Consider the following 110,620-nt stretch of genomic DNA (forward strand, 5'->3'; position numbering starts at 1 on the left):
CTTTTGAATACGTGCGCGTTAAGCTAATTTCACACTATGAAAACGGTAGGCTTACCTCCAACTGAAATAAGAATTAATTTTTCATTTAAAGTTTTCTTGCTTCTTATTCGCTAATCGTGATTTGCGTCAGGCAACATTCTTAATCTAAATGTGGACTTAATTCTGTACAATAGTTTAAGGAATAATATCGAGAAGATGAAATTCAAAATTAAGTGATTCTAATTTATAGTTAATTACGTTGCCAAATGCAGTGCATTTCTAGACATTCTTAACCAAGTATTTGGAGGTTTTAGGTTAAAATGTCGGTAAAGATTGCTATAGCAAAATATCTGTATGTATGTTTGTACAAACCTGAAGTAAACAAGGTTATTTCTGACCACATTAAATATTCTCAGTTTTGGTTAAACATAATATTATTTGAGTTTTAATTAACATAACGAAACAATGTGTCAAAACAACGTTACATTTATAATGCTTAGACAATGATAAATAATATACTATATGGTTGTTAAATTCAATAATAAAATGTGAGATAATACTCTGTTATCTCTGTATAAATAAAAGCATGAAATATAAAAATATTTTTGGTCGACCTTTCCATCTTTTTTATACCCCTCATTTTTAGCGTATTTATATTGAAGACCGCAAGGACACGATACAGAAAAATAACTTTTTAAATTCCATCAAAAGGTGCAGGCTTCTTTAGCCTAACTTCGCAGAATTTTAGTTAGCGATTAGGTCGTAATGGGTACATATTACACACAACATGATGTGATAATATAATTTATATTAATGATAAAGTTTAAATGATTATATAGAGCTGCTAATGTTATAAATTCCAAGTTTTTATAAATATTTTGTGTAGAAATTTATGGTAAGATTTGTTGCTAGAGGTAGCATATGTTTCTATAATTTACTTCCCCTAAGTCGACAAATAAGTATTTTTTTAACAGAATGTCAGCACTGTGGCTACATTTTTATTGTTCTTTTAGGAAACATACTCATAATTTGCTGTTGAAGCAAGTCAGCGTTTCTTACTACAATACCAGATCGTCTAAAATAAATAAAACATTTAAAGAGTTGCACTCGTTAAGCTTTACGGAAACGTACATCCTTTTCCATATTTCAACAATGAGCATGTTTTTATATATATATATTAAGATCAACAGAAAATGTTAAAGTATGCAATGGTATTAAGGCCGTTTGGAATGTTATATCTAATGTTTGTGTTTTTAGATTTTATGAGGGTTTCTGTGATCATAAGCTGAAACATGTAGCAGTTTTCTAGGAAAACAAATTACTACGTCGCTTTAGAGACCAAATTTTTTGTCTGCATCCAGAGAAATTTTGTTTTGGCGCAGAACTTCAAATGGCAGGGCAGTTTTTGTGGGCGTTCCTTCTGTTTCATTATCAGATGGAAAATCCTCAAATGACATATTACTAAAGCCCGTCTTAGCCGAATTTGAAGCTGGATTAAGGGAATAGCTGAAGAAGAAAGCGTATTCTTTTGTAAATTTGCAGTGATGTTTGGAATTATGTCCCTGTTCCATCATCGTCACACTCATTGGTATGTGCTTTATACTTTGGAGAACGCTGATGCTTTTGCTTTGAAGAAATAACGCTTACGTTTGAAGCTGAATCTTTCGTGTTTAAAACTCGAATGTAAATAATCGGAAGAAACCTTTTTGTAAAATTTTGTAGGCACAGTTCTTGCAACAAAATTAGACTTTTTCCTCATTTTGCTTTGTCGCCGGCAATGTGGCTGTAGTAACAATGGTACAACTTTTTAATTCCCGTGGGTCAACATAAGCAATATCGTTAGATGGAGAAAAAATCGTTCTTCTGGTTTGGTAACAAACCTGACATACGTTCTTCTGTAACTTGCACCAACGTTTTGTCTTGCTATAGGGAGAATAGTTTGATCATCATTATAGCATGTTTCCAATGGATATGGAGTACAACCCGTTAGGAGTTCTGGCGTACCTAAGGAAACTATTTACCACAGTTTGCCTTTGTGGAAGCTCAACATGTGAAGACTTATTTGGTTGGATATAGGCAATTGGCGTATGGAGGTGGATCTTTTTTCTCATTTACAGGCAACCCACTATGTGGTGCTAGAGCCCTGGTAACAATGCTGCCCTCCTTAGACACGTTATATGGTTCTGGTGTTTATTTATAATAATGGAAGAATTAACAGTTACAAGTTGAGCTGTTGGATCCGTTCCGACTTCTTTAGTGGTATTAGAACTTTTATAGATATTTACTTTAGGATTGTATAGATTCATATTTTTCTTTTTGCTACACTCTTCTGCACTTCTGATGAATGGATCCGATTCAAAAAAATTGCTTTTAGGGCATACCGAGTTCAAGGGTTCAACAGGATTATTTGAAATGACTTTTACTGTTCCGTAAAGGGATGAGCTTTGTACTTCCTTATGAATGTTGTTACTACGTTGTTTGTTATCAACATATTCGAAAGGGTTAAAGACAGGTTCATTAAAATTGTCTAAAACTTGGTCTGGGCCCGAAACAATGGTTGGACCATCTTTTTCACTTGTTTTAAACAAAACATTTATGGGCGTCGATGTCCACATTTCCGTACTTGAGTCCGGAATATTCCCTGCAACTGTGTCAATAGATTTTTTCCTGGAGCTATATTTGCCATGTAGTTTCTTTTTGATATTCCCAATTTCTTTTTTATTGAACGGTGCCATTGCAAAACATCTAGTTCGTCTTGGTCTTTGCAATTAACAACAATTTTAAGAGCGTTACTTTCTTCGAATGTATTTATGTTGGTATCGATGTGAGCGTTTGGTATAGATTTGGAGGCAGAGTCTGTCTCCTCTGAGCCATAGTCTAATTCGTCATCCAAAAGTAGAGGTTTATCGCCAAACGCATTGAGGAATTCTGAAGGATGTTCATCTTGTTCACAGCTCAAGTCCGAAAGGGCAGATGCAACAGCTAAGGCTTCATTTGCGGAAGCAGCACAAGAGTTTCTGTCTTTTTTTCGCATACGCACTTTTACCACTACGCGGCTACTATCATCTTCGTGTGTCGTTACCGATTCACATTCGGCATGGTATGCGGATGAGCTGCAAGTCTTCACGCTTTCGCTTACGCCGTCCAAATCGGGTCGTTTAATTTACAATTATTTCGGGATATATGACTTACATGATTCTCATCGAAGAAGTCATCTTCTGTCCTTAGATCGGAAGCGGAACCAATGGAGTCAGCGTCATCATTACATTTACTTATATCATCGACAATAGTTTCCATCATTTCGGCTTGCTTTTGCTGTTTTTCATGTTCTTCCAAAACTGCATTTACTTCCTGAGCAGCTTGGTGAGCTGCTGATGACGGTCTCTTTGTTGTTGTTTTCTCTTTCAGTTTTTTTACAATCGGAACTTTAATGTGCGTTTTGTCTACCTTATGATATGCTGCCTGATGAATTTTATGAATTGTATCTGGAATGTTGTTTGTGACAATTTGTTTAAAGATTGCTTTTTTGGAGGTACCGCAACTAGCAGTGCAATTTTCTTGGAAGAATTCTGAATCGGAGTCGTCCGAGGTAACCATTTCGTTGCTACGTAATTTTTCATATTTATTTGGATATTCTTATTTATGAATTTGATTAGATGTCGTCATAAGAAGACATAGAAGTATTGGAACCCATATATTGTGTTAGAGTTGGAAAATCTACGACACAAAATAGATAATAGCTCCAGTCTCAATATTAAGATAATGTTTCAGCTTCAAATTACAAGATACCTTACTTCCTTTTTATTTAACTAAAACTCTAATGCGGCCAATAGTGGTTTTAATTTCAAATCTCCTCTAAATCAACTAAATTAACAATTGCATTATATGCATACTTACCTTGAGCAAATTCGAATGTTTTTTGTACAAATAAAATTGAAACACCATGATCCCATCACACCAACTGCTTCTAAGAAATTTGTTATTCATGCGCATCTGTTGACGTTCGCTATGTTACTGATTTAAACATTTTCACTTCAATTCACAAAGTTGACATTTTTTATTCCCGCACAAATATATTTCTCTTTACACCGGCATTGGCGCTCTTAAAGAAATTATTACTTTATATATTTTAAACACCCTTTGCAACACACCTTTCGGTCAATTGAATCATATGATTGTACATATTAGGCTATAAACGCCATTAGAAGAATAATCGTGTTTCAATGTTGTATTTGCGCAGTATTATTATAATTATTTGTACATCTTTTTGAGACAGTAATAAAAAGGAGAAGTTATGCTTTTTGCAAAACCGCGCAGTAGCCAAAAACTCGCCAATTAAATGTTTTCAGAAGTACTGTTACTTGAAGTAAGTGATTCCTTGCACATAAAGTGACTAAAAGTAGGAATGTAATAATTAGTGTCTGCTGGAAATATTACGTTGTAAAAGCCGATGATTTTGTTATAAAAATAGAGGTGAAGCTTTTAGATTATTGTATTCCGTGAATGAGAAGAATATGGAACAGTTAGACATGTAATAAATGTATATCGATTGATTTTTTGCGTTGTTGTTTTCATATTGTTAATTTTTTTTAAAAGATATATTGATTGACGAAATCTGTCTAAAAAAAAAACTTTATTTAGGAATACGATAAATTTCGGTTAACAAAATATCTTAAAATACTATAATTTAATTATTAAAAATGTTCTTTAATGTTGCAACCGGAAGAGCGTTTTGACATAAACAAATTCGATTTCATGATGTTGCTACTGAAGCCAAATTTATAATTCAAAGGCCAATTCCTATCTATCCAGCAAGGTTAATGTGAAGTTTTTCTATATAAAGTAGTGTTTCATCAATTTGAATAATAATCTGCGTTATCAACAAATATTTATGGTACCCATATCAAAAGTCGAAGACATTTCAACTTGTGCCATTTAATTTGCTTAGAGATTCAAAAACATCTTTGGCTGGGTAGGTGCTAAAAACGCAATGTCTTCAACAAAACATAAATTAAATTCATTACAATAATGAAGTTTATTGATTTGTATTTCGATCATATATAGTAGCTTGACACAAGAATAAAGAATGTGTTTCATAAGCAGATATTCGAACATATAAACCATTCGTCGTACAAGTGTAAGCAGATCCCTATATCACAATTTGTTACCAAATTTCTAATACGCAGGCACAATATTAAATGTTGACATTATACAAGTTTTCTTGCCTCCTTCCGTGTATTAACTTCTGGAAAGGAAGTGCAAATATTAAGAATTCTTACTTACATTACACAAGTTAACTTTTGCTTCCGTCGGAACATAAGTTTTGAATACGTGCGCGTTAAGCTAATTTCACACTATGAAAAACGGTAGGATTTACCTCCAACTGAAATAAGAATTAATTTTTTCATTTAAAGTTTTCTTGCTTCTTATTTCAGCTAATCGTGATTTGCGTCAGTCAACATTTCTTAATCTAAATGTGGACTTAATTCTGTACAATAGTTTAAGGAATAATATCGAGAAGATGAAATTCAAAATTAAGTGATTCTAATTTATAGTTAATTACGTTGCCAAATGCAGTGCATTTCTAGACATTCTTAACACAAGTATTTGGTAAGGTTTAGGTTAAAATGTCGGTAAAGATTTGCTATAGCAAAATATTCTGTATGTATGTTTGTACAAACCTGAAGTAAACAAGGTTATTTCTGACCACATTAAATATTCTCAGTTTTGGTTAAACATAATATTTATTTGAGTTTTAATTAACATAAACGAAACAAATGTGTCAAAACAACGTTACATTTATAATGCTTAGACAATGATAAATAATATACTATATGTGTTGTTAAATTCAATAATAAAATGTGAGATAATTACTCTGTTATCTCTGTATAAATAAAAGCATGAATAAAAAATATTTTTGGTCGACCTTTCCATCTTTTTTTATACGCCCTCATTATTTAGCGTATTTATTATTGAAGACCGCAAGGACACGATACAAGAAAAATAACTTTATTAAATTCCATCAAAAGGTGCCAGGCTTCTTTAGCCTAACTTCGCAGAATTTTAGTTAGCGATTAGGTCGTAATGGGTACATATTACACCACAACATGATGTGATAATATAATTTATATTAATGATAAAGTTTAAATGATTTATATAGAGCTGCTAATGTTATAAATTCCAAGTTTTTATAAATATTTTGTGTAGAAATTTATGGTAAGATTTGTTGCTAGAGCGTAGCATATTGTTTCTATAATTTACTTCCCCTAAGTCGACAAATAAGTATTTTTTTAACAGAATGTCAGCACTGTGGCTACATTTTATATTGCTTCTTTTAGGAAACATACTCATAATTTGCTGTATGAAGCAAGTCAGCTTGTTTCTTACTACAATACCAGATCGTATAAAAATAAATAAACATTTAAAGAGTTGCACTCGTTTAAGCTTTTACGGAAACGTACATCCTTTTCCATATTTTCAACAATGAGCATGTTTTTATATATATATATTAAGATCAACAGAAAATGTTAAAGTATGCAATGGTATTAAGGCCGTTTGGAATGTTATATCTAATGTTTGTGTTTTTAGATTTTATGAGGGTTTCTGTGATCATAAGCTGAAACATGTAGCAGTTTTCTAGGAAAACAAATTACTACGTCGCTTTAGAGAACCAAATTTTTGTCTGCATCCAGAGAAATTTTGTTTTGGCGCAGAACTTCAAATGGCAGGGCAGTTTTTGTGGGCGTTCCTTCTGTTTCATTATCAGATGGAAAATCCTCAAATGACATATTACTAAAGCCCGTCTTAGCCGAATTTGAAGCTGGATTAAAGGGAATAGCTGAAGAAGAAAGCGTATTCTTTTGTAAATTTGCAGTGATGTTTGGAATTATGTTCCCTGTTCCATCATCGTCACACTCATTGGTATGTGCTTTATACTTTGGAGAACGCTGATGCTTTTGCTTTGAAGAAATAACGCTTACGTTTGAAGCTGAATCTTTCGTGTTAAAACTCGAATGTAAATAATCGGAAGAAACCTTTTTGTAAAATTTTGTAGGCACAGTTCTTGCAACAAAATTAGACTTTTTCTCATTTTGCTTTGTCGCCGGCAATGTGGCTGTAGTAACAATGGTACAACTTTTTAATTCCCGTGGGTCAACATAAGCAATATCGTTAGATGGAGAAAAAATCGCTTCTTCTTGGTTTGGTAACAAACCTGACATACGTTCTTCTGTAACTTGCACCAACGTTTTGTCTGCTATAGGGAGAATAGTTTGATCATCATTATAGCATGTTTCCAATGGATATGGAGTACAACCCGTTAGGAGTTCTGGCGTACCTAAGGAACTATTTACCACAGTTTGCCTTTGTGGAAGCTCAACATGTGAAGACTTATTTGGTTGGAATATAGGCACATTGGCGTATGGAGGTGGATCTTTTTTCTCATTTACAGGCAACCCACTATGTGGTGCTAGAGCCCTGGTAACAATGCTGCCCTCCTTAGACACGTTATATGGTTCCGGTGTTTTATTTATAATAATGGAAGAGTTAGCAGTTACAAGTTGAGCTGTTGGATCCGTTCCGACTTCTTTAGTGGTATTAGAACTTTTATAGATATTTACTTTAGGATTGTATAGATTCATATTTTTCTTTTTGCTACACTCTTCTGCACTTCTGATGAATGGATCCGATTCAAAAAAATTGCTTTTAGGGCATACCGAGTTCAAGGGTTCAACAGGATTATTTGAAATGACTTTTACTGTTCCGTAAAGAGATGAGCTTTGTACTTCCTTATGAATGTTGTTACTACGTTGTTTGTTATCAACATATTCGAAAGGGTTAAAGACAGGTTCATTAAAATTGTCTAAAACTTGGTCTGGGCCCGAAACAATGGTTGGACCATCTTTTTCACTTGTTTTAACAAAACATTTAATGGGCGTCGATGTCCACATTTCCGTACTTGAGTCCGGAATATTCCCTGCAACTGTGTCAATAGATTTTTTCCTGGAGCTATATTTGCCATGTAGTTTCTTTTTGATATTCCCAATTTCTTTTTTATTGAACGGTGCCATTGCAAAAACATCTAGTTCGTCTTGGTCTTTGCAATTAACAACAATTTTAAGAGCGTTACTTTCTTCGAATGTATTTATGTTGGTATCGATGTGAGCGTTTGGTATAGATTTGGAGGCAGAGTCTGTCTCCTCTGAGCCATAGTCTAATTCGTCATCCAAAAGTAGAGGTTTATCGCCAAACGCATTGAGGAATTCTGAAGGATGTTCATCTTGTTCACAGCTCAAGTCCGAAAGGGCAGATGCAACAGCTAAGGCTTCATTTGCGGAAGCAGCACAAGAGTTTCTGTCTTTTTTTCGCATACGCACTTTTACCACTACGCGGCTACTATCATCTTCGTGTGTCGTTACCGATTCACATTCGGCATGGTATGCGGATGAGCTGCAAGTCTTCACGCTTTCGCTTACGCCGTCCAAATCGGGTCGTTTTAATTTACAATTATTTCGGGATATATGACTTACATGATTCTCATCGAAGAAGTCATCTTCTGTCCTTAGATCGGAAGCGGAACCAATGGAGTCAGCGTCATCATTACATTTACTTATATCATCGACAATAGTTTCCATCATTTCGGCTTGCTTTTGCTTTTTTTCATGTTCTTCCAAAACTGCATTTACTTCCTGAGCAGCTTGGTGAGCTGCTGATGACGGTCTCTTTGTTGTTGTTTTCTCTTTCAGTTTTTTTACAATCGGAACTTTAATGTGCGTTTTGTCTACCTTATGATATGCTGCCTGATGAATTTTATGAATTGTATCTGGAATGTTGTTTGTGACAATTTGTTTAAAGATTGCTTTTTTGGAGGTACCGCAACTAGCAGTGCAATTTTCTTGGAAGAATTCTGAATCGGAGTCGTCCGAGGTAACCATTTCGTTGCTACGTAATTTTTCATATTTATTTGGATATTCTTATTTATGAATTTGATTAGATGTCGTCATAAGAAGACATAGAAGTATTGGAACCCATATATTTGTGTTAGAGTTGGAAAATCTACGACACAAAATAGATAATAGCTCCAGTCTCAATATTAAAGATAATGTTTCAGCTTCAAATTTACAAGATACCTTACTTCCTTTTTATTTAACTAAAACTCTAATGCGGCCAATAGTGGTTTTAATTTCAAATCTCCTCTAAATCAACTAAATTAACAATTGCATTATATGCATACTTACCTTGAGCAAATTCGAATGTTTTTTGTACAAATAAAATTGAAACACCATGATCCCATCACACCAACTGCTTCTAAGAAATTTGTTATTCATGCGCATCTGTTGACATTCGCTATGTTACTGATTTAAACATTTTCACTTCAATTCACAAAGTTGACATTTTTTATTCCCGCACAAATATATTTCTCTTTACACCGGCATTGGCGCTCTTAAAGAAATTATTACTTTATATATTTTAAACACCCTTTGCAACACACCTTTCGGTCAATTGAATCATATGATTGTACATATTAGGCTATAAACGCCATTAGAAGAATAATCGTGTTTCAATGTTGTATTTGCGCAGTATTATTATAATTATTTGTACATCTTTTTGAGACAGTAATAAAAAGGAGAAGTTATGCTTTTTGCAAAACCGCGCAGTAGCCAAAAACTCGCCAATTAAATGTTTTCAGAAGTACTGTTACTTGAAGTAAGTGATTCCTTGCACATAAAGTGACTAAAAAGTAGGAATGTAATAATTAGTGTCTGCTGGAAATATTACGTTGTAAAAGCCGATGATTTTGTTATAAAAATAGAGGTGAAGCTTTTAGATTATTGTATTCCGTGAATGAGAAGAATATGGAACAGTTAGACATGTAATAAATGTATATCGATTGATTTTTTGCGTTGTTGTTTTCATATTGTTAATTTTTTTTAAAAGATATATTGATTGACGAAATCTGTCTAAAAAAAAAACTTTATTTAGGAATACGATAAATTTCGGTTAACAAAATATCTTAAAATACTATAATTTAATTATTAAAAATGTTCTTTAATGTTGCAACCGGAAGAGCGTTTTGACATAAACAAATTCGATTTCATGATGTTGCTACTGAAGCCAAATTTATAATTCAAAGGCCAATTCCTATCTATCCAGCAAGGTTAATGTGAAGTTTTTCTATATAAAGTAGTGTTTCATCAATTTGAATAATAATCTGCGTTATCAACAAATATTTATGGTACCCATATCAAAAGTCGAAGACATTTCAACTTGTGCCATTTAATTTGCTTAGAGATTCAAAAACATCTTTGGCTGGGTAGGTGCTAAAAACGCAATGTCTTCAACAAAACATAAATTAAATTCATTACAATAATGAAGTTTATTGATTTGTATTTCGATCATATATAGTAGCTTGACACAAGAATAAAGAATGTGTTTCATAAGCAGATATTCGAACATATAAACCATTCGTCGTACAAGTGTAAGCAGATCCCTATATCACAATTTGTTACCAAATTTCTAATACGCAGGCACAATATTAAATGTTGACATTATACAAGTTTTCTTGCCTCCTTCCGTGTATTAACTTCTGGAAAGGAAGTGCAAATATTAAGAATTCTTACTTACATTACACAAGTTAACTTTTGCTTCCGTCGGAACATAAGTTTTGAATACGTGCGCGTTAAGCTAATTTCACACTATGAAAAACGGTAGGATTTACCTCCAACTGAAATAAGAATTAATTTTTTCATTTAAAGTTTTCTTGCTTCTTATTTCAGCTAATCGTGATTTGCGTCAGTCAACATTTCTTAATCTAAATGTGGACTTAATTCTGTACAATAGTTTAAGGAATAATATCGAGAAGATGAAATTCAAAATTAAGTGATTCTAATTTATAGTTAATTACGTTGCCAAATGCAGTGCATTTCTAGACATTCTTAACACAAGTATTTGGTAAGGTTTAGGTTAAAATGTCGGTAAAGATTTGCTATAGCAAAATATTCTGTATGTATGTTTGTACAAACCTGAAGTAAACAAGGTTATTTCTGACCACATTAAATATTCTCAGTTTTGGTTAAACATAATATTTATTTGAGTTTTAATTAACATAAACGAAACAAATGTGTCAAAACAACGTTACATTTATAATGCTTAGACAATGATAAATAATATACTATATGTGTTGTTAAATTCAATAATAAAATGTGAGATAATTACTCTGTTATCTCTGTATAAATAAAAGCATGAATAAAAAATATTTTTGGTCGACCTTTCCATCTTTTTTTATACGCCCTCATTATTTAGCGTATTTATTATTGAAGACCGCAAGGACACGATACAAGAAAAATAACCAGGCTTCTTTAGCCTAACTTCGCAGAATTTTAGTTAGCGATTAGGTCGTAATGGGTACATATTACACCACAACATGATGTGATAATATAATTTATATTAATGATAAAGTTTAAATGATTTATATAGAGCTGCTAATGTTATAAATTCCAAGTTTTTATAAATATTTTGTGTAGAAATTTATGGTAAGATTTGTTGCTAGAGCGTAGCATATTGTTTCTATAATTTACTTCCCCTAAGTCGACAAATAAGTATTTTTTTAACAGAATGTCAGCACTGTGGCTACATTTTATATTGCTTCTTTTAGGAAACATACTCATAATTTGCTGTATGAAGCAAGTCAGCTTGTTTCTTACTACAATACCAGATCGTATAAAAATAAATAAACATTTAAAGAGTTGCACTCGTTTAAGCTTTTACGGAAACGTACATCCTTTTCCATATTTTCAACAATGAGCATGTTTTTATATATATATATTAAGATCAACAGAAAATGTTAAAGTATGCAATGGTATTAAGGCCGTTTGGAATGTTATATCTAATGTTTGTGTTTTTAGATTTTATGAGGGTTTCTGTGATCATAAGCTGAAACATGTAGCAGTTTTCTAGGAAAACAAATTACTACGTCGCTTTAGAGAACCAAATTTTTTGTCTGCATCCAGAGAAATTTTGTTTTGGCGCAGAACTTCAAATGGCAGGGCAGTTTTTGTGGGCGTTCCTTCTGTTTCATTATCAGATGGAAAATCCTCAAATGACATATTACTAAAGCCCGTCTTAGCCGAATTTGAAGCTGGATTAAAGGGAATAGCTGAAGAAGAAAGCGTATTCTTTTGTAAATTTGCAGTGATGTTTGGAATTATGTTCCCTGTTCCATCATCGTCACACTCATTGGTATGTGCTTTATACTTTGGAGAACGCTGATGCTTTTGCTTTGAAGAAATAACGCTTACGTTTGAAGCTGAATCTTTCGTATTAAAACTCGAATGTAAATAATCGGAAGAAACCTTTTTGTAAAATTTTGTAGGCACAGTTCTTGCAACAAAATTAGACTTTTTCTCATTTTGCTTTGTCGCCGGCAATGTGGCTGTAGTAACAATGGTACAACTTTTTAATTCCCGTGGGTCAACATAAGCAATATCGTTAGATGGAGAAAAAATCGCTTCTTCTTGGTTTGGTAACAAACCTGACATACGTTCTTCTGTAACTTGCACCAACGTTTTGTCTGCTATAGGGAGAATAGTTTGATCATCATTATAGCATGTTTCCAATGGATATGGAGTACAACCCGTTAGGAGTTCTGGCGTACCTAAGGAACTATTTACCACAGTTTGCCTTTGTGGAAGCTCAACATGTGAAGACTTATTTGGTTGGAATATAGGCACATTGGCGTATGGAGGTGGATCTTTTTTCTCATTTACAGGCAACCCACTATGTGGTGCTAGAGCCCTGGTAACAATGCTGCCCTCCTTAGACACGTTATATGGTTCCGGTGTTTTATTTATAATAATGGAAGAGTTAGCAGTTACAAGTTGAGCTGTTGGATCCGTTCCGACTTCTTTAGTGGTATTAGAACTTTTATAGATATTTACTTTAGGATTGTATAGATTCATATTTTTCTTTTTGCTACACTCTTCTGCACTTCTGATGAATGGATCCGATTCAAAAAAATTGCTTTTAGGGCATACCGAGTTCAAGGGTTCAACAGGATTATTTGAAATGACTTTTACTGTTCCGTAAAGAGATGAGCTTTGTACTTCCTTATGAATGTTGTTACTACGTTGTTTGTTATCAACATATTCGAAAGGGTTAAAGACAGGTTCATTAAAATTGTCTAAAACTTGGTCTGGGCCCGAAACAATGGTTGGACCATCTTTTTCACTTGTTTTAACAAAACATTTAATGGGCGTCGATGTCCACATTTCCGTACTTGAGTCCGGAATATTCCCTGCAACTGTGTCAATAGATTTTTTCCTGGAGCTATATTTGCCATGTAGTTTCTTTTTGATATTCCCAATTTCTTTTTTATTGAACGGTGCCATTGCAAAAACATCTAGTTCGTCTTGGTCTTTGCAATTAACAACAATTTTAAGAGCGTTACTTTCTTCGAATGTATTTATGTTGGTATCGATGTGAGCGTTTGGTATAGATTTGGAGGCAGAGTCTGTCTCCTCTGAGCCATAGTCTAATTCGTCATCCAAAAGTAGAGGTTTATCGCCAAACGCATTGAGGAATTCTGAAGGATGTTCATCTTGTTCACAGCTCAAGTCCGAAAGGGCAGATGCAACAGCTAAGGCTTCATTTGCGGAAGCAGCACAAGAGTTTCTGTCTTTTTTTCGCATACGCACTTTTACCACTACGCGGCTACTATCATCTTCGTGTGTCGTTACCGATTCACATTCGGCATGGTATGCGGATGAGCTGCAAGTCTTCACGCTTTCGCTTACGCCGTCCAAATCGGGTCGTTTTAATTTACAATTATTTCGGGATATATGACTTACATGATTCTCATCGAAGAAGTCATCTTCTGTCCTTAGATCGGAAGCGGAACCAATGGAGTCAGCGTCATCATTACATTTACTTATATCATCGACAATAGTTTCCATCATTTCGGCTTGCTTTTGCTGTTTTTCATGTTCTTCCAAAACTGCATTTACTTCCTGAGCAGCTTGGTGAGCTGCTGATGACGGTCTCTTTGTTGTTGTTTTCTCTTTCAGTTTTTTTACAATCGGAACTTTAATGTGCGTTTTGTCTACCTTATGATATGCTGCCTGATGAATTTTATGAATTGTATCTGGAATGTTGTTTGTGACAATTTGTTTAAAGATTGCTTTTTTGGAGGTACCGCAACTAGCAGTGCAATTTTCTTGGAAGAATTCTGAATCGGAGTCGTCCGAGGTAACCATTTCGTTGCTACGTAATTTTTCATATTTATTTGGATATTCTTATTTATGAATTTGATTAGATGTCGTCATAAGAAGACATAGAAGTATTGGAACCCATATATTTGTGTTAGAGTTGGAAAATCTACGACACAAAATAGATAATAGCTCCAGTCTCAATATTAAAGATAATGTTTCAGCTTCAAATTTACAAGATACCTTACTTCCTTTTTATTTAACTAAAACTCTAATGCGGCCAATAGTGGTTTTAATTTCAAATCTCCTCTAAATCAACTAAATTAACAATTGCATTATATGCATACTTACCTTGAGCAAATTCGAATGTTTTTTGTACAAATAAAATTGAAACACCATGATCCCATCACACCAACTGCTTCTAAGAAATTTGTTATTCATGCGCATCTGTTGACATTCGCTATGTTACTGATTTAAACATTTTCACTTCAATTCACAAAGTTGACATTTTTTATTCCCGCACAAATATATTTCTCTTTACACCGGCATTGGCGCTCTTAAAGAAATTATTACTTTATATATTTTAAACACCCTTTGCAACACACCTTTCGGTCAATTGAATCATATGATTGTACATATTAGGCTATAAACGCCATTAGAAGAATAATCGTGTTTCAATGTTGTATTTGCGCAGTATTATTATAATTATTTGTACATCTTTTTGAGACAGTAATAAAAAGGAGAAGTTATGCTTTTTGCAAAACCGCGCAGTAGCCAAAAACTCGCCAATTAAATGTTTTCAGAAGTACTGTTACTTGAAGTAAGTGATTCCTTGCACATAAAGTGACTAAAAAGTAGGAATGTAATAATTAGTGTCTGCTGGAAATATTACGTATATAGTATAGTAAAAGCCGATGATTTTGTTATAAAAATAGAGGTGAAGCTTTTAGATTATTGTATTCCGTGAATGAGAAGAATATGGAACAGTTAGACATGTAATAAATGTATATCGATTGATTTTTTGCGTTGTTGTTTTCATATTGTTAATTTTTTTTAAAAGATATATTGATTGACGAAATCTGTCTAAAAAAAAAACTTTATTTAGGAATACGATAAATTTCGGTTAACAAAATATCTTAAAATACTATAATTTAATTATTAAAAATGTTCTTTAATGTTGCAACCGGAAGAGCGTTTTGACATAAACAAATTCGATTTCATGATGTTGCTACTGAAGCCAAATTTATAATTCAAAGGCCAATTCCTATCTATCCAGCAAGGTTAATGTGAAGTTTTTCTATATAAAGTAGTGTTTCATCAATTTGAATAATAATCTGCGTTATCAACAAATATTTATGGTACCCATATCAAAAGTCGAAGACATTTCAACTTGTGCCATTTAATTTGCTTAGAGATTCAAAAACATCTTTGGCTGGGTAGGTGCTAAAAACGCAATGTCTTCAACAAAACATAAATTAAATTCATTACAATAATGAAGTTTATTGATTTGTATTTCGATCATATATAGTAGCTTGACACAAGAATAAAGAATGTGTTTCATAAGCAGATATTCGAACATATAAACCATTCGTCGTACAAGTGTAAGCAGATCCCTATATCACAATTTGTTACCAAATTTCTAATACGCAGGCACAATATTAAATGTTGACATTATACAAGTTTTCTTGCCTCCTTCCGTGTATTAACTTCTGGAAAGGAAGTGCAAATATTAAGAATTCTTACTTACATTACACAAGTTAACTTTTGCTTCCGTCGGAACATAAGTTTTGAATACGTGCGCGTTAAGCTAATTTCACACTATGAAAAACGGTAGGATTTACCTCCAACTGAAATAAGAATTAATTTTTTCATTTAAAGTTTTCTTGCTTCTTATTTCAGCTAATCGTGATTTGCGTCAGTCAACATTTCTTAATCTAAATGTGGACTTAATTCTGTACAATAGTTTAAGGAATAATATCGAGAAGATGAAATTCAAAATTAAGTGATTCTAATTTATAGTTAATTACGTTGCCAAATGCAGTGCATTTCTAGACATTCTTAACACAAGTATTTGGTAAGGTTTAGGTTAAAATGTCGGTAAAGATTTGCTATAGCAAAATATTCTGTATGTATGTTTGTACAAACCTGAAGTAAACAAGGTTATTTCTGACCACATTAAATATTCTCAGTTTTGGTTAAACATAATATTTATTTGAGTTTTAATTAACATAAACGAAACAAATGTGTCAAAACAACGTTACATTTATAATGCTTAGACAATGATAAATAATATACTATATGTGTTGTTAAATTCAATAATAAAATGTGAGATAATTACTCTGTTATCTCTGTATAAATAAAAGCATGAATAAAAAATATTTTTGGTCGACCTTTCCATCTTTTTTTATACGCCCTCATTATTTAGCGTATTTATTATTGAAGACCGCAAGGACACGATACAAGAAAAATAACTTTATTAAATTCCATCAAAAGGTGCCAGGCTTCTTTAGCCTAACTTCGCAGAATTTTAGTTAGCGATTAGGTCGTAATGGGTACATATTACACCACAACATGATGTGATAATATAATTTATATTAATGATAAAGTTTAAATGATTTATATAGAGCTGCTAATGTTATAAATTCCAAGTTTTTATAAATATTTTGTGTAGAAATTTATGGTAAGATTTGTTGCTAGAGCGTAGCATATTGTTTCTATAATTTACTTCCCCTAAGTCGACAAATAAGTATTTTTTTAACAGAATGTCAGCACTGTGGCTACATTTTATATTGCTTCTTTTAGGAAACATACTCATAATTTGCTGTATGAAGCAAGTCAGCTTGTTTCTTACTACAATACCAGATCGTATAAAAATAAATAAACATTTAAAGAGTTGCACTCGTTTAAGCTTTTACGGAAACGTACATCCTTTTCCATATTTTCAACAATGAGCATGTTTTTATATATATATATTAAGATCAACAGAAAATGTTAAAGTATGCAATGGTATTAAGGCCGTTTGGAATGTTATATCTAATGTTTGTGTTTTTAGATTTTATGAGGGTTTCTGTGATCATAAGCTGAAACATGTAGCAGTTTTCTAGGAAAACAAATTACTACGTCGCTTTAGAGAACCAAATTTTTTGTCTGCATCCAGAGAAATTTTGTTTTGGCGCAGAACTTCAAATGGCAGGGCAGTTTTTGTGGGCGTTCCTTCTGTTTCATTATCAGATGGAAAATCCTCAAATGACATATTACTAAAGCCCGTCTTAGCCGAATTTGAAGCTGGATTAAAGGGAATAGCTGAAGAAGAAAGCGTATTCTTTTGTAAATTTGCAGTGATGTTTGGAATTATGTTCCCTGTTCCATCATCGTCACACTCATTGGTATGTGCTTTATACTTTGGAGAACGCTGATGCTTTTGCTTTGAAGAAATAACGCTTACGTTTGAAGCTGAATCTTTCGTGTTAAAACTCGAATGTAAATAATCGGAAGAAACCTTTTTGTAAAATTTTGTAGGCACAGTTCTTGCAACAAAATTAGACTTTTTCTCATTTTGCTTTGTCGCCGGCAATGTGGCTGTAGTAACAATGGTACAACTTTTTAATTCCCGTGGGTCAACATAAGCAATATCGTTAGATGGAGAAAAAATCGCTTCTTCTTGGTTTGGTAACAAACCTGACATACGTTCTTCTGTAACTTGCACCAACGTTTTGTCTGCTATAGGGAGAATAGTTTGATCATCATTATAGCATGTTTCCAATGGATATGGAGTACAACCCGTTAGGAGTTCTGGCGTACCTAAGGAACTATTTACCACAGTTTGCCTTTGTGGAAGCTCAACATGTGAAGACTTATTTGGTTGGAATATAGGCACATTGGCGTATGGAGGTGGATCTTTTTTCTCATTTACAGGCAACCCACTATGTGGTGCTAGAGCCCTGGTAACAATGCTGCCCTCCTTAGACACGTTATATGGTTCTGGTGTTTTATTTATAATAATGGAAGAATTAACAGTTACAAGTTGAGCTGTTGGATCCGTTCCGACTTCTTTAGTGGTATTAGAACTTTTATAGATATTTACTTTAGGATTGTATAGATTCATATTTTTCTTTTTGCTACACTCTTCTGCACTTCTGATGAATGGATCCGATTCAAAAAAATTGCTTTTAGGGCATACCGAGTTCAAGGGTTCAACAGGATTATTTGAAATGACTTTTACTGTTCCGTAAAGGGATGAGCTTTGTACTTCCTTATGAATGTTGTTACTACGTTGTTTGTTATCAACATATTCGAAAGGGTTAAAGACAGGTTCATTAAAATTGTCTAAAACTTGGTCTGGGCCCGAAACAATGGTTGGACCATCTTTTTCACTTGTTTTAACAAAACATTTAATGGGCGTCGATGTCCACATTTCCGTACTTGAGTCCGGAATATTCCCTGCAACTGTGTCAATAGATTTTTTCCTGGAGCTATATTTGCCATGTAGTTTCTTTTTGATATTCCCAATTTCTTTTTTATTGAACGGTGCCATTGCAAAAACATCTAGTTCGTCTTGGTCTTTGCAATTAACAACAATTTTAAGAGCGTTACTTTCTTCGAATGTATTTATGTTGGTATCGATGTGAGCGTTTGGTATAGATTTGGAGGCAGAGTCTGTCTCCTCTGAGCCATAGTCTAATTCGTCATCCAAAAGTAGAGGTTTATCGCCAAACGCATTGAGGAATTCTGAAGGATGTTCATCTTGTTCACAGCTCAAGTCCGAAAGGGCAGATGCAACAGCTAAGGCTTCATTTGCGGAAGCAGCACAAGAGTTTCTGTCTTTTTTTCGCATACGCACTTTTACCACTACGCGGCTACTATCATCTTCGTGTGTCGTTACCGATTCACATTCGGCATGGTATGCGGATGAGCTGCAAGTCTTCACGCTTTCGCTTACGCCGTCCAAATCGGGTCGTTTTAATTTACAATTATTTCGGGATATATGACTTACATGATTCTCATCGAAGAAGTCATCTTCTGTCCTTAGATCGGAAGCGGAACCAATGGAGTCAGCGTCATCATTACATTTACTTATATCATCGACAATAGTTTCCATCATTTCGGCTTGCTTTTGCTGTTTTTCATGTTCTTCCAAAACTGCATTTACTTCCTGAGCAGCTTGGTGAGCTGCTGATGACGGTCTCTTTGTTGTTGTTTTCTCTTTCAGTTTTTTTACAATCGGAACTTTAATGTGCGTTTTGTCTACCTTATGATATGCTGCCTGATGAATTTTATGAATTGTATCTGGAATGTTGTTTGTGACAATTTGTTTAAAGATTGCTTTTTTGGAGGTACCGCAACTAGCAGTGCAATTTTCTTGGAAGAATTCCGAATCGGAGTCATCCGAGGTCACCATTTCGTTGCTACGTAATTTTTCATATTTATTTCGGTCGTCAAGAGCAAGTTTTACAAAAGCAATTGATGTACCAGTGGTATTTATTGTTGAAGAGACATCTTGTTGTAGAGGTTGTCCATCATAGTCTGTTTTCAAAGTGGTTATAAGGGATGTTCTTTCTTCATTTACCTCCAACGTCGGCGATAGAAGCCATTTTGAAGATGTTGATAAATTTATATTACCAGGACCACTGCCAACAATATGACTTGTATTTGAACCAAAAACACCGCTTGTGTTATTGCTTGCCAAAAGATATTTTGCTGTTAAAGAAAATTAAATTCTTTTATGCGATAAAAACGGTATGAAAAATACGTATATAATTTTAAATTATGTATGCTTGTGCTATATATATTTACAGTGAAGTCACCCAAAAGCATTTATAGTTTGTCAAGTTTTTTCATTAATATATAAATAAATCGCTGTTATATTTGTATTGAATTGTCCTAATTCCTTCTTTGAACTAGGCTGAATGAAGTAAATGCTTCCAACATTTTATGCCATTTTATATTTAATCAGATCCCCGAGTGTCATTCAATACAAATGTTAAAATATTTAGAAAAAAATTATATATATATTGAACATTTTCAGTTATATTTAATGGATGCAAAATACTCCATTTTTTCTTTGGGTCTGCAAAGTATTACGCAGTATCAAAAAGGGTAACTAATTAAACAGTTATTTGTTAATTTAATATATAACGGCAGGAATATTTAAAAAAAAATAGATATGTTTGGATTTCAAGAAAAAAAAAAAAACAAACAAACAAGTACTATGCAATTACGAATATTTGAATTTAATTAATTTACTTTGAAAAATAAATCCGTGTTCGGTGAAAATCTAATAAAGAAACACAAATAAAACTGTTTTCGGCGAGCAGAATATCACTTTAACAAATTTGAGTATGGTAGAGAAAGTGCGACAATCCAAGCATCCATCTTAATCAAGGGATAACTTCTCTGGAAGATGACGGACTCGGTGACTTGATAATGTTGGACCTAGTACAAGAAGCTGGTGCATCCTGAATTCCTGCAATAGGTGGTAAGAAGTCTGGGCGGAGCTAGGTGCAGATTAATTTGTATCATCGCAAGATAGCGGTTGCCGTAATCAACCAAACACTCTCGACGTTAAACATCGATATTGCCTTAGTCCAGAAATCCTATCTACTCAATGAAAGGGTCTCCCGACTGAATGACAACACGGGGTTCGTCCCTACAAATTGGGTAAAGAAACTGTATAGTTGAAAAAAGGATTATAAATTAGTTACTTCTTTCTAATTTCTGTTGAGAGAACATCACCATTACTAACTTCATCCAGTATTTTGTAGTAATGGCAATACAAAGATATTCTGGAACTAATAGAGTATACACAATATGTGTCCGTGATGTAATGCAAGTGACCATCACTTTTACTGAGATAGCAGCGACAGAAAATTAATAATCTCCAAATGTGCGATAAGGTTAACACACAACTTTTTAAAATAGTGTAAGGGTAAATGTTATCGGCACATTACTCTCGGAAGATACCGCTCTTATCTGGCTATTGCTCTTTTTAGATTCCAAGACGATATCTTTTCAAGAGGCTACCTGCGAAGCTGCAGAAATCATTAGCAGTATAAGAAGACAGACTGAGGTGAAATTCGTAAAATACTTCCTAAGGACCCCAAACCAATAAGCAGTATAAAACGAATTGGTGGTAAATGGCCTAACTCTGGTCTGGAGACTTTGACGTTCTATTGGGTATTCGCTTCCCTGATTAGAAGAGTGAAAGTGATGTTGAGCAATCACTAACATCTACCCCCAAGACATGCAGGGCAACATGTGAGGCTCATATAAAGGACACCAAATTACTCCAAGCTTAAATGGACGATCAGCAACTTTCAACCCTGTAAGTCCCTTGGTCCCGATTGTACCCTAACTGCAGTGTTACAAATAGCATCTGAGTCGATGTTGCGTATTTTTCAGGAATTTTTAAGGCTTGTCTCAGGTTTTGTTCTGTGCCTAATCTGTGAAAGGATCTGTGTTGAGCAATCACTAACATCTACCCCAAAGACATGCAGGTTTTTCAGGTTTTTTTCTGTGCCTAATCTGTGAAAGGAGGTAACATTGAGCTTTATTCCCTAAGCTAGCCAAACAATATATAATGACTACAGATTGATTACCCATTCGAACATTCGAAATAATTTTTTACAATTATAAGTTTAAAGTGTTTAAGAGCTGTGTTCCTTTGTCCGGTAAAGCAGAAGAATTTTTTTGTTCAAATTGGAAATTTATGTAAACAAGAAATGCAAGATTGAACTCCCATATTTTGTGAAAATTACGGACAAATTCTCTGTAGCATGATGAACAAATAATCATAAAATTTTTGAGTTGAAGTAAATCAGGCACGGTCCGCTTTGCTACGAAATTGAATTAACGAATCCAATTGTGATACTCTATTCTTATGAGCAACATTTTCCTACAAGGGCATTTGGCATCAATCAAAACAAATGGTAGTTAAAATAAGGTCATGGCTATTAAGTGGGTGGCAGGTTGCCTGGCCAGGTGTATTGTTCATCTTACTTTCCACTAAATCGGAATCACTATTTTAGTACCATGACACTGCATAAAAGCGTTTTCTTCAATTAAAAATTATTGCCAATTTGGGCAATGAATTCGACTTTACTTTAGCAATTAAAAAGTGTTTGGAATCTTTTGAACCTATATCGGATTCCTCTAAATCGGAAGCACTATTTTAGCACAATAGCACCGAATAAAATGATTGACATTTTGGGCAGTGAATTCGACTTTATTTTAGCGATTAAAGTGATTCAAATCTTCTGGGCCTATCAAATATTGAGTCATAGTTAATTTTTTACCTTTAACCCATTTCGTTCAGAGATTTAATTTTTGCTTTTGAAAAAATTTACTTCTTTAGTGTAGTTTGGGCGCACTGATATCAAAAAATTACTCAGAAAAATTGTACATTCTTTTTTGTTTTTTCCAAAAACCAATGCACAAATTTCGAAAAGTCAACATTACACATATGTAAAGTCAAGCTTGTGTATGCAAACCATGCTTTTTATATTTAGCGCAACGGTTACACATATTGGCAATAATTCCTCATCATTAGTTTTTCCATTTGTTATTTTTTAAAATTAATTTAAGTAGTATCCAAAAATATGGGTTTCAGAAATGTACCTTTACCATCGAGGGGGAGGGGGTATTTTTTAGGGGGCAGGGGGATATTTTTATGGTTGAATTTGTTTTAATTACTGATAGATGACTCTTGCTGCCTACACAAAAATTTGTTTAAAATTTTACACTTTTCATATCCTTTTTTTTTTGAAAAAGAGTGTTTATACTCTTGGAACAATCGAACAGAAATGGGCTAAAGTAGCATAATTATTATAATTGAGGCAAATCACACGAATCGGCATTAACATTTTTTAGCCAATTTCATGGATCCTAACAGCGGTAGTTCCATAAATTTGAAATTCTGCTCAGAATTAAAAACTTTTAAATGTCAAAGAAAATATTTCTAGCTAACGAATGTATTGCGTTTTTTAAAATGCATACATAAACAACAACCTTTCCTACGCTAAGTTTTACGTGGTTTGGCCAAAGGTCGATTAAAAATATAAGAATAATTACTTGTTTTAAAGTACCAAGCATATCCTAATTAGTGTGGCTAAAGCACACAGGTAGATTTTGGTTTGCAACAGGGACAAACCAAACAAGAAATTAATAGAAAAATCTCAAATTTAATTAGGGTTATTTACTATTACCGGACACCGCTCAAAGTTCCCCAAAAACAATAGTATTTCTATAAAAACATTCAAAAAATGTCCACAAGAACATACTCCGATAAAATATTGGAATATTTTTATATAATATAATACAAATGGAGTTTTGAAAGTAAAATAAAATTCTGAATAACGCACTATCTCGTACAAAGAAATTTTCGCTGGTGGCTAAACTAAATTTTTAACTAATCATTTAGCTGGTATGTATTTTATGTCCCATTACTTTTTTGTTAGTTTCACACCATTCTCTTTACAACTATTTTTTTCGCCACATTGTGTGTATAGTTTCTTATTCAGTATTTATGTCCTGTTATTTAGTTCCTCTATACATACTTATTTTTTTCATAACGAATAATAGTTTGTTATACAGTGAAGTGCAAATACCATTCTAGCAATTCTTATAAACGTGCTTCTTATATGATATAATTTTGCTATGGAAAATGGCATGGTGCTTTGAAAAAAAATTCTTTGATCCATTTTTTTCTTCTATAGAATGTGGTTACATGCTTGGTCTGCTGTTAGGGGTGCAAGTTACCTTCTTCCAAATTGTTATACACTTAGCCATATGGCTAGAGATGGTGTATATCATTTGATACGGTCGAAATAACGGTTTTAGACCCTAGGTCTCGTTGGACCAAATCCATTTCAGGACATTTGGAGCCGATCTAGCGATGTCCATCCGTCCGTCTGTCTGTTCGGCTGGCTGGTGCGCACTATAACTCTCGAAGGGAGCATCCGATTCGGTCCAAACTTGGTACATCGCAATATTTTTGTCAAACTTATATCGATTTCGGAGATGGGCAATATCGGTCCACTCCTTTTGGTACCCTCCCCACAAAAGGTCGAAATTTTCAAAAAATATATTTTCTGCACAAAAACAGGAACGATAATCCGATTTTGCTCCAACTTTACAAATCCTAAGAGTCCGATTATCTTCAAATTACACACAACCCAATATTTATATTAACCCAAGATCTGGTGTTAAGATGGGATACATCGGTCCACTCCTTCTGGTACCTCCTCCACATATGGTCGAAATTTTCAAAAAAATATATTTTCTGCACAGAAAGAGAAACGATAATCCGGTTTTGCCCCAATTTTGGAAATCCCTATATCTGCGTCAATGCTAGGTCAGGTGCGAAAATGGATAATATCAGTCCACTCTATTATGTTCTCCCACAAAGGGTCAACATTTTGAATAATTATAACTCATATAAAATATGATGTAAGAGTCCAATTGTCTTCAAATTTCACACATCCTAATATTTTTATGAACCCAAGATCTGATATTAAGACGGAATATATTGGTCCTCTCCTTCTGGTACCTCCCCCACAAAAGGTCGAAATTTTGAATATCCATTAAGCTTATAAAATGCGAAATTAATATTCGATTCTATTTAGACTTGGCACATCTGAACACCGGATCTATTATGAAGACGGTAGAGATCGGACCATTTCTTCTGGTACATCTCCCACAAAGGGTCCAAGTTTTGAATAACCAAAATGTTTATGAAATCCGAAATGAGCATCAGGTTCTTTTTATATTTTATACATACAAACATTTTTGCTAACACAAGATATGTTGTGAAGATGGGATATATCGGTCCTCTCCTTCTGGTATCTCCCCCACAAAGGCTCAAAATTTTGAATTTCCATGAAGCTTATTAAAAGCGAAATCAACATCCGATTCCATTCCAGACTTGGTACATCTCAATATTATTATCAACACAAGATCAGTTATAAAGATGGTAGAGATCAGACCGTTTCTTTTGCTACTTGCCCCATATAGGGTTCAAGATTTTGAAAAATGGATATAAATGTTCGATTTTCTTATAAATTTGGCGATACCAATATTTTTGTCTGTATTAGATGAAGCATGAAAATAGTCCAAACCTGGCACTTCGCATTATTTATATCATATTTATATAGGTTCGATATAAAATGGACATGGAAATATTTGTCCATTCTTTCAAAACCCACTAGGGGTTCAAGAGTTTGAATAATCATAACAGAAGTCAAAATATTTTTAAATAATCGAATATTGGCTAAGGGTATCCATCTGTCGAAAAACTGACGATACTTTTTTACTCGTTTTTTTTTTTTTTTTTTTTAATTTTCGGTTAAGAAATGTTTCAGGTCGTAGATTTAAAAGATCAAGCTAGTCAACAAAGGGGTATTTCTGCAAAGTAATTTGTCAAAAATCTACTTTGAAACCGAAGAGATGTCTAGAGTCAAAATCATACCTAACGCCAGGTATAAAGACACATTTTAGCGTTAAAGCCGTATTTTTATAGTTTACCAAAAATATTTGTATCAATGTTCTTAAGGCAAAACCCGATATGACCCTTTTTCTGTATTAATGATTCTGGACTTTTGGACCTACAAACAAGTATTATCAGATCCACTTGGAATTTTCCACAACCCAGACTGGCTATTTTACTATGGCGATATAAAGTGAAATTTGATGAAGTTTGTTGTTGTCTTTGACGTCATGATGTTTGGAGGAGATTTTAGTAGAAAATCAAAAAAGTACTCTTGCTCTTCAATACGTCGATACACGTGTCTTTTAATTGTAGCTCTACTTTCATAATCTGATGGACTTCCCTGTAGTTATTAAAAAATATATTATGTTGAGCAGTGTAATGTATGTATATGTTAAAGAAATCAGCATAAAGTTAAAGGTCAGAAGTGCCCCCCTTATGTATATGTAATTTCAACAGAAAGTCGTTCAAAATCTTAAAGAAATATTCGCTGTCGAGTGGAAATGTTTGTATTTTTGACATAACAGGTCCATTGTTCTATATCACCTTCCTAAATATTATTATTCTATGAGAAGTGGAAATGTTTGTATTTTTGACATAAAAGGTCCATTGTTCTATATCACCTTCCTAAATATTATCGTAACCTTATATTATTCTATGAGAAGTGGCTTAAGTTTTAAGTATATTTTTGCGTTTGAGTGAAAATTTTGATATTTCACACAAAGGTTCCTTTAGTCCATTTCATCCGCTAAATATCATCGGATTACCAGCCTATATAGTAACCTTCTTTTATTCTACGGGAAGTAGTGCTAAGTGTAGAATAAATATTTTCGGTTGAGTGGAAATTTTGGTATTATTCACACAAAAGGTTACATTAGTTCATTTTCTCCACTAATATTATCTGATTGCCATTCAATATGGTAGGTTTCTGCCTTTTTCCAAACTTTAACGCCATGCTAAGTTTCGCGCCGATTGGTCTATAATGGAAAACTTCTATTATTTTATGGGAAGTGACTTTAGGTTTTAAATAAATATTTTCGTTTTCTGATTTTAGTTCAGATTTAAGTTTACTAAAATCGAGCTCGAGGTCTTTGTTGTTTTTTAATAATATTTATTTATTATTTTCGATATTTCGAAATCAGCATAAAGTTAAAGGTCAGAAGTGCCCCCCTTATGTATATGTAATTTCAACAGAAAGTCGTTCAAAATCTTAAAGAAATATTCGCTGTCGAGTGGAAATGTTTGTATTTTTGACATAACAGGTCCATTGTTCTATATCACCTTCCTAAATATTATTATTCTATGAGAAGTGGAAATGTTTGTATTTTTGACATAAAAGGTCCATTGTTCTATATCACCTTCCTAAATATTATCGTAACCTTATATTATTCTATGAGAAGTGGCTTAAGTTTTAAGTATATTTTTGCGTTTGAGTGAAAATTTTGATATTTCACACAAAGGTTCCTTTAGTCCATTTCATCCGCTAAATATCATCGGATTACCAGCCTATATAGTAACCTTCTTTTATTCTACGGGAAGTAGTGCTAAGTGTAGAATAAATATTTTCGGTTGAGTGGAAATTTTGGTATTATTCACACAAAAGGTTACATTAGTTCATTTTCTCCACTAAAATTATCTGATTGCCATTCAATATGGTAGGTTTCTGCTTTTTTCCAAACTTTAACGCCATGCTAAGTTTCGCGCCGATTGGTCTATAATGGAAAACTTCTATTATTTTATGGGAAGTGACTTTAGGTTTTAAATAAATATTTTCGTTTTCTGATTTTAGTTCAGATTTAAGTTTACTAAAATCGAGCTCGAGGTCTTTGTTGTTTTTTAATAATATTTATTTATTATTTTCGATATTTCGTCCTTCGACGGAAGACATCATCAGGAACAATACTTAAACATATAACAAGAATATAAAATCTCGCCAATTACCAACATCGACCTTGTGTTGCTGTCATCTGTTTTGTCACTATGGTGTTCTCTTCTTATTGCATATTATTTATTATACCCTCCACCATACTATGGAGGGTATATTAACTTTGTCATTCCGTTTGTAACTCCTCGAAATACTCATGTCAGACCCAACAAAGTGTATATATTCTTCATCAGCGTAAAATTCTAAGACGATCTAGCAATATCCGTCTATCTGTCTGTGTGTCCGTCTGTCTGTCTGTTGTAATCACGCTATCTTTCGAACGAATTGAGATAGAAGGCTAGAATTTTGCACACATGTATATTTTGCCATTAGGCAGGTTAAGTTCGTAAATGGGCCATGTAGGTCCACCTTATCACATAGCCCCCATATAACGGTACCTTCCGAAATTCGGTATTTTGATTATTTTAGCGACATTATTCACCGGAATTGTTTCGAATGTGCTATTTGAAGTTCGTAATGGATATTACAGCCTAAAACAGAAAACTCTCTGTTTGGGCCACATCTTCGTATGGCCCCCATATAAAGGTATTTTGATGATTTTAGTGACATTATTCACCGGAATTGTGTCAAATTTGGTATTTGGAGTTCGCAATGAATACTAAATCCTAAGAGAGAAAATTGTTTTTTAGGTTCACGCCTTCGTATAGCCCCATATAACGGTACCTCCCGATAATCGGTATTTTGATGACTGTAGCTACATTATTATTTTTCTAAGTTTCGCATTTGAATATTGTAATGGCTTATGAAAAAAAATTACCTATACAGGTCCATGTCGTCGTATTGACCCTAATATAACGGCTATATTCGGTATTTCTAAGATTTTAACGGATTTAATAGGTTTTGAGACTTGCCAAATTCGTTCCAAATGGTGGAGGGTATTCAAAGCTCGGCCCGGTCGAACTTACAACTGTAATATTTAATATTTTTGGCATATTTCATTTTCGATACCATTGCATTTTATTTTGTATATTAAATTCGATTTGTCCATGGTGTCTATTTTTGGTTTTAACTGAGTAAATAGTTTTTGTAAAGTATTAGAGGTTTTTGGTGCAATTGTGTAATTGTTTTCTTCGTATCATTTGAAGTTTTTAAAACCTTCGGAAAGTCCGGGTATATATGTGACGGATTTATAACACTTATTCTGTTTTTCTGCAGTTTGTTGATTATTTTTATTATTATTATTATTATGGTATTGTTTTATTAAAATATTTATGGTTTTTAGCGGGAAGCGGTTCTTAGTCAGTATTGATGTTATTTTCTTTATATTTTCTCTATGGAATTCTTTATCGCTAATATTTAACACGCGATTGATGAAATTCGATGCAGTGTTCATTATTATTTTCTTTGGATGTTTAGAATGAAAATTAAATAATCTCCCCGATGCCGTAGGTCTTTGGTACCATTTCGTTCGTATTTTGTTTTCCTTCCTTGTTATTAATATATCTAAGTTTGGTAGTCGTGTTTTTTTATTTATTTTTCTATTGTTAACATAATGCGATGATCGTAGCTATTGAATGTCGTCAGTAGGTTGTTAATTGCACTTGATTTAGTTATTCCATAAAGGTCGTCAACGTATTTGGTCAGAAACTTAGGTTTGATATCACAGATTTCCATACATCTATCCAAAAGCTTTTCCATCACAATATCGGCTACTATCGGAGATGCTGCGGATCCCATGGGAAGACCTTTCCTTTGTTGGTAAAAATGATTCTTGTATCTAAAATAACGGTTATCACAGATGCAAAATTTGAGTACTTTTATGAATAAACTCTTTGAATATTGTAATGGCTTATGAAAAAAATTACCTATGCAGGTCCATGTCGTCGTATTGACCCTAATATAACGGCTATATTCGGTATTTCTAAGATTTTAACTGATTTTATAGTTTTTGAGAATTGCCAAATTCGTTCCAAATGGCGGAGGGTATTCAAAATTCGGTCCGGTCGAAATTACAACTGTAATATTTAATATTTTTGGCTTATTTCATTTTCGATACCATTGCATTTTATTTTGTATATTAAAATCGATTTGTCCATGGTGTCTATTTTTGGTTTTAACTGAGTAAATAGTTTTTGTAAAGTTTTAGAGGTTTTTGGTGCAATTGTGTAATTGTTGTCTTCGTATCATTTTAAGTTTTTAAAACGTTCGGAAAGTCAGTTTATATATGTGACTCATTTCACATTTGATGGCTCATTTTCACTTGTTTCTGTTGTTCCTGTAAAGCTTTGAATTTCTTTTTGTGTTTTTCTTTTATGTCTCTCAACATATTTTTGATAGCTCATTTTCACATTCAAAGAACATGTTTCCATCTTTTTCCGACAAAATTTGTTTCATAGACTCCGTTGTTGTTTCTATTTTATTGTTATTTATTTTCTTCAATTCGTGTTTTTGTTTAATGAGTAAGTTTAAGATCTTTTTATGAAAATTCCCCATGTAAACCTTTAATCTATTTTGTATTTGTTCTGGTACTTCCTCGTTTGTGTCAAATATTTTGCTTATATTTTTGGTCGCGTTTTTTTATTATTATTATTATATTAATAAAACAATACTATAATAATAATAAAAATCAACAAACTGCAGAGAAACAGAATAAGTGTTATAAATCGGTCACCAGAATTAGAGAGCGTGAGTACTACAGTGCGAGAGCAACTACCATAAGCGACTTATGTTGGGAGCTCTACACATAATGAATACTCCAACATCACAACGAATAAACTGCAAAACAGATACGGAGAATCTGGCACACAGCTACAGACATCTTATAAGAAAAACATGTTAAAAAGCAGTAAGTTCGGCTGGGCCAAACTTTGAATACCCTCCACCATCTGGAACAAATTTGGACATTTTCAAAAAAATAAAATCTTTAAAAAACTTTGTTAAAATTTTTACCATAAGCGACTTATGTTGGGAGCTCTACACATAATGAATACTGCAACATCACAACGAATAAACTACAAAACAGATACGGAGAATCTGGCACACAGCTACAGACATCTTATAAGAAAAACATGTTAAAAAGCAGTAAGTTCGGCCGGGCCAAACTTTGAATACCCTCCACCACCTGGAACAAATTTGGACATTTTCAAAAAATAAAATCTTTAAAAAACGTTGTTAAAATTTTAACTTCAAATGCGACATCTCAAATAATTTCGGTGGGTATTAGAGGGCTGCAATTAGTATGATTGAGTAGGCTTGATCACACACAGTGGAAATACAATCAAACTCAATCAGTCGGTCAGATGTAACATGTTCATTCGAGTTGCTCAAGTCATACGATAAAGTTGTGATCAAACATGTATTGATCGAAGTTTTGTGTTCACAATCAAACAGCTCACATGAGTTATTTGTTTACGAACTCATGTTGAATTGTTCATAACGGGTCGATCATGTATGATGAGTCTGGTCGGTTTTATTTATCCTAGTTAAGTGAGTGATTTGATTTGATTAAAACACAAATGTTCGAATCTGAGCGAAATCATGATTGTAATTTTACTAAGGATTTCATAACTAAAAGCTGTTCCCATTAAAGAAATTGGTGCAAATTATATTTAATAAACATACAATTTTTTCTTTTTTTTTTTGGGGTTTTTTGTACGTTACACTTCAGCAACTTAATAAAAAAAAAACAAAACAAAATTAATATTTTTAATAAAAAAACACATCATTGGTATTTAGTAAACTAAAAATGTTTAAATATTTTTTTTGTTACAATATTGGTCAAGATTTTTCACAAACTTCGACCTTTTCTTTTACCTACACGTGTGTAGTTTCTACTTGCAACAATTTCGGTCACACTACCACAATATTCTTCCATTTCAAATATTAAAAAAGTCAAAATAAACTGCCCCAACTTGATTGAATGGTTGAATAAACAATGACGCTGAACGAACTCGATTCAAAGAAGACAATCACGGTTGTGATTGCTCATTTATATTCATGTGTTCGATTAACTCATGTTGCTGAACACATAAAACCGTCTCGAACACTCATGTTTGATTGTGAGCGAAGTGATTCAGACTGAGCGTTCGATTCGATCCGAAGCGAAGCGAAAACGGTCATTTCATACAGATCAAACTAAACGACAGCATCAACAAAAATCTGTAAGAAACCGAGTGTGCTTGAATTTTTGCATACTCGTTGCAGCCCTCTGGTGGGTATGTACCTAAAATCGTCAAAATACCGAATATAGGGAGGTACTGATGTATGGGGCCTATACAAAGACCTGGACCTGCACAGACAATTTTCTGTCATAGGCTGTAGTCCACTACGAACTTCAAATACCAAGTTTAAAACAATTCCGATTAATAACGTCGCTAAAATCATCAAAATGTCGAATATAGGGAGGTACCGTTATAGGGGGGCTATACGAAGACGTGGATCTGCACAGACAATTATCTATCTTAGGCTGTAGTATCCATTTAGAACTTCAAATACCAAATTTAAAACAATTCCGTTAAATAATGTCGCTAAAATCATCAAAATACCGAATATCGGGAGGTACCGTTATATGGGGGCTATATGAAAACGTGGACCTACACTTTCCCATTTACGAAATTAACCTGCCTACTGGAAAAACAAACTTGTGTGCAAAATTCTAGCCTTCTATATTAATTCGTTCAAAATATAGAGTGATTAAAACAGACGGATAGACAGACAGACGGACATCGCTAAATCGACTTAGAATTTTACGCTGATGAAGAATATATACACTTTGTTGGGTCTGACATGAGTATTTCGAGGAGTTACAAACGGAATGACAAAGTTAATATACCCTCCATAGTATGGTGGAGGGTATAATAAATAAAATGCAATAAGAAGAGAACACCATAGTGACAAAACAGATGACAGCAACACAAGGTCGATGTTGGTAATTGGCGAGATTTTATATTCTTGTTATATGTTTAAGTATTGTTCCTGATGATGTCTTTCGTCGGAGGACGAAATATCGAAAATAATAAATAAATATTATTTAAAAACAACAAAGACCTCGAGCTCAATTTTAGTAAACTTAAATCTGAAATAAAACAAATATTTTCCATTAGAGGAAATGTATTATTCACCAACTCTAACGCCATGCAAAGTTTCGCTCCGGTTGGTCTATAATAGTAACCTTCTATTATTCTACGGGAAGTGGTGCAAGTTTCGCTCCGGTTGGTCTATAACAGTAACCTTCAATTATTCTACGGGAAGTGGTGCTAGGTTTAAAATATTTGGGGTTGAGTGGAAAAGTTTGGTATTATTCACACAAAGATTCTAATAGTTCATTTCATACACTAAATATTATCCGATTGCCATCCAATATAATAGTTTTCTGCCTTTTTCCAAACTCTAACGCCACAAAAAGGTTCGCGCCGATTGGTCTATAATGGTTAACTTCTATTATTCTACGGGAAGTGGCTTTAGGTTTTAAATAAATATTTTCGGTTGAGTGGAAGTTTTGGTATTATTCTCTCAAAGAGTCCATTTTATCAGCTAAATATTATTTGGTAACAACGCAATATGTTTATGTTAACATATGTTCATAAAAAATGCATATATCATAGGAAAAGACGTGGTTTAATATGTTTGGGACTCCACTTTGCACACGGCTTTACAAAACATTTTTAATTAAGAATTTTAAAAATAGTTTGTGGAAATAATGCCGGATTTTTGGTATATAAATAATGTTATATGAAACAACTATAAAAACAGACAATGTAGTCATAAAAAGAGCCAAACAACATTTGGCAATTTATTTATTGTATGTACTGAGTTCAAAGAAGCCAATAGGCACCTTATCAATCTATTCATTATAATTATAACTTGTTCGCTGCCATTAAAACTCTCTCCATTATCAAAGAAGGACATGATATAGATAATACCATAAGTGCAAAGATGATATTGTCGTAAAATAAAATAATAAACTTGAATATGGACTGTAAATTGAAGGGAAAACAAAATGATACATATCCCGTGTGAAACAAATACCCGTGTAAGACATATAATCATTTTAAAAATGTTTTGTTACGTTTCTATTATCGTGAAAAAGTACAATTTATATCCATGTTACCAGGTTCTATGAAAATAAAACGATTCTCATTCGTTATATGGTTAGTTAATAGTAATACACAATTTGTAAAAATATTAAAATGACGCATTATAAATTGTCCTATATATGCATTAGATAAAAGATCATCATGAGAATGTATATAAGTATTGAAACCTATTCATTTGTGTTAGACTCGGAAGTTCTACAACATAAATAAAATAGATTCAAAAGTACACACCAGTCTCAGTATTAATTATTAACTCCTGATTTGAATTTGCAAAATACATTTAACTCCATTTCCAACAGTGACACTTTCTGTTCATCCTAGTGTGGTAAAAAAGTTATATTTCATCTCTACAAAGCATCAGAACCGTATTCTATTTGATATGAAATTATCAAAATTTTAGTAAATCTTTGTGTATTAAAATTAAAATGTGAGAATGGGCAGGATGTGTTAAATGTGATTACCAGATGTTTGATTAAATTCATGACAGATGAAATGACGTGTGAACATCGTCCATTACATTTAATGAAAAGTATATGTGTTATACAATAACCAAAAATAACAATATTCCCACTGTTTTAAGAGTTTTTATATATTTATATTTAATTTATTTACTCCATTTGAGTATGTCCATTTATGCATAGTTACATGTTATATTTTATATTTTTAAGCTTAACTTCTAGTGTGTTGGCTATTTGCGTTTAATAATCTCCATAAATAATAAACATGGAGACTTGAATTTTAATACATTAATTTGCATGAAGAAAAAACCATTAGTTTTTATATTTAAAGTCTCCTAATTGTATAAGTAATTTTATAAATATATATCAACATATCATACATAGACACTTGAAAATAAGACTAATAAATTTTTACACGTATTTTAGTGCATGGTTATCAATATAACATTTAATTCACTATTTTTTAGCAGTGTAACAGTACGTAATAAAATTGGTAAAGGAACAACTTTGAATTTTGGACTAGATATACAATTTTGATTCGCCACAATATTTTTACTTTAGCATGTGTTTTTTATAAAGAATCTCTTTTCATCAATTTTTCCTCTATTCTTAACTGACAAAAAGATTAACCGCTCTCAAATTGCATATGCAAAAAGAAAAAAAAAAGAAAATCGTCCAGAAAATCGTTAATAATCCCATGAAATACTATTTGTCATATATATTTTTTTATTTTTAATTCCATCTGGAGCTGCGAAGAACAAAACTGTTAATTGAAGACTATTTGCTAAATAATAATGCCGATGAAATTGTAGAAGTCGCATATTTGCACAAGAAGTGTATTGTCAATTGACTAGTCTGATTCATAGATTTTAGTTCTTTTGTGTTATTTGCAAAACCGATCGTTTTGTACAGAAAGGAATGATGTGAACCAAACAGGTTGTGTGATTTGAACATATGGAGAGGAAAGCTCTCATAATATATTGTTTATTAATAGTTTTTAGAATAGAACTAAGTTGTGCTATGATATGATTATAATAAATAACTGTCTTTAATTAAATTTAGAGTAATAAAAATTTCGCATACGTGCACTCTTTTTGTTCGTTTTTCTTATAGTAAACTATGCTACTAAACGTGTATTAATGTGTTTTGTTATAAAGTGTTAGGAGATTAGACCACCACAACCGACGTATGAGAAATGATGTAAAGCATTTTTAACCGAATTACGATGATAACAAAAATCATACAACACTTGTTACAAAAATTCACTGAAGACCAACATCGCTACGTCACTTCTGTTGATTGAAAACTATTGTAATTTGTTTAAAGGAGAGCTTAAAATCTTTACCAAAAACCCGAAGCACTGAGGAATTGTGATATATATTTGAATTTACTCGATTCTGTCTTTATCTTTTGAGGCAACATAAAGGGGAGAGTAAGAAGAAAGGTAACAAAAGAAACAATTAATAACTTCCATGTTAGTTAAAATGAGAATCAGAGCTTTTTACATGTAGATCTGATATGGAATGGAGAAAGATGCATTAAACAGTTACTAATGACCACAATTTGTAGCATTAAATCACAATATTAGCTTTGAATACTACAATTAGTGAACGTTGAATCTTTCTATTTTACTCTTCAGGACGAGGGAAAATGTTTTTCTACATAATGAATTAACACTGAGAAAAGTAAGATAAGTAAGTTCATGATTTACCTCCAGTTTTACGTAGGGATGCCGTCTTCTCCTTCAAACCAGGAGGCAAACTGAAGGGTGCTGATCCAAAAGGATCTTCCTGTTGTGTAGATCCAACTGTAGTTGTTGAACTGGAAACAGTAGCTGGGGGAACAGTAGAATTAGATCCAGTGCCAACCACATTTGTCTCTGTAGGTGTTAAAGTGGAAGTAGTCGAGGCAGACTTTGTGTTAATACCTAATAAAATGTAAACAATTAACATAAACATAAATTTGTGAATACTGGTTTCTTCAGGAATTCATACTTCCTTGACTTCCTCTTTGGCGTATTTTATCGAATTCAGCTTCAAATATATTATCTTCGGTCATTTGACTAAATGGTTGTTCTTCAAATGGATTCCAGACGTCAACTCGAGCTGCTATGGTGTCTCGCATTGTGGAACGGTTTATTTGCTGTGTTTGAGAAGTACTTGTTAGTTCTGAATTAGAAATAGATGATTGTGGTGGAGGCACAAATAATCCTGGATTTGAACCGCCATAATTGTTTGCTGGAACTGAAGCTTCAGTCATATTGCCACTGCGACTCTTGACAGATTGATCATATGGCGCAAGAAACTGCGAAGTTTCATTCGCAAACGTTCTATAATTTAATTACAAATATATAAAAAAAATGCACAAGAGAAAATTAATATGTATACATTTTATTTACATTGAAACTTCCAAATATGAACAGTCACATTTACATTTATATACACTAGTGCCAAAACTAAAGCAACTGAAATTGCAAAGAGAATGAATGCCTTGAAACTTTTTTTAAAAAATTAAGGAAATTAGAATGTTGGCTAGTTTTAAATTAGGCACTTTTTTACTTTTTAAAAACTTAAAACAAAAAACCAGAATTCAATTTTATATAAAAAATAATGTATGATAAAGTGAATTAACCCGATTTTGGCTTGGACAAAACAAAAGCAACTCTGTTGTACATTCATATGATCGCTGCAATTTCAGTTGTTTTTACCGTTATATTTATCGCTTTTTGCTTTCTTCAACAATTTCGCTTGTCATAAATCATTTTTGAGAAGTTTTTTAAAACAACACGTATTTTTTTCGTTTTTTAAGTTCTGCCCAAAAAAGTTTAAAAACGGCTAAAAGCAATTACAGTACATTAATAAAACAGTAAGTTATCAATGACTATGAAAACAAGCTACCACAGAAAATAATTTCCGAGAAATATTTCATAAATATTTCTGTGATTTCTCGTATACTATGTCGGTTTTATGAAACTGGATCAGTAATAACAGTCTATAACGGGTGAAGGTCATGAAAAACTTCAGCCCGTAATGATCAACAAATTATGAAAGCAAAAAAAAAACAACCATTTAAGAGTTCAACTGAGCTTGAGATCAGTGCGTAGAGAGGTAGTGAGAGCTGGTCTGAACATGAAAATTTTTTTAATAACGATCTTCCCTTTCGCAGGGGAAAATATTCGGCTTATTTGGGTATTTCAGCATGACAATGATCCCAAACATGCATCAAAACTTGCCAATTGGTTGCGGGGGTCGAAAATAGGTGTTTTGTCACGGCCGGTACAATCACCTGACCTAAACCCCATAGAAAACCTTTAATGTACCGTAGACAGAAAGATCAAGCGGGATTTGGAAACAAATTAACCAAAGAATTCAGGATGCCTGGGATAGCATACCCATGGATCATGGAGCGTGTAATAGATTCAATGCCTCGTAAGTGTTCAGCTGCTATCAAAAATAATAGTTAAGCTATCGACTACTACCAAAATTCATTAATTTTAAAATGAAAAAGTTGCTTTAGTTTTGACCAAACAAATATTGGGTCATTCTAGTTTTCCACATATTATTTTTCATTCAAAATTATTTTTGTATTTTTATTTCTAGTTTTTTTTTTTAAAGTGAATAAAGTATCTCATTTAAAACTGGAAAAGTAACTACGATTTGTTTATTTTTGTAAAAGTTACACGTCATTTATTGTCTTTGCGATTTTAGTTGCTTTAGTTTTGGCCACCAGTGTATGTAGCCCTAAGATCACAAGTCAGCTAGGAAATTCTGGTGGTATTAAGTCGATTTAATTTAAAAATAATTGTTTTTATACGTAAAATTGACTAAAAACAGAGTTCGGATTTAATAAATGTCGGTTTTGAGGAGGAACTATCATTTTAACTAACAAACATTTTCTTTTGTGTTTCGATATTTCTGTACAATATTAGCACATGTTGAAGCGCATGTTTGGGGTGTTGTAACGTACAAATTGTTGTATTCCAACACAATCTGTGTAAAAAATTGATGAAATTAAATCGAGGGATTTATTTATCGAAAAAAATAAAGGAAAATGTTTTGAAGCAATCAAGTTGTTCTATGATTTTCTTTTTTCAATTATTGGAATCCATGGAAATAGATGGCATACCTGTTCACCATTTTTATATGCATACCAGAAACAGAAATGTCCTTGTTGATGCATTCGCTCTATTGGCTACAATTATGGGCCAATTGCATGGGGCAAGAGTTTAGAACAGGGTCCACCTTTTGGATGTTTATGGGATATTAATTAAAGGACAAAATAGGCTACCATTCAAACGCAAATATTTCTCGAAAAAATTAAAGGAAAATGTTTTGAAGCAATCAAGTTGTTCTATGATTTTCTTTTTTCAATTATTGGAATCCATGAAAATAGATGGCATACCTGTTCACCATTTTTATATGCATACCAGAAACAGAAATGTCCTTGTTGATGCATTCGCTCTATTGGCTACAATTATGGGCCAATTGCATGGGGCAAGAGTTTAGAACAGGGTCCACCTTTTGGATGTTTATGGGATATTAATTAAAGGACAAAATAGGCTACCATTCAAACGCAAATATTTCTGACGCTGAAAGTCACTTTCTATTAAAAACACAATGAATAGAAATAAGCGTACGAAAAAAGAAAGGAAATGGTTGCAGTCGTTTCATTCTGTATTTTCTCGAAGTAGGAATTAAAACCAATATTAAGATAACGGGACTTGTTTTTATTTCGTACTGTTTTTGTAGATGAGTCGAAACAAAAACAAAACAGAAATTTACTCTGCTGTATGACGCAATGCATTGCAGATACTGAAAGCGGATGCCCATCAAAAGTGCTCTTTATGACATTTTAAGAGGATATTTTTGTAGCATATCATTCAATAAATTTGGAATCCATGTGAATAGCGTACGAAAAGAGAACTATAGGAAACGGTTGCAGTCGTTTCGTTCTGTATTCTCTCGAAGTACGACGCAACATTGGAAATGAAACAGTACAATACTCAATGCAAACGTTTCCGTGTATATTAACTCAATACAAAACAAGTAAAAAAAAACATTAAGTTTGGCCCAGCCAAACTTTTAATACAATTCACCTTAGAGTAAAGGAAACATTAGAACCCATTGTGTCCCACAAATATCAATTTTTAGACATATTCGTGGGAAAATGTCGCAAAATCATCAAAATATTGAATATCGGGAGGTACCGCTATATGGGACAAACAAAACCGTGAACCTATACATACAATATTTCGGCAACGGAGCTAGAACCCATTAGGACACAAAAATACCAATTTTTAGACAAGTCCGCGAAGAAATGTAGCAAAAATCATCAAAATACCGAATACCTGGAGGTGCCGTTATATGGGAGCTATACTAAAACGTGGACCTATACATACAATGTTTCGCCACCGCAGCCAGAACCCATTATGACCAACAAATACCAATTTTAAGACAAATTCGTGAAAAAATGTGACAAAAACCATCAAAATACCACATATCGGGAGGTACCATTATATGGGGGCTATACCAAATCTTGGACCTATACATGCAATGTTTTGCCACCGGAGCTAGAACCCATTATGATCAACAAATACCAATTTTTAGATAAATCCATGAAAAAATGTGACAAAAATCATCAAAATACCGAATATCTGGAGGTACCGTTATATGGGAGCTATACCAAAACGTGACCTTTACATACAATGTTTCGCCACCGCAGCCAGAACCCATTATAACCAACAAATACCAATTTTTAGACAAATCCGTGAAAAAATGTGAGAAAACCCATAAAAATGCCGCATATCGGGAAGTACCATTATATGGGGGCTATACCAAATCGTGGACCTTTACATGCAATGTTTTGCCACCGGAGCTAGAACCCGTTATGACCAACAAATACCAATTTTTAGACAAATCCGTGAAAAAATGTGGCAAAAATCATCAAAATACCGAATATTTGGAGGTACCGTTACATAGGAGCTATACCAAATCATACCTTTCCAAGGTGGAGGGTATAAAAATGGAAAAAAATGTTTCAGTTAAATTGATGACTTTTTATTTATTTATTATGTCTATTATAGAATGGAAAACGGTAGAAAAAAAAAAACAAATTTTGAATAAGCCCCAGATGCGGTATAATTCTCTATTTAAGTTATAGGGAGAAAAAGCTCGTCATGTTATGCCTTTGATCAGACGCATTCAACAAAAATCTCAATGTCTTGTCATGTCGTTCAGACCCAATAGTGTGTCATACAAATTCGTTGCAGCCCCTGCTACCTTTAATGTGTATTAACAGATACTGGAGATGTAGCAGAGAATTGCCTCGTGGTTTTGTTCAAAGGCCTCTATAATCTCTTTGCATTACTGTGTGAAATTTCAAGAATGAAATGCTCCATACACAAATTGCAAAAACAGGATATATGTTCTTTCAGAATTATTTGTAAGTATTACAATTATATATGCCTATATCTTGAGGGATACGTTCAGTCTCTTCTAAGATGCTTCATCTACAGCAACTTTACCGTAAATTATAATGTATAGTATTTTGATGATTTTAGCTACATTATTCACCAGAATTGTTTGATATTTGGTATTTGAAGTTCGTAATGGATACCACAGCCTATGGCAGAAAATTGTCTGTGCAGGTCTACGTCTTTGTATAGCCCCCATATAACGGTACCTCCCAATATTCGGTATTTTGATGATTTTAGCGTCATTATTCACCGGAATTGTTTCAAATTACGTATTTAGAGTCCGTAATAGGAACTAAAGTCTATGACAGAAAATTGTCCATGCAGTCCCAGGTCTTCGTATAGACCCCATATATCAGTACCTCCCTATATTCGGTATTTTGACGAGTTTAGGTATAATACCCACCGAAATTGTTTGAGATGTCGTATTTGAAGTTCGTAATGAATGCTACAGCCTGTGACAGAAAATTGTCTATGCTGGTTCAGATCTACGGACAGCTCCGATATAGCGGTTCCTCCCTATATACGATATTTTGATGTTTTTAGCTACATTATTCACCGTTTATTTCAAGTTTTAAATTTGAATAAGGTAATGGCTTATGACAAACTTATTCGGTAAGAAAGTAGCATTCTTTCATTCCAAAAGTAGTGTGTGATGCTACATGCAGGGATCTTGAGGGTTGTTATTGATATATGTATAGATCGATTCAAAATTTTCATTGCAGATACTGAAAGCGGAAGCCCATCTAAAGTGCTCTTTACGACATTTTTAAGAAGATATTTTTGTAGCATATCATTCAATTAATTGGGAATCCATGGGAATAGATGACATACATGTTCACCATTTATATATGCATACCAGAAACAGAATTGTCCTTGTTTTTGCATTCGCTCCATTGGCTGCAATTATGCGTCAATTGCATGGGGTAAGAGTTTAGAACACGGTCCACCTTCAAAATTTTCATTGCAGATACTGAAAGCGGAAGCCCATCTAAAGTGCTCTTTACGACATTTTTAAGAAGATATTTTTGTAGCATATCATTCAATTAATTGGGAATCCATGGGAATAGATGACATACATGTTCACCATTTATATATGCATACCAGAAACAGAATTGTCCTTGTTTTTGCATTCGCTCCATTGGCAGCAATTATGCGTCAATTGCATGGGGTAAGAGTTTAGAACACGGTCCACCTTTTGGATGCCTTTGGGATATTAATTAAAGGGCAAAATATAATACCATTCAATGCAAGTATTTGCAACAAAAAAATGCTCATAAATGTCAAGTGGAATGACGGGGAACATTCAAAATGGACTTTACCTCACAATATTCATTATTAAAGATTTTCTTTTATTCTGCAGCAACAATATGGGTAAAAACCCAACTACATAACATTAACTTGCAAGTGGATAAAAACTACATTACAGTGTAAAACAAGTTAAAAAGCAGTAAGTTCGGCCGGGCCGAACTTTGAATACCATACACCATTTGGAACGAATTTGGCAATTCTCAAAAACAATAAAATCCGTTAAAAATTATGTTAAAATCTTAAAAATGCCGAATGTAGCTGTTATATTAGGGTCTATACGACGATATGAACCTGCGTAGATAACATTTGTTATAAGTCATTACAATATTAAGATCCCTGCATGTAGCATCACACATTATTTTTAGAATGAAAAAAATACACTTTCTTATCGATTAAGTTTTAATCACTCTTTCCGCAAAAACGGAAGGAGCAAGAGTTTCTTTATTGAAGTGGAAATGATCAACAAAAAACGAAAATGTAAAATGAAAACAGCTAAGTATATATATATATGGAATGGAAAAAACTAACAATCGAATGACAGGTGCATGTAATGTGCCCAAAAGCAAAGTTTAAAAAAAATATCGCACAAAATCTTCGACATCGGACGCATATCACTGTGACAATGGCTAGGGATTGTGAATACTATGAGCGATTTTTAAAAATTTCATGTTCCGTGTCGCAACTGGAATAACAACTCAAAAAACACTTAAATCCGAGTTTCAAAATGTCAACGCAATTCACTGGTTGGGGCACACAACTTTTTGAAAAGTTCTACAATAGAGTTATTAATTTTTTATTTATAATTGATATATACTAATGCGACAAAACTTTCCTACCAATATGTGCATCGCAGATAAATGTATACGATTTGCCGATTTCCCACATTAGCAAAAAATAAAATATATATACTTCCAATATGTATAAGTTTATTAAGCGATAAAAAGAATATTCTTTTACTATTTACTATGAAAAGGAGAAAATGGGACATCTTTTGTTGGACGAATGCAATGTCTTCGCGCATTTCTTTGTCGATTTCTGCTAATCTGTCCATTTATGTTTGTAATGAAATTACATTGCTGGTCACATTTATTGTCCGATTAAAACAAAACGAATAGTTTATTGTTTGGGCCAAACACGGTTCAATTTTAGAATGATAGATAGATAGAATTGACATATAATTCAGTCGATAGGTAAGTTTATGAAAATTGGTTAAAATCTGGTGAAATATAGCTATAATTTCCCTCTATATTTCCAAATTGACATTACGTGCCTAAAAATTGAAAAATTCAGTAATGTTTGGTTCAAGATATATGCAGCTTAGAAATGCCCATGGTACTATTAGAAGGCCTTCAGATTCCGATCCGTTTACAGATTTTTTTTTAATTTTACGCGGATTTCTGAGTCAATTGAATGACATTTGTAAATTTTGAATCTAGAAAACATGTTTTTCAAAAAAAAAAATTGCGCACAAAAAATCGAGATGAAATAGCTGCAATCCTATAATTGTCACCGATATTTCTCGGTTACAAAAAATTAGTTAGAGAATCCCACTACAGATTGGGATATATCTTCGATATAGATTTTCATCTAGTATGACACATTTGTCCAATTAAGTTTTTTCATCCAACAGGTCACATACAACATAAATTTATGTAGGTCAAGTTTAGTGGAAATCGATTAAAATATAGTCTTCGTAGGTAAGTATCAACCGATTTTATATTTTCTCCGCTTTAAAACCTCAATACGCAATGAATACTTGAATTGCCAATACGAACGTTTATTTGCTTCAGGTGACTCTACAAAATATTCATAGTGGCTTTGGGTATCATAAAGTCTGCACCGCCCGACCTGTGTCTTATCTTACAGGTTTTTGTTTGGTTATTAAGCTATGCAGTGTGTCTTAAAAACAATAATTGAAAAGTAACAAAAAAATAAATAAATAAATAAATAACACATTTGCCATCTATTTCTTACACAAATATTCTTTTAAAAATCTCTAACTGAATCGTGCTTTGTCAATAAATTTCTTTAAAATCTTTACATCGATTGCGTTTAAATACAACAGTTTGCGGATAAGGTATTTGTCGTAAATAACATACATATTTAAAACAGTGTTCACATGAAGTTTTGAACTCTATATCGTATCTTCAGTTGTTTACCAGGGGGTAAAGCAGAGAATACCTAGGTTTCGGAGAGAGCCACAAATCCTCATCAGTTCCCTTGTTTTTTGTCTGGGATATTCTTCCCAGGAATTATTTTAAAATTAACTCCTATGACAAAAAAAAATTTACCCAAGTGACGAGATCGTATGCTCAATGGAAGAGGAACCAAAACATAGGTGTTCCCTGCCTTTCCCCCTGGTAAACATTACCATCGTTATCCACTATAAAAAAACGTTGGTTGTCTAAAAACAACAATAATGGGATTAAGACAGATCTTTTTGCAACAACAAAATACTATGGTTTCCCGAACAAACATGCCAACACAGTTCTATCCCCAAGGTATTAGGGGTCACATTCGATAGCCTCTTTAAGTCGTCCGCGCATACCACTGCTATCTGCGACAAGATTAGAAGTAGGAACAAGGTCCTCAAGTCTCTGGCCGGCAGTACTTGGGGAGCTGATGAGGAAACCTTGTTGACCTCTTACAACGCGATAGGCCGGTCTGTGGTAAACTATGCGGCTACGGTGTGGTCCGCCAACGTCAGTGCTACGCAGTGGAAAAATGTTCAGTCCTGCCAGAATGCCGCCCTTAGAACCGCAACAGGGTGCCTTCTCATGACACCTGTCGATCACCTACATGAGGAGGCGAAGACAACAACAACACAGTTCTATCAATCCCACGGCAGCGGGTTCTACGATACCGGATTGACCCGAAACAACAAGATTCCGTGTCGGCCAGCGGCTGCCAACCCAGTATGTATATGTTTGTGTTTGTTTATTTTTCTGCATTGGGAGCAGCATATCCCGGAATGCTTGCTCCGGATTTTATTGGTCCGTACCGGGATTGAGGAAAACCCCGGACCTTGGTTCTGCTCGGTTTGTCAGAATGTTATCCACCACAGATCTGTCTCGGTGCGATGTATTGGATGCAGAGAATGGGTGCACTTCAAGAACTGTTCCGGACTAAGGCGTTAGCGAGACTACAGCGAAAGGGATTATGTTGCGACTTGCTGCAGTAACGTAGTCCCCAGCGAGTCCACTTCTTCGTGCATCCGGATTGTGCATAATTCTTGCAATTCAATTGCAACGGACTTCGAGGCAAAATGGATGAGATAGTGGAATTTATGAGTCGGAGGAATATTAAGATCGCAGCGGTGCAGGAAACCAAGCTGAGTGAAAATTGCAGCCTACAACGTTGTTATGGTTACAACGTACTAAGGATTGGGAGCAGCATATCCCGGAATGCTTGCTCCGGATTTTATTGGTCCGTACCGGGATTGAGGAAAACCCCGGACCTTGGTTCTGCTCGGTTTGTCAGAACGTTATCCACCACAGATCTGTCTCGGTGCGATGTAATGGATGCAGAGAATGGGTGCACTTCAAGAACTGTTCCGGACTAAGGCGTTTGCGAGACTACAGCGAAAGGGATTATGTTGCGACTTGCTGCAGTAACGTAGTCCCCAGCGAGTCCACTTCTTCGTGCATCCGGATTGTGCATCATTCTTGCAATTCATTTGCAACGGACTTCGAGGCAAAATAGATGAGATAGTGGAATTTATGAGTCGGAGGAATATTAAGATCGCTGCGGTGCAGGAAACCAAGCTGAGTGAAAATTGCAGCCTACAACGTTGTTATGGTTACAACGTACTAAGGAAGGATCGCACCAGAAGTGGAGGTGGGGGATTAGCGTTCCTTTTACACCATTCTGTTCAGTACAGACCTATCACGCTTGAGCTAGTCTCTAGTGACCCATACATGGAATGTATGGGAGTAGCAGTCAAGTGTGGAACTGCCGAGGTAGAGGTGCTTAATGTGTATATCCCGCCGATTAATAGCTGTAAACCGCGTTATTTGCCTGATATTAGCCCATTATTGGTAGGCAATAACCGTCTGGTACTAGGGGTTTTTAATGCCCACCATGAGTTGTGGCATTCCGTCCTAGGTAATGACCAAAGGGAATCAGCGTTGGCAGAGCAGATTGACTGCTCCACATTCTGCACGGTTAACGAGGATGCCACCACCCGAATAAGAGGAGAGTGTCACAGTTCGCCAGACTTAACCATACCCATAACCCGTCATTTCTCTTGGCTCAGACTATCTCCCGATAATCGCCTCCATAAGCAGGTCGCCCGATTTCATAACCTCTGAACGCCACACTTTCCTTAACCATGAGAAAGCTCACTGGCCAGAGTTCAGTGAATTCACCAACCGCCGCTTCAGAGAACTGCCCAACCCTTCTGATGTTCGGGTAGCAGAAAGGATTTTCCGAAACATCATCAGAGCTGCTGCCGCTCGCTATATACCTGCTGGTCGAATACCCGAGATAAGGCCAAACTTCCCAGCAGAGGCAGCGGGATTAGCAAACGAGCGTGATGATCTCCGTCGTACCAACCCTACTGATCCTATAATCAGTGATTTGACAGTGGAAGTCAACCGGTTGGTACAGGAGCATAAGAGGAAAAAGTGGCTAGACCATCAGAAGTGCTGCAACATTGGAACCGATATGAGTAAGCTGTGGGTAACGGATAAGTCGCTCTCGAACCCTGGAAAAAAGGATGATAGGACCTCAGTCACTTTTAACGACGTAACGTAACGCTAAGTCATCCAAAGCGTTGGGCCCGGACGGAATCTCAATGGTAAGTTGAAGCAGCTGGATACGCCGGGAGTCGAGTACTTAACGAAAGTTCTCAATTTGTCGCTAGCCACTCACATAGTGCCCGAAACCTGGAAAACCGCTACTGAAGCCAGACAAGGATGCCAGAAAAGGCGAATCGTACAGGCCGATTTCGCTTTTGTCGCCAGTAGCAAAGACTCTTGAGGCTTTACTCCTCCCCAGCATTAGAGGAAGCTATACAGTTGCCAACCACCAGCACGGATTCCGTCCACAACATAGTACCACAACAGCATTACACGCCATTTCCACACATATTAGTAGAGGACTGAACCAGAACAGGCCGTGTGACAGAACAGTGTTGGTAGCCCTTGACCTATCAAAGGCATTTGATACGGTCAATCATGCCACACTGTTTGAGGACGTACAGAGAACTACCCTCCGGCCAAGTTTGAAACGTTGGATAATCAACTATATGTGTGGACGCCAGTCGTACGTGGAATTCCGGAACAAGAAGTCCAAATCCCGTAGTGTGAAACAAGGAGTTCCCCAAGGTGGGGTGATATCTCCGGAACTGTTTAACCTCTACCTTTCCGGAATTCCTCGCCCTCCAGACGGCATTGAGATCGTAACGTATGCGGATGATTGTACGATCATGGCGTCGGGTCCAGTGGTCGATGACATATGCGAAAGGTGAACCCCTATCTCGCGGAGCTTGCCGCATACTTCCACGCGAGGAATATGAAAATATCCGCCACGAAGTTAACGGCTACACTCTTTACCACATGGTCTGCGGAGATGAGAACACAGCTGAATGTTCAGGTCGAGGGGAATCTAATACCGACCACGAACTACCCCAAGATTCTTGGGGTAACGTTCGACAGCATGTTCAAGTCGTCCGTGCAAGCTACAGCTATCTGCGACAAGATGAAAAGTAGGAACAAGGTCCTCAAGGCGCTAGCCGGCAGCTCTTGGGGTGCGGACAAAGAAACCTTTTTGACCTCTTATAACGCGATAGGTCGGTCTGTGGTCAGCTATGCGGCTCCAGTGTGGTCTGCGAATACTAGTGCTACGCAGTGGAAGCATATCCAGACCTGCCAGAACGCTGCCCTGAGAACTGCGACAGGGTGCCTCCTTATGACACCAGTGGAACATCTACATGAGGAGGCGAAAGTCCTTCCCTTACGTCAGCATAATCATATGCTTTCGTTGCAGCACCTGCTTGGGTGTTACCGTGAGAGTCATCCCAACACTCTCCCCCAACCAGGCGTGTCAGGAAGGACATACATGATCTAGAGAGGGAGGTCCAGCGCTACAAGAAAGAACCTCTAGATCAAGAAGCCTATCAGGCAGGTCTGAGTGGCATTCACACACACTGTTATAAAGTGAATGCCGTCCTCGGAGTCCACCCCCCATCCATAGCAGCTGAAGAACGTCAGCTGCCTAGACAAACCAGGGTAGTTTTGGCGCAATTACGTTCAGGATGGTGTAGTCGTCTCAATTCGTATTGGGCACGAATTGATGAAGATGTGCGTGACGCCTACCCGGCGTACGATACATGCCCGCACAATACGCTACACCTTTTTAATTGCTCAGCCAAACCTACTCAATTCACTCCAGAAGACCTATGGCTACAGCCCGTTAAGTAGCCGAATTTGTAAACCTGGAGCTGGAACCAGATTAGCAGAACGCAAACACATACATGTACTACTGCTACAACAACAACAACACAGTTCTATTTCGGAACTTATTTTCTACGGAAGCTCATTATTTACATTTCTCTGACATACTATTGAATTCTAGAACTGTTTGCTTGATATCCAACAATAGGGATATTTGATTCCCTCGTTATAATATATTTGTTTATTAATAACAACAAATATGATACGAGTTAAAAATAAAATAAAATACGAATTGCATTCAGCTACAGCTAGGATAAATGTGACGGAATTCACACTCGCTTAGCGAAAATGTTATTGGTAATGGACATCTACTTTTAAATTTAATTAGCAATATAAAACAGAGTTTGTGGTCGAAATTAAGCTAACCAGACCTATCGAGTCGAAAAGACAGTTGCTCTAACATATTTTTTGGATGTTGAAAGAGAAACGATCAATAAAAAATGTGAACATTTGGATTTTGCAAAAGTAGAAATTTGAAGAAGTCTTTAAAAAGTCGGTTTGTATTTATTTATGTTTCCATATTACCATTATTGGGAAGCAAGTACGTTGGCTATTTAGTTTGGGCGACAACTCAAAAAATGTTCGTTTTATTTCTAGAGCACTAGAGTTGAATTTTCGTTTAATTTCGCATCGCGACAAAACGTAAGTGTCGACTAAATACTTAATTTGATTGTTGTAATTTAAAAAAGGATTATATTTTTTTTTATATTTTCGGCAATAAAATTGGGCTCGACCAGACTCGGCTTATTTAAACTTTCTGCAAATTATTTTTTGTATATCTCTTTGAGCATCATATAATTTTATCCAAATGTATTGAGAGGGTGCGATTTTTTACAAGCGGTCTAAGATTACAGTGCCACAATCCAACATATATTGAGAGCTTGATCATACAGAAATTGCAACGACATTAGCGTTGATGGGGCATCTGCTATTCACACATTGGAGCAATAAAATGTATGTGTATTTTCTAAAAAGAACTTACTTGTTAAAAGCCGAAGTATCACTAACGTTACGACGATGTCCAGATGCAGCATTTTGCAGGGAAGTTTTTGGGGGCGACAGAAGTTGATCGCATACATTAGATGATTCCACACTTGTGTCCTTTGAAGATACAATATTTCTATCCACGCTTTCATCTTGCTGTGCTTGGGGCGCAATAGACTCGCTAAATGGATCTGGGAACCCGGTTGCATCAAACAAACTACTCAATTTTTCGGAAGGGATATTATTGGAGCTTGTTGCATTGACAAGTACTTCGGACGAGCTCTTCACGGTAGTCGTATTCGATAAATCTACATTTGCAGTGGTGGGGAAGTTAACTTGAAATTGTTCCGCTACTGGTTGTTGAGGTTGAGGGGATGTAATATTGGTACGTGGAGAAGGACTTGGTGGCAAACCTAATCCTAGCGGTTTCTGTATGTTGACGGCTGAAGATCCCTTAGGCCTTTGTCGTGGCGCCACGCTTGTACCAGATTCCACTATATTGACAGTTTGCGGCTTGACAGCTTTTGTAATTGTTGTCGAAGTGCGTTTAGTTTCGCTTTCAAATGGTGGAATTGGCAACTGATCAAGAGTAAAAGCTGGTACTTTCTGCAATTAAAAAAAAAAAAAAAACAATTTAAAAAAGTTATAGTATTATTTCTTGTAAAAAATTAAAGTACATACTTGCAAATTCTGGACCGGATTGTCTTTGCCAATTAGTGGAAAAGCAACATCGCAAACTTGCCAAATATTTGGTCGTTTTTCCGCATCGGTCTCTAACATGAATCGAATCAACTGATGCATGCCCCTAGAATATTTTGAATTATCTGGGATAGAAAAAGTCCCATTCTGAATGGCTAAGGTGCTCTCTCCAAAAGGTAATGTAAAAAAGCAAAGTTTATACAACAAACATCCCAGTGCCCAAATATCAGCCTTTGTTGTTATATTTTTTCCACTAAAAAGATCTACCATTTCAGGTGCTCTGTATGAGAGTGTCGTATATTTCTGGATTTCCTCTTCCACAGCAGAAACGCCATGCTGTTGGGGATTTAAAACTTTCGCCGTTGCTGATCCAAAATCGCAGAGAACAAAGTTTCCGGCATCATTTTGTAAAATATTTTCTACTTTCAAATCACGATGTATAATTGGAGTTTGACAATAATGTAGTCTAGAGACTGCTTCGGCGATATCACAGAATATAGTCAAAACTTCCTGTTCCGTAAACCCTACTTGTAAGCTAGATATAATTACACATAGTATCGTTAAGATTAAATAAAAACTTTAGACTATTTTTTACGTACCGCGCATTCATCATAGACAGCATATGATTTTTACAATACGGCATTAGTAACAGTACTTCGCAAACCCCATTTCCAGTATGTGTTATGCTGGAATCAATATATCCTATTATATTCTTGTGGCCATTTAGATTGCTCTGGAAAAAAAGAAACATCGGTTTTGTAAAAACTGGATTGGTGCTACTGTATCCGATTGCCTTACTGCGATTTGTATTTCCCTCTTAGCTACGTTAAGGTCGTGTTCATTGTTGACATACATTCGCTTAAGCGCATATTTTGTATTGCCCACATTTCCTCTTGCAAGGAACACCATGGCGAATCCTCCTAAATATGAGAAATTGATGTTAGAATAGTTCTAAAAATCGAATAATTAATAAATACTATTTGCGAACTAATATCAGTATTTTTCCAACTGATTTTAATATTTTAGATACATATTTCATTAACATTTCTAATATATTCATTACTTAGCCAATAATCATCGATGGCTTAAAAATAGTTGGTTAAAAATAGTTGAATAAAATATATTCGAAACCAATGCTACTGATCCACGTTCGGTTTTCATAAGCTATCCACACTAATATGCCTGATGAACCAACAATGGGGCGTGTACAGCGTGTGATTTTTTTTTTTTTTTTTGGCTTTACATTTCCATGGAAAATTTCTGGTCATTCAACTCATTTCGAAAGAAAAATAGCAAATGAAAACTGTATTTTTGTTCTATTACCGAATCCCGTATTAAATAAATCAGCAAATATGGTTCATATCATTGTGTTTTTTTAGATCCTTTACTCATATATAATTAAGGTAAATCCGATTCGGTAATTAAGGTAATTTCCGATTTGTAATTCGTATCATTGTGTTTTTTTAGATCCTTAACTCATATATAATTAAGGTAATTTCCGATTTGTAATTCGAATAACCGGATATATGATGACGTTAGCACTAATAATGATGAAGTTATTATTGATTCATCGATAAAAGTTAAGGTGCCCCAATCATCATATTAAAGTGCAAAATTGAACAGATATATGAGCTATGCAGAATTCTAAAGATAGCGAATTATTCAATAAGAAAAATTTCAATTGGACCGAACTGTGTTTACTAATATGGGTCTCAAATTTGTCGTTGTTAAGCTTGTAACAAGGAAAATTGAGAAGACCTCTCTAGAAAATATTATCTACGTTGTTTAATTTCAAAGGAAGTCAAGAAGATTTAAAGAACTACGACTGCGCTATTCCGATTTCAATCACTTAAAAATTCGCTGGGAATACAAAAGATCTAGCAGAAATAAATTTACTGAATATTACAACTACCACGGCTCAAATTGTGGCAACGTTAAAATTTTTTGTGCTAATTGCTAATTGATTTTAATATTTTAGATACATATTTCATTAACATTTCTAATATATTCATTACTTAGCCAATAATCATCGATGGCTTAAAAATAGTTGGTTAAAAATAGTTGAATAAAATATATTCGAAACCAATGCTACTGATCCACGTTCGGCTTTCATAAGCCATCCACACTAATATGCCTGATGAACCAACAATGGGGCGTGTACAGCGTGTGATTTTTTTTTTTTGGCTTTACATTTCCATGGAAAATTTCTGGTCATTCAACTCATTTCGAAAGAAAAATAGTAAATGAAAACTGTATTTTTGTTCTATTACCGAATCCCGTATTAAAAAAATCAGCAAATATGGTTCATATCATTGTGTTTTTTTAGATCCTTTACTCATATATAATTAAGGTAAATCCGATTCGGTAATTAAGGTAATTTCCGATTTGTAATTCGTATCATTGTGTTTTTTTAGATCCTTAACTCATATATAATTAAGGTAATTTCCGATTTGTAATTCGAATAACCGGATATATGATGACGTTAGCACTAATAATGATGAAGTTATTATTGATTCGTCGATAAAAGTTAAGGTGCCCCAATCATCATTTTAAAGTGCAAAATTGAACAGATATATGAGCTATGCAGAATTCTAAAGATAACGAATTATTCAATTAGAAAAATTTCAATTGGACCGAACTGTGTTTACTAATATGGGTCTCAAATTTGTCGTTGTTAAGCTTGTAACAAGGAAAATTGAGAAGACCTCTCTAGAAAATGTTTTTTTAGATCCTTAACTCATATATAATTAAGGTAAATCGATTCGGTAATTAAGGTAATTTCCGATTCGTTAATTCGAATAACCGGATATATTATACCAAACTCAAGATTATGATGAAGTGGATGACGTTAGCACTAATAATGATGAAGTTATTATTGATTCATCGATAAAAGTTAAGGTGCCCCAATCATCATATTAAAGTGCAAAATTGAACAGATATATGAGCTATGCAGAATTCTAAAGATAGCGAATTATTCAATTAGAAAAATTTTAATTGGACCGAACTGTGTTTACTAATATGGGTCTCAAATTTGTCGTTGTTAAGCTTGTAACAAGGAAAATTGAGAAGACCTCTCTAGAAAATGTTATCTACGTTGTTTAATTTCAAAGGAAGTCAATAAGATTTAAAGAACTACGACTGCGCTATTCCGATTTCAATCACTTAAAAATTCGCTGGGAATACAAAAGATCTAGCAGAAATAAATTTACTGAATATTACAACTACCACGGCTCAAATTGTGGCAACGTTTAAATTTTTTGTGCTAATTGCGGTGGAAATCACCATACTGCCGAATGTAAAATACCACAGTAAAATGTGCTAACTCTAACGGAAACCATAAATCAATGTCCTGCGAGAAAATCATTTCTCGAGACTTGACAAAAATATCAACCAATCAACATGATCAAAGAGGGGGTGGAGTTGCCTTTTTGGTTAAAAAGGGAATAGTTCACTAATTATTACCCATAATAAATACGTCATTGATCGAAAACATTGGTGTCCCACTTTCTACCGAAAACGGCTTCTTAAATATATACTCAAGCTACTTTAATGGTAGGACCAAAGATCTATCAACAAGGAGACGATTATATGCTTTAAACATCCTAAAGTTAACTACCTCAAATAGAAACTTCATTCTTGGGGTTGTTCCAGGAATAATTCTTGGGGAAATATTTTATATGAAAAATACCAACAGAACAATTTCCTAATTCTGTTTTCTCAAGATTGCTGGTATATTCCAGCCGACACTAGGAGACAACCTTCGAAATTAGACCTAATTATCACTAACTTTATGAACATAAAGCATGCTAAAACAATAAATGATCTCGGATCCGATCACATACCTCTTTTTTTTTTAATCGAACGTTCCCACGCCTCACATTCCCACCCCTGTCGACCGAGGGGGCGACCTCCCTTTACGAAGGGATCACGTACACGTCATGATCCGCATCATAATGGGAATTTAGTAGGAAATTGAAAGCCAGCTACAGAATCTAATTCATCAGCTAGTTTGTTAAATAATAAAACATGTATTTTAATTGTTTAAAAATAAAATCATTCTAGATTTAATAATTTCTAAACTCATACCAAATCTGCAATACAGTACACAGAATTAAAGTCAACACACATTTTACTAAGAGGTTCGCCCATTGAATAATTCGTGCGGTGAAAATCAGTATATAATAATTGGTAGTATCTACTAGATCTAAACGGAACATTAATTCTAATAGATGAGATTAGGAAATCTGAAGGTATATTACCATTTAATATTTTTAGTGCAAACATGGAGTTCAATATAATACGTCTGCTTTTAAGTGTAGGCAATCTAATTAATTTTAGCCTGCTAGCATAAGAAGGCAAAACAAAATCACTATTCCAATGTAAACCTCGTTAGGCAAATAGCAGAAATTGTTTTTGCACGGATTCTATTTTATCTGAATATATTGCATATTGAGGAACCCACACAACATAACCGTATTCTAATATAGGTCTAACAAGAGACGTAAATAACTGTTTTGTTATATATGGATCAGAAAATTCCTTGGCCCACCGTTTAAGAAAACCTAAAACACCATTTGCTTTATTTACTATTGATATTACATGGCTATTAAAATTTAATTTTGGATCCATCAAGAGGCCTAGATCGACAAATGAATCTTCAGTTGATAATGAATGACTGTCAATATTATATTGCAATATCAGAGAAGAAGATCTGGAGAAGCACATATGCTTACATTTGCATAAATTTAACTCCATACAATTTAACCTGCACCATTGAAAAAGGCTATCTAAATCGTTTTGAAGTTAACTAGCTTGTTTATCACAATTATGGGAAATGAATAATTTAACATCATCTGCGTACATTAACAATTTCGAGTAATTTATGGAATTAGGTAAATCGTTGATAAATAAAAGAAAAAGGACCGGTCCAAGGTGACTTCCTTGCGGAACACCCATGGAACGTTAATCGTTTTGGATTGATACACTTCAAACAAAACTAGTTGTGATCTATCTTTTAAGTAAGATGATATCCATTTGACTAAGTTTGTGTTGAAACCCATACAATTTAATTTATATCAAAAGCTTTACTGAAATCAGTATCAGTTTGTTTACGCTAAACAAAACCTTTTATTACTGTTGACGTAAATTGTATAAGATTTGTTGTAGTTGAAAGACCAATACGAAAACCATGATGATATGGACCCAATATAGATTGAATTTTCAGTGAAATTACGGCAGTGATTAATTTTTCGAACAATTTTGGAATTACACTTAATTTTGCAATTCCACTATAATTTGAGACCTCAATAAGACTACCAGACTTATGTAAAGGTATAATATAAGATTTTTTCCAGAAAGTAGGAAAGTGATCAAATTTAAGTGAACAATTAAACAATATAGTTAGAGGAAGTGCTAATGTTTCTGAACAATATTTAAGAATTATATTAGGTATGCCATCCGGCCCTGGACATTTAATCGATTTTAAACTACGCAGACTATTGGACACCTCCTGACGCTGTAGAAAAGGCATACAAATTTGATCAGCCTGTGATAACTTATAAGGATACGAATCTTTAATTTGGCAAGATGTACTGAAATAAGTTGTGACAAAAAAATCTGTGACAAATTCTTTATTGTTATATTACAATACTGAGGGCTTTGAGGAAACTTTTCGTTTTAGATTTACAAAATCATAAAAAGATTGTTATATGAGAAATTAGATCAATTCCGGAAACAAATTATACATTTTTCTACAACTACAGAAAAGCTAATTGGAAGCGGTATCGAAGGTACTTAAACAATAATTTGCCGTCAGATTATAGTAATAGATCCATGCTCGAGATCAACGAAACCGACCACCGTGTTTTCAGAAATTGTTAAACCGGCTGTTGAATACGGCGTTCCCAAAAGAAAACTTACTACACCTATAAACACTATACCAAACCATATAAAAACACTAATCCAACATAGAAATATTTATTCCAGGAATTTTAAATCGGCTAAACAAAGAAATTGTTGATTGTTGAAACAAGTCTTGGAACACAATGTTATCTTCATTAGACAGATCATCCAAACCGTTTTTAACGAAAAAGAACAAACAAATTCCGACGATAGTAAAAAATGATATAGCTTATTATACGTCAATGAAAAGTGCAGAACATTTTTAACAAAACCACTTAACGAGCGGTCAATTGAGTAATGCTATAGCTTGCGAAGAGGTAAATAAAATAGCTTTAGAAGTTAAACAAAATAGTTCCGAAACAGCTGAACAATTTTTAATATACTCTGAAAAAGTACGTGAACTACTAAAGCAATTGAAAGAAGGTAAATCTCCGGGAATGGATGAAATAAAATCATAAAAATGATACAAAGGTTCTTATCTGATAGATAATTTTATGACTTGATAGCGCCATTTGCTTCTGTCAGAAAATCGATCACTGCTGGTTGTCCTCAAGGATCCTGTCTCTTGCCTATCTTGTATAACATCTACACATCAGACATCCCAATTATACCAGAATGCATCGGTTCATTTTTCGCGGACGACACTGCAATACTATGTTCTGGAACTTCATCCTACAATATTATTGCAAGCCTAGAGAAAGCACTATCAGAGCAAAATAAATATTTCTTCAAATGGAAGATCCTACTTAATACAGATAAAACTGAAGCTATCTATTTCACGAGAAAGCGTTGCTGACGTCTTGTTCCACATAGGCCAATCCTGTTTAATAATCAGAACATAAACTGGAAAACCAACGTCAAGTACTTGGGTATCATACTTGACACTAGAATAAATTTCAAGAACCACTTTCCGTACATTGTGGACAAAATTAATAAGCAAATCCAACTTATGTTTCCATATATAAATAGAAAGTCGGAACTAAGTTTTGAAAATTAGAAACTAATATTCAAAGGAATTTCCCAACCTTTTACGTAGTACCAGTTTGGTCATCATCAGCAAAATGTCATGTAAAAAGCTACAAATATGCCAAAATAAAATATTTCAAATGGTAAATAAATTGTCATGGCACTACTCTACACTACGACTTCATAATATCCCTGGGAATGATTTAGCACAGCTCAAAGTTATTAGGCTGACAGAAAATTTCAAAGGAAAATGCCAAACATCCCAGTATCAGCATAATTATTATCGTCTTAACAACATCAAAAAAAAAAAAAAAAAAGTTTTTTTTTGCGTATTAATCCTGTATCTCTATATTAAAAATCTTCTTAATGTTAATATAAATTACATAGTTATAAAAGCGAAAAGAAGTTAAATAAACTCTAAACTCTTGTTGTTGCAGTAATAATAAAAATATAAAAAAAAACGTATACGTATATATAAATATTATACGCAATAAAGAATATGAATATGAAAAAAAGTTAATTTTATAAATAATGTCGACTATATCGCTAGATGCATACTAATTTTCCTCTTGCAACAAAGAGAAAAAAATACTGCTTTGCTTCGAATTCGAAACATTTAAATTATAATTTGAGAATTCTATTTGTAATTCGAATCATTCCAATTATAATTTGAATCATTTAAATTGCAATTCGAAAATGCCAATTGTAATTCGAATTATTTCAGTTGAAATTCGAGAACTCCAATAGTAATTTGAACTATTTTTTGTAATTCGTATAATTGCAATTGTAATTCGTATTATTGCAATTGCGATTCGAATTATTCCATTTGTAATTCGAATTGTTCCAATGTAATTTGAAATGTTCGATTTGAAATTCGAATTATATAATTTGAAAATCGTATTATTCCATTTGAAATTCGAAATATTAACAACAAATATACAAATTATATTAGGGTGGATATTCCATTAAAAATTATTTTCTTATATTCATAAAAATGGAATGAAGAGCTATGTGAAAAACGTATATTTTTTGCCCTTAGCTTTTTGAAATTAAAATAACTGCAATATTATGAAATATGATATACGATAAAACAAAATGCTAGCCCTATGCTCCACCTATGTTTCAAGTAATTTTTTCATAAATTTTCAATGAAACAATCAGAATATCAAATGGAATATTTCGAATTACAAATTTAATTATTCGAATTACAAATGGAATAATTCGAACTACAAATGTAATAATTCGAATTACAATGGGAATAATTTGAATATCAAATGGAAATATTCGAAACACAGGTGCTATAAACCGGGATCATTACTTTAATAAAAGACACCACGTCTTTCCATTTTGAGTTGTTGTGAGACACTAATTTATTTTATAAATATATTTCGTAAGACCTACTTATGGTAATATGACTTACCCTAACTTAACATTAAGTTTAAAAGAGAGGGAGGTAAATCGGACGAATATATACCAAATCTAAACCGATCTCGACAAAATTTAGCAAAGGTATTTCTGAACTGTATTTGATGTACATCGTTGTTGCAGAGTGCTTATTACGGGCTTATTACAAAAATAAGAAATCGGATGAATAATATATATGGAAGCTATAGCCATATCTGAACCGATTTCGATCAAATTTTGGCACACTTATTTTTAGGCCTAGTTTGTCGTAAAAAGCAAATCGGACGAAGATACATATGAGAGCTATATTCTTATGTCAAACAAATGATTTGTGCAACATTTCATCTGGATCGGGTAATAAATGAGTAGTGGTGTGCCACAGGGATCTGTTCCTGGCCCTCTATTGTTCGTTATGTATGTTAATGATTCGCTGAGTTGTGTCAATGGTAGGAATTGTATATCGTTTGCATTTGCTGATGACATTCAAATTTTGTTTAAAGGAGAATATGTGTTTATGGATGTGTTGCAGTCGTCATTTTGATTTTAATATTAATATGTTGGTAACTTGGTTGTCCTGTAACGGTCTCTCAATAAATACTCAAAAATCTAAAGTTATGTTTTTTGGGAACTTGCAAGAGGATTCAATTAAAGTTTCCATTTATAGGACGCCTGTAAATGTTGTAAGCTCGATGAAATGTCTTGGTTTGTTTCTTGATTCTGGTTTGGTGTTTGATGTACATGTGAATTCTTTAGTGTCCAAAGTTAACTTTATTTTAAAGAAGTTGTACTGCTTGGATATAGTTTTGCCTAAGAAGATTAGAATTCAGTTAGTACACGCATTAATAATGTCACACTTTTTATATTGTATGTTTTTGTGTCAAACGTCGTGATCATATATCTCCTTCTGTGAAGGAGTTTCTCGGTTGTTCGTTTGAGTGTTTTGTGAATTTAAGGTCAATGTTGTTCTTCTACAAACATTTTAAATTGAGGACATCTTCTACTCTTTTGGATCTTTTTAAGTTTTCGAGATCTGTAAGGAACCTGCAAATTGTTACATCACGCTTGACTCCTCGTTTGGAAAAATCCTTCTATGTAAGAATTGCTCGCATTTTCAACAATCTGCCACCTAATCTTAAGACATTTAATTCTTCCCTAAAATGTTATAAGCGTAAATTATATGCTCATTTCAATACTGTTTAAAATATATGGTTTTCTTGTGTAAATTTGTTTTTTTTTCCTTGCATAGTTGATTTATCTAATTCTTCAATGAATTTTAATTTTTGCTCATCTTTTTTTTGTTAATGTTTTTAATGTTAATTTTTTAATATGATTTTTAAGATTAAGGATGTTATGAATAGTTTAGAGTAGTCATGTATAGGAGTTCTTGGAACCATCAATCAATTGTTAATTTTGTTCATTTTTTGTTAATTTGTTTTAGTGTTTAATTTTAAGTAAGTCTTTTAGGATTAAGGATATTATAATTAATTTAGACTAGTCATGTATAGAAGTTTTTTGAACCGTCCATGGCCCTGTCGGCTAGGTTTCTGTACAAATTGAAAATAAATAAATAAATAAATAAAATGCGACCTGTACTTTGTTTACAAAAGTATATAGACAGACGGAGGGACATGCATAAATCGACTCAGAATGTGATTCTATGCAGATCATATCTTGCTTCCTTTTGACTGTTACAAACAAATGCACAAAATCATAATACCCTCACCACCTTGTGGTGTAGGGTATAAATACAGGGTGAGATAAAAAACTACAACCAACTTCAGACTGCTGTCATTTCTAAGCTACTCGTTCGACAGCTGTAAAAATTATTCCAGTGACAGCTCATTATATTGTTTACGAGCGTACCAAAACATTTTGATGAGAATTTTCAGAAAAAAGGTTATTCGTGATGAAATTCAAGCGTGATAGTGTGATTTCTTTATATTTGGCTGGAAAATCACAAGTGGCTATCGTTAGAGCACTCCAGCATTTAAATGTGAATAAATCTTTCGTGTCTCGTACCATCGCTCGTGACCATGATACTGGTAGCGTAGACCGACATCAAGGAAGTGGACGGAAGAAAACAGTAACATCCGCAGAAATGGTTCGAAAAGTAAAGAAGCGACTTGATCGAAACCCCCGTCGCAGTAGCCGAAAAATGGCTCGTGAGCTGAACATATCGCAACATTCCATTCGGCAAATATTGAAAAATGAGCTCGGGATAAGCCATTGAAATTCCAAAAACTGCAAGAACCTACACCGCAAAAGAAAGAAAATAAACTCAATAGAGCTAAAGAGTTGCTTCGCTTGGCCGAAGGTTGTGAACTGCGAAATTTGGTTTTCTCCGATGAGAAAACATTCGTTGTTCAGCAGTTTTTTAAACAAACAAAACGATCGTGTTTACTTGCCAAAGAGGTCAGCTGAAAATGTGCACCTTCGGTCTGCCACCAAAACTTAAGCGCCGGCCATTGTCATGGTGTGGGTCGCCATAACAGCCGATGGTCGCTCTCCGCTCGTATTAATCGACCGTGGCATCAGAATAAACGCCGAATGTTACCGCGAAAATATTCTGGAGGGTGTATTAAAGCCTTGGGCACACAAACATTTTGGCCACAGACCTTGGACATTCCAACAAGACTCAGCACGCGCCACCCAGGAATGGTTACAAAATGAGGTTCCTTTCTTCATTTCCATCGCACAATGGTCACCAAAGTCTCCGGATACCAATCCGTTGGACTATTTTGTCTGGAGTATTTTGGAAAGCAAGCTTGGCACTAAAAATACCAAAGTGTCGATCACCTCAAGCAAGCGCATCTCCGGGTATTGCCCAAAATAACGCAGAGCAACATTCGGGCAGCGTGTGCCGGTTTCATTGGCCGTTTGATGGCCATAATTCGTGGCAAAGGTGACCAATTCAAACGAATCTCAACTTACTCTAAAATTTGATGCTATTTCCAACATTTTTTGCCTTCATTCAATAAAGATTAAAAAAATAAAAATTAATACGTTTGACTTTGCTGCAGCTTTTTTATCCCACTCTGTATAATACGACACGAAACAAAACCGATGTTCAGATTATAGGACGTGTTTTTGTTTCGTAATCCTGCGAGCGGAAAATATCACTTTACTTTTTTACCTAATGGAAGTGACGCAAAAGTGTCGGCACACGCAACAAAAGATTATGATTGTAGTAATTAAAAAAATTATTTCTGTAATGAACCAACGATCTTGATTTATCTTCCTGCACAGACAATTTTCTGTCTTAGGGTGTAGTATCCAATTCGAACTTCAAATACCAAATTTGAAACAATTCCGGTGAATAATGTCGCTAAATTCATTAAAATACCGAATATCGGGAGGTACCGTCATATGGAGGCGTGGACTTGCACAGACAATTTTCTGTCTTAGGATGTAGTATCCATTTCGAACTTTAAATACCAAATTTGAAACAATTCCGGTGAATAATGTCGCTAAAATCATTACAAATGGAGGCTATATGAAGACGTGGACATGGACTTGCACAGACAATTTTCTGTCTTAGGGTGTAGTATCCATTTCGAACTTTAAATACCAAATTTGAAACAATTCCGGTGAATAATGTCGCTAAAATCATTAAATTAAACAGACAGACGGACATGGCTAGATCGTTTTAGAATTTTACGCTGATCAAGAATATATATACTTTGTTGGGTCTGACATGAGTATTTCGAGGAGTTACAAACGGAATGACAAAGTTAATATACCCTCCATAGTATGGTGGAGGGTATAAAAATCATTTTGATTATCAAGCTATACAATACAATTCCTCCACAACACAGCCACACCTCAAACAATTTCGGTGGGTATTGTACCTAAAATCGTCAAAATACCGAATATAGGGATGTACTGATATATGAGGCCTATACGAAGACCTGAACCAGCATAGACAATTTTCTGTCTTAGGGTATAGTATCCAATTCGAACTTCAAATACCAAATTTGAAACAATTCCGGTGAATAATGTCGCTAAAATCATCAAAATACCGAATATAGGGGGATACCATTATATGGGGGCTATACGAAGACGTGGACCTGCACAGACAATTTTCTGTCTTAGGGTGAAGTATCCAATTCGAACTTCAAATACCAAATTTGAAACAATTCCGGTCAATAATGTCGATAAATTCATTAAAATACCGAATATCGGGAGGTACCGTTATATGGAGGCTATATGAAGACGTGGACTTGCACAGACTATTTTCTGTCTTAGGATGTAGTATCCATTTTGAACTTTAAATACCAAATTTGAAACAATTTCGGTGAATAATGTCGCTAAAATCATTAAAATACCGAATATCGGGAGGTACCGTTATATGGGGGCTATATGAAAACGTGGACCTAATACCCAATTACGAACTTAACCTACCAACTGGTAAAATAAACATGTGTGCAAAATTTTAGCCATCTATCTCAATTCATCCGAAAGATAGCGTGATTACAACAGACATATAGACAGACGGACATCGCTATATCGTTTTAGAATTTTACGCTGATCAAGAATATATATACTTTGTTGGGTCTGACATGAGTATTTCGAGGAGTTACAAACGGAATGACAAAGTTAATATACCATCCATAGAATGGTGGAGGGTATAAAAATCATTTTGATTATCAAGCTATACAATACAATTCCTCCACAACAATTCGGGTTTAGAAAGGAACAAAGCACATCCCAACCTTTAAATAAAATTCGAGACATGCGGAAGCAGTTAGTGATGCCATCAACCGGTATACTGTGAATGCCTTTCTCGAAGTCCACCCACCATCCACTGCATTGCAGGTCGAGAGTAATATAAAACCGACCACGAGCTACCCCAAGATCCTAGGGGTCACATTCCACAGCATGCTTAAGTCGCCCGCGACAGCAGCAATCTGCGACAAGATGAAAAGTATGAACAAGGTCCTTAAGGCGCTAGCTGGCAGCACTTGGGGTACGGACAAGGAGACCTTGTCGATCTCTTACATAGGTCGGTCTGTGATCAGCTATGCGGCCCCAATGTGGTCTGCGAATATAAGTGCTACGCCCGTTAAGGTAGTCGAATTGTAAAACCTAAAGCTTGAACCAGATTAGCAGAATACAAACATCCACATTTACTACTGCTACAATAACAGCAACAACGTCTGGTCGACGTGTGATACAGGTCCGCACAATACGCTGCACTTTCTCAATTCCCCGGTCTAACCTACCTCACACACTCCGAAATACCTCTGGTTACAGCCGATCAAGGCAGCTGAATTTTTGAATCTCCTTCGTGAGAGAGCGTTGTTCAAAACTTATATTCAAAGAAATTTTCCAACTATTTATATTTTATGGAGTATCAGTTTGGCTAACATCAGCAAAATGTCATGTAATAAGGCTAAAAAGGCTTGTCGTGGGATTGAGTTAGTACAGCTCAAAGTTATTAGGCAGACAGAAAATTTCAAAGGAATATGCCAATCATCCCAGTATCAACATATAAATGATTTTATATCGTCATCATTAAAAAAAACCTATTAGGGCCGCTGCTGTCTCTAACACGGCAGGCACGACGTACTTATTTTAGAGTTTGAAGATGTTTTAAGATTTGAAAAATGTTCATCAAAGTTTTGTGATTATTCTAGCAACTAGCTGGTCGCCTATGTCATTCGATCAAGCAACGTTCTTTTGGTAAAAAATGAACTGAACTGCCTTTTTTAAACACAGGGTTAGGGTAACTTACCCAGTCATCAGCCAGTAAAGCTCTGCATATACAGCTGTAATTCTGATACTTAAACCACAAAATTTTAAAGTCTGTGACTTAAGTGTCACAGACAAAATTGGTAACACACACTATTCGCAAAAAAATCTTCTAAAATTTTCTTACAATATTGAATGTAGGTTTAAAGGCAATTTATTCACATTCCAGCTTTCTAAAACTGCAAATCTAGGACATCTGATGATTAATATGTTATTTGAAAATGGACAGAACTCTGATTGCAACTTTACCACTTGGAGTTATTGCTACAATCTGGTCATACATTCATTCGCCAAACAAGCCCTACATAATCAGCTGTAATTGTGATATCTACAGAACAACAGCATAATACCTGGGTCTTAAGTGCCCCATACAACATTACTAACACACATATAAATGTGTGTGATGATATGAAAATACGTATCATTTAATTGTCCAGAATTTATGGGTGTCTTTTGGAGTGACACGCTAAAATGACTTGGAAGCAGTGATTTCATGCTTTAAAAAAATACATTATGACCCATTGTACAGATTAGCGTTGTCTGTACAATGCATTGAATCGTAAAATAGGATCAAATGCACTTACCTTCCGCCAGAACATCCTCTATAGTAACCGTGACACGTCCAACAGTAAACACTTTCCCAACAAAGCTATTTACTTCCTTTGTGGAGTTGTGATGTGACTCAAGCTTTTCATTTTTGTCGAATTTAGAAAAAATCTTCTTCATTTTGATGTAATGTCAGTGGGTGAAGTTGGATATGCCCGATAAGTTAGACGAAGTAAATGGTAATATTTCCACTACCCCTATCAAGGTGAACCAATATCAGCAAGTAGCCCCAACAACTACATATGTAATTACAATGACGTCGCCTTTATATCGCGAAAACACCACTTGCTGTTTATTGATTATGCCAATTGTACAAAATAATAACTAAACTGAGAGAAAAAAAAACAAATTTTTTGTCCACTTTCAACTATCGATAAAATGAAAAGTCGACTTTCTCGTTGGTTAGAAATCAGACAATCGATTATATTGTTGCCAACTTTTTGTGGTAGTTCCGATAGTTTCGTTGGATAATTTATAGTTTATTTGTACACTATGAACGTTTGATATAATGTGCGATGTAGTCTGCTTCTGCATTTTGAAGTATTTATGAATACGTTTATGTCAGGAGAGTAGTGCGAGTTATTATAGAAAAATCGCATCGTTCCAATACAAAATTAGATATATTAAAACGGCTTATACGTCCCTAAAAACAGCCCGTTACAACAGGATTGCCAAATCTATCGTTAGAACACATTGTCTTCAGGGCATGATACAGTACGTTTACATGCAAAATCTCTCACTTATTGTGAATAGAATCACAATACGAAATTTAAACAAACTTTAAGCAAAATGTAGACAAATTTTGACGTGAGTTGATTGAATAGGCGAATTGAATGCTTTGTTCCTGAACCTGCGAGAATCTACTAGTTTTGCAATTTGATTTGTTTCTTTCAATCGAGTTTGTGCAGCATAATGGTTTATTCAACCATTCAATCATGTCGGCACAGTTTAGTTTGACTTTTACAATATTTAAAATGGAAGGACATTTGAGAGTGTAACCGAGTGTATTCTTCCACCAGTTTGACTTTGACTTTTACAATATTTAAAATGGAAGGACATTTGAGAGTGTAACCGAGTGTATTCTTCCACCATATCTGGTAAACGAGAAGGTCGAAGTTTTGTGTAAAATATCTTAACCGATATTGTAAAATCAACGAAATATTCAATCATTTCCGTTTTACTAAATACCATTGATACGTTTCTTTATTATAAGTTAGTGATTTCGTTTTTTTTAATAAATCACCAAAGTCTAATACATAAAAAACTCCATTTCGATCTCTTGTGTTTTAAACAAATCTAATCACTCACATTACAAGGAAGTATCAAACCGATAATATTCCTCATAGATGGTGCTCCCGTTACGAACAATCGATTCGTGTTTGCTCACAACTTTTTCGTTTCGCTTGAGCAACTTAAATAAACATGTTGCACCTGACCGGCGGATTGAATTTGATTGGATTTCTACTAATTGCCCGTTCAGATCTATTTCAGGATTTATAGCCTTATCCGTAGTTATTCAACCGAATTTACTGTACAAAAATATATCTCATGACCGGATTTAATTTAAATCCGTTGTGGAGTCTACAGACTAACGAAAAGCATCACTGTGTACAGCATTTGTACGACATTAGTATTGACCATTGTAGAAGAATATAGGTAGTCGCATGGTAGAAGAATATAGGTAGATGTTACCTGGCATTTTTTTTCAACTGTTCCATAAATAAACTTGATTTTTATTAAACGTATAATATATTAAACATGGCAAAATAACTGAAGGTAGAACAAAGCTACCCCTAAACCATTTTTTTTCTTATGATGCCCTTATTCTGTCAAAACATATACACATTTTGTGTATAAGTGTGTATTTTTTTGAAACAAAAATAAAATAATTTGAAATTATTTCAAATCTGTTTGCAAAATAAATGCAAATTTTTGATATAAATGTGTAACAAATTGGGTTTTCCCGAATATAAGAATTTTGTAAAAAAATCAAAAATAAAACCCAAATGTTGCATATTTAAAAGTTTCTTGACACTATAAGGCTCCGTTACAGAGTTGTTTTTTCTAGTTTCCTTGAAGTTGAGCAACTTTTCATTTTGAGCCATGGTATTAAATATATTTTCGTACACACCATGCGAATGGTTTTGGTTTTTTGGTATAAAGTTTTGTTATTACGTCCTTTATCGAGAAAAATGGCAAAAATAGTAGATTATTGCAGGTACTGGAGAAGAGGATTAATTATTTTTAATATTATTGTCCAGTCCTAGAACCAGCGAGAATCTACTACTGCACTGATCATACTCTAACTATATTTCAAAATATTTTTCTTTCGTTTCCACCGTTTTTTAAATTATTTAATGCGACAACCCTGATAACTACAAAACCCTAATATTTAGTATGCACCAGGCATCTCTTTCACTCCTTTTGATCGTTTTTCTGAGACGATCGAGTTAACAACATTTTCCGCTTCCCGAAGTTTAGTTCTTCCGTCGCAGTTTTAAAGTTTGGAATTACGCAAAACAGATGCGGTCGCCTAGTGTCATAAATTGCCAAATTTGTTAACGTTAAGTTGCACAAAAATAATAAACGAAATTGAAATATTCTAAAAGAATTCGAATAGTTTGAGTGCAATACTAAAATGGAAGATAATTGCGAAATTTTTTCTCAATGCGTTGGTAGTTTATGCGCCTGCATTCGCGTGTGCGTGTGTGTATAGCAATTTGTGTCCACTCGTTCTTTCCGTTATCTTTTTTTCCTTCAAGTTGTAAGAGTGTGTGTATTTTTTATTGTGGTTTTGTGAGATGGTTGTCTCAAAAATACAAATTAATATGCATTAGAAATGGCCTGTTTCATATATGTGTTATAGTGTGTGAGAGAAAGAAAAAATCCGTTATTTTTGTCGGTCAATAGTAAAAGTGCGCATATTTTATATTGTTTTGATTTCTTTTTTCTCAAAAAATCAGATAAAAATTGATTAGAAATGCATTTAAAAAAAATAAATAATAAATAAAGATGTAAAGTGCTACATGCAAAATATAAGATTACATCAAAGCTTTTTGCTGGGTTAGACTCCCTTGTGAGGATTTATTTGGTGTTTACGCAATAGAATAGAATTAATAGTGAGTGTGTGTGTGTGTGTAAAATGAAACCAACAGAAAGGAGTATTCCAATGCAATAAATCTGAGAATACATAAAACGTTTTTTGACAGGCTTAAGTCATTGGCTTCTTCGTAAAAGAACAAAGCAACTTTAGGTTGACTTAGTTCAATTTCCGCCCATAGTTAAAAGTCTTCTTCAATTGGGTTCTTTCTCAGTCTCGTCCTCTGCGTCTCTTCCATTCATATTAGTAAGTGGTAAGTTTTGTTAATAAGAAATTAAACAAAAATGTAATATAATGACACTATTATAATTTAATGTATTATATATTATTTCCAACGCTATAGTTTTACTTTTAAAATGTGCTATGTTGATCGGACAAAATGTCTACTTTTCACCACAATTTTTCTATAAAATTAAGCAATAAAACAATTCGGCATTAAAATTAGTACTGATTTGATGACTGACTGAATTTCAAATCCCAATTTACATTCTGACAGCAAACTTCGTTGTCAGGTGAGCTAACTAACCGACCATATATAAGCCATGTATCTTCTAATAATTGTACCATGATTCGATGGTAAATATTTTGAACATATTCTTCAATTCATTTTTATAAGATTGTCGTGGATTTTTAAAAATACTTTTTGTTGATAAACTGCTGCAGATTTTCAAACACACTTCTTCATGAAGTATGTTGTATTTTCTAAAAATGTTATATTGAAGAATAAAAAGTTCCCTTGGCTTTTGTCTTCGGATATTCTTGCCAAAAATAAAAACAAATATCTTTGGTGATGAACATTGATTTAGAAATTTATAGGATTTTTTGTTTGGCCCAAGGACGAACAATATTAAAATTGTTGAGAATCGGTTCAAATTTAGATAGAGCTCATTGAATTTCGGGTTCGTATTCATTTTTAAAAATTGTAAATCTAGAGGATGCTTTAACGGGCTATTATTCAACGGAAAATGCCGAAAAGCAAGAATTTTTGGAAAAGGAGAGAAAAACAAGGGACAGAAAAGCAAATTGGTGTCTAGAGGATGCTTTAACGGGCTATTATTCAACGGAAAATGCCGAAAAGCAAGAATTTTTGGAAAAGGAGAGAAAAACAAGGGACAGAAAAGCAAATTGGTGTCGTTTGTAAGCAATGATTGTCTTGGTTACACTAGAGAGAAGAGATATATAAATGTGAGACAGTCTTAAAAAGGTGTTTGCAATGAAATCCATAACAAATCAAGTTCTGACAAGAAAACAGATCATGTTTATTGGAAGGAGAACCTGTATCGAAACACCTACTGAAATTTGATAATTTAATAAGGTATCTTAAAATGGCCGGGACTGAGGTTGGAGTGACATAAAGCAATTTACTGTCGTCAGAGTGATGTGAGAAGTGCCACGAAAAGGTGTAAATTCACACAGAAGGAAAATAACAAATCAGTTTATTTTATAGCAGATGCAGGTTATACCAACGCTAGTAGTCTTGCATAACATTTAAGCTAGTGCAAACGACCGTTTGGTGAACTTGAAACTGTACTTCGATTCAATAACGATGTCGAATACTCCCGTGGAGATAAGAATAGCTAAAGACTATCAATTTTTAGTTGCAACCACAAAGGCATAATCAAAGGTAGGAAAAACAACGATTGTGGCATTGTATTGACGGATGTTTTATATGTACCAAATTTCAGTAATAATCTGCTACTTGTGAAAAAAGACATAAGCTGGTATTAAAGTACGATTGGTCAAAGAAAAGACGTATATAATGAAAGGAATAGAACACATAGGAAGAGCATACTTACGCGGAAATTTATATAAGGTTAGTTTCAATGTATCCGATCGTGAGCAAGCGGTTGGAAAGAACCAACTGTGGCTTTTGTGCCAGATTTTTATGGAAATATTGGCTCAAGCTCCTTTAATGAACTGGTAAATAAACACATGGTGTTGGGTATTGTTTGAAACCCCCTCCCTCCAAAAAAAAGTTTTTTGTGACATTTGTATTGAGTGTAAACAGTGTCGTGAATTCGCTCTGTTGCATGTGGACCTATCGATCTTGTAGCTTGGAATGGTTTCAAGTATATCGTATCAATCACAGACGACTATACACACCTTGCTGTATACATAAGTCTGAAATTTTCTAACAATTTGTGGAATATGAAGCCAATGATTGAAGATTTCAAGACTAACCGTGGTATACAGTTCATCTGAGCAAAGGAAGTGATATACCATGAAAGGAATTTAAGTAGAAGTATAAATTGCTTATGCCCCTCAAACAACGGGGTGGCCAACCCAAAATCGTATGATACTCGATTCGAAGTCAAAGGCTAGTTATGTTGGGGTATGTTCCAAATGTATATATAAATTATGGAACCCTAAAGTGATGAAGGAAAACAAGATAGTCACCTTAAGAGATTTGAAATTCGATGAGACTTGTTCTCCATTTAAAGAATGTATGAACATAAAGAATCCTTTAAAAACAAGAATTATAGCATGCCAGCTACGCAAACACCCGGCAACGATACAGAGATGAGAACAACTGATGTTGGTATTGATGATCGGATTCAAATTGGGGGTTTCGGCACATATAAAAGAGAAAACCTCTATGTCATCGCTGGTAGATCTCATGAGCATTTATGGATCCAAGCAATAAGCGAAGAACTAAAATCCATGGCATTGAACAATGTTTGGAAAAATTAAAAGAGTCCCTAACAGAAAAATTATTTAAATCGAAGTGGATTTTCCGCTTAGTTGTAAAAGGTTTTCAGCAAAGGACATGTGTGGATTACAATGAAGTTTGACAAACTTTCTACTGCACATGTGTTATTAGCCATTGCAATCAATGAAGGTTTGTCGCTATATCAAGTGAAATAAAAACAGCGTTCTTGAATGGCGAGTTAAAGAAGGAAATTTTATACACATTTCTGGCGGAGTTTCAGGAAGCAAGTCATCTTTAAAAATCTATTTAGTTATGATTATTGGTTGGCCGTAGGCTTCTTTGTTTATTTCCGAAGGTCCATCAAAAATAATGCTATCGCAAGAAGGAAATCTGTCCCGAGTGCTGAACAAATTCTCTATGCAGGATTGTACCCCCGTAAAAACGTCAATGGACAAGGATTCGAAGCTACATGTTAAAAAGATAAAGATAAGATAAAAACCTATGCGTTAAAGGTGAGAATACAAAAAACGTTTTTTTTTTGTTTTGACTGGCTTAACTCATCGGCTGTCTTCTTCGTAGAGGACAAAAGGAGTCTCAGGTTGACTTAGTTCGATTTTGGCCTTACACTTCTTTGTTCTTTTTGGAAGAAGACAGCCGATGACTTAAGCTAGTCAAAAAAGCGATTTATGCATTCTCACCTTAAGCCTTACAGATAGCTAATCGGAAATATGACAAGCAGACAAAATGGTTTTAAGATATCTTAAAGGAACGTTAAAAACAGAATTGAATTATCAAAAGAATAATGATGAGCATCCCTTTTTAGGATTTTCAGACACATTAGGCCAGTGATGAAGTTGATCGAAAGTCTGTAAGTTGTTACTTATTTAAAGTTTACAGATATTTCGTATCCTGGTGAAGTAGAAAGCAGCAGACTGTGGCTACGTCATCAAGTAAATCTGAATATGTCGCGTTAAGTTCAACCGTTTCAGAAGCTATCGGGATGCGTGGTCTACTTCAAGACTTAAACATCATTTAAAATTACCTTGTGACTATTTATGAAGACAAAAAATCAAAGCAGATTTCGTATCAAGCTTAATTTTATACGTGATTCCATCAATAAAGAAATTATCAAGATAGAACCTATCGGAACATGTGATCAATTGGCGGACATTCTCACGAAGTCCCTGGATAATAATCGGTTTAAAATACTATATAAATGCATTGTTTTATTTGATGAAGAGGGTGTATGACACTGACAAATTTGCCTCATCAAAATGCAGGTTTCAGATTCTTAGCCTCTGTGGAGAAAATACTTTAGGGACATTTGACACTTCGTAATATTTATATGCGACTTATGACAGGCGCGAATGTGAACAATAATACTCGTTTTAGAATCTCTTCTATAAATGTTTTTAGTATTTTGATTAATAATAATAACTCTCTTAAATGTAAAATCAAACTTCGCACATTCCAATATTTTTTTCTATGTTAGAGTAGGTGTGAACATGGAATATATGGGTCACCTTTCCACTCTAAACTTCAAATGATCAAGCCCAATGACCATATGGGTTACAATGAGGTAAAATATGTAAGTAACATAAAAAAAGACTAAATATTTAAACTGTTTTGAACTACTCTGCTACATTTGTGAAAATTCTACTACTCAAATATTGGCTTATCGAAAGATTTATTTATTTATTTTTTACCAACATCTGTGAATTGTTTGAATATTTATTAAACAAACGGTTACTCTACACAAAGTAAATAGAAAACAATATCAAATAGATTAAAGAAAAGGAAAAGCAAGTGGATCGTTGCAGGAGATTTGCGAGTAGTTGCCAATCGTTCGATGAGTTACATTTATCTATTAAATGAGATATGTCGTCAGTTTTTGAACAGTTATTTTTGCAGCTTTCAGCCATATTGGATCCAGACTTTTTAGATAGCAATCGCAGTACGAAGGGAGAATTCAACCATCGACTAAAACGGGCAGGCAATGGCGCATTTGTTTTAAAAGTTGATCGGTTGGCGAAAATGGAAAAGACAGCCACTAACTGTGACATGGTTACCATTACGAAACTAACGCCAAAAAAAATTACTGAAAATTAAAAAAGGAAACAAATTTATTAGACGAATAGTAGCACAATATTCAATTATTTGAAAAAAGAGATGTAATTTTATTAAATAGTTCCAAAATTAATATTTTAAAATGTCGATACCATCGATTGTATCGCAACATGTTGGATGCATTTACCTCCCCCCAAAGATATTTGTCCAGAGTATCACATATGTTTCGAAAAATTGGAAGGCATGTACCAAAATACAGCCCTAGTCGTCGCCTACCATTACATCGGTTTAGAGTTTTCACATTTTTGATAATGATTTAATCAACATTAGCATTATTTTAACCTGACAATGTCATAGGAAGTAATTACAGTAATTTAATACTACTCTCCTGTAATGCAGGCGGAAATGAGTTGTCATTACTTTGTTCTTCAGGGAGTATGGACCTTTGCGACCAAATTTTTAGTGGGTATGATAAGGAAATCGAAAATGAAGGTATTTCATTGGTCATTTCTTGGTAAAATATGAGCAGGTATAAAAATAAACGTGTTTGGAGGTTGTCGAGATACAGTGTTCCTCCTCGAAAAGCGAGTCCAAGTTCACAATTTTTAGTGTAAATCCAAGATACATTTTTGATTTAATTTCCATAACGATCTTTGACCGTCCGACAAATAGAACATATATATATGTACATGAGTTCTACATCTATATATAGGGTTAAAACTAAATAGGGTTTACCTATGTTGGGCGCTCCTCTGGAAAAGTGTTGTCCATTAAAAGAAAAATAAATTAATTCCCCCGATGCTAGCCACAAACTTATCGCGTTGATCCAAAATGTTTCGGTGCGTGTTGGTTCCAAACACAAGCTAAAAATTGTGAATGCCGCAATTGAAATAGCTGGACAGCGAAAAATTACCGCGTAAGACGACTCCCTTTGAAACGTGATATTATAGTCCACTGACGTATACGGGTAAAGGCAGCAGGGGTAATATTTGGCAACGTGCGATGCATTGTACCCCATTACTTTGTATTCCATATTTTGTCTATTTACGTTGGTAAAGCTCATGCTTTCGTTTGCATTCACGTGCATTATGTCCACTTCGAATCCGTCGAACGTCCACGAGCCCAAAACCAAGTGACACTCATGCCTATCGTGCGGCCAAAACGTCATATCTTTTGTGCAGAATATGTTAACATCAATAGCATCGCTCCAAAACACCACTCCATTCTGTTTTACCGACACAAACCCATTGCGGTGCATTCGTATGAATTTATTGGGGGCGTTATTGTAGAACTCCAAATCAGGTATCCAAATGTGCCGCTGGTTAACAGTGATATATGTGATATTGCCGTAATCGCTAGGATTCCACACCAATTTTGGATCGCGCCATCTCTGGGGAAATGAATGAAATAATTCAAATGTATTTAGAACGTAAATTAAAAGAAGAACTAGTAGACTTGTTTCAAGATATCCCTGTGTTAAAAATTGTACTATGTCTTCTACCCTCTCTATTATGAAGGGTATACAAAACTTTTACACGCCATTCGCATATTTGATGCACGCCAATTTCACATATTTGATGCACAAAACACGATACGTATTTCCGATTCCAACGAAATTCGGCATGAGTGGCTAAATTTGGTACAAAAATAAATTTGAAAGGTGTGGCGGAGTTTGGCGTAAAAGTAATTTTTTTAAAATTATATTTAAATCGGATCAGATTGGGATATGATTTTGATATACATTTTTTTTTTGAATTTCCACTTGGAACTGGAGATATAGCATCAGAATCGGAGGTACCTCCCAAAAATTTAAATTTTATATGCACATATCTATTGATTGGTTGAAGATACAGTCTCCAAACTTGGAATACGTAACGGAATTTGGAACAAAAATAAGTTTGCCAAATTATATTGTAATCGGTTCAGATTTGGATATAGCTCCCATATATATTTTCGACCGATTTCGTTCATTTGATGCCTCAAACACAATATGAATGTTCGATTCCAATGAAATTTGGAATGTGTGACGGGATTTAATCCGAAAATAAATTTGTCAAATTATATTGAAAACGGTTTAGATTTGGATATAGCTCCCATATATATTTTCGGCCGATTTCAAGCATTTGATGCACCAAACACGCTATGTATCCCCAATTTCAATGAAATTTGAAACGTGTGATAGATTTTATCTAAAAAATTGATTTCCCAAATTATATTGAAATCGGTTCAGATTTCGATATAGCTCCCATATACATTTTCGGCCGATTTCATGTATTTGGTGGACCAAACACGACATGTATTTCCAATTGTAATGAAATTTAAAATAAGTAACGGAATTGGGAGCCAAAATGAATTTGTCAAATTAAATTGAAATCGGTTCAGATTTGGATATAGCTCCCATATATATTTTCGACCGATTTCATGTATTTTATGCACCATATACGATATGTATGTTCGATTCCAAAGAAATTTGGAATATGTAACGGGATTTTGATTAGAAAATAAATTAGTCAAATTATATTAAAATCGGTTCAGATTTGGATATAGCTCCCATACATATTTTCCGCCAATTTCACATATTTGATGCACAAAACACGATACGTATTTCCGATTCCAACGAAATTCGGCATGAGTGGCTAAATTTGGTACAAAAATAAATTTGAAAGGTGTGGCGGAGTTTGGCGTAAAAGTAATTTTTTTAAAATTATATTTAAATCGGATCAGATTGGGATATGATTTTGATAAGAACCATTGACCCACAACGCCTTAGGCTAACACTAAAAAACAACACAACAATTTATTTGAAATACGCTTATTACGGCGAAGTATGTTGCTATCTCGAATTCACTAATTGCAATAGAAATGCCACTCTACTTAAAAAAATTGCAGTTTCCTGCATGGTATTTGCTATGAAATAAATAAATCCAAAGGACAAATCCTTCGTGTATGCATGTCATGTTACTGCTTTTGTAATGATTTTGTTTATTAACGCATTAAATTAGTGCAATATTTTTTTTTAATTTTTAAATTTGTTTTTCTTTATCCAACATATGTTCTAAAATAAAATTTTGAATGCATATAAAATCAAAAGGGGTAGCGAAGCGCACCGGGTTCAGCTAGTATTACATAAATAGGTAACTACGTGATACATGTTTTTTAAAACTGTAATACAACTGACGCCTTTCAACCAGGGTCGAATGAATGAGCCATAATCTTTTTTCATGTCACACTTCACCAATAAATTAGCAACAATCTTATATCCAATGAAGCCGTCCTCCATGTATTTATGTAATTGTTACCAAAATACGTGGAAATTCAACTTGGACAGAACTCATTTTGTTTTTATTTTTACATCTCTACCAACTTTTTCTTAAGAACATAAATAGTCTTACTGTTTATTTTCATATTTGCTTCCAAAGAGTTGTATTACTTGCTTTTCCATCAAGATTAACCCAGTTTCCTAGCAAAGTTCCTTAAGACGGAGACCAGGTCCTCAATTCTTGTTCTATAAATGAAAACATTTATAAAAGAAAACCAAATAAAAAATATTTTTCATTTCATATTTTTATAGAACAAGAAACCAGACCCAGATCTTAGAAAAACCCTTTGGCTCACTCGCATTAATTTTGGTTATTGAAATGTGAACGCGGATACAAAATGGCAAAAGTATGTTTTTTTGTTATTGACTTACGACGTGCAACAATCCAACCAAATGAAATGCTCCATTTTTTTCCAAAAAGTCGAAGTGCTGCATTTCGATGTTGACAAAAAGCATCACAGTCTCATTCAATCCTTGTACTGGTCTCGAGGAGGGATGGTAGTTCGCCAGTAACGTTTTCTTGAGCAAATCCCTATCCATATCGCCCGTTGAAACTATAAAAAGAAATTAGGTGTTACAACAACCATAATTTACATGTGAATGCCTACCATGATCTGCTCCACTTGCAGATGCTATAACTCCCGCGAAAGCAAAACAAATCGACAGAGCCAGCATTATTTTAACCGACACTCTTTGGCACAACGTGAACACGACTGCCTTCATCCAATAACTAAGACAAGCAACTGCCGCTGACTACCCATTTAAGACACACTGCTCTTCGCGTTTAATTCAGATTTATAAAAACAACATTAGAATTCCAGATTCCTATGTGTAGCTTTCTCTGTAATCCAATTGAAGTAATTGTCTAACAAGCTGCAATAGGGAGCCTCACACTAGTAATCAATAAATTATCACGTATTTTCCAAACTATATTGCAGTCATTTCATGCACACATACATTATGTCGTATAATATTTTGCAAACCATGTGATACCCTACAACACTACAATATATTAGAAGACCCCTTATGTCCAAATCCATTTTGGAAGATTTCGCTTTTGAAATTATGTCACGGAGCACTGCCCACATATTACCCTTAGCATTTTGACCGGGAATATTTGCCCAATATTTACGTACTTCATCGTGCTGTTAGTTGCTGTGTTCCATTTTACAGCTACATATAATCCAATGGTCATCCAAAATGCTAGACTTTTTCCCTGTCTTTAACTCTCTTCTTAGGCGTGTTTATTGGCTTCAATTGTTTGATAAGGAATTTTTTTCTATTTTTGGTTCATTTGAACCCCTAAATATTTTGCGATCATCTCCAAAAGTAAGAGTCCTCTCTGCATACCAAATTTAGACTCATCTATAAGATATGCTTTTGCTTTGATTTGCTTGGGCTATATTCGTCAATGAAATCAGCATAAAGCCAGAAGTTCGCATTTTGTGTACTTCGGATAACGCCTATAAGTAATGTTGGCATCTTTTCACACAAAAATAGTGGTCCATTCCACACGCCGTCCTAAACTCTAACTTCAAGCGAGATTTTCTGACCTTTATAACGGTTGCAAAATCAGGAACAACTTTAGTTGTTGGTCCATTTCAACCCCAAAATATATAGCGGGCACTTTTGAAAACAATAGGCCTAGCACTTCTAAGCCTTACCCTACCCTTGTGCAAATTTTCGTGAGGATCGGACGATAATTGCAATCTGTATATAATAGCCCCAACCTGTGTTGTAAGGTGAAAAAATATTACAAAATGTACAACTCAATATTATAAGTCAATTTGAAAAAATCGCATGCGATAAAAATATGAATAAATAAAAATATGTCACAAAATACTACAAAATCTATATTAACATCATTATTGGCATCTTTTTATGCGATTTTTTTAGATTTTATTCTTTTGTGCCAGGAGGACATTCAGAATTTACAAAATTTGTCGGTCCAGCCATTCTTGAGATATAAGCATTTTAGCTAACATCCCCTTCCTTTGTTTATACACATTGTATATATTTCGCTATATATATTCGATATATTTACTATCGGCATCTACGTAACGGTCAGAATTGACCTGTTCGTCTATTTGTGATTTCGCCGGGACTAAAAATATTGGCGGTGTAATGAAAAATTTGACTTTTATTTAACACAAATGTTATGGTCTATTTCACCCACTACAAATTACCCGGTGACCATCAAAATTGGAAGGTTTCTGCCCAGCCTTGAGCTCTAGCCCCATGCTAATTTCCGCGTCGATTGGCCCATAATTTCGACCTGTAGAGCAACTGCAAAATCAGGATTTTTTCAGTTTTTGGTCCATTTCGACCCCTAAATATTATGCGATCATCTCCAAAAGAAATAGGGTTCTATTCTGACCTTAACCCCACCTCCATAAAGATCGGACCATAATTGCGACCTGTAGAGTGATTACAAATTAACATGGACAGACGGACAGACGAACGGACGGACATACATAGGAAGATCGACTCAGCTCGACGAGATAGGAAGATCCATATATACTTTCCTATGTGGCAAACCATTATTTCGAGGTGTTACATAATTTTTGGCCCAATCAAACTTGTAATACCCACAACACATAGTATTGTAGTCCCGTTTTGCATCGATCATATCGTTATCCATACTAGGACTATTTGTGATACAAAGCTTTTATAACAACAAGTAAAAAAAACATTAAGTTCGTCCGGGCCGAACTTTTAATACCCTAAACAAAAATTTCAGAAATAGATTTTTTACTAACCGTGCAATACTCCAAATCCCAAAAAAAGGAAAAATTGGTATGCGTCCTAAAAAGCATAAATAATACCTGAAACCGACACCTTCGATTTGGGAATATTTTTTTATTGCGAAGCGCGATTTGTCTAATAAAAGCAAAACTAAAGAAAACCCAGTTAGGAAAAGTCGGGCGTGCCGACTATATGATACCCTACACCACTATGCAAAGCTAACGTAACAAAAGAATTTATTTCAAGTAGATCATACCACCTATCAACATTTGGCTTTAGAGCAGTTATAGTTTGCTATAGAGTGCATGATATAACTTGGGGACGGATTAAATTAAACAAGTATATATATATATATATATATATATATATATATATATATATATATATATATATAGAGTGCATGATATAACTTGGGGACCAGAGATCATTGTTGGTACCAGAGATCATTGTTGTGGAACTCATATTACGCATGTGACGGACATAAAACCCAAAATCGGATGAAACACATATGTGGTAGCTATAGCTGTATCTGAATCGATTTTCTCCAATTTTGATTGACCTGCTTTTAGACAAAATTCGGTGGGATGTACCAAAATGCAGGTCACAATTAACACCATTGGGTAAAGAAAACATGTTTATATAAAAGTATCTGCATTCAAAAATGTCCCACTTTAGACTACATGAAGTTAACAGGTTTGAATCCAGATACTTTTATATAAACATGTTTTCTTCACCCAATGGTAGAGAGCAATAAAAGATCGGCCCGACCGAACTTAATGTTTTTTACTTGCCTTAAATTTATATTGTTTTTATGTGAATATTTTAAAATTTGATGATAATTGGTTATTATACCTTACACCACATAGTGGTAAGGGTATTACGTATTTGTGCATTTGTTTGTTACATGGAGAAGGATGCGAAGTAGACGCATAGTTACTTTTGAGGATCTTCATAAAATCGATTTATGCATGTCAGTCCGTTCGTCCGTCCATGTATTCTTGTGAGCACAATGCAGGTCACATTTACTATCCGATTGAGATGAAATTTTGCAAACAAATGTTGAAATTGTTTAAATGTTGTTCAGGTAAGGTAAAACTACCAGCTGATTACGACTTCTGCCAATTTATGTATGTATTTATTTTTCCAGTTTTGCAATGGAATTAACACAGTTTAGGTCATACTTTCGAATAAATGAGAAGATGCTGTTGCATATAGTTTTGAATAATTTTAGATACTGATGGGCAATTTTTAGAATCCAATCTTAAAGAGTTAAACTGTAAAACGTGGGGATTCAGCTTCGGCTTTTCCAATTTTGCCTAAACTCGTAAAAAGAATCAAGGGAAGGATGTTTTAGTGAGGTAAACTTTAACAAAAGTAAGAAATTACTCCAACTGTTGTAAACCAAAATTGTTAATGAATTACTCAAAATGTGTAATAAAAACATGTACTAAAACTACAGGTCACGGCTCGTTTTTAGTCTCCCACCACAATGTGCTGTGCATGTGAGATTATTCTCATTAAGTATAGAATTTTTATTTTTGAATGAGAACGTTTACACAATAATATGAATAAATAGCCGTATTTTAGAAAATCTACGTTCATTTTTATTTATTTATTTTAATGTTAATTGTTTATACAAAACTGAATTTGTTATCCTTTTTTTATTGAAATGCTACTTCGCATTCCATTTTGTGTTCTTTAGATGATGTCGATTTCTTTTTTTCTGAAAAAAACTTTTGCAGCTGCGCTTCAGTTATAAATGGGTCTCCTTCCGCCTTCCTCAAATAATAAAACAGGCCAAGTAAAGGTTTATTTTTAGGGATGTATGCGATTTATTTATTAGAGACAAGTACCGATGATTAGTTCTTGCAGTACAATTTCATAAAGTTTATTTCTACAAATTGTCTAACAACTTATGCATAACCGAAATACTAAAAAATAATTTGCCAAATGCTGTATGTACACGAAATAACATCCAGTTGGTGTGCCCCCCTAGCTTCTTACACTTGCATAAACTTGATGGGGCGGCACACATAGTACCCTTTAACTAGTTTGATTATTACCTAGTTATATCTTATCACACATAATTGTCAAATTAACTTTAAGGGCGCTTTGGGCTGCCCACGCAACGGGTGGTTCTTTTTGGGGACAATGATGGTAATCTATTCACTTGGAAGGAATATGGCGAGAAAAAGAGATTTTTAAATTGGTTTTGCCTAATGAAATGTATCCGTTTGCGGCGATCGAGGCTCGAAACTAGAGCTGCAGTAAGACCAGTATGGACTTCGAGAATTCAGAGACGGGACCGGAGGTACTGGTGGCGAGGACGGCGTATCGGGGGATTCTGTCTCCTCCAATGTCCGATTGGGATGAACAAATCCCGTTAACGTATTTGGCACAGTATGTGTTGTTATGACTTCGGCAGTCGACGGGGAAAACCCCATGCTGGATCCAGGTGGGGAGGATGTTGTGTGGTCAACGTGCGTACTTGATGGGGTAGCATGTATATGTACTTGTGTATTGGATGTGGAGGGGTGTATGTGGGATTGCTGAGCAGGATATGGAGGATGATGTTGGTGGTGAGGAACTTTGTACGCTCCAAGCATACCAATGGTAGAGGATGCATCACAACCCTGTGCTTGTGATTGGCACGCTATCATAAGGCCATGGAAATCGAACTTGTACGCGTATCGCTTACCATGCACTTTCGTCATAATATTTTTATCATAGTAGTATCTGAAAATAAAAGAAAAGAAGGTTTATATACTACTGTAGATTAAGGGACAGAGAAGAGCAATTTCAACTCGATTTTTTTTTCAGTTAAATGTTTATTCCATAATATAAGATCGCTAAACGCTGGTAACTGGGTTGTTCCCATGTCTATGTTTTGGCTCTGCAATGTCTCTTCCATGGCATGTGTTCAGGCACACAGAAAGCCCAACAGACAAACAATTGTAAAAATAAATAATTCTAATAAGATTTCAAATTGAAAAAATAATAATTTTGTCTGACGTAAATAATTTTTTTCATTTTGGGCAAAAATTAAAAAATGATAAAAGCATGAACAGTACCATGGTATAATTATTACAAGTAACAGCAAGCCCCAGCTAATTGACTTTATAGTAATACTGGTGTCAAACTCGATATGCCGTTTTGTGATTTAATTCCATTTCTTGATATGCAATAGGTATACTCATGGTAGAATTACTAGGTAACCCTTTCAGGCCAGCTGGTATCAATTTGATATGTCAAAAAATTGTTGTAATTTGAAGTCGCCTTCATTTACACATAAGAAGATTGTTGCATGATTTCAAACTTTAACAATGCTATTGATGGAAAATCGAGATTTTACGTTTTTATAGAGTATGAGGGAAACAGTGTATATTCAACATATGGTAGGCATAGATAATATGGAGATCTAAAATTCGTGGATATTTGAAATAAGTGAAACAGGGAATCAATTTCATATAGGAGATAAACCTATACATGGAATTTCATCATCTTATTTGTACGGATTTTCAACTATGTTACACACTATTGACAGTGAAAGGTGAATGATTCCAAAGCATATTGGATTGGTTTGGGGAACAAAACATTGGCAATTTTTGGGGTGTGATTAAATATTGAAATAATTTTTTTATTTCAAATTGTTCGAATGTATTAAAGTTATCTATGCATAAAAGACTTCCTGTCTGCTATACATTTCATAGCTAAGCAAATAATATGCGTGGACTCACAGTAGACTCAGCCCCCTGCATCTTCTGCAATCTTTGATCCATATCTTAAGTAAGCCTGAGGAGTAAATATACCCTAAAGTACCTTTTAGGTAACATGTCACTACAGCGAGAAAGCTGACGATGTAGCAAAAAAGGGTCCACCCCAGAACCACCACAAAACCTAATTTTAAAGCATCAAAAATAATTTTCCGGATATTTTCTGATAAAGAACATTATCGCTGTTGAATATGAAATCAACGTTGCCAACGTTACCAAGACTGCATGCTGTGTAAGGATGATGAAGAGATAACAATGATTGGACATCTATTATCGCAAATGTCCTTCGTTGGCGCGCTGGAGACTACGATCACTCCATTTCCAGTCTCTGTGATTTTCAAAAATGTTGTATTGAACGTGCTATAATCAAACCAAGATGCAGCGGCTTCAGCATTACTTTCAATCGATGTTGGAAGTTGTTGGAAGGAACATTTGCTTTTGTAATAGAAAAAACAACAATTTTGAAAATTTTTAATTCAATATTTTGATTGGAAATTTGCCCCAAATTTTGTACTTCAAATCAATTCCCCCTGACTACAACTTTGACATATCAAGTTTCCAAAAAAGTTGCTTTGTTGCTACCTGGTATTTCTACCATGGGTATACTCTTTTTTGATATAAAATTTCTCTGCAGGGCAATGTTAACATATTTGTTGACGAATAATAGGAAAAAAATCGCCGTTGTACTTAACAAAACGACAATGGCGAAGGCTCAGAAACTTTTTTCGCGGTTAAAGTAGAATGCTTTTATTTATTTATGCTTATATGCGGCTTGGTTTCAATTTGAAAACGATGTTGCTTTTTACACGATTTTCTAGAGATTTCTTAAAGGATTGACGGATTTCGACCTACAGCTAAAAATATACATTCAGGGGAATGATATGAAAGCATTTAAATTAAATATTTTAATATCATTCTTCTGCTTTCTAAATTTAATAATCCAAATTCCAAAAATGAACTATTTTGAAAATAAAATAATTTATTGAAAATTAATTGTTTTGTTTACATTTTTTGACATATAACTCTGACACTTGTATTACGTACAAAAGCTAATTTGTATGTGGCTGTTGTTACTTTTGTTGTACAACAACACTTGCTGTTACCTGTATTGCCATGCAACCGTACATGAACCTAACCGTGAACAAAACCATTTTCTTAAGAACTGTTGAACCAAACCAACATTTCAATTAAAATGAAAATGGTTCGGATCAGTTCAACAAGTTTTGCAGCTAAAATTAGGGTTTTGTGCCGTAATGTTTTATTAGTTCCTTATAACAAACAGTTAAAATCATATAATTAAATATATTTTTACTATAATATATTGAAAATTGCTTGGAAGCTACGCCACAACAGTTCATTTAATGGATTTTGACTGAGTTCGGACTGAGCCTTAACACGTTTTGAGACGCCTCTAAGATGCAAGGTTAGTAGATTTATAAATAATATAAAATAATATTATAAATAATATAAAACAAACTCTGTTTTTTATATTTTTGTTTTCCAGGTGTCTTTTTTAATGCTTTCTACCTCCATAATTCCATGTGGCTCTTGTTTGGGATTGTTGTAGAACAAAAATTGATGTTACCTGTATAATTGTGCCATGGCTAATAATATCAATCGAATGGGCAATAGCATGGCGCAATGACAGAAGATAGAACAAAGCTTCCCCCTAAATACTTTCTTGCCCCTTTTCTGTCAAACATATACACAGTTTTTATATGTGTGTGTATTGTTTTGAATAAAAATGAAAATCATTTGAAATTATTTCAAAATTAGAGACAAAAAATGCACATATTCCATGTTAACGGGCAACAAAATGTATAATTTTGAGATAAAACAAACTTTTCCTACTATCTCGGATTCAATTATTTTGGGGGGTTTTCCCAATAAAGCAATTTTGAAGAAAAAAATTAAATAAACAAAATCAATTGTTGCATTTTAAAAAGTCTATATGACATAATAAGACCCTAGTACATAGTTGTATTTTCCTAGTTTCCTTGAGATTGAGCAACCTTTCTTATTAAGCCATAGACAATACCATGGCACAATTACAGAAGTTAGAACAAAGCTACCCTCCAAATACAATTGTTTTTTTTTTTTTTTTTTTTTTTTGGTGCCTTTATTATGTCACAACATATACACATTTATATGGTACAATTCGCAATTCATACTTGTATAATTTCTTCTTTCATAACTTTGATATCTTGATTTTTTATATATGTTTACGAGAAAATAAATACAATATGATATAATATGAATTGCAGAGATAATGGTATTTTTTAATTTAAATGATGACAATTTAAATATATTTTTTGTATTTTTCTAATTCAACAGAAGAGACACTGGCGTAACACAACCATTTTGGTAAGAGCGTAAATGCATGACGCCGAACGTACAAATGTTCCTAATTTGGACAAATTCAAAATTTTTTTAGAATTTATGTTTGTTTTTTGATTGTTGAAAATATTTAGAAAATTCTACAATTGGGCAAATTTTAAAAACTGTCAATATAATATTATTTTTGTTTGTTTACGGAAAAATAGTTGTCGCCTATAACACATCAACTAGCGAAAAACGTCCTTGTCATAAACATTGCAAGAAATTTCCGGCAAATTGGAAAACTTTATTACCATTAATACATACCATGGTAAAATTTGAAATAAGACTGTCCATCTCTGCATTTTCTGTTATTTACTTGTCAAATCAGGTCCCCATTTCTAATTTCTGTGTATACAATGGATTTATAAATATGAATTTTGATAATGAGATGTTGTCAAATGATTGCTTGACTTTACCTTCTAAATACTACCATGATGCATACAAATGCCAGTTCGAAAAAATGGTACTGTCAAAACAGAATTTTGTAATTAAACATATGTTAAAACAAGTGAGCAAAGGCTACAGTCGAGCGGGGCCGACTGTTGAATACCCTACAACACTATAATAAACGATACAGTTTATATAGGCGAGATACTCGGAAGAATTCCACAAGATATTGTGACAAATAATAAAAGAAAACCATAAGGTTTCGTTCTCTAATTTTCGAATGATAGCAACTTTAACTAATTTGCTCATTTCCAATTTATTGGAAGATGTTGCACGTAAATGGTCTTCCTAGATCCGGAACCAATATTTCCCAAACACCTATAATCTCTCAGAAGTGGCAAAAGATTAACATTTATTATTGGTTTTTGACTGAAACGCGTCTGTATGAGATACACACATTTGACTATATTCTTCAACGAAATCAGCGTTAACGACATAGTCAGAAGTGTGTCTTTCCTGTATTTGTGAATTCTCCAAAAAGTCACTGGAATGGACATTTTTCGTGAATATTTTTGGATGGCCATCCAAAACTGCTTGGCTTTTTGCAATGCCCGTAACCCCCATTCAAATGTGCGTGAGGATCGGGCAATAATTACGACCTGCTGACAATTTTGCAGTTTTTTGGTCCATTTCAACCCCTAAATATATGGCGATCATCTCCAAAAAGAGTAGACTTCTATTCTGACCCTCATCTGATCCCCATGCAAAATTTCGTTAGGATCGTGCCATAAATGCGATCTGTATATGATATTCTGATATCCTAACTACTTAGTTTTGTTAGCTATAGAAATATTACCAAATGTTTAATTCAAAATGAAAATATGCCAAAAATGTGACAAAATTGAAAAAAATATAAGAAAATGTTACAAAATCAATATTTTCATCTTTAGAGAGATATTTTTATGCGATTTTTTAGACGTTGTTTCTTTCCTGCCAAGAGGCCATTCTGAATTAATGAGAACTGTCGAAATCAGTTCAAACGTTCTCGACATATAAGAGATCTTTCAAGTATATCTTCTTTGATAGACATATATATATATATATATATATATAGCACATATTTTGATATATATCCGTTTTGTTGGATGTTAACATCAATGTAAAGATCAGGAGTAACCCTGTCATGGCTTTGTGATTTCGCCGCGATTTAAAATATTCGCGGTTTAATGAAAAATTTTGAATTTTTTCAACACAAAAGATATGGTCTATTTTACCCGCTAAATATTAACCGATGGCCAGACAAATTGGTAGGCTTCTTCCCCGCCCTAAACTCTAGCTACATGCGAAGTTCCGCGTCGATTAGTCTATAATTGCGACCTGTATAGCTACTGCAAAATCCGACATTTTTTCAGTTTTTGGTCCATTTCGACCCCTAAATATTATGCGATCATCTCCAAAAGAAATAGGGTTCTATTCTGACCCTAGCACCACCTCCATTCTAAATTTCGTGATTACAAATTAACATGGACAGACGGACAGACGGACGGACGGACATACATATCAAGATCGACTCAACTCGGCGAGATAGGAAGACCCATATATACTTTCCTATGTGGGAAATCAATATTTCGATGTGTTACATAATTTTTGGCCCAATCAAACTTATAATACCCCCAACACATAGTGTTGTAGGGTATAAATATTCATTTCGTGACCAAAATATAAGAAATGTAAAACTTATGAAATATTTTTGTGTAATCTTCCATTTTAATAGATTCCGCCTCCTGTGTGTGAATAGACTTTGGTCAAATGCACAGCTTTGAAAAAAGCAAAACTTTTCTTTTATGCGTAAACGCTGTTTATTAAATATAAAATTAAAATCAATATTCACTTGGAACAAAACAAAGCAAAATGCCATTGTTCTTATTTAGGTTGACGTCACTGTACAGAGGAGATAACCGTGCATCTCTCTTGCTTACTGTGCGTTAGTTTGCACATCGCTTCGTGCGCACTCTGTTTCTTATGATTACAAACGTGTGTATGAATGTTAACTTACCGCAAAGCTCTGCTGAGTTTATCATAGTTCATGTTCGGTTTCGCCTTTCGCTCTCCCCACAGCTTTGCTACCATATCAGGGTCGACCAACTTGAATTCGCCATTTGTTCCCTCCCACGCTATGTAGTTGTTTTTCGACGAATCGCCAAGCAGCTCAAGCAAGAATTGCCACAACTGTATCTGCCCCGAACCTTGAACAACCAATCGGTGTGAAGCGGCATTTAAAAGCTGATACGGATCTGTGCAAAGAAAATATAAAATTAAAATACGCATTTCCCATATATGTACATATGTATGTACATAGAGAACATCGTAGACTCGAATAAAATATTTCAATCATAGTAAGTATAAATAAAATGAAATATTCTCATGCATGTTTTTATACAAAGGAACAATTATTTCAAAATAGTCTCATTCCAAATAACGATTTCCAGCTATGCATTTTCCGTAATTTACCTTGTCAAATTTAACCAACTCTGTAGTGGGATTCTAGGAAACTCAAAAAGTTAATTAGAGAATTCCACTACTGATTTGTAAATACCCATAGAACAGATTAATGAATATAAATTCTTACAATGGAGAAAAGGCGACAATACATAAAGCGCTTTTTTGAGTGGCTTAAGTCATCGGCTGGCTTCTTCGTAAAAGAACAAAGGAGCGTAGGGTTAACAAGTGTAAATTATGCTTAAGTCATCGGCTGGCTTCTTCGTAAAAGAACAAAGGAGCGTAGGGTTAACAAGTGTAAATTATGGACCGAAATTGACCTAAGTCAACTATAAACTCCTTTCGTCTTTCACGAAGGAGACAGCCGATGACTTAACCCAGTAAAAAACACTTTTTATGTATTCTCACCTAAAGATTACCTTGAAAACTCTACCAAGACAACTGCCAATACCTTTTCAAATTATTTAAACAATTTTGGTCGGTGCCTTTAAGACAATAATATGACTTATTCCGCTTCCAATTCGAAACTGTAAGTCTTTTATATAAATAAATAAATAATAAATAAGTAAATAATATTTTTATAAATTAATTATCTGAAATGTTTTTTTTAGCAAAAAAGCATATTGTTTGGTGTAAAATCTGTCAATAGAAACCTATGAATTTTAGATCCAATAAAAGTACACATGTATACTCTTAATCAGTGAAAAATTCAAACTGTAAGTTTTTTATATAAATAAATAAATAATTTTTATAAATAAATAATATTTTTATAAATTAATTATCTTAAATGTTTTTTTTTACCAAAAACTCGATTTAAAGCATATTGTTTGGTATGTGTAAAATCTGTCAACAGAAACCTACGAATTTTAGATCCAACAAAAGTACACATGTATACTCTTAATCAGTGAAAAACTCAAATTTGATTTGGTCATGTCCGCCAGATTTCTATACGAATGTAAGGTAAGAACAATTATTGTTAAATAACATTAGGGAAGTTTGATGGTAGAAAGTAATACAAACGTCACACGAAAAAAGAAAAATGAACGTAAACCAAGTCAAACAAGGATAAAAAACGAGCTTCTAAAATTTTTTGAACTGACCGGTCTTGAATCCTTCAACTACGACCACAAAAAATTATATCTTAGCTCTGAACATGGAAGAATTAAAAAGGTCATTTCAATTGCCAAATTAGTAATTGCAACTAGTCATCTATCATTGACGGCGTTACCTAAAATTCGACGAAATAATGCGCTACATAAATATTCAACCTAATCCCTCCATAAAATACGCTAGGCCCATACCTTTAAATCTACCAACTAATATCGTAAAAATTGCACGGTATAATTATTACAGGTAACAGCAAGTTTCAGCTGATTTGACTCTATAGTAATACTAGTGTCAAATTCGATATGACGTTTTGTGATTTAATTCCATTTCTTGATATACAATAGGTGTACCCTTTTTTGATATAAAATGTCACTGAGGGGCAATGCAAAAAATGTTTTATGCCTAATAATAGAAAAAATCGCCGTTGTACAGGGGAATGATGTGAAAGCATTAAAATTACATATTTTAAGAACTATTCTTCTGCATTTTAAATTCAATAATCCAAATTCCAAACATTAATATTTTTGAAATTAAAATAGTTTATTGAAAATTAATTGTCTTGTTTACATTTTTGGACATGTAACTCTGACACTTGTGTTACGTTCAAAAACAAATTTGTATGTGGTTGTTGTCACGATTGTTGTACAACAACACTTGCTGTTACGTGTATAATTCTACCATGTAAAAAAGGATACTTGTTAAAATTTCCCCAATTATTATTTTTTAGTTGCAAACATTTGCGTTTTTTGTATTATGCGTTTCTATTTTCAACACTCCTAAAATAAATTGTTCAAGTGTCAATGTTGAAATTGTTCAAAATCGAAATTTTCGTACTCTTGACATATTTCAGTAACATTCATATGTTTAACTTGGGTGGCTAAAAACTTCGACGGAGTATGTCGAATTTTAGGTAACGATCATGGTATATTTGTTAAAGGTAGCAACAACCCCGAGCTGATAGTAGTGTCAAATTCGATATGACATTTTTTGATATTTAATTCTATTTTTGACACACAAAAGGTATACACTTTTGTATATAAAATTTAACTACAGTAACAATGCGAATATTTTTTACCCAATAATAGAAAAAAATTATACTTTAACAAACACCAACAGCGATGGTGCGGAAATCTTTTTCGCGGCAAAGTAACAGCGGCACCACATTAGGTAATATAACTGTATGTTTCATATTTCCTAAAATTGCAAAATGTAGAATACTTTATGCATATATGCAGTTTGGTTTCAGTTTGATGAAAGGGGTGTTGCGTTGCTCACAATTTTCTAGTGATTGCTGAAGTATTGAGAGATTTGGACCTACAGATTAAAAGTACACATTCAGGGGAATGATATGCAATCATTAAAATTAAATATTTTATGAAGTATTATTCTGCATTTAAAAGTTAACATTTTTGAAATTAAAATAATTTACTGAGAATTAATTATTTTATCTAGATTTTTAGACACATAACAAATCAAATAACAAATCAAATTTGTATGTGGTTGTTGTTAAGTTTTTTAATTTTTTTTTTTTGATCTGATCAGGTGAAATGAATATTTTCTCTATTCTTGGATCCACATTGGTGCTGCAATATTATTTATGTTCCCAAACAATAACTAATTAAAAACTGAAAATAGGGCATTTCCTAATAATGTCAGTGGCACCTTCTAAAAATCGTGTCGAAAAAGGACAGTCACAGTTTTTCATCAAATAAGATGCGTTTTAATATTCCGTGTTCTCGTTATGTAAGTTCTCTAATCTCAAAATTATATAATTTTGTTATAACCCCTGTATAAACATAGCTCTAGATTTGAAGTATTTTGGAGGTTTCAAATTTTGGTTAACACGGCAAAAAGCTATAATGTGAAGGTACTATTAATTATGACTCAATAATAAACCTTGTTGAACTTCAAAGAAACAACAACAATTAACAATAGAAATTAAAAAACAAGTAAACCCCATTTAGTTCCGCCGGGCCGAGCTATTAATGCCCTCCAACATTTAGAAAAGAAAAAAAAATTATATAAGAGTATCTGAATTCAAACGTGTTCTACTTTAAACTACAAATATCAGTAAGACAGTTTGGATAATGCTGTTAAACTTTTCAAAAAACCATAAAGCGAATGAAGCCGCTTTATGGGGGCCATATCAAAATAGATAATATTATACTACAAGGATTTTTATCTATTGTTATAGGATTATGAAAATACCGAATATCGGCAGGCATCGTTATAAGTGCCCTGTAGGAAAGCATGGACTTAAATATCCAATGTTCTGCCACAGGAGCTAGGACTCATTATGAACTACAAATACCAATTTTTAGACAAATCTGGCCTCATCAGATCTACTCAGAATTTCATGCTGATCATGAATATATACATGGTCTACGACAAATATTTAGACATGTTACGAACGGAAGTATACCCCCTTTTTCAAGGTGGAGGGTATATATAAGATCCCATTCTTAAAAATTTAGCCTTTTCATGTTGCAAATATTAACATTTTTAATTATTTGCTGGTATTTTCAACTTTAAAAAAAAGTTCTGTTGAAGTTGAAAATGTACATTTGGCTTTTAGGCGAATGCAGATTGTATGTTGAAAATAAAAGTAAACAATAGCAAATTCGTTTCGTTCATAGTAGAGTAATAAAACAACAACATATTGAATGAATATTTTTGGAATTTTGATTATAAAATTCAGAACAAATAAACCTAAAATTGAAACAAAAATCGGAAATCGTACGAAAATCGGCTATTGTAGTAAAAACTTTTACATTCTTGCAATTCTGGAACACACCAAATATTATTATTAATTATATATTACCAGCTGACTCGGACCGCGTTGCTGACCCATAGTATTAGTGTTTAATGCATATTTTTAGGAAACTAATATAACTTGTAAACGTTTAGCTATTCCTCTTAAAAAAGCATAAGTTTTTGGGGTTTTAATTGTTTAAGCTTAATGATAGTTTCCTTGTTTTGTGATTTATTTTTGTATTCCTTTCAACACATTTAATTAAGGGGCACAATGCACTTGGGTATATATTTTCGATTTGTTTATAGTTTTCGTCACTGCAAAAATGTCAATAGATTCACATAATGGTATTTTTTAAGTGTTTCAAATTCTCTGGCTACATGGCTTTAATTTAACTATCAAAAATAAGGTGCCATCTATTTATAGATGTTAGGGGCCCCAGAAGGTATGTAAAATAGCAGAAATCTTTGTTGTTGTCCAATGTGGAGTCCCGCAAGGTTCTGTACTGGGACCGTTGTTATTTATTATGTTCATTAATGACATTGTGCACTCAGTTGTTGATGACAGGTGTTGTCTGTTTTTGTATGCAGATGATATTCATGTTTTCTTCAGAGAGGCTGATATTGCTGGGTTGGAAGGGTTGGTTAATTCTATTGTTTTGTCTCTTTCGTCGTGGATTTCGCTAAATGGCCTTATGATTAATTGGAATAAAACTAAAGCTATGCTGTTCAATGATCATGGTAATGGTGGTTCTCTTAATATTACTGTGGGTTCTGTGTTAGTGAAATTTGTTGATGAAATGAAATGTCTTGGTGTTATAATTGATCGGAAGTTGGACTTTAAGAGACACATTGATTCCTTGCTTTGTCGTATAAGGTTTCAGCTGCGGAGGCTGTATTGTCTTAATGCTTATTTGCCTTGTCATGTTAGGAAGAGAGTGGTTGTATCCTTGCTGCTATCGCAGGTAAATTATTGTCTAGAGGTAGTCTCCGGTACTACTTCTTCTCAAATGCAACGTATCCGTAGGGCGGTAAATTCGATTGTTCGTTATGTGTATGGCTTGCGTCGTGGTGATCATGTTTCTTGTTTTGTTAATGATCTCCTGGGATTGCCATTTAGCAGCTACGTTGATCTTCGTATTCTTCAATTTCATTACAGTGTTATGTGCAATTTTGACTCGCCTCTTCGTGACAACTTTGTGTTTTGTAGATCATCTCGAAATCCTCAATTGTTGTGTCCAAGGTTTTCGTCCTCCATTGGTGAGAGATCATTTGTGGTTAGGGCGGTGAGATTGTGGAATCAGCTTCCTTTGGCCTTACGTACTTTTGCCCATACCAATTATCTGTTTAGGGTTAAAGTAATTGAATACCTTCGCCTAAATATGTAGGCTATGTTTTTGTAGTGGTTGCGTCGGTTTATTATGGGTCTTTCTTTTTGCTTTTCTTTTTGTTTGGGCTGGGGAGCCACTATATTATCTTCTTAATTTTATTTGTAGGGTATAATGTGAGTTACTATTTATACTCTGTTTTGTGAGTAATAAAATAGTTATCTCTTATTTTTAGCTCGTTTCTGCTACACTTTTTCACTGCTCTACTAGACTATTGTTTAGTTGGTGATGGTGAATCGAGGTGTAGGGTTCGAGCTTCTCGTGAATTATTAAGATAAGTTATTAGGTTTAATATGTTATTTGTTAAGTTTGAATTAATCATTGAATTTGTATTATGTTAGGGTATTGTAGATAGATAATATAAGTTATGGGCCCTGTGGGCTTATTTATATTTCTTTGTAAGGTAAATAAATGAAATGAAATGTTTGTTGTTGTCCAATCGCCATTTGCAATTGCGATAGAGGTCGCTGTATTCAATATGAGTCTTCGAAACTTTGTACAGGCTTTTATATTATTCTAAGGATGATTGAAGTTATAAAAGGTATATATTGGTACTCACTTAGATATAGTTCTCAAATAATATTATCTTCTAATATCCTTCGACCAAATGTGGTCTAGTTTGGCATTTGATGATTTCAGTACAGTTAAATCTAGTCCTTTAATACTGGTTCCACTCATATAACTTGCCAATTTGAGGTATTTTGAAGGATTCAAAGTATTTTCGAGGTTATGAATCCATTATCAGAAATATTGCAGCAAAAGTCAAATTTAAGATTTATTTCCTATTCACCGGTACCTACTTTTTTTCGTTATATCATCGTACTTAATTTCGTTTTTAGACTTCAATTATTAGTATTATACAAAGGCCTTTTGAATTCGTAACTTTTAGAAGACCACTTTTGTCAACCTTATGTATTCTAGATTAGGGTAAAATCCTATGTCCTATAAATCGCAATTGAGGCGCAATATTTATGTTAGTCTATGAACCTTAATACAATATTCCTAGGATGATTGGAAAATAACATTCTTGTTTAACTTTAATATTACCACAAAGCATTAGTCCTTCTGCATGTTTATGTTACAATTTCTACCGTAAGAACTCTAATTTGATCGCGATTTGTTCGGAATTTTTTATATAAGAATTTTCAATTTCAATGGCTTTCTGAAAGAATTCTACACACAATTCTATATCAAAAAGCAACTTTAGATTTTTTCAGTTTTGTGATTTTTCCAGAGGCCCAAAATGTAATTAAAAATAACCGAAAGAAAAATCGGCCCAGCCGCTTTCAAATTACATATGTGTAACTATACTTTTTTACACCATTTTTATACATATAGATTTAAAAAAATAGTCGTCGGCAGTTCCACTGACTCAAATAAATAATTTGAATTTGAGGGAGAGTCAACAGTACCACGTATACTAACTTTCAAACAGATATCTTCAACTGATTGCAGACTGAGTTACCAACGAACGACAATTGATTTATATACATATAGATTGTAATTGAAAAGTAGGCGTGGTCAGTTCTTCAGCCCCAAATAACTAATAATTTTCAAACCGATATCTCCATTATTTTTGCAAATATAAGGATTTCAGATAAATTGAAATGGCAGGTGTAAAAATAGACTTGATCAATTTTTTTTTTCTAAAAAAACCAACCAACGTTTGCCAAAATTGATTTTTATATATATAGAAGATAGATTAATTTTTTAACAATGCTTGAGAAACAATAAATTCTATTGGTAAGAATAGAATTATATTTCAGACTTTCAGACATTTTCAAACAAACTGCAGAAATTCAATTGGTTTTTAAAGCATACGATTGAAGTGAACTATTTGAGAAGGAAGCAGCTTTCGCACCATCCGCGTTAGCGTTTTGTAAAGTTTAAATGTATTTTTCAATTATAAGGGGAATAAATTTGTATTAAAATAGTTGTGGGGTAGTTGCAGTCCTCCTCAAAAATAGTATTTATTGGATATTGTAAGGTAATTTTTGCTTGAAAACATCATCTTGGAACCACGGAAATGGTCTACGTCAACGACCTCTTTCAATGAACAATCGATGAGGTCATATTTCAAATAAGGCACAAAATTCTTTATTGGAAATTGTATCCGACCGAGTCAATCTTATAAAAGTTGTGGTGTTTTCTTTATTTTTGAAGAAAAAAAACTTACTTAAAGTTATCGTCTAAATACTTGTGTGGTCGTCGTTAAAAATATTAATATTGTTGTCCGTCTTTGTGCAACCGATATACGACCCAACAAGAGCGTGCGACCGTATGGGAGCTTGGTCAAGAGTATGTAGCGAATTTTACACTAATATTACAGCAGAGCAAAATCAGCTGAGTTTCGCTGACACCTTATAGTAATTGTACCAAGGCCAATTGTTGGATACTTTAAAAGTCTTTTTGGCATAATACGACTCAAGTACTTGATTAAAAATTCGGCAATCCTTCAAAATAAACTTTACAGCCAAACAGAAGCTGGCAGTCGGGAAAAACTGTATTAAGGGAACGCCACCAAATGTTTGATGTATCGCTACCTGGGAAATATTCTAAAGTGCACATATATTTTTTGTATGTTGATCTAGACCAGTTCAAAAAAAACTATCACAGTTCTGTAAAAATCAATTGACGAACCATTAAAAAGTACAGATCGCATTGTAGCGGTATGATGATGATGATGTGGTGTGTGCATTTGGTAATGGGGATGATGATGATGAGAGGGGGGCGGGGCCTGCATGCGAACTCCATATCGACGGTTTATATCCTCGGAAAGGCGCCACATAACGCCCACATCAACACTGACGCTCATTGTTAACAACACTTAGTGTTTATAAAGACTGTTTAATTCCGCGGCAATTCGGTTAAACAAAGATTTAAATGTATATTTATTTCAACACTGAAACTAGTCAAACGGGGCAGACTTCTCAACCGAGCACGTCCGTTGCGTTGAAGGATTCTCTGATAACTGGCATTGCTGTTAATGTTCATTTCCTTCGAACATGAAATTAAACAACAGGAGTTCAAACCGATGGTGGGAGGTAACAGAATGAAAGCGAGAGGCCATGGAATTCGCCGCAGATTCAGGTTGACAATAAATGAACACATATAAATACACGAACACTAAAGCTGATGCTCCAATCTTATCACAAGTCAAACTAAAATACCGATTGCGCATGCACGGTTGAACTCCCTAATTCTCATCTTACATTTTCTTTCACTTGACGTATATTATTACTACTATCACTAGTTCCCATATGTTTATATTGATATCTTAGAAACTTAAAATAGACGGACCGATCATAGGACGAGAGATTTATGGTCAAAAATATTCTTTTTTTTATTAAAATTGGTATTTGTCAATACAAGACATCGTTCACGTACTGCGCCATATAATGGTGCCTTCCGATATTTTGTACTTTTATGATTTAAAACAAACCTTTGAACATAAATATCAGGTACCGTTAGAATAGAGGACCTCTTCACCCATACTTTTATATTCCAAATGGCGGTAGGTTTTAAAACAACCAGGTCGAACTTAACTTATTTGTTATTTCTTTATTATTATGAACAACACTTCCCGATTTGATGATTTTTTGATGTTCAATCCTATTGACTACCAATGGATCCCAGAGAGAGAGAAAGAGAGCATAATGTATGTCTAAGTGCATTTTTATACCCTACAACACTTTGTGTTGGTGGTATTATAAGTTTAATTGGGCCAAGAATTATGTAACACATCGAAATATTGGTTTCCCATATAGGAAAGTACATACGGATCTTCCTATCTCGCCGAGCTGAGTCGATCTAGCTATGTATGCCGTCCGTCCGTCTGTCCGTCCATGTTAATTTGTAATCACGCTACAGGTCGCAATTATGGCCCGATTATCACGAAATTTAAAATGGAGTTGGGGTTAGGGTCAGAATAGAACCCTATTGTTTTTGGAGATAATCGCATAATATTTAGGGGTCGAAACGGACCAAAAACTGAAAAACTCCTGATTTTGCAGTTGTTCTACCGGACGCAACTATAGACCAATCGACGCGGAAGTTAGCAGGGGGCTAGAGCTTAGGGCTGGGCAGAATTCTTCCAATTTTGATGGTCATCGGGTAATATTTAGAGGGTGAAATAGACCATAACATTTGTGTTAAATAAAAGTCATATTTCCGATTAAACTGCGAATATTTTTAATCCTGGCGAAATTACAAATAGACGAACAGGTCACTTCTGACCGTTACGTAGATGCCAGTAGAAAATATATCGGATATATATAGCGAAATATATACAATGTGTATATACAATGGAAGGGGATGTTAGATAGAATGCTTATATCTCAAGAATGGCTGGACCGATTTTGACAATTTTTGTCAATTCAGAATGCCCTCCTGACATAAAAGTATAAAATCTAAAAAAATCGCATAAAAAGATGCCAATAACGATGTTAATATAGATTTTTGTAGTATTTTGTGACATATTTTTATTTATTCATATTTTTATCGCATGCGATTTTTATACCCCACAACACTATGTGTTGGGGGTATTATAAGTTTGATTGGGCCAAAAATTATGTAACACCTCGAAATATTGATTTCCCACATAGGAAAGTATATATGGATCTTCCTAGCTCGCCGAGCTGAGTCGATCTAGCTATGTATGTCCGTCCGTCAGTCCGTCTGTCCATGTTAATTTGTAATCACTCTACAGGTCGCAATTATGGCTCGATCTTCACGAAATTAAGAATGGAGGTGGGGATAGTGACAGAATAGAACCCTATTTCTTTTGGAGATGATCGCATAATATCTAGGGGTTGAAATGGGCTAAAAACTGGAAAATTTCCTGATTTTGCAGCTGCTCTACAGGTCGCAATTATAGACCAATCGAAGCGGAAGTTGGTATGGTTCTAGAGCTTAGGGCTTGCAGAAGACTTCCAATTTTGATGGTCATCGGGTAATATTTAGTGCGTGAAATAGGCCATAACATTTATGTTAAATAAAAGTCGAATTTCCATTAAACCGCGAATATTTTTAATCCCGGCAAAATCATAAAAAGACGAACAGGTCAATTCTGACCGTTACGTAGATACCGATAGTAAATATATCGGATATAGCGGAATATATACAATACATTTATACAAAGGAAGGAGATGTTAGCTAAAATGCTTATACCTCAAGAATTGCTGGACCGATTTTGACAAATTTAGCAAATTCAGAATCCCCTCTTGGCGTAAAATAATAAAATCTAAAAAAATCGCATAAAAAGATGTCAATAATGATATTAATATGGATTTTGTAGTATTTTGTGACATTTTTTATTTTTTCATATTTTTTATCGCATGCGATTTTTTCGTTTTGACTTATAAAATTGAAGAATACATTTGATAATATTTTTTTATTTTACAACACAAGTTGGGGTTATTATATATAGATTGCAATTATCCTCACGAAAAAAGGTAGTGTTGTAGGGTATCACATAGTCGGCCCCGCACGACTATAGCTTTTGCTTACTTGTTTCATTATGACTTATAATATTAAATAGTACATTTTGTAATATTTTTTCACTTCACCACACAGGTTGGGGTTATTATATACATATTGCAATTATCGTCCGATCCTCACGAAAATTTTCATTAGGGTAGGATAAGGCTCAGAAGGGCTAGGCATATTGTTTTCAAAGATGTCCGCAATATATTTAGAGGTTGAAAATGATCAACATTTAAAAATGTTCCTGATTTTGCAGCCGTTATAAAGGTCACACATAGAAACCATAGGACATGAAATCTCGCATGAAGTTAGAGAATTAGGACAGCGGGTGGTACTTTTGTGTGATACTGTGTGTGTGGTACTTTTGTGTGAAAAAATATCAACATTACTTACAGATGATGTCCGAAATCCGAAATGTCAGAAAAGGCGAACTTCTGGCCTTTTTATACTGATTTCGTTGACGAATATAGTCAAATATCGTAGACAAACAAATCATAAATTTTGAGATACAGAGGGGACTTTTGCTTTGAAGATGATCGCAAAATATTTAGGGGTTTAAATGAACCAAAACAGCCAATTGAATCGACACGCCTGAGAAGAGAGTTACGGACAGGGAAGAATTCTAGCAATTTGGATGACCATCGTGCAGTAAAATCCGCACGGCGGAGTGGGTAAACTGTACGACGGAGTCCGTAAATGTTGGGCATTTTTGATTATATTTAGCACAAAAATGGATCACCACTTTCGTGTGAAATTGTTTTGAATACCTAACAACACGGAGTACATAAAAATTTGGCAAATGCCCCCCGACAACAAGCTAATGGTAACATCTGGGAACGGCTCTATGACATCATTTAATCACGAAATCTTCCAAAACGGATTTGGACATAAGGGGGCTTCTAATATATTGTAGTGTTGTAGGGTATCACATGGTCGGCCCCGCACGACTATAGCCTTTGCTTACTCGTTTTCCATTGAGCTGTTTTCCGATCTCGAGCTTATATCCAATGATAACTCTCTGAATTAAATTTATAACTGCTCTGAAGCCATAATACGCATTCAAAAAGGTTCATAGTTCATAGAATGAAGTCAAGGTAGAGCGAAGCAATCAATTGATTTATTTATTTAGAAAATATTCAAAATCATATCACAAAAACGTTGTAGTAAGCATTTTGATTACAATTACAACACTTTTTGTGGCGAATGAAATCTTTAGAGATATATAGATCCGTTCCCCTTTGGATTTTTTGTTTATTTATTCAAAATCAATGCAACACGTTGTTTTGCCTATTTAATACAAAACAACTACTTGCAACCCTTACCCACTAAGCATACCTTATCTTTGTTGTAGTATGGTATGATCTGCTTCACATAAAATATGCATAGTGGTGAAGGATAACATATAGGTCTTAGGGTAACATGTAGACCTTTATATACAGCTTAATCTTTAAAATATTAATTTCATTTGGAAGGACACTGTTAATTGGCATTTTCTAACAATTGTTGCAATTTGTTACTGGAAGTCGGCTGTTCTGCAAAAAAAAAAAAAACGATACAGGAGGGAAATTTTGAGAGTTCTTTTATTGAGAGTTTGCAAATTTTGCCTGGATAAGCCGCTTGCAAAAATTTTTACTCCGCTGATTTTTATTTGGAAAACAAATTTAAACAACATAATTTTTTGAAATCGCGAGTCTGATTGTTTTGGTTTTCGTCCCATTTTTAATATTTCCGGGCTTTATTTCTTTTTATGCGGGAACAAAATTGTTGGTTGTGACAAATCAGCTGATTGCTTAGACGTTTTTGCGTTAGCGCTGTTTTTGTACTGAAGGCATTTCTTTTAATTGAAAGAACATGCGGGCCTATTGTGTAGGTTATAAAGGACAGTCAATAGTGCCCTTTTAACTACTAAATAAACAACATTGCTATTCGCTAACTTTTTTAGATTGGCCCGATCGTACTGCGAAAAGCAAAAGTTGTCGATTAGATTAGGTCAACTGATATCATCAGTATCACAGACCAATGAATGTCAATGGTTAGTATAAGATTCGAGAAAAATCTACAATACTTTGAAACAGGAGGAATATTGCAAAATAACATAAAAATATTGCAGTACAATTCTTTAAAACTTTTTTGATAATTTCTGCAAGTACATAGGGTACATAACAGGGTAGAAGAATACAGGTAGTCACATCAATACAGCTGCTGGGACAATAAACTGTCAAACTAATTTTGAAATTAACAATTTTGAATGAAAAGTTATGTAAATTCGTTAAAATTTTTAGAAAAATTAATATCATAAGAATCTCCGACTGGTCGGTCGAACATACGGCTTTTTTACTTGTTTTGTAATGTGTTGCTACTTCTTGGCGCAGCTCATTGATGCAAGGCAAGGCTGAAATTTTCGGTGCTATTGCTGATTTGGCAATTAAATTAACATGTCAAAGGACAAAGGATTATCATATCTGATTTGCGTATAAGCAATGGATTTATGAATATACATTTCGACAATGAGGTATGCCAAATGTATAAGTTTCAATAAGTTGTAAACATATGATTCTTAATTCAAATAATATTATCTAGCCCAACTGAAATCCAATTTTGCTGTGAAATGAAGTTACTGTGATTTTATTAGAAATTCCCCACCATGGTGAAATGATTCATATTTCCCAAATAGACAAGCTCAATACCTTCAAGACAACCTAATAGGATCACTGAAAATTAAAAAAGAGTAAAAATGCATATTTTAAATTTTCTATTTGCACCACATTTCCACATCTTGTTCATAATTCCTTTGTATTTTCCACACACGAAAATAAAACAAAGTTCAATCATTGTTGAAATTGTTCAACATTGACGTATTTCAATAACATTCATATCAATACATGTGTTCAACTTCAGTGGTGAAAAACGTCGAAGGCGTACGCCAGGTTTTAGGTAGCGGTGTTACCGTTGGTGTTTGAAAACCCACGTTCTAATACTCCCGAAACCCTAATGAGTAAATCGGGTGAGTCTCACTGGAAGAACATTCAAGCCATATGATTTGTGGGGTTGAAGGCACTATTTTTCTACACTTCAAATTGCCCAACATACCAAAATAGCTTGAGAATAATCTTACACGCTTAGAATAATCAAAATTTATTATTTTTGGTACGTTGGGTGTTCACTCCGTAATAAAGGCTGTATTTTCTTATTCGACACTCTATTTCATTTCGGTCTCTGCCCAGTTTGTATGTATGTTTCAAAAGAGTTAGATTGTAAAATGCCCTTTCGTAGCAGCTTCGATTGAAATCTTTATTTGGTTGCCACTTTGGCGTTAATCGTGCCCAAGAGTATTCGAAATCAAAGACTTATTGACTCTGCGGTCAGCTGGCAGGTCTCAAATGTCCATCCCTCGCATACACTACCGTGTGTACGTGAAGATCTTCGGATTCCGATTAGCTTGAAATATATTACAGGTCATTGATTTCGCATCCTTTTGAAAATGGACGAAACAAAAACATTTCCTCATTAAGTGATAAGAAACTTCCTATTCGGTCGTATATAAGTGCGAAAATGGGAAGGGGTGGGTGGGCAACACATACTCATAATGTGTCTGAACGAGCTTGCAAGCGATGGGCTCTGTTAAAGATATCTCAAATTGAATTAAGATATAATGGTGGAAATGGCTCATATTGCCGGTTTTCTCAGTAACTTCTATTGCTGATGGAGGTGTGATTATCCTCTATGACCCAAAAACACACTACGCGGCGGAACAACATTTCAAAGGTGTTTAAAAGTTATTAACTTTTAAGTTCGTCTCACGAAGGCAATAAAAGATTTCCGAGTATAAATAACTCACTCCGCCAAAGCCTCGCAACATGTTCGCCGCACGCATTGCTAGCTTAACTTCTCCAACGAAAGGAATGGGATGCCTCGAACAGCTAAAGTGATGAACTGTAATAAACGATGTAAATATGATAATTTCTCACAGGATGTGGTATCTAATAAAAATCACAGTAATCCCCTGGATGCTTCAGAGGGGAAACAGATTCATTGAATTCCGTTGGCAAACAACGGAATCACAAACAAACAGCAGGGGTCACTGAGCCAGGGCATGTCATGACTTTTTGTGCATTTATCTCTTGTTTATCATTGTTTTCTCTCCAAATGTGTAGAGGGGTGGTATTGTGAGGTGGTGGATGGGAAAGTGCTGGAGTTGAATATAAAGTTGAGGAACTCCTGCAAGTGCATTAAGTAATATAATTAAATCACAATTTCAGGGAATGCTTCTTTATACCTTCAACAACTTCATAGTACTACCAATTACATTCCGACACATAGAGTACATGCACCTGAATAATGGTGAGAATACATAAAACGCTCTTTTGACTGACAACTCCTTTTTTGTGTGTTGAAAAAAGTAAAGAATTATACAAAAAATATGAAGAAAATGGAAAATATAACAATAGAGATAAATTTGAAAATTATAATTTTTTAAGACGTTTATTGTTGGTCGATTTTAAGATATGAACGACCTGACGTATTTAGATAATACGGATGCCCAAAAAACTTAACAAATTGGATAAGTTGAATATTTGTGCACGCTACGTCGAATTTTAGGTAACGCTGTGAAAATAAATTTCATTTGAAAAATGACATGGTGGAACAACGAATAGAGACAGCATAAACTTCAAATAAACTTCAAAATGTCAACCCCGGGTATATTGTAGTAGGCCTCCTTGGCGAACTAAAATATACCCTGCTTCATTTTGATATACTTACTCGGTTCATTATCGCTTAACATTGGGCTAGTTTCTCTGCCGGTGGCATTGTGAAGTGTCCAAGCAAAATGCTTGGCGAACAGAATACCTCCATGCCGCGAACCTGCACAAACCCAAAAATCAGCTCGGCTCATCGCACAAAGTTCAGTCCCTGATGTTGGGAACCTAGATATGTCCGGCTCCGGTTCAATATCAAATTGTTTCGTCATCCATTTTACCCAAGCTGCTATGTGACTGGCCTCCCAAACACGTGGATCTACTGGAACTTCCACGGGTGATAATGGAGGTGGTGTATGCTCTCGAATCCTTATTCCAGGATCTGATTTTTTCGGAGGAAAAACATGTAGTCCAGATAGTGCAGTTTTATTAAGCTGGATGCTGCACTCGCTGGGGGTAGTCGGCTGAACAGTTTCTATGCGGGCACTATGGCAAGTAGGTTTTACGTTCAAAATATTTTCATTAGAGGAATTATATTCAGTGGTAGTTATGGCATTTTTATTAGCGACATCTGACGTTTCGCGCCGGTCTTCTATTTCACTTTCAACAGAATCGGCATGCATTGATATTAACCGAACTTCAAGCAGGCCTATTAACGAGTTGTCCATATATTTTCTGATGTAAAAACTACAAATACTGACCACCATCAACAAGTTCTCACTATTCACGAAAATATTGAAAGTCATATTTTTCAATTTGAATATGTATTCCAGTGGACAGGATTTTGACATTCTGTCGTTCTTATTTTCAATGCCGCTAACTTTTCACTAAAGTTCACACTACTCTGACACCTTAATACACACACACATATATATATCATGAGAATAGAACCGGCATTTTTGATTAAAATTGTTCAACACAAAATTACTGGGAATGATTCACACTAATGTGGCTAGGAATTCCGCGAATTAAACGACGTTTGCGTTACGGATGGACGTAGGACATTCTCACGGTGGTATGAATCATACACGGTCATTCGGATTTGGCCGATCTACGTATCTCGTCGTGGCCGTCGCTCTGATCAAAGTTAGCGTATCTGTACGTATTGCAATTATTGAATGTTTGAAGAACGATTATTATTATTTTTTATGTTTGATTTATATTTGACTGAAAGCACGAAAAGACGTTACAAAGCGAAAAAAAATTATTTTTACTACGACTCTCCGCCGGCCGACGACGACCGAACCGTGTGCGTGCTCACTGGTGGGTTGCACAAGCGAATATGATTTCTTAGCACAAACAAACACGTTGTTTACCCGGCAGAGAAAGAGAGAAGAAATTTATCAATGAAATGATCAGTGAACGTTCTCGTTGGATACAATTCATTCATAAGTTTCATAAGTAGTCTCTCAAACAATGATAAGTATAGACCGTAGCCACTGTTGCCACATTTACGTAAATATAGGTGTTTTCTTTTTATATACCTCCAAATCAGCACAGAAAATGAGTTGGCGGAAAATGATATCTAGGAAAATGTTGATAGCTGTTCATGGTACTATTATTACAGGTAGCAGCAAACCCCTGCTGATTTGACTCTATAGTAATTCTAGTGTCAAGTTCGATATAACGTTTTGTGATTTAATTTCTTGACATACTATAGGTATTCACTGTTTTGGTATTAAATTCCACTGCGGGGCAATGTGACCATATTTTTTGCCTAATAATAGATCAATTCGCTGCTATACTTAACCAAACGCCACCGGCGATTGTGCGGACACTTTTTTCGCAGCACAACATAATTTAAAACAGTCGAATATTTTATGTTTCCTAAAATTGCAAAATGTAGAATACTTTATGTATATATGCATTTTATTTCAGTTTGCAAGGGATGTTGCTTTTTCCACGATTTTCTAGCGATTGCTTTAAGTGTTGAGGGATTTGGACCCACAACTAAAAACAATGCATTCAGGGGTATGATATGAAAGCATTACAATTAAATATTTTAAGAGCTATTCTCCTGCATTTTAAATTTAACTATCCAACATTTTTGAAATAAAAATGGTTTATTGAAAATTAATTGTTTTGTTTACATTTTTCGACATATAACTCTGACACTTGTATTACGTACAAAAACAAATTTGTATGTGGTTGTTGTTACGTTTATTGTACAACGACACTTGCTGCTACTTGTATTATTCTATGAAATATTCTCGAAAATTTGTACAGATTTTTACGTTATTACATTATTAACAAAAATGGATAAGGAAAATTTGAGTGAAGGTGAAAAATAAATAATTGAAGAGCGGATTATGAGCTATTTTAAGATTTGCGTCACAGTTGTTTTTATGGATCAGCTTTTATCTTACAAATGTTTTGCAGAATGCTATTTGTTTTCCCTTTGCAAATCGTATTTTTCCTCACCAACTACTTACTGACTAAACGTTACTGGGCAAGCAAACGAACAGGCTTATTGTATATCATATGTAATATTAACCTGTATAATTTTCTTCAAGTAATTGTGAAATGTCGATATAAATAAAGAAGGTATTTATAGGAATCTGACCTCGAGCTCAAACATTTATTCAATTAATTGCTATTTTGTTCCTAATTTAGATCATATCAAAAAGGGAAAATCGGTTATCGTAGTTAAACGTTTTAAACTCTTGCAGTTCTGGAACAGACCAATAATCGTAGAGATTTTGTGTATGTGGTTACGTATATGTATACAGCTCATTGCGAGACAAAAGTGAAACGTAAAACGTCAAAATTAAAACAACGAGATCACCACAAAAAGAGACAAAGCACGTAAAATGTAGTTTTAAAACATGGACTTTTGCCATAAGCCGTTACAATATTCAAATGCGAAACTTAGAAAAAAAGGTTAATAATGTAGCTAAAATCATCAAAATGCTGAATATCGGGAGGTACCGTTATACGGGGGCCTTACGAAGGCGTGGATCTGCACAGACAATTTGCTGTCATAGGCTGTAGCGTCCATTGCGAACATCAAATACCAGACTTGAAACAATTCTGGTGAATAATGTCGCTAAAATTATAAAAACACCGAATATCGGGAGGTACCCTTATATGGGGGCTATACGAAGACGTGAACCTGCATAGACAATTTTCTGTCTTAGGCTGAAGTATTTATTATGAATTTCAAATACCAAATTTAAAACAATTTTGGTGAATAATGTCGCTAAAATCATCAAAATACCGAATATCGGGTGGTACCGTTATACGAGGGCCAAACGAAGACGTGGAGCTGCACAGACAATTTTCTGTTTTAGGCTAAGATATCTATTATGAAGTTCAAATACCAAACTTGAAACAATTCCGGTGAATAATGTCGCTAAAATCATCAAAACACCGAATATCGGAAGGTACCCTTATATGGGGGCTATATGAGGATGTGGACCTACACAGACAAACTGCTGTCATAGGCTGTAGCACCCATTACGAACATCAAATACCAATTTTTAAAGAGCTCTGATGAATATTGTCGCTAAAATTATCAAAATACCGAATATCGGGAAGTACCGTTATATGGGGGCTATACCAAAACGTGGACCTACATGGCCCATTTTCAATACCAAAAGTTCTGCAGACATGATATACACTTGAGTAAAATCAATCTAATTCGTTCGGAAGTTAGAGTGATTTCCACAGACGGACAAACGGACGGACATCGCTAAATCGACATAGAATTTCATGCCGATCAAGAATATATATACTTTGTGGGGTCTAAAATGTATATTTCGAGGTGTTACAAACGGCATGACAAACTCCATACTATGGTGGAGGGTATAGAAAATCAAAAAAGAAAATGATCGAAATAAGGAATAATTTACTTCTTTGCAAATTTAATCTTCAAAATAAAAACAATTTGGTTTTAGTTTTACAAAAATTATGCCACTTATACCATTATGCGTAAATAGTTAATTATAATAATCAGTTGTTGCATTATTTTTTATTCGGAAATTATATTACTGATCTGGCAAATGAACAAAATTAAAAGAAAAAAAGCAAAACCATCCGACATTGTATGAACAACTCTCCTGTTTTAAATACGAAGGTGTATATTGCCATAAAACACCAGAAAAAATTTAACAGGCCACCTTGACGGCAAAGGTAAAATAATAATTATTCTCACGATTTGTAATGTTATGTTACTATTTGATTTTCGAAGCCAACAATTAAAAAGCATTTCGCAATCCATTTATTGATGTAAAGGTACTTTATCGTTAAAATCAAAATGTTTCACAAGTGTTTGAAATATAAAGGGTAACCCTCAATCCCACAAGTTGTAGTATTTCTTATTTTGTTGCGTCCCAACTCATACAATTGAGTGAGAGCAAACCAATGCAGAGCAAAAGTGGTCATGCTGTACGTCACCAAACAGACGGTATACAACTATTAGGTGGTTCAACGATGACTCACACACTCTTGGAGATTCCCCATGGTATGCTTAGGCTAATAACAATGTCATCGTCATAGCGTCTCACTGTTGCGTAGTCATCTTTCGTGGAAATTGAAATGAGTGAGTTTTGTCTTTCTGTGCTCCCGCTTATGCTTACGTTTAGAATCTCACAACGCGAGTTACAATTTCAATCACCTGGCAATAATAAAAAAGGACTATAAGCGAATGAAACATAATTGCTCAGCTCCATAACTGCATGAATATAAAAGTTGTTATTACGATAACCAATTTTCCTTTTATAATATCAAAAAAAAAACAGGTTCTTTTCCAGTACCTGCAAGAATCTACTAGTTTTGCAATTTGTTTCGATATAACAAAGGGAGATTCAGTTATCGTAGTATTTTGTATTTTTCTATTTTTAAATTCAGCTGGAGAGACACTTGTCAAACATTTTTTCTGCCGATACGAACATTTTGAAAATATTGCATCTTTTGTTTCCAGATTTGAAATGAAGTTACCTTTATTTAATTGTACAAATTGCATCTTAGTACTGAGAGTGATTTGAATGGAACAAAGAAAAAAATCTTTGTTCGCTCATAAAATTTTGTGTGGGGATTTAATTAATTTTTTAATTAATGGTCGAACAAGGAATAGAGAGCGAATCACGCACCATGTGAACTTAGCATTACACTCTTGTAGTTCTGGAACAGACCAATATATGATTTATATTAGTTGTGTTCCAGAACCTACAAATTAGTACTTATTCTGCTACAATGCGTTCCCGTACTCCAAAAACTAGCAAAACTTGCAGCTCTCTCGAGTAAAAAAATGGCGCTGGGTGGTGCACATTTCTGCTTGTTTTAGCTACTTGAATTTGGTCGAGCAGAAATGTGCAAATTGTAAATTTAATATTTAATTGGCAGGGCTAACAAGGTTGAAAAATGTATTGGTACATTCCAATGTTCGCACATCACAACAAAATTAAAGAAAAATATCAACTTAAAAACTAAAGGAAAAACTAATATTTGTCGTACAAAAAACAAAAAGAAAATATGAAGCAACTGATGTATTCACTTTTGAATGACTCCAGCATTGAAGAGGACTCGCCGAATGAGGAATTAGGTTACTAATTATTATTATAGATTATTAATTTTAACTTAAGGCTTCAATACTAATTTTTTTAAAATTTTGGCGTCCTTTTCAGTAAGTTTTCACCACTCCGATTTAGACTGTTTTCTTTTGGAATTTTGAATGTTGATTTTGAGCACAACTAAATGAGAATGGCATTTCGTACTGTTCTCTCTTCTGCTAGTTTTACTATTAAAAAAGTACTGGAACACAACTATTATATTTGCTCTGTTCCAGAACCTACAAGCATGTAAAAATCGTCATTTAACATGATAACTAAATTGTGGACTCTTCGAAAAAAATCGAAAAAATTCGAATTAGAGATATCGTAAATGTCGTTCGGGGGTAAGCGTAAAAATATTGATATTTGACAGTCAAAAACAATTCCAAAATAATTCAAACTTAACCAAAATCTGTAATTTTCAAACAGAAAAGTGATTTAAAAGAAATAACATAGTTTCTATCGGTAGATCTTATAGCGCGTTAATACTATTAAATATTAATCCAATGGGTTTGATAGATCTATGATCAAACACCAATGGTACAATAAGGAGTTGGAACAGTTTTGTAAAACTAAGTAAATACAGCCCTGAGGCTATGTCCGCTTCCTGTCAGAGTATTTCCATTTATCATTTCAATTATATTTTTCAAAACAATCATGGTAAAATTAAGAAGGTAAAGTCATTTCAAATAAGCGTTCCCATGTGCATAGGAAGCTGGTTCCCATCTCTGATTTGCGTATGTACAATGGATTTATAAATAAACATTTTAACAATGAGATGTCAAAAGAATAATTTTGAAAAAATGTTCAACATATGATTGCATGATTTACTTTCTTAATTCTACCATGAAAACAATAAATACATACACAAAATTTGCAGAATTAGCTAAAAGCCAGCAAAAGGAAATTTCTTTGGTTTAATTAGAATTTTTATTTTTTATAATTTCTAATTAATTTATTAAAGGCATTTTTTCACTAGAAACTAATAAGGCTCACTCAGAGAAATATTTTACTTAAAATTTACATATTTGGAGCACAAATTTTACTGTTACAGTGCGTTTACATATAAATTACCTTACCATTACCTTTACTTCAAAAAAAATCCTCTTGAAGTTGGTTAACCCTACAAAAAGTTCTAACACACGATACAGCCGTTGATACAGCATGGAGGTTAGCCAAGTTGTATGCTTCGGCCACAAACGATACAACTTTGTGTACAACTTCACTTTTTGAAGAGTTTATTTGAGTTAAGATGATTGACTCAAAAGATTTATTTATTATTATTTTTTTAATTATATTTTATAATAGTATTATATTCAGAAAAATCATACATTTGATCAGGTTTTGTGTTGTTTTGAGAAAGAGAAACCCGTTTCAATAAGTAGTGTGTATATGCCCCATCACGGTAATCACCAACTTTCCTCCGAAAGTCAAGTCAATTTTTGTGGGAATTTCATCGATAAAATATTAATTTCACTCATTGTAAAATTAAGGAGGTAAAGTCATTTCAAATAAGCATACCCATCTCTGCTTTTCCTGTAATTTGCCTTGTCAAATTTCGCTTCATAAAAACTAAGTTTCCATCTCTGATCTGTGTATTTACAATAAATTTATAAATACCTATTTTGACAATGAGATGTTGTCAAACGAATTATTTTGAATAATTTGTAACCATATGTTTGCATGACTTCACCTTCTTGATTCTACCATGATTTCACTTCATAAATTGTAATTTCCCCTACAGGTTTTCATATACATAATTTCTTGGGTTCTTGGACAATCTAAATTATGTTATAACCTAAATTATGTTTGTTATAACTGATTGGCAAATTTTAAGAATTAAAATTGTACACATGGTGGAATAAAAAATGTTTACAATTTTTTTTTCAAAATTATTCATTTGACAATATCTCATTGTCAAAATGTATTTTCATAAATCCATTGTACATACACAAATCAAAGATGAGAACCTGCTTTCTATGCAGTGAAATTTGACAAGGTAAATTACAGAAAATGCAAAGATGGGAATGCTAATTTGAAATTACGTTATTTTCCTAATTTTACCATGATTGTACACAT

General features: G+C 34.1%; 4 protein-coding genes across 9 annotated transcripts; all 4 read right to left on the reverse strand.

The window, feature by feature from the left end:
• Nucleotides 1-5,704: 5,704 nt before the first annotated feature.
• LOC131805477 (uncharacterized) lies at nucleotides 5,705-14,228 on the reverse strand. The gene is made up of 2 exons (XM_059128675.1): nucleotides 12,509-14,228; nucleotides 5,705-8,950 (listed from the first exon to the last, which is right to left on the reverse strand). Exons 1-2 carry the CDS (start codon nucleotides 14,226-14,228, stop codon nucleotides 6,642-6,644), a joined length of 4,029 nt encoding a protein of 1,342 aa, XP_058984658.1. The 3' UTR covers nucleotides 5,705-6,641.
• Nucleotides 14,229-15,490: 1,262 nt separating this feature from the next.
• Nucleotides 15,491-65,038, reverse strand: LOC101899618 (AP2-associated protein kinase 1). Of its 5 annotated transcripts, none has more exons than XM_059128758.1 (8): nucleotides 64,625-65,036; nucleotides 50,817-50,938; nucleotides 50,618-50,751; nucleotides 50,001-50,553; nucleotides 49,318-49,925; nucleotides 36,092-36,426; nucleotides 35,809-36,024; nucleotides 15,491-15,889 (listed from the first exon to the last, which is right to left on the reverse strand). In XM_059128758.1, exons 1-8 carry the CDS (start codon nucleotides 64,764-64,766, stop codon nucleotides 15,852-15,854), a joined length of 2,148 nt encoding a protein of 715 aa, XP_058984741.1. In that variant the 5' UTR covers nucleotides 64,767-65,036; the 3' UTR covers nucleotides 15,491-15,851. The 5 variants fall into 5 exon arrangements, with proteins under 5 accessions (XP_058984741.1, XP_058984739.1, XP_058984740.1 ...); XM_059128756.1 differs by lacking the exon at nucleotides 15,491-15,889 and adding an exon at nucleotides 16,370-19,877 and having other exon boundaries at nucleotides 64,625-65,038; XM_059128760.1 differs by lacking the exon at nucleotides 15,491-15,889 and adding an exon at nucleotides 19,866-19,897.
• A 7,028-nt stretch (nucleotides 65,039-72,066) lies between these two features.
• On the reverse strand, nucleotides 72,067-76,601 carry LOC101899458 (acetylcholine receptor subunit alpha-L1). 2 transcript variants are annotated; one of them, XM_005177535.4, is made up of 4 exons: nucleotides 76,391-76,601; nucleotides 76,155-76,336; nucleotides 73,199-73,853; nucleotides 72,067-72,494 (listed from the first exon to the last, which is right to left on the reverse strand). In XM_005177535.4, the coding sequence occupies exons 1-4, from the start codon at nucleotides 76,503-76,505 to the stop codon at nucleotides 72,148-72,150; spliced, it is 1,299 nt and encodes a 432-aa protein (XP_005177592.2). In that variant the 5' UTR covers nucleotides 76,506-76,601; the 3' UTR covers nucleotides 72,067-72,147. The 2 variants fall into 2 exon arrangements, with proteins under 2 accessions (XP_005177592.2, XP_019890228.1); XM_020034669.2 differs by lacking the exons at nucleotides 72,067-72,494; nucleotides 73,199-73,853 and adding an exon at nucleotides 75,778-75,968 and having other exon boundaries at nucleotides 76,391-76,584.
• A 3,734-nt stretch (nucleotides 76,602-80,335) lies between these two features.
• LOC131805506 (DNA-binding protein D-ETS-6-like) lies at nucleotides 80,336-104,287 on the reverse strand. The gene is made up of 3 exons (XM_059128720.1): nucleotides 103,057-104,287; nucleotides 87,123-87,360; nucleotides 80,336-81,263 (listed from the first exon to the last, which is right to left on the reverse strand). The coding sequence occupies exons 1-3, from the start codon at nucleotides 103,781-103,783 to the stop codon at nucleotides 80,744-80,746; spliced, it is 1,485 nt and encodes a 494-aa protein (XP_058984703.1). The 5' UTR covers nucleotides 103,784-104,287; the 3' UTR covers nucleotides 80,336-80,743.
• Between the last annotated feature and the right edge of the window lie 6,333 nt (nucleotides 104,288-110,620).

The sequence above is a fragment of the Musca domestica genome, unplaced genomic scaffold, assembly GCF_030504385.1.
Source record: "Musca domestica strain aabys unplaced genomic scaffold, Musca_domestica.polishedcontigs.V.1.1 57, whole genome shotgun sequence".
NCBI classification, from domain to species: Eukaryota; Metazoa; Arthropoda; class Insecta; order Diptera; family Muscidae; genus Musca; species Musca domestica.

Coding starts and splice junctions, on each gene's coding strand:
- LOC131805477 (XM_059128675.1), bottom strand. CDS start 14,228: ATGGTTACCTCGGACGACTCCGATTCAGAATTCTTCCAAGAAAATTGC. Junction 8,951..12,508: donor TACAGAAGAACGTATGTCAG/GTTTGTTACCAA, acceptor TTCATAAATAAG/AATATCCAAATAAATATGAA.
- LOC101899618 (XM_059128756.1), bottom strand. CDS start 64,766: ATGAAGAAGATTTTTTCTAAATTCGACAAAAATGAAAAGCTTGAGTCA. Junction 36,025..36,091: donor CCAAAGAGGAAGTCAAGGAA/GTATGAATTCCT, acceptor ACATTTTATTAG/GTATTAACACAAAGTCTGCC. Junction 19,878..35,808: donor ATCCCTACGTAAAACTGGAG/GTAAATCATGAA, acceptor TTTCTTTAACAG/CAAAATATCTTTTGGCAAGC.
- LOC101899458 (XM_005177535.4), bottom strand. CDS start 76,505: ATGAAGGCAGTCGTGTTCACGTTGTGCCAAAGAGTGTCGGTTAAAATA. Junction 76,337..76,390: donor TGCAAGTGGAGCAGATCATG/GTAGGCATTCAC, acceptor TTCTTTTTATAG/TTTCAACGGGCGATATGGAT. Junction 72,495..73,198: donor CAGAGGAGCGCCCAACATAG/GTAAACCCTATT, acceptor TTTAATTTTCAG/TAATTTTTTTTGGCGTTAGT.
- LOC131805506 (XM_059128720.1), bottom strand. CDS start 103,783: ATGTCAAAATCCTGTCCACTGGAATACATATTCAAATTGAAAAATATG. Junction 87,361..103,056: donor GTTAAGCGATAATGAACCGA/GTAAGTATATCA, acceptor TTCTTTGCACAG/ATCCGTATCAGCTTTTAAAT. Junction 81,264..87,122: donor AAACTCAGCAGAGCTTTGCG/GTAAGTTAACAT, acceptor TTTTATTTTCAG/ATACTACTATGATAAAAATA.